General features: G+C 38.4%; 1 protein-coding gene and 1 long non-coding RNA gene across 4 annotated transcripts; both read left to right on the top strand.

The window, feature by feature from the left end:
* The first annotated feature begins 37,957 nt into the window (after positions 1-37,957).
* On the top strand, positions 37,958-46,662 carry LOC137161802 (uncharacterized). 2 transcript variants are annotated; one of them, XR_010922179.1, is made up of 3 exons: positions 37,958-38,176; positions 38,738-38,870; positions 46,245-46,662. It is a non-coding gene; the product is annotated as an uncharacterized lncRNA (long non-coding RNA). The 2 variants fall into 2 exon arrangements; XR_010922178.1 differs by having other exon boundaries at positions 38,721-38,870.
* A 6,792-nt stretch (positions 46,663-53,454) lies between these two features.
* RAB11FIP2 (RAB11 family interacting protein 2) lies at positions 53,455-95,222 on the top strand. 2 transcript variants are annotated; one of them, XM_067561302.1, is made up of 6 exons: positions 53,455-53,500; positions 54,607-55,150; positions 68,397-68,839; positions 69,634-70,102; positions 87,216-87,261; positions 90,841-95,222. In XM_067561302.1, exons 2-6 carry the CDS (start codon positions 54,798-54,800, stop codon positions 91,066-91,068), a joined length of 1,539 nt encoding a protein of 512 aa, XP_067417403.1. In that variant the 5' UTR covers positions 53,455-53,500; positions 54,607-54,797; the 3' UTR covers positions 91,069-95,222. The 2 variants fall into 2 exon arrangements, with proteins under 2 accessions (XP_067417403.1, XP_067417404.1); XM_067561303.1 differs by lacking the exon at positions 53,455-53,500 and adding an exon at positions 53,633-53,881.
* Positions 95,223-144,179: the final 48,957 nt, after the last annotated feature.

Raw genomic sequence — 144,179 nt, 5'->3', positions numbered from 1 at the left:
CTGAAATGGAAACACTCCAGCGTTATCTACCCTTTTGACACCTGTTGGAAGCACAGATATTTCTGACACTGACATTGTTTCTATATCAAAATAACAATACTTGATACAGTGTGACAGATCAACTTGAATCTACTCATATTTATATTAATTCATCATCCATATTTTCCATGATACTTTTACCAGCATTTGAAAAAAAAAATCATTTTTGAAATTTTTTCTTACCAAAAACCCAGTTTTCAGTAGGAAATTGTGGTGGGTTTTTTAGTAAACTGTTGAAAATAATTCACAAAAAATGGAGAATTGGCCCATTTTTACTCCTCTGAAGGGGGACAGGGGCTTTCACACTTGTATTGTTTTGCAAAATAATTTCTCTGTTTTTAGACCATAATTTTATTTTCTGACAGGGTCAGTTATTCCTGGATATCAGTCATAAATGATGGAAATAAATAGCAGTCTGTTTAAAGAGACAATTGATATTTTTTCAAATATGTTGTAAGACAATAAATCCAATTCTCAAAAATGAAGTGATTGGCTAAATGCAGATTTCATAAAACCCTCTGTAAACTTGAGCTAGTGGGAATATTTTCTTTACAAATTACTCTCCCTTGCCTCTCTCTCCCCTGCCTCCCCGTCAAATGTTAAGTACCCTTTATTCCTGGACACGAAGCTACACAATGGAAAGAAAGACCTGAGCATCCAGGCAGAAAAACAGGCCTTGTAACACAGCCAGAATGAATTGAGAATTCCTGTGCAATACAATGTTAAGGCATGAGTGTTGAGCAGAACTGTCTAATGAACTCCAAGTGGCTGCCTTTCAAATCTCAAGAGTTGAAACTGACTTGATGCTGAATACTGCTGCTTCCACAGTTCAAGTATTCAGGTGACTTTCACCCAACAATAACAGGGAGAAAGGTACAAAGACCACCACTTCTGCATGGTGCTCATGGACACAGACTAGCCAATGTGCCGGGATCCGCAAGGACCAAAGAGCTCTTCATTGTCAACTGAAACAGTTAAGTCTCTTTTGAAGTTTAGGAGCTGGTGGAGATAATATCAGGAGGAAGAGTGATTGGTAAAGGTGGATATCAGGAGTCAAATCAACCTAATAAGGACCCAAAGTCTCGCAGCACTCCCTATCTTCAATCCCAAAATCTCTGTGTTGTAGTGCTCCCATTTTCATGCAACACTTTTTTTCCCCTCAGTGTTGGGTCTTATCCAGCTCTATAGCTCCTTTCCGCAGCTCATCTCTCCTCTTCATTCCTAGGCATATCTCTTCATTCCTTCCTCTGTCAACCAGCATGCAACTCCTCCACTGTACTGTATATGGCTAGCACACAGCCATGGCTCCCTCAGAGGCCAGCCCATACAGCTGCAGCTAAGCTGTTAAACTCTTGCCTGAGGATGGCCGCTCACCTTTGATTATCAATCCCCAGCTCCCATTGCTGCTACTTCTTTGCCCACCAGCATCCCCATTCTCCAAAATGGGCAAGTAATATCGAGAAGTACATTATCACTTTCTAAAGCCAATGAAATAAAATTCATCAAGTGCTGATTCAGGGCAAATAATGGTAAGAGAAGATTCTGTTGGTCAGATTTGTAATCCAGACAAGATGCCCAACAAGCATTCAACACAAAAGGAAATAAACTATGTCCAGAAAAGGCAAAGCAACAAACAAAAAAATATAAAGTCAAGCAAGGTCAGAGTTTAAGTGTTTATAGCGTGCAGATTATTTTGAAACTTCACTTCTTACTTATCAGAAAAGAATTCTCCTCCTTTCAGATTCCCGATAAGAAAAAAAAAAAAATCAATCCTCCAAATTCCAGACACAGTTTAGCAAGATAAAGGAGTGTAGAGTTCTACCAATTTACTAAAGCAGGATTTTACACCATGAAAAATTCTTATTAAAGGAAAATTGAAGTATAATTGGGTTAAATCCCCAGTCTTTGTAACCCAATGCAAAAATATTACAATACATGCCATCCAAAAGACTTTATAGGATCAACTTTCTCATTGACAAGGTTTCACAAGAAAGGCATTTCCTCCTAAAGTATGATGCAGCCAATTTACTAAGTGGCAAATTACAGTGTATAATTTGTATATCATTTTGCAAAGTGCTTTAGGATCCTTCAAGATGAAAGTTGTCAAAGGTATATGATCTTTATCACTGAAATGTTGAAACAGTGATTGAGAAAATGATTCAATAAAGATGTCAGAGGAAATTCACTGGAGTCCAATGAAGGAGTAAGTTTGAGGCTCCTACTGCAGACACACACCACCACTAATACTTACAGCAAATCATTGGTCAAAGAGCCAGGCTGCCCCAGCGCAGTCATCTTAGACAGTGGCACACAAGTGACAATCTGGGAGGACAAAATGACAGTCCCTGAGAGCAGACCCCACAGTTCTCATAGCCCACATGACCATAACCCTATAGAGTTCATCACAAAGGTCTAGATTTTGACTCTTACTTTTTTCTTTCTGTCCATCCCTACCACACCTTCATCATTACTTCTGCAGCCTCTCTTCTTATGAGATATTTCCTAAAACCACCCACACAGGATGGATTTTTTTTAAATCAATATTTACTAGTTAGGTGTTCCCTAAAATTTGATAGAGAAACACCTCAAACAGATCTTGATTTTGAAATGTAACACACACTTCTTCCTGTTTATCAACTGGCCGTTGTGCGTATTAACGCCAGTCACGAATCAGAACCAGCAGGACAGTGGGGAAGCTCAGAGCTGCGTTCAAAAAGCACTGAACTGCTAGGATAATCTAATGGGTTTTCAGATGACATCCAAAAAGTTTATCCAGGGTCAGAGCAGCTGGGTGAAATCATTTGAAAGAGAACCCATTAGAGCCTTTCCCTCACCCTAAACTACCCTAGGCTTTTCACAGATAGCATGGGAGTTAGCTCAAGTAATCCCTGAAGTACGGAGGAGAGAATGTGAAGTGGGATGGGCTGGAAGGTTGGGAAATAATATTCCCCCTCCCAGCCTACCCTAAAAACGCAGTTTTAAAAGGAGCTTTTTTTAGAACAGGTTTCAGGACACAAACAGCTGAAAACTGAATTTTCTTCCAAAAAAATAAATTTAATTTTAACAAATAAATAAGCATTTTTATAAGTCAGGAATGCACTCCATGAGGTAGGCTTATCATCCAGTGCACACACTTCCCTGTTTTTCTGTTACTTGCTATACTTAATAGAGATTTTAAATAGTAGATGGTTTCCAAGCCTTCCAAAGAACTAAAACACACATTATTAAGGCCTGTCTTGAATCGTGGAATGATTGTCCAAAAATTGTGGCTGAGTTGTGGACAAGCCATGGAAAATCGTGGAAAAGAAATAATGGATCTTATGATTTGTGGTAATAAGGTCCCTTATTATTTTTTTGCTATTTTCTGCGGTTGGCCATCCAGGGCTGAGAGTGCATGCCCAGAGCTGACAGCAGCACCCTGGGGCTGAGAGCAGGGGCTCCTGCTGTCAGCCACCTGGGGCTGAGAGTGGAAGTCCAGGGTTGAGAGCAGGGGTTCACGCTGTCGGCCGCCCAGGTCTGAACCCTAGAGCAGCTGGAGTTCCCACTGTCAGCACCATGCATGGCAGGGCTCCTGCTATCAAAACTGCAGTGGACACCTAATATTGCGGGACCTCCAATATCGCGAATTAAGTAGGGCCTTACACATTATTAAAAAATCAGTTAGGAATCCCTTGGGATGGAGATGAAAGTAAAGAGATTTTTTTTAGTGATTCTCAGCATAAGTGTCTGAATTAAGGTTAGATTATTTACCTTTCCTGTAATGCTTAGGCTATGCATGTTCTGATGTCCTCATCAACCACCTTCAGATGTCAGGTTGACTGATGGATTCTATGGCTTTTAATGACCAATCAAATCTTATTAATGTAACCTTTCTCTTCCCATCTCCCCCCTTTTGTCTCTCTTGCCTCCCCTATGGGTCAGGGAACATGTTTTTTTACTTACTCTGTGACATGCCTCACATGTTTCTGAGTGTTGTCAGACATATAAATGATAACAAAAGAACTGATGTTTTAAACAAGGTCAGTCATAAACTGACAGGGTCATTTTTAAAAATCTTGAGGAAATTGGTCAAGATCCTGATCTGGTGTAATGAGGTGTAACAAATGAAATGATGATTATTATCACAGTGATAGGGCTAGCTGCACACGGGCCTCCTTCTTGGTCTCTGTGGGTGTGCTCCCTCAGGTGTCAGGCACCATGCCTTTACCTCTCTCGGGGTGAATTCTGCAGTTCTCCCACTCTTAGACTAGGCCCCAGGCTACAGTTCCCAGTTTGTCAACGGTGCTTACCCGGCAAGTCTGACTGAGTTTGGGCACTTGTAGTTCTTCCCTTCAGGACTCTGTGACCAGGCGCGTACATGGTGACAGAAAACCTTCTTAAACCAAAGTATTTTTTTATTTTTTAACAGCCGGAACAAAGCATTTACCGAATAAAGGATTTTACAACAACGAATAATCTACATCCATGTCTGTCTTATCTGAAGGTGCTTACCTTTTCCTTCTGGCAAGCTAGGCAACTCCAACTCTTCAGCTCTCCCCAGTGAGGTGCTTGCAGCTCACTCTAGTGCCCCCGGAAGTGCCTCCCCACTTTTTAAACTGCCAAAGTCCTTTTGTTCTTCTGAGTTCCCAGGCTTTGACTGGTAGAGAGGTAAAATCTTCAAAGCTAGCAGTCTAGGCAACAACCCTCAAGCGTTTATGGAGAGCTAGCTTAAAACCCATTCTGTTACCTTCCTGCTGTTTCCCTTACATCCATCCCCCTGTTAAACTAATCCAATATATTAATACAGTAAAAATTCCAATAACCAGTCAACATACAGTATTGATAAATTACTATAGTGCAACTCCATTTCCAACACTGTAATGGTGTTTCACATCCACTGAGGATCCGGCCGTAATCATGATTATCTCTAAATTTATGAATAAGGTACTACATATATGCATCATAACAATTACAGCTAAAAATATTTAATGTTCTTTACCCTGTGCAAACTGATGTTGTTCATACCAGCATTCCCAAAGAAACCTAGCAGTTAAAGTGCTAGTCTGGGACATGGGAGAGCTGAGTTCAGTTTTATGCTCCACCACAGACTTCCTGAGTGACCTTGGGCAGAATATTTAGTCTCTCTGTGCCTCAGTTTCCCATCTGTAGTACGGGAATAATGATTCTCTGTTTCATAAGGATGTTGTAAGGATAAATGCATTAAAGACTGTGAGGTTCTGACACTATGATAATGGGGGCCCATATAAGTACCTGCAACAGATAAAAAAAAAAAAAAGATAGGCAATAGAAATTATTGACAGCTGGAGCAATGATCACAGGGTTGGTAGGTAGGAGGCCCTGAGTTCTAATGCTCACTCAACCACGGACTTCACAGTATGGTCTTGGGAAAGTCACTTCACCTTTCCGTCTCAATTTCCTCATCTGGCGATAACAGTACTTTGTGCTGCTATTCACTTAATGCCTATAAAGTGATTTGAACATATAAAACCCTATAAAATGCCTAGTATTATTAAAAGGCCTGAACCAGGCAACATCCCTCTTACGTTCCATTGAAAATGCACATTTTTCTTTGATGTCTGAGCACTTCTCTTAGAGAAACAATATTTAGGCCTACTTTGCAAGAAGCTAAATACCTCCTGGTGCTCTCAACTCCTGGGTACACCATCTCTCCAGGAAGGTGCTCAACACCATGCTGACTCAGGTGTGCATATAGCTCCTCAGAGAGAAGTGCTTGTTCACAGAATAAGTGTGCATTTTAAAAGAGACCCTTTTCTGGGGAAGCGGGGAGGATATTATTGCCTTGAGTGGGCAAAAAGTCATTGTCATCAAGCTGTTGAAATTGTTATGCTGTACATAATTTTGAGGTAAGTCAGCAGCCTCTTGGATGGGAAGAGCCAGTGCAATGCACTTTTTTATTATTATTTTACTTTACATACAAACCCATTGAAAAATGTCATAAAAGGTGACTCATCACATCTGCATGAAGTTATGAAAAAAGTAAGCCTTGTTAACCTGCTGTTTGAAAACCAGAACACTTTTATCAGTTCATATAATTGCTAACCCCTTATTCACTATTCAACACTGAAGGGTTCTTTGCCGTCTAAGATCCCACTAATTGCTGACAGATTTGATTTCTCTGTGACAGCAGGAGTCCTGTTTCTGGCCTTTACATCAAGTAATTGCTTTATTTTTCTCCCTCTGCTCTGAAAAACGGAATTCCCTTCTCCCCTGCTTGAACCTCTGTAATGACTTCTTTCTATGTTATTAAATCCTTGCCATTTAAATCACATTTAGAGATGTTTTGAATAACTGATTCCAATTACTAAGGCTCTTACTAAGAAGCAGCTGAAAACGCAAGTCATTACTTGCCCATAGACAAGCGGCTACACCTTGCAGCAAAGTCTCTGGTGGACTGTATTATATTTCTACTCAGTAAGGTGCAATTTATACTCACAGGAGGCTGGTATTCAACAAATATATAGCCGCTGGAGTTCTTATAACCTGTCATTGGTGCAAAATAGATATTAGATTTTATATTTATTTTATAAATAGCACTATTCCTTAAAGAAATCATCCTGCCTTTCCTGCAGAGACTGGATAAGCCTGCTTAGAACAACAGCAGAGATGAGCAGTTGACCGTTGAATGACCCATGTAAGGGTACTATTCAAAGATCTAATAAAAAAGCATGGCAGGATAAAACAAAACATGACTATAGGTTGCACATTCTTTCCAAGAAGCATTATCAACTTTGTTTTTCTTAACATATTTTCTTATACAAGTCACAATGCTTCAAGTTTTGTTATGGCTTTTCAAACAATAACATTTTATGTCAGTTATTAATCAGAATTGTAATTATTAGCCTCTAAAAAAAAAAAGTGGTTAGGTGATGATTGTCTGACAAATTACTACGGAGACCAAACATACAGCCTTCCTGATCCTATCAGCTGTGGTCCATTAAAAACAATATGAAAAGACTTTCAATGACTTACATGATATGACATGTAACAGGTGGGACTGGGCTTTAAGAGGTCTCTGTGCAATTGCATGTGCACGTGTGCTTAACTGTTGTGATTTCACAATTACTATTGTTACACGTATAAATCAAATAATTGTGCATGAAGATGACCTGAATTCACTGTTGGCATGAGTAGGTGCCTAATTCACATGCATGCAGGTAGTGGTGAATGCAAATTAATTGTGCACCTGTTTTCAGAATCAGACCCTAAGATTGTGTACATTTTATATGGAACAAAATTCCCGCTCAATCTGCAATAATTTCCTTAATGCACCTTTATTATGTTTAATAAATATAATAAAATAATTGTTTAATATTTTTATTATGCATTTTGGGAAACATACTTATTACAACAAAAGGTATTTTAGTGGGTATAGTTGTAAACATGTTATGCTTTTTCATATCCTATGTGTATTATGGATTCCCTACATTATTTTACACCTTTAGGTATATATCAGTATTTGTACATTTTTATACACACATTTCTCTCTCTATCTCATAATTAAGGCCCAATCTTACTCTCACAGAAATCAATGAGCATTTTCCCTTTGGGTACAATGGGAAAAGGAATGAGCTTAGACAGTTCACACTATTGATACCCTGTTGTTGACATCTCACACGGGTATAAAATCAGAGCTAATGAGCACATTGGGGCAGGCTGGTTTTTGAGAGTATACAAAGCTAAACTTCCTTAAATTTATAAATAAAATAAGCTATTAAATTCTGAATGATAAGGGTAGGGGGAGGTAATCTAGATTTATTAAAATCCTTTGCTGTTATATTTTAAGCTATTTAAAACATTCTGTTTCAAATAAAATTGACTGTGTAAAAATGAGTGAATGTGTAAATTATTCATCACTGTAAAAAAACAAGGAAAGTAATCGTTAAGACTGTCAATCTGTGTCATGAACACTTGCTGATATACCTTGGCATGTTGTATGTAATCTTAGATTACTCAGTAGTCTGTGATGTCTTGATCATGGCCTAAATGAGGTGATGTACCTAGATATAATTAGAGGAGACTGAGTATTAAATGGCTGACTCCGTTCTGAATTTCCTTGCTTTCATGAGTTTCAGTCAATCCCATTAATACCATTTTTGAACTGGAGAGACAATTAGATCTATATTTTGACTCACCTGAATATTTCTTATATCCTCGTGGATTATCTAAAGGGTTCTGTCTTCTCCTCTGACACTAGTCATGCTTCAGTATTTTACAAAATCTGATACTGCCCTTGAATGTACATATTCAGTATCTGATTTTAGAGGCTGGCACTAGGCCAAAACTTTCAAACTTGGGTACCTAAAGTTAGGCACCTAGAACCAGGTTTTTAAAGTCTTTAGGCACCTAAAGATGCAGATTGGTGCCTACTGATATTTTCAAAAGCACCTAGGTGTCTAATTTTGGTTGATTTCAATGGGAGCTAGGTGCCTAGGAGCATTTGAAAATCCCACTCAACACCTATCTGCATGTTTAGACAAATAAAGACCATTAAAAAGGGGGCTTTAAATCTATACTCAGGGCTTGATTTTCCACACATTGATGACAATGGGAGTTTTGCTATTGATTTTAATGGGAGCATGGCCTCAAAGAATTTGAGAGTCTGGTTTGCGGGTGGGGGAACACACAATAATCATTCAAGTAACAGTGTGATTTTTATTTTCTCTCATATCATTCCAGAAAATTCAAAAGATAAAAGCATTTTACCATTTACAATTTTTTTCCACCAACTTGCAGTAACCAAGGGAGAAACCAAGCCATGTTTGATTCTTTTTTTTTTCCCTTTTAGCAGCTATAGTTTAAACAACCAAACATCAGGGCAGCTATGCAGCAGACTGAACTCACACTGAGCGCTCTGTAACTTATTCTTTAGGGACGACATAGTTAAGATACTCGTGATAGATGGCACTTTTCAGTCTGTGATACATGCACTTCATTATGTGTTGTATTTGTTTCCATGCATGTTATGGAGAGTTTTCAGCATGTAATATGGATTTCAGCATGCAATATGTAAGTTTCATTGTGATATGTGCATCTCATTATGTGAGGTATACATTGGTGAAGAGGATGTACGAATGGGCCTTCATGCACCGCTAACTTCGCCTCACTATCTCATTGATGTTCTCCACTTTGGTTTGCCAGAAGCACCTCTAGAGGTGAAAGGGAAGGGCAGATACAATGATAATTTTGGGTCAAATGTTGCCCAGATTTCCACCTACCTATGCAGGGTTTACCTGAGTTATAAATCAGGGTGTGATTTGTCCTCAAATCTCCTTGACCTCTCTCTATCCCTTTTCTAGTCTCTTTGAGTGCACACCTTCAGCCATCAGGCCTGGTGCCTTTACTTGTCCTGGGGTGGAATTCTGTAATTCCCTCACTCTTACACTGGGCCCTGGGCTATGAGACCCTGTGTATCAATCATTTTTACCCAGAAGTCTGACTGGGCTTGGTACCTGTACTTCTTTCCTTCAAAAGTCTGTGATCCAGTGGTATACACTGACCAGGCAACCTATTTGAAACCGAAGTATTGTTTATTTTTCATAGTAGGGAAAAAACATGAGAGAAAAGATTTTAAAAAACAAAATAGTCTACAGGAGTGTCTATCGAATCTAAGCCGTTCCATACCCGATAATAATCAAGGCAGGCCTAACTTCTTCAGACTCCCCCGCAGGTTCCTCTGTCACAATCTGGTTCCTCTCTGAACAGCTCTCCAACAACTGGTTGCTGTCTGGAGAGAGAGACTTTTTAAACTGTAGTAATCCTCTGGAACTTTCTGTGTTCCCATGATTTTTCCTTTCTGGACCAAACCAGTCTGGAAATCTCAGCAGAAGGTCAAGCCAGATTTCTCATAGCCAATGGTTCTGCCATTATCCTGTAACAACCCTCAAGTGATTACTGAGGGTTGGTTTATCTTAGCTATTCTTCTCCCTTTCTTGCTTAATTTTACTTACTGCCCACCATTAAACTAAACCAACATATTCATATAGTAAATGTCCCAATAACCAGGTTAACAAACAGTATTAATAAATAATTACAGAGCAGCTCTATGTCCATCACAACTTTGGGTCTCCCCTGACTTACATCAGCCCATGCAATCCTACTGGCCTTGCTTGATATGTAAATCAGGGCAGAATTTAAATGGTAGCAATTAGTGACAAGAGTGATGGTAAATCAATGGGAGTTGGGCTGGTGCTTTTAAAAATCTCACTAAGGTGTCTACCTGCACTTTTAGGTGGCTATATAGCTTTAAAAATCTAGCCTTGTGTGATTCTCCCAAAGTCACACAGGAAATCTGATGGAGCAGGGGATTGAACCCAGATTTCCAGGTTAGTGCCTTACTCACTGACCAATCCATCCGTCCTTAGCCATAGACCACTGAAGAGTGCTCAGATAGTAAAAACATATGAGTTATCACTAACCTGGACCACAGTAAAACCAGTCACCATGAGGGTCTGTAACCGATAATTACACTCCTGAACCACACAATCTTTCCATTTATCTTCAAAACCATCGCTCCATCAGTGAGAAGTTTCATGGGGGAAAAGAAACCAAGCTTTGTTATAGTGAGACTTACAAAGTGCTTTCACAGTTTGTGCTTCTTTGAGCATTGCACTTTGTGCCCTTCTGCTCCAAAACCAGCAGAGGGAAGCCAAGTTAGGAAATGCTTAGCGTGATACCCACATCTTTAATAACTTGGGTGCACAAAATTAATTGTGTTCAGTTTTCCAGGCCTGGTCTCTGCCTATGAGTGAATTTGTTTATGAAAATGTATTCAGTTATTTGGGAGTTCAAGGGCAGATTAAAAAAACCCAATGCTTTCTATATCATAAAAAAAGTGTGGAACCTGTTTATGAATAATCCTTCAGAGGCAATGGCTGGAGAAGAAAGTTATAATTCGGTAAAGAAATGAGAAGGGCATGTGGGTGTTGGTATTAAAACTGGGTTTGATTTGACCAAGCTGTCAGCCTTTTAGTATCATGTGTGCATGGTACATTGTTAATTACAGTAGTGCTAAGCTGGTAAAAAGTATAGCTAAAGCATGCCACACTGTAATACTATCTGGACTTCATGACAAATTTAGTGAAAATGGGCACAATGAATGAGGCAAGGGTGACTCAGGAGCCTTTGCCTCATTTCCTGCATGCATAATAAGGTCATCAATGAATGAAAAAAGAAAGGATAGTCCAGGGGTTAGAGCCTAAGGCTAGGCTGTGAGTACGCTGGGTTCAATTCCTGCTCTGCCATAAACATCCTGTATGATGCTGAGCAAGTCACTTAGTCTCTGTGCCTTGGTCCCTCATCTGTACAATGGGGATAATAGCACTTCCCTACCTCACAGGAGTGTAGGCAGGATTAGCATATGAAAGATTATAAAGCACTGATACTACAGTGATAGTGTCCGTATCCATAGTAAGATAGAAGCAGGGCTCTGCATAACCTTTGCATCTTGTAGAGCAAGCAGAGCTACAAGGCTACGTAGCATCGTGCTCACCTCTGGAATGTATATTCTAGTCTGTTTGGAAAATAGTACGTGAAGACGTTGTTGTAGTGCACATGCACGAGAATTAGAGTCAAGCTTGAATGTGCAACCTTAGCGCTGCCATTGCTTGGCTTAACCTTGCAACCACAACTGTCTCAATCCTGTTTGGCACATTTTAGTAAATCACAGTTGCAGATGTCTGTTTATCAAAATCAATTTGAAAAAATCACTAAAAAGTTCATTCAAATGACAGCTGAGCTTTATTTACAATTGAAATAAATCATCTCGTTAACAGAATCCATTATCCCTTACGACTGTCATGTTATTCTCCTCAAATAAAGGAATGAATATACATGTGCCTAAGGTACCCCACCTGACAATGCCAAGGGCAAGGCAGGCTGCAAAAAGGACAGCAGATCCTCACAAATTGATGGCTAACACTGCAGTTAGATTCCCCAACCAGTTACAAAGAGTGCTTCTGATTCCCCACACTGGTTATCAAGAAGCTAAAACAAACAAAAAAATTACACAGCCCCCTTTACTGCATTTCAGTCTCTGGTCCCCCAGTTAGCACTAGGTCTAGTAAAGAGATAAGTTATTAAAACTCTAGTCCCTTTACCAAAAATGTTCTCCGGATCCTCAAAGGGTTAGCCACCTTAATAGACCAATATAAGTATGGATCTTACTCAAAATACCACACTGTTAGCCAATCCTTTAGTAACTATACTGAAGGTTTATTATAAAGGAAAGAAACAAATAAAAAGAGAAATGTTAAATGATTAAAGCAATCAGATACAGACAAATGACTGTAAAGTCCACATATATCAGATTCTCAGTAGAAATGTGCAGTCTGCAGGCTTGTACAGTCCCTCTGGTTCACAGCCAGTACCTGAATGGGTCTCAGTCCTTTTTTTTTCACAGCTTCATTTGCAGCTGAGTTGATCCAGAGGTAAGAAAGAGGAATGAAGACAATATGGGGGTGGTGCAGCTCCCTTTTATCGTTTCTGTCATGAGGCTTGTTCATTCTTTGCCCCAAACACAGCCACCCAGCACATGGCATGGGAAAGCCTCAGAGTCCCCTGTCCATAGGCTTGTTCTTACATGCCCTGGTGTCTCATAAAGTGAGGTCTCTGGGTTCCTTCACTGGACTCATTGTACCTGTGATTTCCCTTGATGGGCGATTAAGAAGGCTTAGTGTTGCTGCCATCTCTCATCCAGAAACACAGCACAAATTGAAATACCAATATGCCAGACATATTTAGAACTTATCATGCAAAATTGGCTCATACATATAAAGCTGTTTATCAATCTTAGCAAATTATAACCTTTCCAATAGTACCTGACATGGCATATCTCATACGAATTATTGTAACTTTGCAATATTGGTATCGATAATATTATAAATGGTCACCCCAAATCCAGACAGCGTACAGGTAGCATAGTGTGCTTTATGCTGGAAACCTGCATTCATGCTCTACTTTGGTATGCCAGGGCTGGCAGATAGGGTGACCAGATGTCCCAACATTATTGCGACCATCTTGATTTTAGGGGCTTTGTCTTATATATGCATCTATACCCCCAGCCCCTGAAAATAAAGTGTCCTGATTTTTCACACTTGCTATCTGGTCACCCTACTAGCAGACGATGGGAGCATCAGAGGGGTGGATTATGTTGTTCAGTACTGAAAATACTGCACATGGAGTAGTAATGGGGACAGATGCTGAAAAGGGTGTGCGGGGGAAAAAAACCCAGCATCCCAGAGAAGGAGTAGAAAACTAAAATGCTCTGTTCTGACTGGTCACTTGTTGCTATTTCACTCCCTTTCAATGGGTCAGACGTGGCAAGGGCAGCCCGTTTATTAAATTAAGATCATCTGTTTTGGTGGCATCTCTAGGTTGCAAAGATGTTGTTTGTAAATTTTGCTTTGGGTGATTCAGAAGTGTCACTTATAGGCCTGGCATGGGGGTGGGAGGGAGATTCTCATGTGCGCAGAAAAGAACCCACCATTTGGGGCCAGTTTCTCAAAAGTGCTCAGCAACTGCTCGCCACTGATGTGCCCCTTTGGGCCAGATTTTTTCAAAATCATTTAATCCCGCACGTGCTGAGCATTTTTGAAAATCAGGCCACTTATTTTGGTGCCTGAAAAGGAATGGAGTGCCTTAGGAAGTCCGGACAGCAAATGATAGCCTTCTGGAAGTTATTTTGCCTTTCTTGCAGAAGCAGCAGAGATTAAAGATCAAATGAAAATGGTCATTACTTACTGAACCATTGATTTTATTGGGTGTGTTTTATATATTGGTTACTGCAGTCATGTAAACTTGATATCACCCAGTATAGTGCCAGTAGTTTGCTGTACAGCTAGCCATGTTGCACTAATCTCATACCACTGAGCCCCGTTAATGTCGATTGACGTTAAATGGTTTCACTGGTTTCCTGCTCCAAACAGCAGTTAAAGTCCATTATTGCATGTGGTACAGGCAAGTGTTCAAATTTTCAACTAAGTGCTTTGTAGACTTGTTATTCTATGCTTGCCTTTACTTGTCTAGAAAGATTCAGGACACCCAGGTGAAATGGTATTGGGAGCAGTGAGATGGACATACGGGAACAAAGATTTTATTTTTAAAGGTTTTAATGAATTGAAGACACATTCCTCTGCTTTGGGTCATGGGTTGTTTTGTTTTGGTTTTTGTTTGTTTTTACATAATAAAGCAGGCCCCATCACTATTTGGGAAAACTCATTTAATGGAAAAAATATTCTGTCCAGTTGATTGTATTGATTCCCAGCAATGGGAAAAGTAGACCCTTGACAGAAGGAGATTGAGGCCAATTACGAGAACGGCCAAGGACTTCAGGGTCCACAGTGACGGTCAAAAGAGCTAGCAGATGATATGGATCTTTAGGAAAGGGATAGATAATAAGACAGTAAACATCATAAAGCCACTATATAAATCCACTGGTACCATACCTTGAATATTGCATGCAGTTTTGGTTACCCTATCTCAAAAAAAATAGATTAGAAATTGGAGAGGTACAGAGAAGGGCAACAAAATTGATTAAGGGTATAAGGAGAGATTAAAAAGACCAGGACTATTCATCTTGGAAAAGAGAGGTCTATAAAATTATGAATGGTATGGAGAAAGTGAATAAGGGAGTGTTATTTACCCCTTCACATAAGAACCAAAGGTCACCCGATGAAATTAATAGACAGCAGGTTTAAACAAACAAAAGGAAGCACTTCACACACTGTACAGTTAATCTATGGAACTCATTGCCATTGGATGTTGTGAATGCCAAAAGTATAATGGATTAAAAAAATTAGATTAATTCATGGAGGATAGATGCATCAGTGGCTTAGAGATGATCAGAGATGCAACCCCTGGGTGTCCCTAAGCCTCTGACTGCTGGATGCTAAGACTAGATGACAGGGAACAGATCACTCAGTAATTGCCCTGTTCTGTTCATTCCCTTTGAAGCATCTGGCATGGTCACTATCCAAAGACAGGATACTGGCCAGATGGACCATTGGTCTGACGCAGTATGCCTGTTCTTATCCCATGATTCACCATGATCTCGCTTTCTCTGTGTCATGGCCACCACAGTGCCTCATGATGTTGAAATATTTCATTTCAGTCATTAATGTTGAAATGAAACACTTGAACATTTCCAAATCAATATTTTTGGTAGCTTCGATTCCATATAAAGTTTCAATATTTCAATTTAACATCTTGATTTGGGATGAAAACAAAAGTCAAAACATTGGAATTTACCATGAGCCAGAAATTCATTTTTTGGATCAGCTCTATTTACTATTAAATCTTTGCTAAGGCACACATTTTAGAATTTGCATAAAAATATAAAGGTCGCTCCTTGTTACTTAAAGTTACAAATTCACAAAGTTCAAACCATTGGACAACGGGGTCTGAAAGGACATGAGGTCTGATTCTCCTCTGTCTTACACCAGTGCAAACAAAGAATGGCCTCACATAGGTGTAAAACCATAGTAGGTGAGAGAAGAAACAAGACCATCAAGTGGACTTGACCTTATTTAAAGAAGACAAATGTTTGCTAAAAGTAATGGAATAAATGCAAATCTTAATCCGTTGCTTAACGTGTAGATTGAATGCTTTTTCCTTTTCTATACTGGGACAAATTCAGACCTGGTGTATGTGGGCACAACTCCACAAAGTCAGTGGAAGTTGTGTTTGCTCACAGAAGGGCCGAGTCTAGTTCATTATAAACAAATTTCACTTTCTTCTCCTATGTTTAGTATTCTTCTTCCCTGACAGAAAATCTCTTTGCTTGCAATTTCTCTTTTCTTGCCCACAGAAATGCCTAATTTGGTTTGGTACAAAGCTAAACCAAGCGTTCATGTGGGAACTGAGAAGACTAGAAAAAAATTCTATCCCCTCCTAAATTCAGGGTCTGAAAAGTTTTGGTTTAATAGCTTCTTCTCTGGTCACAGAGTTTGCCACTGTACTTGTGTGTGACAACTCTAAAGCAAACATTTTGGGGATATTTTCATCTTGAAAATAAGATTGAAGTTGTTATAGTTATGTAGGTGAACGCAGACATTGAAATACCTATTTTGATGTAAATTATATGGTGTAGGTAATAGGTACACATGAGGTGACAGATTAGACCAAAAGGCTGTATGTGAAAGTCAGGCAAGCAGTATTCCAAGGGCTCATCATCAATGAGAATTACAAGCACTCAGGATCAGACTCAAAACAAGCAGTACATAAACATGACTATCGTTAAGAGCAACCCAGTGGCAAAGTGTAATTCATTTGCAAACAATGGGACCAATGCTGGAGCCCTGTGCAAATGAAACTCTTTGAAGTCAATGGGAGATTTTTCTGGGTAAAGACTGTAGGATATAGGCCTGATTCTCATTTGCACCTGTTTCTCATTGAAGGCAATGTGAAGAGGGCTTAAAGTAGATGTAAATTACGCCGTTTATAGCAGCCTTAGTGTAAATGAGAATCAGACCTGTAAGTGCTTAAACAGAAAGGTTCATCTCCTCATTTACATGCTCCTGAGTGTAAATGGATGCAACAAATGAATGAGCAAATTAAACTCGAGCTACATTAACACAAAAAGCCCTAACAGTTTCACAAACATTAACAGCAAAGTTGCATGGGCATCCCAATCATTTTGCTGCTTTCCAACAATCTTTGCAAGCACTTACTTTTATCTTTATGCCATTCTGATTTAAGATATAGTGTGACTTAAAACCTCCTAACCAGCAACTAAATGTCAAAAGATGAAAAAACATTTTCCATCAAGCTCTGCTTTTCATAAAAATATATCAATTTAATAACTCAGCCTAAACAAAAACAGAATGGTCATGTTAAAATACTGCCAAATTAATAAACTTTGACAGTCCCACATACTGAGATGAACAGGCAAATTTATTTCCTAAGAAATCAAATACATTTTCTCCCTGCATTCACTGAAATAAAAAAGCACACACATCTGTCCCAAATTTCTTTGAAGGAACAGAATGACTGTTAGTTACAAGGAGATATTGGGTCAATGCTTTTATGCTGACTTATCTCAGATAAATTTACAGTTTCTCTATAACACTATCAAAATCCTAAATGTAATCAATTCAAGTAAAATAGGATCAAATATTTTTATTCATATTAACTTTTTGATATCATGATTCAATATCTCTTGATGAAAGATGTGGATGTAAAATGCATTAGTGTTTATGTTTGCAGTACCAAAGGATTAAAAATTCATTAGATCCATTACTCACCATACCTTTCCATGTAGATTTACAATCCCGCTCTACTGTAAAAAGGTGACTCTATTACAGGAGTTAAAGATATAAGTGCTTTTTTGAGAGATGGAATCTTTAACATTGGCAAGCTCTCACAACCTCACCACTCAAACTCTGCCCAAGGACTTAAAAGGATACTCTGTGGTATGAAAAATTACATAGCTGTATTCCCAGTGCAAGATATTTTTAGAGTAAGAAAGGCAACATTCAACCAAATTACAATGGATTTTACAAAAGGCCAAATCCTGTGATCCTTTTGTGGCCAAATTTTGCACTGCCTCATCATAGACTAAGGGTCTTCAGGATTTGGTCCAAAGCAAATAAGAAACCCAGAGAAATGTTTCCATCCATACAAAAGAGAAATGATAAACTGCAGTCGGGAATACCAAGCTTTAAAGAGCACTTCCTTCCCCTCCTTATACTAGGACATAACTGAGCCACTCACAAGAAGAAAAGATGCACTGATGCCCACATAAAGTAGGAAATTCTTGTTTGTGAACTCATCTCCTCTTTCCAAATGGAAGGAGTTTAGTCTTGAGCCAATTCCTAAGATTCTTTAGTTCACTTTGTCTGCTCTGCACTACTCAGATGGGACCAGGTGGACAGATTCTGGCCAGAAATGCCCGGTAGGGAATTCCCCTTTTATAGGGGAACTCTCAGCTGGTGTAAACCTGGCAGAAGTGATGCCATGATCTTGTTGGATCTTGTCCTTTGCCAACTGTGCCCCACAGGTCTGGGGCAGAGGATGTATGAGGGGAGGGATGAGGTGTGCCAGGTCTGAATGACTGTTGGCTGAGTATTTTAATTTGTTCAGATTTATTTCTTTTTGCTCAAATATAGGATTTTGTGGCATGAGTGTTTAAAAATGTAAATTGTTTAAGGAAAGTTTCAGAAACCTAAGGCCTAGTCTACACTAGGAAATGATTGGTTATAACTATACCAGCAAACCCATCTAGTGTAGATACATTTCATACCAGCAAAAGAGTGCTTTTACGGATATAATTTATACCAGGTCCATGAATAATCTATCCCAGCAAAAAGCACTTTTCTACTGATATAATTGCACCTATGCTAGGGCTTTTGCTGATATAAAAATGTCATAAAAAATCAGACATAACTGACCTTGCTATACCAGCAGAAGTTTTAAGTGTCAATCCGGCCTCAGTTTGCTCTTACTAGAAACGACTTTATAGCAACCTAATTGAAGTCTGTTGTTTTTTATAATAAATGTCATGATTATTAAGCTTTCTAATGCCATTATAAGGCTGGAAACAATCAAACTAAGACAATTATGAGTGAAAACAACAATAACGCTAAATGTTCAACTACAGGGAAGTGCTTGAAAAGAAATAAAGACGGCTTTTTTCCCCATTGATATGAAAAGTGCTGCAACATACAAATCAGGAAAATGTTTCCTTTCCCTATGAAAAGCAGCTTTTAGACAAGGAAGCTTATTCGGGTGGGGTCTGGAGGATGCGGTGAAAACAGATTTGTAGTGTAGCAGGTCACGGTCTTTAGAACCTCTAAGGCTATTCCTTTTGCTAATCATAACACTTTGCACTTTACTAAACAGAACTATTGCATGTAAATGTCAGTCCAGCAGCACCTAAGGTGACTTAGCTTATCACAAGGAAAGGAAGATCCCCACAAGGAAGATTTAGTGGCCCTGAAAACAACTGTCAGGACAAAGTACCTCTCCTCCAAAGGGCTGATAGGCCAGTGGCTTCAGTCTCTGACGCAACGGTCAAGCAATTTCACAAATGCAAACGTATATATATTTTTAAAAGGAATGATGTGAATAAGGATTGCAGAATCTTGTCCTTTGCACATAGCACATACTAGAGCAAATAAGTATACAGTATATATGCCAGGCAAGCCCTGTACCATTATAACTAAATGTCTATTATATACAAAAATGTACCAGTTTATCCTTAAGATCCGCCTGCTTTTTAGTTTACTTATGGTGCATGCATATATTGGCTATGTTAGGCAACTGATGTAGTGTTCTGGAATGACCTCTATGCTGCTTCTTCACCTACAAACAACTAACAGAGGATGTACACCAAGAAGACTAAATGGCCACTGTACACAATATTCTGTTTGTCTGGTGTCACTTGGTCAAGCAACGGTTTATGGGTATTTTTAATGCTTTTATCACCGTAGTTCTATATTTCATGTACCCAATTTTTTCATAATTTGCAGGCTGGTAGAATGCCTGGACCCCAGTTTTAAGATTGTGTTTTGTGAGCAGTAGGGAGAGAGGGGCAACTACACAAACTAAACTCCAAAAAAACTTCAAAAACAGACTTCAAAGAGAAACTGCTGAGTTAGAAATTATCTGCAAACTTGACACATTCAAACTGGGTTCATACAGGGATTTGGAATGGCTATCTCATTACAAGAAGTAATTTGCTCTGATCACCCATTCTCACCTCCTACTCAATGGTTGTCATTAGGCCTCAAGTACCCGGCTTTTATCCACCTACCCCGTTGTTATCTATGCCCTTGAATATGTATATGTTGCCTCCTATATATGTTACCTATTTGCTGTATCATTTCTACCAATTGCATCTGAGGAAGTGAGCTGAAGCTCACGAAAGCTTATGCCTGCTGAAATTAAATTTGTTAGTCTTTAAAGTGCTACAGAATTCTTGTTGTTTTTGCTGGATACAGACTAACATGACTACCCCTCTAGAACTCTTCTAGACAAACTAAGGTAAGTATTTCATTTTAATAACATCAATTTCCACCAATCATTCCGCTGGATTCACCAAAACAAAGCCCTGATTTCACATACAGCAAACAGGAAACTATTGTCCACAAGTCTGCTGTATGTGGGCAGTCCTATGTTAGGCAAGAACAGCAAGAGAAAAATGTAAAGTATAAAACAGCATATACAAGTGAGTTTTATTCCCAGTTGCACTAAACAGCCAAGGAAAACTGGCCAAAGGCAAGATATTCTGTGCCTTTTCATGTAGGAGATAATACATAGAGCAGATGTTCATTGTCTCAGAAATACTTCTAATTTGTGAGATATAATGAAAGATCAGTACACAAAATGTACATTTTCTGAGCCAAAATCTCAGTATTTCACCAGTTTAACCCCATTAATCTCACTGAGGTAGCAGAGGTTCTTTTGAAAGGATAATTTGTCATTATATCTCCTAGTAAGTCAACTCATAAATAAAAAATAACAGTGATTTAGCAATTATCGGTCTGATTTTCAAAGGTTCCCATAATGGCTAAATCAGTGTAAGCCAGCCATTCACTTCAACCGGAGTTTTGGGTGCTGAACGCATCTGATAATCAAGCTCTATGAGATCATTTTGAAAATGTCTGTTGCCAGAAACCCTTTTGGCAACTAGTTAGATCTAAGTGTACTTCCTTTAAGATGAAGTTTTTGCTTCAGCTGCAAGTTTCTATAACTGATATCAGTGTTCTCAAAGAATCATGTTCATTTAAATCAGCATTTGTCATAAGCACGTCTCACATTCCATTCCTGGGCTAGGTGAGCAAATACGACACAAGAGTGTGTATGTTCCAGGAAGTTGCGGTGGTGAGTCTTCAATATATTCATCAATTGCTGCCATGTAGTGAGTGAAAAAAATGTTTAACGTTGCCGTTTACATTTTTCTCTACCGCAAAAAAACAAAAACAAAGAACATGCAATAATTTGTTGGCCCTTAAAAAAAACAAATATAGAAAACATTATAATGCAGAGCCCATGATAACTTGATGGACTGGTGATAATAATAATAAAGAGTTACATAACCCCAAGAGCTTCACATTTAGAAGGTAAACACTTAAAAGACAAGACACATTGCCAAAGCAAGAGGTAGGAATAGATTATTGTGGTGTCGAGCTCTGTGTGGGGTTTTTTATTATTTTTTCTAAATGGACTCTAAAGCTAGCTTCTTGAGGGCACTGCAAAAGTGTATGACTTCTAAAAAAGGACTTAGTATATTTTCTATCAATCTGCTCTAGCACCTTTCTACCAAAGTGTTCTTAGTGCTTGACAATAAAGCAAATACCAAGAATCATATAATTCAAAGTTTGAATTATATAATTATAGTGGAATACAGAGTTTTTTTCACCTGAAGTTATTTGTGTAAACTCAGTCCTGGTCTATAGAAACCATAAGTCATTACTCTATGTCCACTAGAGATGATAGAAAGTTTTCATCAAAATAGTTTTCCATTGGAAAATACTGGTTCAACAGAAATGATTTTTTTCATAAAATCATATTTCAGTGAAATTTCCCCTGAAGGAAAAATTCAAAACAAAAAATGTCATTTTCAAATTGATTTAAATTTTGTTTCAAAGCAAATGTTTCATTTTGAGATGTATTTTACTTCATTTAACTTTATTTCATGACATCCCGGTAGAGGTAATAATGGACAATATGGCATATCATATCATGTCATGCCATATTATAATATGATGCTGTGCACTACTAACACTGACTTGATAATATGAAATGACATGTTTTATGACATAATAGAATAATCAAGATATTTTGACATGATATGACGTGCATATCCTGCACAACTGCTGACAAGTCATCAAATAGCGTAAAAATAATAAAATCAATATAAACATGAAAATAAAGCAAAATAAATTTAAAAACAAACATTTCATTTTGATACACAATTTCATTTTTTCTAAACAAAATATTCTAAATATTTTTTCTTTTTTGGGGGGGAATTTCCTTTTCACAGGATATTTCAATATTTATTTTGTTCTGATTCCAAACAAAACCAATGTCATAATGTTGATTTTTTCCATTAAATGGAAATTCCAAGTTTTGACCATTTCTAGTGACAACTGTTTATCCTGTGTATAATGATCTGGTCATCTCAGTTCAGTTCCTAATATACAAGGGCCATCATTGCAAAAAGCAACCTCAAAACGGGCCTGCTTTTTAAAAGAACTGAATGGGTGTAGAGTTTAAATGATCTGCTCAACCCTGAAGTGGTTAGATAGCAATCATTCTAGCCAGCAAGTGGTAGCAGCCTGTGGTTTCACAGCAAAACCAAAAATGTAGAACATTATCCTTGCTTAAACTAAATTACAGGCCTATTAAACTTAATATTGTTAACTAAATAATGGTTTTATCTGATTGTCTTAATTGCAGCCTCATTCTCCTGACATTTCTAAAAGGTTTAATGATTTGTAGAATAAGCACCCTGAAAAGGCCAAATCACTTTAGAATCTGTAATAAATATTTGTCTACTTATATTTACATTGGAAAAAATTCATTGTCAATACAAGTTGTGATATTTGGGCTAATAATTCACAACATGGTTGCTTTATAATACAAACCAAACAGAAGAATTTGAAATACCACTTACAAAAATTAATGCATGACGATCTCCACGTGTAATATATGTAAAAGTCTAAAATATCGTCCCAGTGTTTCCTTGTATTCCCCTGCCTATCTTTCTGTATCTCTCTGTTATTTCTTGTTGTATATTTAGATTGTAAGCTCTTTGGGGCACTGTAACAGAGGGGCTTGGAGGTTCAGGCAGCCTACTGGTTGGAGCGCTTGACTTCCAGCCCCCGACTTGGTCGAGGTGCCTCAGTCTTTAAGGCAAGGGGGAGGGAGACCTGGGAACTCCCACTCCCTCTGGTCTCAGCCCAGAAGCCTATGTAAGTCAATCCCTGAGTAGAGGACCTCCCTGTGGGGAATCTACTCAACTGCCCTGGGCTACTTTCTACCATTGCTCCTTCCATTTGGAGCATGTCCCCAATAGTCCAAGTCACTGTGATGGGTTGTCTGTGGTGCTGCCCCCTCAGGGATCTTGTGCAGCATGCTGCTGGAGTCCCAGCTTCCTCTCTGTGGGGCAGTCAAACATTTGGTGGGGTTGGATCCCCACAAGATCTCAGCGCTTCGGTCACTCAGTTACCTCTTAAGTCAGGTGCTCCTAAGTCTCTTCCACAGTCTCCTTTAGTTAGGAAGATGGTGCTTATTTCCCGGTGGCTGCCTTGGCTGGCAGGCTAGTGATCCTTCCCTTCAGGTAGGGAAGCAGCTAGCTCCTGCCTCTTTGCCAATCAGCCCCAAACTGAGCCAGGTTCTCTCCTTGTCTCTCCTCTCCAGGCCAGCATTGGCTTCAGCTATAACGGGGCAGGGCTAGCTGGGCCCCACAGTTTTTTTTCACCCCTTTCATGCTGACCGGTTGTTCTCCACTTCATGACAGGCACAGACCATCTTCTTGTTTTGAATTTGTACAACACCTAATACCATGGAGTCCTGGTCTATGCCTGGGTCTCCTAGGCACTATGGTAATACAAATAGTAATAATCATTTAAAAAAACAAAAGTGTTCTGTTGATTGTATTTTTTAAATTTAAAATCTTTATTGAGGACTAATCACACTGGCATATAGACAGCACTGGCAATGAGCCCTTCACTTTTAAGTCACCGGTCTGAATACCTGACACTAAGCTCATATAACGGCATCTCTGAATAACAGCTTCTACCATCTCCTCTTGCCTAGGAAACTGTTGCATTCTGGCAGACAATAATCTGGCCTTGGTTTACATGCCTTTGTCACTTTCTGCCTAGACTGCAGCAATGTAATATACCTGGGTATGATACCATCCGTCCATTGGAAACTTCAACCAGTACAAAACATGCCTGTGTCCTCAGCAACACAGGATACTGCAAGCACACCTAAGCTTTCCCTCACTCTCTGCACTGGCTTCCCATGGAATATTGAATCAAGTTCAAGATTGCAGTCTTTAATTTCAAGATGCTTCTTGGTTTGCACCCAACATAGATAAAAGGTCACTTAAAGCTTCAGGATGAGGACCATGGTCATCAACTCCGCTCCTCAGGCACAATAGAACTGTTTACCATACAGATAAAGTTTGTCTGTGCCAGAGACAGAGTTTTCTCAGGGGCTGGTCCAAACCCTGTGGAATGAACATCACAAACTTCATCCCATAACTGACGATACTTGGCACTCTTGCTGGCAGTCTCAGAAGAGATGCCATGAACTGACAGGGTATAAAATCAGAACTATTTTCTCCTTTCCAGAGGTGATCCCTTCAGGTAAGGAATGAGCCTTACTGATGGGGCAGTGAATGGAAGGCTGAAGTGCTCTGAGGATAAATGAAGAACGCCGAACCTTGTCTACACTAGCACTTATGCTGGCAAAACTTTTGTCGCTCTGGGGTGTGAAAAAACATCCCCCCGAGCAACATAAGTTTTGCCAGCATAAGTGCTAGTGTAGACCAGGTCTCAGTCATTGACTTTAATTGGAGCTAGGGAGGATGAGCCATTCAGCCCCTCACAAGACTGGGCTCAGTGTAAGGCTATTCACAGTTAGCAAACTCTGAATACTCATTACAGGCCAGATGCTGATAGCCTTACTCACACCGAACAGTGCTTTACTCCACAGGTAGTCCTATTGAAATCAATGGCACTACTCATGAAATCAGGTGCTGCCAAGCCAGAGCAAAGGTATCCGAATCTGTCCCTTAGATAACAAGATGTCATACTATATTTTCAAATTAAGAGCAGATTTTTAGCATCACAGAGTACCTTCCTCTCTGCTAAACCTGGAACATGCTTCTAGACTAGAAGTTTGACAGTTTGAATAGCATCAGCTCTTGTTGCATAAATCAAGATTAAAAAATGATTTGCATATTACAGGCCTGATCCTACGTCCATTCAAATCAGTGTCAACACTCACATTGAATGCAGTGGTACAAGATAGGTCCACAGATTAATCATAGAGTCATAAAAGTGTATGCCTGGAAGGGACCTTAGTAGGTCATCTAGGCCAGTCTGCTGTGCTCAAGGCAGGACTACATAGTAAACTAGACCATTCCTGACAGGTGTTTTTCTAACCTGTTCTTAAAACCTCCAATGAAGGAGATTCCAAAATCTCCCCAGGCAATTTGTTCCAGTGCTTAAATACCCTGACAGGAAGTTTTTTGTAATGTCCAGCCTAACCCTCCCTCACTGCAATTTAAGCCCATTGCTTCTAGTCCTATCCTCAGAGGTTAAGGAGAGCAATTTTTTGTCATCCTCCTTGTAACAATCTTTTATGTACTTGAAAACTCTGACTACACCAAACCATCAGCTGCGTGGCACACACATACCACTTTTAACTTACTTTTTGTTCATATCTTACCATTGAAATGCAATCATACAAAAGTGATTCATGGCCATCTATCTATGCACATAGTTGGCCTATGTTAATGCTGATGTTAGTCTATATTACTATTGCTGTTTCCCTCATCTTCCTTTCTCTTCTTCTTTCTACTTGTTATCACTCCCATGGTTATATTTTGTCTTAAATTAGAATTCAAAATATTCAGGGCAGAGTCCTTTTACTCATTTGTATACTGTCTAGAACACTGGGGCCTCAGTTCTGATCAAGAGTCTTTATACACAACTATAATACAAATTATTAATAATAGTATTTGTCTTTATTCATCACAGAATCAAAGAAGTACTACTGTTCCAAAGCAACTGGCACATGCTATTGCAGGTAGCAAAATACTCATGATACCCATGGCCCTTTTGGTGTTCTTTGTTAGCCACTAACTCACTTAATTTTGTGTAGTTTAGCACATTACAAGATTGTTCAAGAGTGCCATAAATGATGTCAGACACCATCAGAAACCACTTCAGAAAATCATTGCCTGTAGCCAGATCAAAAGGTGAACACCTGGAAACTAGCAGTGCTGGGAAAGCAGAATAAATCATTTTTTTTCTTTCTCTTTCTCTTGGAGATTTGTTTCTTTTTGCCTTAAAGAATTTTAAAGGTTTATTTACAGCTTTTCAAATGACCCCTAATCTATTTAGAAAAACACAGAGAGACAAATTCATTCCGGGTGTAACTCCATTTGTTGATTTAAGTGAAGTTGCACCAGACGTGAATCTGGCCAAGAGGTTTCCTCTGTGGAGAAATACAAAACATTTGCACATAACTGTGACTTGGCTTCTTGAATCCCATCACAGACTGTCTTGTAACACATTTAAAGACAATTCTCTTATTCTGGGAAAATTGTACCAGTAATTGAAATTCACTAATGGCATAGCTTTAAAAAGTTGTCTTGTTCTATAGGTTTCTTTGCTTGAGGCTGATAATTTTCACAGTGCCTGGCAACAGTTAAAGACACATTGCACATATAGCTTAGTGAAATCTGACACCTTAAATAGCTCTGTAAGTTGCTTATGCTGTCAGATATCAGCAACGTAATTTAACAACGAATGAGGGGTCAACTTGAAGGAAGTAATATAAAAAGTTATTTATTGTGGTACAATAAAAGTTAGAGAATGGCCAGGAGCATTTTGCAACAAAGCACGTAGTACCAAAGCAATATTAAAATGATGTCTGCTAAAGTATATTTTCATTTTATTCTGATAGATTGTCTGTGCTTATAAATCATAGTTCTGTTTATTTTTGTCAGGTGTATACTAATTTATTATCTTCTACTTAGTAGTAAACAGCTGGCCAAGAAATTTTTAATGAAACAGTTTGTTTGTTTGTTTGTTTTTTATGGAAAACAACAATTAATCAAACTCAAAACATTTTGCAGGAATGTACCAGTTTTGATGAAACTTTCATCAGGAAAGGTGTCTCAGGTCTAGAATGGAATTTCTTGTCCAAACCAGAGTGAAAAAGAGAGACTGTAGAATAGCCCAGTGTTTAGGGCACTCACCAAAAATGTTGGAAACACAGGTTCAAGTCCCTCATCTGAATCATGCAGTGTAGGAACTTAACACAGTTTATGCACTGAATAGCTTACAACCTAACAAGACAAAAACCGGCATGGAGGGAAAAGAAAAATAAACAAGTAGACTAATAAAGATGATTATGGAAATGTACCATGTTAGTTCCATTTCTTTAATTATCCATTTAGGACTAGATTCTGTCACCCTTATACTGAGTAGTACTTTAATCATCAAATAGTCCTACTGAAATCAATAGGACTACGGTACTAACACTTAGTATTCAATGTGAGCACTGTATTATTCCATGTGAGCGTGGCTATCAGACCCTGGCCTATATGTTTTATTATGTGGAATGGGTGCAGGGAAAGGGGAACTGCAGGAGGGGAAAGTAAATAGGAACAAGGGTTTGCAAAAAAAAAAAAAAAAAAAGGAAGAGTGGGGAAGAGAGAGACTGAGGGGAAAGAGCAGCAGCGTCAGGAAAGAATGGGAGATAGTATACAGGGCAAGGAGAGTGAGGCTTGAGCAGAGGTATTGTCAGCGGGAGAGGCAGGAGGAGGTTGGGGCGAACAACTAATCAAGACACAGAAAATAATGTCTGGAGTTCAAATGGTAAAAATCTCTGCTGACAGCACTGGTGCCAGAGCGTTGTGGTTGGAATAGCTGGGGACAGAGGACAACAGGGTAGGCCTCTCCCTGCTCCTGGCCATTGTCAAGAAAGGCCTTGCTGCTCCCATGAGCTACCTCCACTCTTGAGAGGTTCTGTCTTGCCCATGGCTGGGGGAGCAGAAGGAAGAGGTGCTTTGGACTTGCCCTGTCCCACCGCAGAAGGGAGCGCCGTTGCAAGTTGTGTTTTATCAAACGTGTCTGTGGGATGAATGACACACGCTGAGTTTTGTTAGAACCTGGACAGATGCCCAGAGAGATTTTAGTCAGTAGTGGTCTGCAGAAACCCAATTCCCAAGTGGGGGGTTAAAAGAGGAAAACATCCCCCCAGGGAACCCAACCTAGGGCAGTGAGGAAGAGAAGCAGGACCCATATTTTTTTGATGTTTCCTCTGTGTGCTATGGGAGTGGAACTGACAGATATTGCTCCTCAGAGACAACCCAACAGAATGTTCTGTAGAACTGGATTTGGAGAAGGCATATGGTGGGCAAAAGGCACACACCTACCTTCTTGAAAATGTCCTGTGCATTGCAGAAAAAGTTCTGCCTTCTCCTTTTGCCTGAGAAGAAAAGGGGTGATGGGTGAGCAGAGACCACCACTGAACAACTCAAAAGATGGTAGAAAGTTAACTAGTCATCCCCAATGATGAATGGATGGAGAGGAGAGTACCAGACCACCCTCACAAGAGATCTGGAAGGTAAGTGATCACACTCCACAAGGTGAGGTCTGGTGTGAAGAGTACCTGGGGGAAAGCTAGACTATAGGGATAATAGAGAGTGCTGTTGAAAGGTAAGAACTAGAGCCAGATGATTGGGATCTGGGACAGGCAGCCTTCCCATCACCAACAAGAGTCCTCTTGTTTCAATCCCCTACCGTAGGCTGGTCTCTTCAAATGAAAGTCTCTTTTAACTTTGGGGTTACACTCACATATGAAGAGTCTTGTCTCTTTACTCCAGGCCCAAAAGGAGCGCTAGCAATGGCTGCAAGGTGGTCTACTCGGGCATTGGAGTTATAGCTAGGAGTACAGATTAGCACACCCAGTGGAGATCCTGTTGGCATCACAAGGTGTCCCAAGTAGCTAAAATCCTAACCATCCTTTTCTTGTGCAAGGGAGGAAAGTTCAGACAAGGGGTGCCCCATTCAGAGCAAGATTTTGGAACCTCTCTCTCACCCGGAACAGCACCGGAAGTCCTGCCCAGTTACCACTCAGTTACATGCGCTCACAGATGTAAACTAGAAATAGCTCTTGCTACACTTAAAAGACCTTGCCCTGGATGCCTGCTGTACAGTTGCAACATAATAGCACAACAATGAATATCCCCCCTGTCCCATCCCAAATCTCCTAATAAGCACTGAAAGGAAGGAGAATAACTCCATACACACATGCCAATCTGCGGTGTAGGCAAATTGCTTTGGGATGCCAATTAAAGGTGACCTGGCGAAGTCAAGAACACCCTGAAATCACTGCAACAATAAAATATGAACCAATGGGGATGGGAGAGTGGATCACTGCCATTATTGCAGTCCTGGCTCAAACTTAAAAACTCCTTGCCAGTGTGTGTGAGTAGGTGATGTAATGAACACACAGGCAACCAATGATACACAAGTGAACAAAGAACAAACGAACAAAGATTCACCCCCAACAGAACACAAAATGGCTAATGGGCTGTGGAGGCCAAGGTCACTCCAAGTTTCACCTTTCCCGATCCCTGTGTGGGGGCCACATAGTAGATGAATGGGAAGAAGGTGCTTCCCTACACCAAGCCCCCAGGTAGATCAACTATCTTCTACCAGCCCAGTCAAACCTTCCCAAGCAAGCAAGGTGGGAAACTGGTTCAGGCCCTTCTCTAATAGTTAACATATCTATTTCTATAAGTGTGACGTGTAGAAAAAAGAACACCAGTGTAGACAAAGAGAGAACTTTTTAATGACAGCATTTGAATAGTTTGAACCCTGTTCATCTGAAATTATGAGAACTTGATACGTTGTATTACTGTTAATGAAACGAAGCTGCAAAGTTCAAAAAGACAGGGTTTGTTTGAAACTGTGGTTCAAAAATATGTTTCTAGTTTGACTCTTTGAAAACAAATAGTTTGGAGTTTTGAGAAGGCTGTAGGAGCTAAAGACTTTTCTTTGGATACAAGGCACGATACGGCTACCCCTCTGGAACTTTTCACAATGGGAATTTTGCCACCAACTTCAGCAAGGTCAGGATAGTTAATGGGCCTATATCAATTTACACCAAAAAGGCCATTTTTTTGGTAGCAACCCATTTCCAGTTACAAATTCCAGATCAAATTTAAATTTGTCATGGTTTTTTCTCTTAAGTATCAGTCTTCCATAGATCTGGGTTATAGTAGGAGCTTTTAATCGAAGAAAACCTGAAACCCATAAAATAAAAATCAAATAACTAATGAAAACTTTATTTTATAACAATTTAAAATATTTTTGTTCACAGTGTAACCTTAAAATGAAAGTCTTACAATGGAGCAATCTAAAAGCAGCTAGTTCCAATCCAAAGACACCTACTATATACGAAACCACAGGGTTACAGATGATCATATGATGACTGGCTGCACATCCTAAGTGGCTACAGGCACATAGAGCCAGGTTGTCAAAGATACTTCAAGATGCAGATAGGGGCCTAATGGGATTTTCAAAAGTGATTAAGTGAGTTAGATGCCTAACTCCAATTGTAGGTGCCTAATTCACTTAAACCCTTGAAAATCCCATTAGACCCCTATCTGTATCTTTAGACACCTAAATTTGACCGCTAGCTCTTAACCTTTAGACTAGCGCCTCAGTGCATCACAGGACTGTGAAGCTGTTTGGTATAAGTCAATTGTTAGTGCATCATAGCAATATTTTAAGATGTAAATTAGTACTAGAATAAATTATTTCCAGCCTGTCCTGGAAAATCTGTTTCTTCAACATGACAGACACACCACTGGACACTGATATTCCATTGGCTCGAATGAATGTTCTATCAAAACAGTTGCTGAGATACTTACTACCTTACACTAGCGATGCAAATCAAGGGATCAGTTATAGAGGCCAGGGGATTTTTGGACAGCCTACTTATATATTTTTTTTCTCTGGACCACAAGGAGATGCTAGAACTCTTTCTCCAATCCACATAGAAACAATGAAGGAACCTTAATGACACTACTTGCATTGATAAAAACTCCCCAAAGTGAAAAGAGAGATGCTGAGGAAATCAAGAGAAAATATGTGGGTTTCCACCAATTAACATTTGTTTCCTAGTTTCAGGCTGGCAAAAATCTGTAGCTTTGTCTGAGTTTTGCTTTGAATTTTTGGGTGCTAATGACTGAATGGTGTTAGATGATCAGTTGCATCTCCAGTGCTCTTATCCTGAACCTGGTTTTGCCTAATCTGGGTTATTATAACATAAAAAATAAACATTAGGCCCATGCTAAAAGGCATCATGCAGTATACCCTTGATATGAATTTGTCCTTCCCTCCCTCTTTTCTATCTTTAAAATATTTAGTAGGTGAGAATACTGGAGCTATTGCACCATTGTAACACCTGCCCACTAAAAGCCACAGCTGATGTATTCTAGCTTCGTTATATGAACTGAAGAGTTGATAAGGCCTATAGAATACATGGGAACAAATATCAAGTGTGGATGATGAAGATAGGACCAAGTGGGAACCTTTAATCCGCTGCATATAATAAGATTACAGATTTTTGTTTTAAGGGACTGTACCTTCTCAAATTCAGTCCTTGGCAGTGGTAACTTGGAATAAAAAACAAAAATCTCCCTCCACATTCAAGATAAATAACACTATAGAATAACAGGCAGTAATAATAAATATGGAGATGCATAAAATAGAGTCTACTATTGAAGCTCCCAAGTAACTGTACAAAATTTTCTGAATATCAACCTTTTGTTAAAGAGGCCTGGCTAGATGTAGAAACACAAACTGCATGCATATAAATTTATACTAAATACAATTAATTTATTATATGCAGTAATTCTTAAATTTCAATCTGGTAGAAATATTTATCGCTAAAAGTAGCATTCTGTAGAAGGCTGGCTTTGGTTTATAAAATCTGCTGTTGAACATATATTGTAATTAAAATTTTTGACTATGAAATTCTGTTATTTAACAGTGACACATTTAAACCTTTTTGAAAAGCAAACAGAATAAAAATATTACCATGAGGTTTTGAATTTGTTTCTTTCCACACTGATTTATTTAAAAAACTCAGAAAGGGCCCAGTTGCACTAATCTTACAGTGATGAGCACGTAAGACTTTCTCCACCACTGACGCCAATGAGAGTTTTTGCCATTGCGTTCAACGATCACAGGATCAAGCCCTCACCCACACTAGGGGTATCCCAACATGAGCAAAAGTTGCACAATCTGGCCCATAAGTAGTTGTTTCTGGTCTTTAAAATATTACACTAAACCATAACTTATTTTTCTTCTTTCTGACATTTTTTATTGTGCAGGTTAAAATGTCAAAGAGTATCATTTCTGTTTTGATGTAAAATAAATGAAATGTTCCAAATATTTCTGTATCTGGGTCTGATCCAAAACCCATTGAAATCTGTCAGAGATTTTCCATTGACTTCATTGGTGCAGGCCTCATAGAAATAATAATACTACTGATATTTCTATAGGAAAAGTAGCATCTATCTAAAATTATAAAGCTTAGAAAAGTTTCTTACATTTTCACTATATTCACCTTTATTTATAACGTCTTTGTATGAACTGCATTCTAAATCCTTTCACTGGTCCCACGGTTACAAATGACAAATTTAATCTTAAGAGAAACATTTATGTGTTTGATGTTAAACTACAGTAACAGCTTTATTCAGTTAGACCTCTTAAAACATTTCATAAAACAGGTATCTGACACATAATTTGTATTTTTACATTTTTCTCTTCATAATAAATGTATCTTTCTAAGAGTTAGAAGTGATAAATAATCTGAATACAGTTTAATATTTCATAGAGTACTCAATATGGCTAGCCTGTATGTATTATTACTGCATAATAAATAGATGTTTTAAATGTTTGCTCCTAGAGGTCTTTTGTTGAACTTAAGCATAAGTTATCTAAACAGTTGAAAAAAGATTTATAGTTATGAAGAGGCCTGTATGTCAAGCAAAGTTTTATTATATGTTCCATAATAAATTAGCAATAAATGGATACAGGTGACTGTGGAATTTATGGCCTTTAATGTTTTAATGCTTCACTAAAGAAAAAACTATTATTAAGGTCCTAAAGGGTAATACAAGAATACCATCTACAAATTGTCAAATTAAATAGTTGTTGCTAGGTATTTGAGCTATGGAACATTTTAGTTTGACCAACAGCAGGGCAGATGGCAAAGAAATGTCTAGAGAACTAGAGAGCCTCAGATCCTAGAAATATACAAAATATGGGTCTGATCCCCCGGCACTTATTCAAACAAGTAGTCCCCATTCAGGCTACTTCAATGGGATTGATCCCACCACCACTAGTCATCTGAATAATCCTTACTCAAATACAGTCTCATTAACAGCAACAGGTTTAACCATGTCCTAAAGTATTACTCAGGCTCAATCCTGCAGTCGTTACTCATACAACATGACTAATCTTGTAAGTAGGTCTAAAAACGTAAGAATTTCATGATTGGTACCCATTACCCCAATTTACAATAGGGCCCCGCTTTGGCTTCTTTCTGGTAGTTGCAATTTAAGATAAAAACAGTACATTTTCTGCCCTGCAATTCACCTTGGCTTCCAATAATAGTAGCTGAACAGCCTTGGGAAATTGGATTTGTGGTTGTAGTTGCCCAACTATTGTCCAACTTAGTTGCCCAACTATTAATATTGAACATACTGTGAGTGCAAAAAAAATGGAGGTGCAATTTTCAGAGTGCATCTCACACACACAGAAAGCCCATTTTGAAAATGTAGTCTGCAGCTTCTGCATTTTTAAAATCATTCTGATCTTTCTGAAAGCTATCTAGATTAATGAAGATCTTATTTCATGAAATTAAATGTATGTACATAGAGCCTGTTCCTGTTACCCCTTTAATCGGTGTCAAAACTCCCATTGATTTCAAAGGAAGCAAGATTGGGTCCACAGTCTGGTCAGACCATGACCTTGGGGTTCTGAGTGCTCTCAGATCTCATTGAACAGAGCTGATGTTAGCAGCAAGTGCAAATAAATTAGTATAGAGCAATGCCAGCAAGTTGAGTGTTAGGCCTCAATTTGCTGATCCAGCAAGAGTCTTTTTTATATATTTTTATGAGGCCAAAAAAATGTGAGATCTGAACTTCTCACTTTGTTCCTTGAATCCAGGAACTAAACACTGGGGGGGGGAACAGATACAATTTTTTTCCTGCTCTAGTACTGTCTCCTCACCTGTCACTGAAAAATTCTCTGACATACATTCACACACATACTAATACTATATGCTGCAGCTAACCCTGTAATCTGACCATTTTCTTTCTATTAATGTCTCTTTAGATTCAGTGCTTACATTGATTAAAAACAAAACAAACAAACAAAAAACCAGGTATGGCATTTGGGAGGAGATTTATATTTGGGCATAGAAATTAGATCTGGCAATGAAGAGTTAAGATCCATAAGCAACTTGGCACTGCCTGCCGCCTCTCAACATGTCCATATATGGGAAACAGCCCATGCTGAAGATGTAAGACAGACCCAACTAAGCACTCAAGAAAGACTAAGGCAAAATTACTTTTAAAGATTACATATATCCAAGCCATTAGCACTGTGTCTGCATGTTAACACATCAACACAAAGGTGGTGTGGGGGAGAAAGAAGGGTAAAAGTGCTTTGACAACAATACCAGTGTAGCAGTTCATCTATAAAAGGAAACACATGTTATCCGACCTTCTGCCTAATAGGGCCGGACATTAATTAAAAAATATCTTTTATTTTGGAGTGTTGGGTCTTGGAGCTAACAACTCACTGCATTAATCTATTTGATCTACTGCACTGATCTGCTCCAAGGGTCAGAGACCATGCCGTCCTCTGTGTCAGTGCTCAATTAATAATAATAATAATTAATACTTATATCCGCGGACTAGTCATGGCTGGGAGATAGGTTGCACTTACAATGTTGTGCACTGACCGGGGTGGGTTCATTCTTCCTCACACACATCTTGGTCCATCTCACTCCATGCATTTTTAAATAGCCCATAAATATTTCCTCTCCAGAAAGTGTATTTTTAAATAATCACAGTTGACTCCACATTTAATACTGCCTCTTCTTTTGCCTTTTTCTTCTTTGTTAGGTTTGTTTGTTTGTTTTGCCTTCTCATTTGCTTTTATCTGATTGAATTGTAAGAGGGTGATTTTAAATTATTTGTAATTGTATTTTAATTTGTTGTTATGTCACATAGTGCTCTGAGTATCTTGGCCAGGGTCTGTGGTAAGGAATTGCTGTATGGATTTTTCAGCACAGTGGTATTTTTGTGCCAGAAAGACCGATGTGTAAACTCTCCCTTATTGGTCATAGTGTTTTTTCTTTGACCTGATGTTGGCTCCTAATGTCAAGCTAAGACATGACGTTGCAGCTGGCGCACAAAGCACTCTACAATCACTACTTGCTTGTTGCATGATTTCTAGCACTCCATGTAGTCTCCCTAGGTTTTCCAGGCACCCACTACAATAAATGCTGACTTATGGACAAGCAGACCTACCTGACATCTGAGTATTCCCTTCCAACTGCAGCGATTGTCAATAGCTAGGGCCTGTGGTTGTCAATAGATATGATTAATGTAGTAGTAATGCTTCAATGCTGTCATAGAGAAGGGATTATTTTTCTGCAGAAGAAATGGCCTGGTACTGTCATGCAGGCTTCTCATCTAAATCTATAGCTGTTTGGCTCTACTGTAGAAAAGTTTAACTGTTAGCAGACACCATGCCAAGCTAATTGATGGCCAAAAGTGTAGTCAGTAGTGGAAACCATGTATGTACATCAAGTTGGGTGCTGAATGAATTACTACCAGCTGACAACGAGACAGCTGTCTGTCCTGAGCTTCCACACCAATGGGTAAAAGGATATGGCCTCCCACAGTTAAACCAACTCTAAACTGATGAGCTTTCAAAAATAAAAAATAGCTTTTGCAGCTGTACGAAACAAATTCTTAGCTTGAATAAGAGTCACTAATAACAGGCCATAGTGAAAGGAGGGATTATAATGAAGCTCCTTCCCTCCACTCTTTCTGGCTTTCCATGTTAATAGACCATGCTGAAATTCAAGTGAATTGCTTAGCAAAGTATGGCTACGTGTTGGCAGGATTTGGATGGGGGCTAACTACTTATGAGTTGTCTACACTTAAAAGGTTTGCGGCTATAACCAGCATAGTTACAGGGGCCAACCACTCCTAGCATGAATTAAGTTATACTCGTATACACATGCTTATGCCAGGATCACTTATTCCAGTTCAGGAACCAATATAAACTATACTAGTATAAGGCACCTTTAAACTGACAAATATGTCTATTGTGAGGCTTTTACTGTCATAACTATGTCAGGGAAAAATCACACCCCTAACCAACCTAGTTATACCAGTAAAACTTTTCTAGTGTACACCAGACCTTAGGGCCAAACCTTCTAAATGGCCTCCAAAGTTGCTTGGAACATATCAACAAGACCACTTCTCATTAGGTTTTCCTTAGCATGGCTTGCGTTAACAGTGAAGTTTTCTTTCCCCAGAATTCCAGGATAATAGTTCATTAGCCCATTGTCTAATGAAGGTTTCACAGTCTCTTTCCTTTCTGTGGGATGCATGCTGATAGTGTAAGAAGGAGGGTATGTTTACACTAGAAATGTAAGTCGACCTGTGGTGGTTCATGTCCACACTATCCTCCTTGGGTCAGTGATGTATGTCTACATCAGGAGCACTTCCACCAACTAAGAGGGGCAGTATGGGGAGCTGAGAGCCCCGTCTCTTAGCCCTGCTGGCAGCTCCCTGCTGGGAGCCCGGCTGCCCCACAGGCTCCTGGAGTCCCTGCAGGCTGCCCCCCAGCTCTGCTCCCTGTTCCCTGCCGGGAGTGGGGGGAGAAGCTGCCCAGACTTTTGGCCCCAGCTCCCAGCCAGAAATGGGTTGAGAAGCTGCCTTAGCTTTTTACCCTGGCGCCCAGCCAGGACTGGGGAGAGAAGCTTTTGGCCCCAGCTCCCAGCCAGGAACCAATCTGGCCATCTGGGTTTCTTGTCCCGTCTCCCAGCTAGGAGCGGAGTCCACCCTCCCCTGCTCCTAGTGGGGAGCACAGGGCAGCTGGGCTCTAGCTGCCCAGCTTTCTTGTCAATTTCACGGCCCCTGCAACAGCAGCTGTAAGGGAGGCAGAGTCTACACAGACACTGCCTCGCCCTAACTACACCGACATAAGCCTTACACATCTCATGGAGGTGGAATCATTATGTTGGTATAGTAGGGCACTTTCATCGGCAGGAGGAAGGCTATAGCGTAGACATTGACATCATTAGGTTAATGTAAGCTGCCTTATGTCGACCTAACTGTGTAGTATAGACCAGCCCTGACTCTTTGTTTTCTTTATCAATTTGATGAACACCTGTGATTTCATCTGGAAGTTATTTTTATATGTATGTTGTGAATAGCTGACTTCTGGGATGACTTTCTATCCATCTATTATGTGTGCTCATATGTTCTGTCAGGTTTGGGCAAGAGTTTATTCTATTTTATTTTATTTTTGCTTTGGTCTATAGCAGTGCACTTTGAGTATATTTGCCATTGGTAATGATGATTATTGCAGGTAAGTTGTCACACCATGTGCAGCTCAGGGAAGGCATTGTTATCACCTATTAGATATAAACTCTGCGTCCCTAATGACTCTCTGCCATGCTCCACTCATGCAGAGACTGGCCCTGGGTATCCTAATGGGGATCTCCTTGCCATGTGGGAGTCCCCAGAGAGGACAGAACCAACTCCTACATCACCCTCTCTGCGCCCCCAGTAGAGGAAGGGTGAGCAGAGGTAGGGCTGCAGAATGGCTGAAGTATGAGGCACTTTGGCAATCTCCAGTTTGCAGATGGTCTCTTGGCATCTGTGTGCAGGGTGCAAGTTAGAGCGGCCTCCAGGCAGAAGATCAGGCCTCCTTTGCACCCAGTTTAAGCCAGACACAGCAAAGAATCTGGCTTTTTTATGGACATGGAGATTCCTGAAAAACCTTATATAATTTATTACAGCTCAAATATTAATGGCAACCCTAATATGTTTTTTCTCTTTCCCCAGTGCCTTTTCTAATTCTGCACTTAAAATACAGGTGGTGTTGGTATCAGGTTGTACAGAGCCAAATTTCTGATGCTAAATCGCGAGGTTTTTACACTACTTTACATAATCCATACTCAAGAGAACCTCCATTGACAGTATGGGAGTTTGTGTGACTTCTGCAGAAGCAGGAAGGGGGAGCCCCTGATATTTAGGTGGAGAACTGGAGAAACTTGGAGGAGGTCAATTCATAAGAGTGCTCCAGCTTCATATTACAAGGCAGGTAAAACAATTACTGTGCAAAGAAAGTTAATATGTAACCAAATACGTATAATATAGATATATATATATTAAGGGCAGACTTGCTGACCCTGGCCAACTCTTGTTCACTTTCCATATTTGCTTAGTATAATATTGTATCAGCACAAATAGATAAACCTTCATTTCTGAAGCTAAATTAGGTTCTTTTTTGTAAGTACTTGGTTCTAAAACATACCAATGTGTTAAGTTTCTGGCTGCTATACCTTTTTATATGTTAAAATGTGTTAAATGCCTTATTCCTTGTTATATAGCTATGGGTCTTTCCCTTATATAGTCATATTTCTATGGCATCTACAATAGTACTTAAATGAGTATTAAGAAATAAAGTGTATGAGTTTCAGATGCTTCTAAAAGCAGCCCGTTTGAAAAAATATATATGAAAATGGGCAAGTGATGACTCTATAATGAGCTCCAATTTTGTGTATTTGGAGGTTTTAAAACATGTTTTAATGATCAATGGCTCTTCATACTTCTAAATACATTTCAAATCTCTTTCATAAAGATTCTTTCTACATACAGATACTGTGCATTGGGGGTGGGCCTGAACCAAACCCCCGGATTGAAACACTCTGAATTGGATTTGTGGATCTGGATCAGTATCAGCATTTTGCAACTGAGGCTCGCCAGGGTTGCCAACTTTCGCACTATTTTGGTGAGTATTGCGATTTTGCAGCATTAAAACGGGCCTCTCATGAGAGGTTTCTGACAGCAAAGGATTTGAGCTATAACTGATGCTGTACTTCTGGCTGCAGCCACCAGAGGTTGCTGCTGAGAGAGTGAACTGCAGACTTTGGATTGCACTTCCAGCTGCCACCAGCAGAACCTCTGTAGAGTTTGCTGTCTCCTGAGACTGAATCTTTGCTTCCCTGTTTGTGCTGCGCATGCCAAGCATGGGAACAGCATCTCTTTGGGCAAGTGGAGAAGCAAGGGTGCAAGCAGAGGCAGCTCTCACTTATCTCCTTCTATCCAGCATTAAATAGGGGTGAGAAAAACAAAGTTTGATGGAAGAGTTTCCAGGAGTGTGTGCCTCCCATATCCAGTCTGCAGGAATCACACCCAGCCCTGCTAGAAGAATCAGGGACCGGGGAAAGAAGTATTTGAGGGGAAGGGACTGGGAACTGGCAGGGATAGCCAAGGGACGATGGCTATAACAGCCTGTTGAATTTTACACCAAACTTTTGTGCCTTTTCTGTCTTTCCCAGGCCTTTGGCTTACTAAACATTTTACCAGGTGCAATATTCTCTTGTGTTACTAATATTTCTAATGTAATTTTTATAACAGCCCATATTAAGTGCAGAGGGCAATTTGTCTCCTTCCTCAAGTATTTTTGTCTGCTTGCTCCCAGCCCAGAGGGACTCAGGAAGAAGGAAGTATATGCTAATTAAGTTCTGCCTCTCACTTTTAAAGAGACAAGCATATTCTCTTGCTTATGTGTTTATTGCAAGTTCAAGACCATAGGGTCAAAATTCATAATTATTTTTTATACTCAAAATAGAAAACAAATTGGTAAAAGTCTATACAAAACTAATTTAAACTACCCATAAAGAATCTATCTTAAAATTGACTAACATAGTTCGGATTTCAAGCTGAAACTCCATCTTTAATACTGCCATGTTGTGCACAGATAGGTACCGTTTCAGCTTGCAGAACACCAGGACTAGGGGAGTGAAAAGGTGGATTAAAATCACCTTTCCCTCCCCTTCCCAGGTGCTATGCTGATTACAGTTCATCTAGACCTGGGCATCTGGTTCTTTTTTATTTATACAAAGTTATAGTAAAAATATATGAGCTTGCCCTCTATTTTTGACTGAAGAAATGTACATGAAGATTTATAACATTTGCACAGGTTTTGCTTTTTCCTGTTGTTAGGGCAACCTAGTGTCTTGTAAAAAACGTAACTACATGTGTTCCATAAAACCTATGAAAAAAACACATTTTGGTACTTATATCTTCCTGGCACAATTACACTCTGAAACAACCATCTTTGGTTCTTCACTCCTGCAAATGGATCAAATTACATTTTACTGGGTAATGAAGTGCCCTACAATAGCCTGCCCTTTCTATTTTCAGTCTTGTCTTTCGCAAAGTATCGGATGTATTTATTTGCTATTCAGGCTCAGGTACTTGTATTTGATGTGCATGATATGTTAGCCCCCTTTGGAGGCTGCACAAGTTAAAAAAATTCCACTATCTTTTTCCATTCTTTGGTGGCACATTTTCATTACCAAAATAATAATAACAACAACAACAATAATAAGCAATTTATTGAAAAACAGGAAAAATATAACTTTGTACATATTTTATAAACCTATATGCAACTTGATAATCTACAAGAGTTGTTTCAGTTGCCAATCATGCACAAAAATGAACAAAATGTTGATACAATTGTGATGTTTTTCTTGACTCTCGCTTCGCTCTGTAGTATTCTTTTATCCAGTGCGCTGAAAGTAGACACATCACATTTTGATGTGATTAGACTTGTTTCAAGGTGTGAAATTGGTACGTGCCAACAACAAAGGGAAATATTTCTTTTAATATTGTGTTTTCATGCCACTTGAAACAATATTACTCTTTGGCCAAGGGCCAACAAAACCCAGTGAGAAATATTTTATAGCGCATGGCTATAATAATAATAATAATAATAATAATAAAAGAATTCTGGACTAACAATGGATTAAACTAGTAGAACATCATTTATATTAGATCACAAGGATGAATATCAAAAATACAGGCAATATTTTTTGAAACAACAACCAGCAGTGAAATGTTTATTTCTAACAGTCCAAAATAATTTGTGGTTTATTTAATTCTTACCATTCATTTTGTGTTCTTTTGAGTAAGCTACAGTAAGACACCCGCATAACACCAGCTGTTTTCAATTTTGATTTTGGATCTGTAGTGAGCTGAAAACTGTAGACTGCATATCTGCAGGGGGGAGGGAGGAGGGGGGAAGGGGGGGGAATAATCTTTGTAAACAGAAACAAAGTTTTATATGAGTAGGTGCATGGGGGGGGGGGGGGGGAACAATCCCACAAATATATTATAGTAAATTACTTTTTTGCCATTATCACATTATATTTGTGCAAACATCAAAATTGCTTGTGAGCCCTGAAAAAGAATGTCTCATTGCCTTTAATATGCTTTGCAATGTGCACCCATACAAAATCATTACTGTAACAAAACCAGCTGCGTGTAATAGAAAGCAAATGATTTACAATGTTACTATAAGAAACTACTTTATTTCACATTATCATAAAAAGAACAGAACTGAAAATTTGCATGACAAACACAAGAATTCAGGAAATTCCAAATCTAATTCATTTTTGGGTTTTAATAGGTATTAACTTAAGAAGGTGAATTGTTAAATACTAAAGAATATTTCCAGAGAGTTTAGCGGCAATATTGGAAATCCTATTTTGTGAAATGCTTACTAGTCCAGTAGATGAAGGAAATGTCTAAGCCTTAAATAGTTTGGAATCACTGACGAATCTCCAGAGGAGTATTTATTTTTAATTCACATGCACATATCCTAGGTCATCCATAGGCCAGATCCTGCGGTCCAGCTGGAGTCAGTGGGAGATTTGCCTGCATAAAGACTGCTGGAGTAGACCCTATGTGAAATGTAAGGATCTGTAATCAACTTGCACAGCTAACATATTAAACTGTCATGAGGGGGGAAAAAGACATAACCAGTTTCAAATGTGTAATCTAATACTAGTCATGCTAAATAGGAGTATTACTTATATGAATTATTTAATTGAATATAATGGGACTGCTCATGTAAGTAAGGACACAGGACCAGGTCTCATACAAGTTTTCCAAAACCTAAACACAACTTTAACTCAAGTTTTAGGTGGCTCCTGGAAAGAAAATTGTTTTCTAAAACAACTGAATGAGATAATGACTAGCTGTTAAAAAAATGTGGCAAGCATGATATGTAAAGCAAAAAATATTTGAACAAGTGAGGCTGTATAAGACCCAGGCAGAACTCAGAAGAATGTGAAATGAAAGTCACTTTTACAGCTTTACTTTTGTTTATCAAAAGGCAGCAATAAATGTGTCTTATTAAAAACAATAAAAGAAAAGCATCACCACCACTGATTGTTGTAAGTCCAGTTACAAGGAATCTGGAATAAAGACCCTTGTTTCCTAGTATTTTATATTTCCCCAATCCCACAAACTAGCTTTCAGTGGACTGTTAGATCCGATTGGATGCTAAAGGCTGCAGGTGGTGTTGAGAAAATGGCATTTATGGAGCTCAGTTTCTTTCTTGCTAGTGAATGAAGATGGAGGTCGTGTGAACACATAGCTCTTGCTGGCAGGTCCAAAGAGCCAAACCACAACCCACCTAAAGGAAGGCCAGTCACTTGTCCATTCTGGCCAGAATAAAATTCTTGTTGCCTTAGCATTCTGCAAGTGAGAGGAAATTAATGAGCCAAATTATCCCCTGGTGTAGCAAAACTGAAGTCAATGGTGTTATGTCGAGGGATGAATTTGTGTGTGAGTGAGTGAAATGGCAGTTCCTCAAATGAAACCATAGGTAATTTTTCAAACCCCTTTGCACCCATCAAGAAATGGAGAGTAGGGACAGATATAATAAGGGGGAACTCACACATAGAAGCTGAAGTTTAGGGTGGGAGCCACCACATAAAAAGTTATTCTTGGTCTACTTGTCAGAACTTTTTATTGCACAGAATTTACATACCTGGTTATTAAGTGGTTGAAAAAGAGATCTGACAGATATTAAACTGGATGCCATTCTCTTTATGCTGCTGCCATACAGATGTGTCTTGACCATAAGCAGACTTAGATTCAGGATTTAAATGGAGCATAACTTTTGCAAACCTCTCCAAACCTTTCACTGTGGCTGCATAAACATTGCTATTGGAAACCAAATGTATGTATTTTATGAGTTTGTGATTTTTATCTATGCAACCATAATGATGCTTTAATGCAGAATGTTTGTGTTTATTTTTTAACTTATGACATCTTTCAATGCTTTTTAATTATAGTGAAAAAGAAGGAACAGGGCTCCAATATCCAATATTAAATTTCCTAAATATAAAGCATAGATAGAATTATTAGACTTCAGATTCTGGCACAATAACCACAGCTGTATACAGGTTGGTGGGTCCATTACTGGAATACTGTGACCAGTTCTGGTGACCACACTCAAAAAGGATGTAGAAAAAAACTGCAAAGAGATAAAAAAAGAGCTACAAGACCGATTTCTGGTTTGTAAAACCTGCCCAACAGTGAGAGATTTAAGTAGCTCAATCTATTTACTTTATCAAATAAAAGTTAAGAAGTGACTTGATAGTGATCTATTAGATCAACATGAAGACAAGATTTCTGATAGTAGGGGGCTCTTCAATCTAGCATACAAAGGCATAAAAACGTCCAATGGCAGGAAGCTGAAGCTCAACAAATTCCGATGGCAGATAAGGTGCAAATTTTAAACAGTGAGGTTAATCACTGGAAAGCTTACGAAGGGATGTGCTGGATTGTCCATCACTAGAACTCTTTAAAAAAGATTGGGTGTCTCTTTTGAAAAGAGCTCTAGTTTAACCAAGAAATTATAGCCTTGATACAGGAATTACTGGGTGAAATTCTATAGCCTGATTTATGCAAGAGGTCAGACTAGATGATGTAATGTGCTCTTCTGGCCTTAAAATATATGAACTGCCTCTTTATTTTTAACTTTTACAAGGATCAATCTTTAAAGATCCTGAAGAAATACACTATACTCAGAATAAGCAATTGGCAGTAAATTGGCCCATGCTCTCACTATGCCTAAAGGAACCATATTTTCAAAGTCAAAAGCTGGGACACTTTTTTGGCAATATTTTTAGGTCATGAAATAGTCATACAAAAGGCAAAAATATACTTTTTTTTAAAAAAGTGCTGGTATCATTACAGCCAGTTTGTGACTCAACAGTGATATGTTCATATTTCTTGGAGTGGAGAGATTTTCCAGTAATTTAGTGTTCTGAATGAATTTATCCTGAAACACTGAACAAGTATCACTAACATTCACTATAAGTAAAATGACAGCTTTGATAGTTTCAGTACTCATTTGGCTTTTTATGCCAAACGTTGTTCATTACATCGAACACTCTTTCCACTGTACTGCCTGTTCCTGGTTAACACAGAGCATATTCTACTCAGTATAACAGTACATCTTGAACAAACATTTTGTAGTTACAAAAAAAATCCCAAACATTTGGATAGATGAAAGGAAATACCAGGACATTTCAGGTGTCATGGTGTAAGTTTCTGAGACACTGGTACATAACAAACAAATTAATAAATAAATTAATAATCATAATCATAATAATAAACCCTATCCCAAGAGAATTGGGATGAACGTTCACCTGAAGAAAGGAGCTCTGTATAAGCAAAAAAGCTTGTCTCAGAAGTTGGTCCAATAAAAGATATTACCTCACCTACCTTGTCACTTTAATTATGACATTAATTGGGCCATTCACTCTCTTCTCATAACATTGCCAGTGTTGTTTTCAGACTTGCCATGAAATTATATTTATTAAACTTCATAACTATATCATAAACTTCAGTAATGATCAGACCTCAGTGTAATTAAGTGGAAAGAACTAATAATAATCCATAACAAAGATTCATTTCTATCACTTGTTCTTTGACAAGACAGTGTCAGTCATAGTCCTACAAGTTAACTACTCCTGAGTAATTCATCCTTTCATAAAGTCCAAACTGTCTTTGATTATCTACTGCATTATCATCCTTGAGATTAACTACAGCAGTCCTACCAATCATGTGTAAAAAATTATTTCAGAGCATCTCACCAATCTTGATTATCCACTAATGATGTCAGGCTAGATTTACACAGGTGTTTAGGTGTCTAGTGGGATTTATAAAAGCACCTAAATGAGTTAGACACCTAACTCCCATTGACTATCAATGGGTGGGGGGGGGGGGGGGAGGGTTAGGCAGCTAACTTCCTTAGTCACTTTTGAAAATCCCACTAGGCACTTGTGAAGGGACATGCCCTCACTCTGGTGGAGAGGAGACTAACCAGCTCTTCTAGGCCTGTTCAGTTCTAGCAAGGCTCATCGGCAGAGCTTGTTCCTGCCTGAGTAAGTGGGAGGGAGCTTAAAAAGGGAAAACCTGGTACAGGAGGAGGGCTGCTCCACCACAGAAACTGCTGACAGCAGAGATGGACTAACCTAGAGGTAGATAGCAGTAGGCCTCACTGCTCCAGAAGCTGCCTGGACTAGCTGCATCACGATATGCCCTAAGAGGAGGAGCTGGAGGTACACCCCATTAAAAGACAATATCCAGACTAAACCCAAAAGGCAGAATCCAGGAAGAATGCCTGATAGCCAAGTCATCTTTGCCTTTCTTTGTTTTCATGCAGAGTTCCCTCTCTCATAAGGGAAAAAGAGGGGCGAAGACCTTTCTTTGGTCGGTTTGTTTTATTCCGAGAACCCCTCCATAAATGACTGGAAGCAGGGTTTGGAGGGACTCGAGAGAGCCTCTGCCCCCACAGCACCTATCTATATATTTAAGTGCCTAAATATCTTTGTAAATCAGGCTTATCCTCAGTGTACATCTCAACAGATAACTTTATGCAGAGTGTATAAATGAGAGCAAATCTTGCTCCTGATTCAGACCCATCGATGCAATGTACAAACCTAATTGTTGTCATTACTACTTCTCCCTGTCTTCACCATTCCTCAGTCTCTTCCCATATTCATAAGTCTCAGGCTTGATGTTGGACGGGACTTCTTGATAAAGTAGCTTGCCAACAGAAAATATACTAGATATTTAATGAAGTGTTGAACTGGGTCCTGCCTTCTGAGATATAAGTCACCTGAAGGCTGTTTCAGTGATGTGTTTGATGGACTGATGTTCTGGTTAGAGTGAGACTATCTAAAGTCAGTACTGAGAATTGTTTATGAATGACCCCAACAAAGGTTACTTTAACAGTTATGTTAGTTTTTTGGAATTTCTTTTATTCAGCACCTTATTCCCACTCCACTCAACCCAGGAATGGAACCAACCTGTGATGCCATTGCTCTCTACCTGAACATACATCTCTGGAATATTTTGGCCCTGCCTGTCTCCTAGAAACTGGGGATCTAGTGAGCTGGATATTTGGAAGAGATCACAGTACAAGATACTGAAGAAAGCTACTCATATATACCAACAGCAGGTCAACATGCAGTACCTAACGCTGAATTACCTTCTGTCATTGCAAATTGAGATGCTTGTGATGCTGCAGCAGCATGTGGAAGAGAGAGAGAGAAAAAAAAGCTCGAGTTGCATCAAGGAAATGAAGGAGAAACTGAAAGGAGACCAAATATTGATGGTAATTTAAAATCACTCATGAGACCTGGCTGATGTATTTTTTAATTCATTATGACTCACAAAAGATAAAATCAGACAACTTCACATTAGAACAATAAACTGCATTGAAAAATATATGGCTAGTATCCCAGTGTGCTCTGTATACAAGTTTTGAATTACAGCTAGGAAGTTATATCCATTCATTGGCATTCCATAAAGTCAGGAATGTTGCTGCATGCTGAGCCTTCTATGTTCTTACATGAGTATTATTTTTGCTCCTTCTTTAGTGAAGCTATTTCTAGAGGAAAATTTGCTTAAGAATTAGAGTTTCCTCCATTTATCCTACCTCTGTGGCACTCTTCAACATATTTGTTTTAAACTTTTTCTGGCAGGCTTGGGTTTGAAAACATACTCTCACGTAGGCAACTTTTAGTTACATTTGTTCATTGCATCTTCACAATTATATAGACAATATCTTTGTATACGTAAATGGTAATCACAGGAACAGTGGTGCATCAGATAAGCAGTGAACAATATAAAGAGACATTGAAAATTCTAGGATCCTGACTATGGTAGGAACATTTACTGCTGTTGCAATGCTAAGGTAGTTCCACCAGTCTTAGCAATGGTAGGAATCCTAGTGTAGATGAGTTGCCACTTGCCATTACTATTTTAACCACCATGTCATGTATCCCTGGTCTAATAATAAAAGAGTGGTTAAAACAACAGTTCAGAAGGTGGCCTGTGTACACCAGCACTTTCATCATTGCCTTCACAAGTGGAGCTGAACCAATATTAGCAATATGGAGGGAACTTTTAGAAAATTTCCCTAACACTGACAGCAGTTAGGAGAGGAGGGAGCAGCATTAGGAACAAACTAATACAAATAAAAATGTTATCCAAAATGAGAGATCAATAAAAGTAATCTATATCCACTATCTCTTTTGGTCTTTATTTATTAGAAGAGTTTCCCCAAAGAAAATTTTGGTTAAAGTAGACCACAAAGTTTTGTTTTCATAAACAGGCAATTCTACTAAGCACAGTTCTAATGCTGCATTGTGCCAAATTGATAGAGTAGAGCTGGTGAATTTCCAGTATAGAAAAATGGTCTTTAAAGCTGTAAATAATAATCAAAGACCAAATTCTGTTTTCAGTTATAGGGGGCAGGGTAAATCTGACTTCAGTGAAGTTATCCTAGAGTTATGATGACATAAATGACAGCAGAATTTGGCCCCAGTATAGTAACTGATTTATCTAAGGCCCTAAGTATAAATTTCATAATACAGTCCCCAAATAATTCTAGTAATACACCTAAAGCTAATTTATATCCAGACTATTAGATTATATCCAGTACTGACTTACAGGATGCTTGTAACTCTAGCCAGTGCCAGAACAAATTTACAGAATTCCCACAGTCCTCACGATTCTTCCAACATTTAGTGCAGGGAAGAAGATGCACAGAAGATTGTTTGGAATGTGTGACATGTATTTGTTGTATGACTTGGTATTGGGTAATTCTTATCCATGTTCATAAAGGGATAGGATTTAGAGTCAGCTTGCATTCCCTCTCTATTTGCATGCACAAATTCTGTAGCCATTCTTCTTTCAATAACTTGTTCTTAACCAAATTGTCTGTATTGAGAGAAGAAGTTTAGGAGCATCTTCAAATTTTTAAGAATAAACAGTGTTCCAAAGGGAAGAGGGTTCTAAAAATGTTGGAGAATGTAGCTTGGAGTACATATGCTTAAACTGCAACAGGCAGGGAAGAACAGCATGAGGTCATCCTGAGTTTGGGCACAAAACAGAGAGTTTGGGAAGATATAAAGAGAGAGCCATCTTGGCATCCATCACGGGACAGTCATAAGGGGTCAGAGATCTTGCAAGCTGAAAAAGATGAGTCCTTCAACCAAGAGGTTGAATTCTCTGGGAATGACATATAGATGGAAAATCTGCTTAGGCAAAAAATTTTTACATAGGAACATGAGAGAAACCACACCAAGTTCTTCCATCGAAGGTCCTGACTAAGAGAAAGTCAGCAATGGATTGGAAAAAGAAAAATTGGCAAGAAATCTACCTTGAATAAAGACTGTAGCTTATTAAATTAGGTTTTAGCCATTAGAAAGCACATTTTTACTTTTATTTGCTTATAACCATTTTTGTCTTTATCCCTTGTAGTTGAACTCACTTAAACCTATCTTTTTGTTAATAACCAAATGTTTACTTTTTACTTAAACCAACCCAGTGCTGCATTTGAAATGAAGTGATTGTTAGCGCCAGTTAAAGTAATAAGTTGTGCTTTCATTTTTTTAAAGGAGCAATAACTCTTCTTAAATCTTTGAATGTTCCAGGAGAGGGCTGGACACTGCAGGGCAGATGGTTTTGGGGAAGTTCAGGACTGGGAGTGTGTTTGGGTCACTCTGCAAATAGTAACCAAGGCTGCTGGAGTCAAAGGTGGGTTGTTGTGTGGTAAGCAGGCTGCTGGAGTCAGAGTGTTGAACCAGACCAGCACGTCACACACAGACCCTCAGGAACTACATGCTTGTTTGCCAGCTGCTGGTGTCCAGGCTGGGAGCTCCAGCAGCAGAGCATTAAAGACATCTAGGTTTCAGGGCAGATGGTGACACAACCTCTCACTGGTCTGGATTGAATCGCAAAACGTCACAGCGGGTGTGCCTCATTACACTGCTCCCTGAGGAGAAAGGAACTGGGAGACAGGGTCAGAGAAGGCCTAATGAGAAGAATCCTAGAAACTGCTAAACCTGGGAAAAAGTCCTAGGAGAACACCAAGATTTATTAATGTTATTTTTGAACTGATCTCTTGATTAAGAAACCCAAACCTCAATAAGGGTGGCTTCTTGACTTTTTTATTTAAAGGTGAGTAGATACCCCACCAGTTTACAGTGAACTACCAGTTTAACACCTACCAAGACGATGGATGTATAGTAGTCCCAGATATTTGCAAATGCTAACGTCCTCTCATTGTTACTTGCACATTAGCTATCACAGTGTGATAATAGATAATACAAAATTCAGGATTCCTAGGGTCTATTCCTGACTGCCATCAACTCTCTTTGCGATCCTGAACATGCAACAAATTCTCTCTTCTTCAATTTACCCATCTTTAAAATGGTACAATAACACCTGGCACGCTGAGTATTGTGAAGCTGAATATTTAATGCTGATGAAACACTTTCAGATCATTGAAAGAAAGGTGCTACCCAAGTTCAAAGAAGTATTACTAAAGAATCTTGCAAGACATTATATAGTATAAGGGATTATTTCAAACAAGAAGAATAGTTTTCTTTGGAGAATCATTTCATTTTAAAAATGATTTCAGCAGAGACAAACAGTGCCATTTTCTGAGACTGTCCTTAATGGAGTTGATAACTTCAGAATAATTTGTGAAATAATGGTCTTTGAGATTTTTGAAAACTTCTTATCAGATAATCTATTCTGAAAGAATGAGACATAAACCCCATGAAAAATGGCTTCAGAGAAACCTCACACTCAGATAATGATAAGTCTCTGATTTTTCCTCAGTTCACTGGGTGACCAGATAGAGGACCGTATTCCTCCAATAGTTTTATTCCTTTTTTAAAACAATTTTTCAGGTTCAACTAAATACAAAAGTATGTCATTTGTGGAGATGCATATTTTGGTCATCCTTATGAAATCTCCAGCCCAATAAACTTGTTTATTTCCTTCAATTATTAGAAATTTTTTAACAAAAGGGAATGCAGATATTTATGTAAAACTGAAAATAAATGGCATTTATGTACTGTAACCCAAATTTATCCCTGGTATAACTCTTAAATCTGGGTTGAGTATGACCCTTTGTTTACTGAATTTGCACTCCTATATTTAATATAAATATGACCGATCTGTTGAACTCTAAACACTCCAAAACCAATAAAATAAGAGAGGGAGAAATGAGAGTTTTGGTTTATGTCCTTAGAGTTAACGAATTTGGATAAAGAATAACATATGATTAGTGTGATTTTAAAAATAAATAATTATCACAAACTAATAATGGATAGCTATGTTGTGGAGAATGAGAATATTTATTATTGTTTATAAATGCCATATAGTCCTCGGTTTATCTGTGTGGTATGATCCTCCCTGACTGTGTAGAGTTAAATAAAAGGAGGCCGTAAGGAGGAAATCAACAGGAAACAAAATAATGACCGAGACAAGGGACTCTTGCCTTGTAACCATGACAGTTATACTTAATATGGAGTCTTAATTCTCATGTGCACCATCTTTCTCTATTAATTCACTCTTCTGTGTGTGTCTGGCTCAAGAAATCAGTATTTAAATAAACCTAGGGAATGCCAAGGGTTGTGGCAGAATTCTGTCATTTTCAGTAATTTTAAATACCCTCTCTGCTCTCACCCAGTGAGCCAACAATACATCCGATTCCACATCAGAGTTGACACTTTGGCTGCCCCTACAAAAGAAAACACTCTCCTTTTACACTTGGCTGCCCTGAGACCATTCCATTCTTCTATTTCATTTCCAATTGCATGCAGAACAGTACTTACCAAAGAGGATCAACACGTTTGTGTCTACTTGTAGAGATGAATGAATAAATTGCAGAAAATAATGTATTTGATGAATGAATTTCTCTATGCTTTCTGTTTACAAATTGAAAACAGTTTGCTATTTTTGCATTATTTGAAATTATTTGGTCAGCAGATCAGTCGTTACCTATCTGTTTTAAACTTTCGATAATTGGGTGGTACTGGTTAGTTCTGAGAGGACACATAGGTGATATGATATATATTTTTGCTCCTGATTGAATGACCATCTCTCAGCATCTGTTGCAAATATTCAAATTGAAAATTTTGTTTCTGTTGTGAATACTTGTGGAAGATGTAATCAAGGTGTTCAACAAGATCACAAAGAACTCTCCCAGTGACCCAAGCTTTCTGCAAAACACCATTGCCACAATCCTCCCATCTTAAACTATCTTCTTCCCTACACATTACCAGTAATATCCTATGCTCACCAACAGTCATGCTAACTCCCCTGGGCTATTCATCCTTTCATGCTCCTTTTAGCCCCCATCTCTACTCCAGTGTTTGCCCATATCTAGGGGATGATCCTTGGGGATACTGCAGGGGATGTAGGAGAGGCAAGGGAGGAGTGTGTGTGTGTGTAAGAGTTGTTCATCTTAAACAGCCAATGTGCAGCCTTAATTCTGACCATAATAATAATACAACTTTGCAAACAGATATGCAGATTTAATTTTGTAATTTTCACACAAAAATGAATACCAGATTTATCACAATTATTAATGTGGATCATCCATTCACCTTTCTCTAGCTATTACAAAAAACCCCAAATGTATCTTTCAATTCAATTAGAAAACTACATACACTGTAATTTATTAAAACACACCGACCCTATTTAATCATCAATACATCAATACACATGAACAAATAGCCAGTCCACAGTCAGAGTTCAAGAGTATCAATAGCTGTTCAGGATGAGCATGGAGACGTGGGCTGTGGGTGGTGTAGGCAGCTGGGTTGCAAAAGGAAACTGATAACTAGTGTATATGAGGTGTTGAATGACACAGTTGTTTAGTTCTTTGTTTTTTATGGTTTGTATTGATGGGATATAGTCTAGCAACTATAAAGTGTTTGCCTATGTATACAGGAATATAGCTAATATCTGTAGCTGTAACTACAACAGCCCCCCCGCCCACCCCTTAGGGGTAACACCATTCAATCTAAATATCCCCAAACACTTTAAAGTTACTTTTGATCTTTAATTTAAACAGGGTGGTCAAGCTGGGATGACTTGAAAAAAATGAGAGTTCAGAGTTTCTTAAAGCAGACTTTGCAAATGCTTGAATCACAAGAGTGAGAATTTTGAAAACTACCTTTAAAATAGGCACACCTATTTAAATAGCAGAGATGAGTGACAGTAGTGGACTAGTTCTACATCTAGACTTGTTTCTCAAGTGTGAATATTGCTCCTTAATGCAGAAATAGTGAAATATTTGGTAGTTTCAAAATGCTGGGACAATCTGAATGATTTATATGCCAAGAAAGTGATATTTTAAATGTCTTATTTAAATGCACAGCAATATCTTCTTTTAGTTGCAGGAGTTTTTTCATAGCATCATAGAAAGGTAGGGTTGGAAAGGACCTTGAGAAGTCATCAAATCTAGCCTCTTACACAGAGGCAGGACCAAGTAAACCTAGACCATCCCTACAGGTGTTTGTCCGATCTGCTCTTAAAAACCTCCAGTGAAGAGGATTCCACAACCGCTCTTGGAAGCCTATTCCAGAGCTTAACTATGCCTGTTGTTAGAAAGCTTTTCCCTTGTCTAACCTAAACTTCCCTAGGTGCAGATTAAGCCTGTTACTTCTCCTCCTGCCTTCAGCAGGCATGGAGAACAATTGATCATTGGCCTCTTTAATAAAAGCCCTTCATCTATTTGAGGATTTTTATCAGGTTTCCCCCAGTCTTCTTGTCTCAAATGTTTCAAAAAACTACTTTAAAATTAATCACAGCCCGGGGGGAGTCATTCGCTGTCTCCTCCACAAATCCGTGCATTCCTTCCGCCACCTGAAATCTTAGCTGGGGTCTCTTTCTCCCCCTATAAAACCCCCCCAGGAATTCACACACTCCCATCTAGACGCTAGCAGTCCCCTCTTCCTTTCCCCATCCCAGTGATGGCCCCCTCCTGCCCATAAAAATATTAGAGGTGTGTCTTTTTTCCTTCTCCTTCCCTACATTAGGCTTTTGTCTCTCCTCCCCCCACTACTATTAGGGAGCCCCCCTCCCACAGTAGAGGGACCCCTCTATTCTCCCTCTCCCCCGAAGTAAGGGTGAACTCCTCTGCCCATAAATAAGGGACCCTTCCTCTCTCCTCCTCCTCTCCCCACAGCAGCGCGCGACTGGGACTAGCTCCCGGCAGCTCAGCCCAGGAGGCTCCTCAGGCAGGTGGGTGAGGTGTGGCAAAGGCTCCCTAGGACCAGGCCCGCCCTGGCTGGCCGGCAGGGAGGGGACTTCACAGAACCCTGCCCTCTGACCGCTGGGGAGGCGGACGCGGCCCAGTCAGCAGCAGGCCGAGCCCCGCGGTGGTGACAGTGTGTGGGCGGAGGGGGGGTGGCTGCGTCAGCGCGGGGAGCGAGCGCGCTGCGAGCCGCCGGCCACGCTCGTCAACGGCCGGGGAGCCCAGCCCAGCCCGGCCCAGCCTGGCACCGCCGCGCGCACGCCGGGAGCCGGAGCCCGCCCCCCTCCCCCGTCCTCCGCAGCTGGAGTCAGTGCTGGGGACTGAGGCGCCGAGGCTGTAAGGGGGAGGCCGGCGGGGCGCGGAGGCCTGTGAGAGCTGGGGCAGAGCTTCACAGACCGAGGGGCGGGAGGGGGAAGGGAGCGTACCCCCGGGCTTCTCTCAGACCCGGGGAGGGAGCGGACCGCACCCCACCCCACCCCAGGGCTTCCCAGATTTTGGGTGGCGGTTTAGGGGGGGACCCCAGGGCTTCCCAGATTTTGGGTGGCGGTTTAGGGGGGACCCCAGGGCTTCCCAGACCTGGGGTGGGGGCTAAGGGGGGGGACCCCTGGCCTTCCTAGATGTGAAGGGGAGACTGAGTGAGGTGACCCCTGGGCTTCCCAGCGCCAGGTGGGACATAGTGGTGGAGTGCTGTGGACGGGGCCCTAGATCTTCACATGCAGGGAAGATCTAAAGGGGAGGGTATGTTGGGGCTCCTGGGGGTGTGTGGGATAAGGGGGGGAGACCAGGGAGTATTTATCATGAGGGGGAGTTTGTGGGTGTGAAGAGCTGCAGGCTAGAGTTGGTTACTGCCCTGGAAACCTTCCCTTTGCAAAGGAGTTACTGACAGGGAATTTCTGCCACATTAGGCTGCCCTGCTGGGAATGGGAAACAAGGGGAATTCTGATAAAGTTCAGGGTAATTATTAAAGGACATGGGCGTTGGTTTTTGGTTTTTTTTCTTTATGGTGTGAGAGGAGAAACTGAGTAAAGAAGAGCTGATTACGTCATTGCTGTGAAAGAAAAACATAATATATTAATTTTGTTTTAAAAATTAGCAAAAGCGCTAAAGGTGTGACTTCTTTGGAGGGAAAAATCTCAGCAATGATTAGTGTGTCTCTCAAAAAAACCCAGCCAAACAAAAAAGTATTCAGAGAAAAGAGAGAGCCCCATTTTAAGTACCCTGACGCAGTAATTAGAAGAGTTATAGACTTTATTTTGTTGCTATTACTGCTGGAACCCTTCAAAGATGATGTTGGCAGAGCAAGCCCAGAAGTGGTTTCCAACCCACGTGCAGGTTACAGTTCTTCAAGCCAAAGATCTGAAGCCAAAAGGCAAAAATGGCACCAACGATACCTACACTATAATACAACTGGGCAAGGAAAAATACTCCACCTCCGTAGCTGAGAAGACCTTGGATCCAGTCTGGAAAGAAGAGGCCTCATTCGAGCTCCCTGGATTATTGATGCAGGGGAATCCAGAAAAATACATCCTCTACCTGATTGTCATGCACAGGTCACTGGTGGGGCTGGATAAGTTTTTGGGACAGGTGGCAATAAATCTAAATGATATATTTGAGGACAAGCAAAGAAGAAAAACAGAGTAAGTGATGTTTTGTATTATAATTTGGGGGGGGGAAGGGGGGGGGGGGGGGTGTTGGGTATGCACTTCCAGATCAGAAGCCTTATAACCAAAGTAAAAATACCTATTCATTTCAGTTAAATTAGATTACATTTTGTTCCCTGATTTATCATAAGTTCTGTCCTACAATGAACTCTTCAAGGGCATATCCTTATTGAAGTCAGTAGGATTTCCTTTGATCACCTGGGCCTAACTGGACAGAGTGAGACCATAGATGTTAAAAAGTAATATTTATAAAAATTGTAGATAATTTTATCATCTTCTTACATTCTATTTTAATTTTTTTTTATACTATTCAGTTATACAACCATTTTCAACTCGTGGTATACAATTTGGACTATATTTTGGACTCAGGAAGCCCTTAAACTCAAGCATATGTCTAGCATCAACTTGTGTAATATAGTGTTCAGTCTTCATGTGGTGCAAAACTAAATTACTCTCAATTTTTCACATGTATTATTTGGTCCTGAATGAACTTTGACTAAATTAAGGTTTACCACACTAGTACTGTACTTTTCTGATTAGTTTTACGCATTGATCCTGCAAGCTGTTCTGCACTGCAGGCCCATGCAGAGAAGCTTGCAGGGTAGGGTTTGGGCCTTAGGGACAAACTGGAGTTGGTCTATTCATGTTAGTCCACTTCCTAGCAGTTTCTTCTATTGCAGTAGCCTCCTTCAGCAGCCACATACTCCTTGGTCAGATAAAACTGTAATTAATCAATACATTCTACAACTAGAACTCCAAGGAAATAATGTAAAAGTTATGCTTATAAATACTATTTTGTACAGTAAATGTACTATATATTTAAAGACTGAGTATCCTAAGGCCTGGTAAACATCCTCTTTTTTCGTACCAATGTAACGTTTTTATTAGGGTGTGGGTGGTGTTTTGTTTTTTGAAGTAGTTAAATCGGTACAACCCCCAGTGTGGACCCAATTATATTGATATAGTGTGGCTTATTTCTCTCAATATATGGAAATAAGTTGTACTGGTATAAGTAGCACTGTACTGGATCCACATTAGAGGTCATATAGCTTTAACTGTACCAGTCCCAAACCAATATAGTTAAATCAGTACAAAACCTGTGTGGACAAGCCATGAATTAAGCGTGTAAATTGCACTTGCTCTTTCTGCTTTAACCATCTAAAGCCCCAGTTTTGTAGTTAACTCTGTATGTTTGTAGAAGTCTGCTCTTGCTGTCCATTGCAGGATCATGGCCTAGGTCAGTTGTGCTCAACTAGAAGGTACATGTACCCCTGGAGATATGAAGAGGTTTTCTGAGGGTACATCAACTCATCTAAATATTTGCCTAGTTTTATAACAGGCTACATGAAAAGCAGTAGTGAAGTCAGTACGAACTAAAATTTCATACAGACAATGACTTGTTTATACTGCTCTAATACTATACACTAACTGTAGATACAATATTTATATTCTAATTGATTTGTTTCATTTTTACCATATAATTCTAAGAAAGCAAGCAATTTTTCAGTATCATGTACTGTGACACTTGTATTTTTATAACTGATTTTGTAAGCAAGTAATTTTGAAATGAGGTGAAACTTGGGGATAGTCAAGACAAATCAGACTTCTGCAGGTAGGGGTACAGTAGTCTGGAAAGTTTGAGAGTCACTGGCCTAGGTTAGTTTTTAAATTTATTGTCTTTTTAAAGGTAGGTCAAAGGAACTGCAACTGTTCCACTGAAATAGATGCTAACACTTATAACTTTAATAATGTGCTAATTTCTATTTCAGTTTAATTCAAACAGATTTCACTGTTTCTTCTAAATTAGTTCTTAAGTGGTGTTAAATGTGCTATAATTGAAAGTGATGATTAAACCCTGTCCTGCAAACACTTGGTCACGTGCGTATCTTTAAGCACGGTAAGACAAAGTAAAAGACGACGACAGAAATACAAAAATTTAACAAAAACTTGATTTAAGTAAATCAAAGTGGATATACACGTTCATAAAGTGGAAGAGGTAAAATGAGATGCATAATTAAGTAATCAAGAATTATTGTGAAAAATCACTCCTTCCATTTAGGGCAATGCAACTTTTTTGTACAGTAGAATTACAGCACTTTCATATCCATTTTACAATCTAACTGAAAGTAATGCTTGAACTATAGTATTGCAAAATTATTCTCAGAAAGTGCAACTGACTTGATTTCCAGGATTGTATGCACTGATGTAATAAAATCCTTGTGATAACTGCATGAACAAGTGAAATACTTCTATTTTTGCATATTCGTGGCTAGCCCAAGTTTAAATATGTTCTGTATCTTTAAAGCTCTTATTTTTAAGTGTGAGAGGAAGCATCTATCCCACGTAATGTAACATGTGAAAGAATAGTGCACTCTTGCAGAGCCCCCTAGAAGCAGTGCGTCTGCAAACGACAGTTTGCAGGATTGGGGCCTAAGGATAAATTTTCAAAAGCAACTTAGAGTCAGATTTTTAAAGAGCTTTAGATGGTTAAAGAGGAAGACGCACACCTGCTGAAATTATCAAAAGTGCCTACAAGACATGTTTCTGCATTTTTAGGTGCCTATAAACCTTTAACAATTTGGTCCTAAGACTTTTCTGAAAATTGGGTTTAGGCTCCTCATGCACTGAGGTGATCTTGGAAAATGTTACTGTCTCTACATAAGTATCTGCATGCATACATGTCAGGATTATTTCCCATTACTGTTAACTGGAGATCCAGGCATGTGTGTTGAAAGGAGAACAAACCTTCAGGTATATGTACACAAATGCAGCTTCTCTTAAAAAAAAAAAAAAAAAAAACTGAAATAACCTCGAGGATTCTTTTTTCTTCTGTTTTTATTATTTATTTATTATATTTATTAAAGACTTTTTTTTTTGGTGTAATATCCTGTTAACCTCAGCTTGGCAGTTAGAATAAGAACACCGTTTTCAGGTATGAGGATCAACTAGTTGAGTTAGCGGAAGTTGAAGATGCTTAATACCTCTCTGAGTCAGGCCTGTTGTACTTGAGCACAAAGAATTCTGATACTTAAATGCTATTTTGATTGTTTAAAAAGTGCTAATTGAGTTTATTAAACTCTGTTTCTGCTTTCAAGTATGTTGAGCAGGCTTGTGGTGGTGTTATATCCAGAGTGATTTTCTTATGTTGATGTAGTGTTAACATTTCTTGCTTTGTTTGAGGATAAATGAGATCCAGTTATTTGATGAAGTGTCTTTATTGGTAATATTTCTACCTTTTAATATATTTAATAGCTTCCTCTTTCCAATGCAGCTGTGCATATGGTGCTGTAAGAGACAGACTCAAGAGTCACTAGAGTATTACAAAAGAGATATTTAATATTCTGTACAATGCTGAACCTTGTCAGCAATTCCCCAGAGCTTTATAGAAAATAGGTATGAGAAGTGAAGGCTACCAGCTGATTTTGAATTCCTAGGAAGACTGCAGAGTGTATGACATAGAGTTTTGTTTGTTTGTTAATATATTTACAAGTTCATTGCAGCTTCAGGAACATATGACAGGAAAAGTAGTCTTTTTCATTTAGATTTTTATGTGCTACTTTTTGAACCTGTAGGAAAACTGATTTAAAAAAAAAAAAGCAATAAAGTTTTCAAGCAGAGGCATGATGAGAGGACTTATGCATCTTGTATTTTAATTTTTTTTTCTGGCACAAGATTTAAGAAAATAAAACAATGTTTATCATAACTTGGTGGTAAAAGGAATCTTCACATGCCATTGTGCAACATCTTTTTTCTTTTTGCAATTGATGATTTTTTGCATTCATAAAAATGCCTTCATAAAAATGGTTAGAATGCCTTGATCCAGTTCTGACTCAGGCAGTCACTTTCCAAACTTTTCATTGATACCTCAGCCAATGAACCTGCAGCACTCCAGTTCCAATTCTTTCTTGGGAACATCAGCTGTAGATGCTATGTTTTTAATGTTCCCAAATCTTGGAAAATACTCAGATTTGTTTAAAGGATATCTCTAAAATAGGCCTTTAAAGGTCTCTCTAACATTTCCGTGTTATATCCTTATAAATGCAGCTGTTTTAGCAGGTATGGTAATTATGCCTGTACTTCCATTATAAACTAAGTTTTTTTTCATTTTGCATTACCAATACATTGCAGCTTTTTTCTCTCTTATTGCAAAGTAAGCACTTCTCTGTTGCCACTGAAGTGTGTGTGAGTGTGAGAGAAAGAGAGAGCATGTACAGGTTTGTACAGACATCTGTACATCTCTGGTCACTTCTGCCCAGAGGCTTCTGGCAATCTAAAAAAGCATAACATGATAAAATAAAAGACCATATAAATTCCTGAACTAGTATGAAAATTATAATTTCCGATAATTGACTCTTAAATAATTTGTTACAACATTTTTATAGTAGTATTTTAAATTTCTGTGTTTAACTCTTATTCTCATGTACTGTACCTAAAATTGATAGGGCTATACAAGAATGGTTTTCCATTATCTTTTACTTTTGATGTCACTCATCTCATTGGCATCCTCTTCATTCTTGTTGTCTTCTAAGCATTTGTTATATATTCCTTTACTACTTTTCATAGTGAACTGACCTGTTACACATCCAGCTGTGCTTTGAGATGCAAAACTTTCTGAAATGTTCCAACTTGAGCTTTTCTTCATTCCCGTTTATCTTGCATGTTGAAATTTGTTAGAGGATTTTTTAATCTCTATTTTGGGACCTAATCTCAAAAAATTCTTTACAGGCACTATTGACAAAAGTGAAAAGTATGTGGTTTTTCTCCTGGCTATTTATTTAATACACAAAAAGGAGGCTATCCTTGGCAAAGAGACCAATTAAAATTAATTAATCAATTAAAATCAATTAAAATAGTCATGTAAGATAGTAGCCAGCAGGTTCTCCTCATCCCATTCCCCCACCCCCCCCCCCCCCAAAAAAAAACCCAAATCTTAAATCAATCCAATCAATACATCCACTTATCCTTACAAACACCTGCCCTTTATTGGGCCCATGTGTTCATATATCATCAAAAGCCTGTTTAAAAGACTTTGCTGTGCGCCCGGAATGTCTTATCCACTAATTCAGGCTATTTTGAATCAATGATTCTCCAAATGTTATGGCTGGTTATGGTGACTGCCCTGCTGGCACTGCCTTCTCTTTCATTGAGGGGGCTGCAGCTTGAGAACCTCTGACAGTAGGTTTGCAGAATGGCCTGGGAGGGAGGCAGTCTCTTGAATAGGTATCTTCCAAAACAACACTTTAAACTCCACACAGGAACCGAGAACCATTGGAGATCACAGTGTACTGATGTCATGGACTTCATATACTATGATGGCAAGGAACCCAGATCTTTTTGTGGATTGGTACCTTTTCTGTATTTTTTTTTTTTTTTTTTTTTTTTTAATAAAATGACTTAATAACAAGTAATACATTACAAGTAGAAGTCAAGCATTCTGTGCGAGCCTCAGTGTCCAAGTTGATTTTAGTTGTAACTCAGTGTAGAACATGTTGTAGTTATAAATATTTAGGTGAGAAAGGCATAGTTGGTGGTAGCAAGGTCTGCCTCTGAAAGAAACAGTCATAATAGTCTGGCCAGATGAAGATGAAAAGCTCCTTTCCCAGATTGCTGAATGATCATCTCACAGTAACTGAATATCCAATAATACCTCCTGAATGACAACTTCAATAACAAATAGAAGCATGCACTCTGAATGAGGGAGGTAGATGTAATTCTGGCCATATCTATAAATATCTATATCTATATATATATATATATATATATTCTGGCCATATCTATAAATTGTCTAACCTCTGATTCATCACTTGTCACACACTCATCTGGAGTAACGTCATTCAGGCTTCAGTTTCAGGCACATATTAGAGGTTGTCTACACACAAATTGAAGCTAAAATAACTAACTTTATTTAAATTCAGATCTTTAGTTATTTTGGTTCCAAAATAAGAGTGTCAGTGCATAGTCTTGCTTAAAGATGTAAGTTAAAGCCAATTTAATGATTTTGATTCCAGCTGGTGTATGGACAAGGCCTTAGTAAGATATTTTAGTATACCTACTTCCATTCACTTTGTGGTGACATGACATTGCTGTTGTATACTTTTATTTTATTTTTTTTAATCTCTGTACCACACCATAAATTACTTTTCAGAAAATAATGCTTGCCAGTCCTGGGTTTCATCTCTCTCAATGTCATCTTAGATCTTATTTTAATAAATAATTAAGCCATTTCCACATCATTTCATTCCCTATTCTGTGTAATCTATACTGTGTTTCCATCCTTAATTTTACCATTTATCAACTTTTGATTTGATGCAATATATATGGTTGATACATTGTCTGGTCATCTTATCATGAAAATAACTTTCTACATTTTTTCTAATTAAATTTAGTGCTAGTGAAAAATGTTGAATTCAAAGCTGTGGACACTGAAGTCCTCTTTCTATCCACAGATCAGGTAGTTATGGGTTGTCACACTAGTCAGTTTGTGTGAACAAATGTTCAGTGTACCTAAACCCAAATCTTGAAGGGATTAATCTAAATGGAAAAATTAATTATTCCCAATGCCAATTCAGTCCTTGCAATAATTTAAATAATTTTTTAGCATTTTCCCCATGAACACCTAAGATTTCAGATTTAGTTTTCTGGCACGGAAGTATGGTTATCTCAATTTTCAGGTTATGATTTCATTCTCTCAAGTAAATTAAAATGAAATACTGTTGCAACTGTGATTATCTAAAACATACTTTGTGTTTTGCTTGTTCTCTGTTGGAGTATTATTGTAGGGACTGTTATTTTTACTCTCTTGATTTTAGCTTGTCTGACACATTTGGTGTTATGCTTTAGTGTCGCCTTCACTTTAATATAAATTAAAATGTCCCTTCCAGCACCTGTGTAAGATGAAGTTAGATGAAACAGTAAACATTTATTTCAAATACAAGCAAAAATTCTAATACGTGATGGATAATGCCCATGTAGCTTTAAATCCGACTGTCGTCATGCAGAATAGTAGTAGTACGCTCCACCCCTAGTGCTGCCTGATACTGCTATTGGGTGTTTGCTGTGACAGTCCACAAACGGGGGCTCTGATACCACAAATGCTTAGCCGGAAAATGGGCATGCTTAAAGTTAAATCCTTGTAGGAGTTCAGGATTGAGGCTGTTTTCGTTGTTGTTTGCCTCCAAAATAAAAAAAAAAAAAAAAAAAGGAAAAAAAAAAAAATTGGCTTAAATCATGAGATTTTTAAAAAAAAATAAGTTTTGTATTCTTCTTGCTTTCATTCTCGTTTTTGAGCCATTAGGGGTCACACTTCCAAGTTTTTCTTCACAACTATTGGTACTTTGTTTTTTAAATAAAAGCTGAGATTTTTATGCAGTCCCATGAGGACATTAGGAAAGATGCCAAATATTGTGACACTGGCAATAAAATCACAAGATTTGATAACACCCTTTCCCCTTTAAGCAAGGGACTGATGGGACTGGAAACACTTGGGCACTTGTATATCTGCATTAATTCCAAGAATAGGCTTTGCTCGGGTGTGGCGTGTGCATATGTTTGCATGGGTTTATTTTCATTATGTTCACTGAAGAAAACCCACTTTCTACCACTACAGTATTGCAGGACAGTGAGGATTACCATCAAGAGCAGGTACTTATGTGTAATTTTAGAGGCAACTACTGATGTAGGGTGCTCTCCTTTTTCCTCTTCACTGAATAACTGTGTTAAGAGGTCTAGCAGATTGAGCCATATTTTTTTTTTGTCTTTTTTTCTTTTTAATCACTAGGCCACTGTGTGGATTCAAAGCACTGAAACCACAGGAATAATGGTCACTCCAGATGGTTGCTCAGCACTTTCGAGAATCAACCCACTAATTTAGAAATCTAAATCCAGATTTAGGCAACTGACTTTAAATTCCTCTTTTTAAAATCTCTGAATAAATTTAAAATTAACTGAAAATGGTAGATACTTCATTGGCAGAGAGGGCTCAGAGGAAGAATTTTGGGAAGTAGTCGGCTGAGTGGAGAAATCACTCTATTGCTTCTCATGTTTGGCAGTGGCAAGAAAATGAGGCAGGGGCCAGCTTTCATTCTGAGCCACAGATTGTGTCCCTGTGGATGAGCATTTTCAATCCATTTCTCACTGAAGTGACTAGAACGTCTCCCATTGCCTTCACAGGGAGTTATATGAAGCTCTACATGAATAACAGAATGTATGTTGTGTAACAGAATATAAATAGATTTTGCCCCACCCATGCTATTATTCAACTAGTGAACAGAAAGTTTTGAGAGCTTCTCCTTTAACAGGAGATCGGATTAATGTTGGAATTGCAAAATTCTGTGGCAGTTGGGGGATGAGAGAGAGGGAAGACAGAGGGAATCACAGTGGCAGTAATACAACCTGCCACCATGACTGGAAGAGAGACCAAGTCTTAGTCATGGAAGATTTATTGGAAGCAGGGTAAAATGTGTGAGGTGAATAGTATCAAATATAAAAAAGTAAGTTGGAGAAACCAACAGAAATTGGAAGAAAATGAGAGCAGAGAAAGGAGAGAGAGAGAGACAGTATGAGAGCCAGGAAAACAGAAGTGGGCTTGTAGATCTCTTGCTACATTGAGTGACGGTTTTGAATTAATTTAAATATAAAAATTTGGCCTTAATTAGTATGTACTAGTATATGTACTATAATAGAAAAACAGTTTATATTCCTCCTCACCTTCTCTGTTCACTACTGCCGAGATAAAGGAGACTGTGCTTCTGATACTGTTATTTATTTATGTAGTATGGACAGGGTTGTTAAGAAGACTGCCAGGATAGGGGACTTTGGTTTCTTCATCTTTAATTACAGGATTCTTAAGTCGTTTCTTTATTGGCTAGTAAGTAACCATAGTTGCTCAGACTGGATTTTTGGTTGTCCTGGCTACTAAGCAATAGGATTTTCCCTAGTTTGTCTTGAACCTTTCTGTCCCCATGTCTTTATGTTTTGAGAAAGCTGCTGGAGTGTAGAAGAGCAATACAGATAATAAATACCACCTACAAAATCAAGATAATCAAAAACGTGTGAGGGAGGGACGAAAGCCTATTATCAGGATTCTCAGAAATGTATGAGAAAAGGAAACCAGGATTGTTTTGATGGGAGGCATAGTAGGAAAGGTAAGAGGAGCAAGAAAAAAATAAGAGGATGTGTAAGCTAAGGCATCCTCTTTAGAACCTTTGAAGGCAAGGGCAAGAATTTTCTGTTTGAAGCAGAAGGCAAGAGGACTTCCTTTGAAGTTGAGCCTTGGTATGAGGTCTGTTTAAATAAGACTGCAAGAATGGATATAATACTTGGTTATTAAATAAAAGGCCCTGTTCATGCATGTTATTGGCCATTTTCCTAGTTTGTGCAGGCTTTCTAAGGAACAAGGTCGCGGCATCCTGTCAACTGCAGCATTTATTATGGTTAAAAGTACTGTAAGCAAAACCAAAATAGCAAACTTTATAATCTTTGACAATACACTGCAATATAAAAATTGGCAATATTATAATGGAATTTAATGATTCAGGCCCAACATGCGGTTATCTAAAAACACAACTTTATTTTCCAAATCCTTTTTCCCATTATGTACAGTGTTTCTCTGTTTGCTGCACATAACCCTGTGCTTTAAAAACAGATTCTAATGAGAAGTATTCACTTTGTCTCAGAATTGTTTGTTCATGACGAACTCTTCACAAGATTGATTATTACTAAGGTTTGTTCTCATCAAAAGTATCTGAAAAAAAGAGTATATATTTGACTCAATAAAAAAATCAGAATTTGTCTACTCATATTCTCTTATAAACTGAAGCATATGGAAAGTTCATTGTAACTAAAATGTAAGATATAGACTGCTGAGTTACCAAAATAACCTTGTATTGGCCATAAAAATCAAATGTGTGTGTTTTTATATCAAGAAAGGTCTGATCCCTACAGTCAGTCCTCAAGCAAAACTCCACTGAAGTCAATGAAAATTTTGTTCAGTAAATAATTCAGGATCAGCCTCCATTGGCTGGTCCTGTACCAGTGGATCAATGGAAACCTTGGGGTGTGGATCAAGCCTCGTGCTTTTGTTATTTTGCAAGCGAGTTTTTTGTTTGTTTTTCATTTTTGCAACTGATTGGCATGAAGTTCTTTAAAGTCTTTGGAACTATGCACAACTTGCATTCAAAGGCAACATGCAGGCTGTGAACATACTGTAATGAAACTGTCCTTCAGGCTTTTCTGAATCTCAGAATAGTTTGCTGTATGTATGCCAGTAAAGGTAGTATTGATAGTGGCACATATTAGTAAACTAGTGATAATGATTTCAGTAGTTGTGTTACATTAAACAGTAAAAGACAAGATTATCCACACACAGGTATACTAACATTTCTGTTTTAAAACCTTAGAATGTATTATTGACTTTGTTACAAAACAAGTTAATAAGCATCAGATGTCAGTTTAAAATCACAATAATGTTCTTCTGATTCCTAAATGAAAACATATGCAAATTCAGGAATATCCTTGCAAGAATATTGTCAAAGATACAATATTCCTGTCTGAGATTTATTGGAGGGAAAATGCTTAATAACTGCTGAGGTTGGACTGTTTAAATTGGAAAAACTGTCTTAAAGCTTGTATAAGATTTTGTTTCCTGGTCTGTCTTGCCAGAATGTACTTCTCCCCTCTCCCTGCTGGTTAGAGCACTGATTAGACTGCTGTGACAACAGCCAGATCCACAATCCCACATTAAATTTGGGGTTGTCTAGTAAACAGTGTAGAAAGGGAAGTTTTTACTGCTTCAGCTTTGCTTGTCTGAGAAGCTGAATTAATTAACTTACAATTTAAGTCTAGTGGGAGAACATAAAGGTTGTGTATGGTGTATATGTGTGGATTTTTTCATTTGCATTTTTGTTTAAATACGAACAGTAGAATGTAGAGGGTGTGAACAAGCTTTCTTTTAAAAGTGACCTTTCAAAGGGCATGGAGGAGTTGGTTTTTCACTTCTTTTGCTACCTTATGATGTATAAAGGACAGGTGTGTGTGTTTCTGTTGTTTACATTAGAACTTTAAGTTTTGTCTACCTTGTTTTTCCCTTAAAGAGTCTGTTGTTAGATTTCTGGCATCACTTGAAATAGAGGTTGAAGTCTGATTAACTGAAAAGAAAAATGATATTTTTCTTCCCTGTTAACATGTCATTTTGCTTTTTGTTTAACTCATGTGCAAATTAAATGCCTAACAGTTAGAAGGAAAGGTATATTTATTAGAGATGTAATTCCCCCACCCCTTTAGTTAAGGGATGAAAAAATTCTCAATCCTCTTATCTGGGCCTTTAGATGTGTACTTTTATTAAAAATAGGGAGACAAGACTTGATACTAGTAAGGCATGAAAGCTTTTGGGCCTTCTTTATACACATCATAAAAAAGCAAAAAAAAAAAAAAAAAAAAAGTCCTGTCTTCTCCCTTTTATTTTTCCTTTGGCAGGTCACCTTTAGAAGGACATTCTCAACTGAAAAAATTATTTCTGGATCTGAAACCTTTTTATTTACCTTAGCCATCACTTGTTTAAAGAAAATAAACAAAAACCTGAAAGGGTATTGAACTATTTTTCTCTCCTTTTCAGCCTGTTTACTTTGAGTATTTGATAGTACTATGTGCATAATCAGTTTCTTATCTGTGTTGATAGTCAGTTTCACTTCCTAGTCCTCCTGGTCTAACTTGATTTCATCCTGCTAATCTACTGTTGTGGGAGTGCATATGCGAGTTCTATTTTTTTTTTTTTCCTGTGGAGTTGCTGACACTTCACTGTGTAGCTGGATGTTTCTATTAGTTTGTCAGGGAAATTGATTTGGTCTTGCAGGAGCCAAAGTGTAGCAGAGCCAAGCAGCTGGGTGGATGTCTTTTTCCTTGGACCCTTTCAGAGAGCCTTTGCCTCATTCAATCCTTACTCTCTTCTCTGGTGCCAGAGAAAGATTTCCTGAACTCCCTTGATGCTTTTCACAAAGCTGTGGGAGCTGGAGGAAACCTCAGACCCTCTTCAGGGCAAGGAGAAATGGGAGTAGAGATGTAGGAATGCTTTCTGCCTGTGCTTATCCCACCTCTTTCAGGATTGGCGACCCAGTGTGTTTTTGAGAGGCGCCCAGAACCTTGCTCAGAACAGGGGAAGTAGTTGTGATGGAATTGTGCGACCCTCACTGAGCCCTCTGTGCAGGTAGAGTAAGTATAGAAAATAGAAGGAGTCTTCACTCCACAGACGCCTCCATGGGACTAGGAAGCAAAATGGAGCAGGAGTAGAGCATGCATGGGATCAGGAGGCGAGCCTTTACTGCCCTTGACCAGGAAGCATCACTGGGCTGGTTTTAGGGGAAGGGGGAAATTATGGGAACCTCCATGAAGGTGGTGGGGAGATTTGCTAGGTTCCAAAGCCAGACAGGAAGGGGTACAGTATGCTGATGTTAGTGCTACTGGTGACCAGCAGAGAGGCAGAGCAAGCCCTTCAGTGTGGGGACACACCTAAGTGGGTGTAATAAGTGGGGCCTTATTACTCTGCTATTTGTGCTCTTGCAACCATCATTAAAGGCAGTTGGAGCTGAACTTGCGTAACTGACAGGATTTGGCCCTGAATCACCAAGGGTCCTAAAGGCAGTCTGAGTTCTTTTCTGCTAGTGTCATCCACGTAAGCCTTAGCAGGCGAGGAAAAGAATAGAAAATATTTACTGGCATATAAACTTAAGCAAAACCAAAACGAGTATTGGTTGAGATACTTGGCATGCTATATAAATTGATGTAGTACATTATTACTATTATTATTTTCAAAGGGAAGCTATTTTAGAAAAGTTGACAATGTTCTTTTAAATGGAAAATTATTTGTCTCTCTAATTCTAAATGCCAAATTCAGCCTTGTTAGCAGATCCAACTCTATTGACTTCAGTGGAGTTTGGAACACTTGCACCAAGTCTGACTTTGGCACTCGGAATGTGAGATTAGTGGAAAGTAATTTTTTAAAGGTTCCTTTTCAAGAATTTATATCGAAAAAATAAGGTTTGTCAATCACAACCTCTTATTACATAGGAAATCTTCATTTTTTATTCATGGAATTCTTGGGTTTTGTAGCATTGGTGTTCAGTTTACAGTATCAAGATAAATTAATCTTGTAAATAGCATGTAGCTTTATGACCAGTCTTCAGAATGAAACACACCACAGCTTTCTGACTCTCTTCCTTTCTCTTTTAAGGTGGTTTAGCCTAGAGTCCAAACAAGGAAAAAGAACTAAAGACAGAGGAGAAATAAAGGTCAATATTCAGTTTATGAGGAATAATATGACCGCAAGCATGTTTGATTTGTCAATGAAAGACAAAACAAAATCCCCTTTTGCTAAACTAAAAGACAAAATGAAGGGTCGAAAGAATGATGGGACGCTTTCAGATACATCCTCTGCAATCATTCTGAGTACTCACATACCTGATGCGAACACTGAAATATCCAATAATGAAATACAAATGAAATCAAAACCAAAAAAACCTTTTCTTCTGGGACCTCAGCGATTATCTTCAGCTCATTCAATGTCTGATTTAACTGGATCACATGTGTCTTCAGAAAAAATGAAATCCAGCACAACTGGCCCCACACACCTTTTCAGACGTCAGTTAGAATATTTTAGTTCTGTTGATGAAAGTGGTAAGTAAAACATGTTTTTCTTAATCTTAGTCACTGTGATTGTAGCCTCATTGTTATCAGTGTGAGAACCTTTAAGAATCTGTTGTGTTTAGTGCAAACTGTAACTTCCAGACAAAGTAGTTAAGAATTATTACTCTGTATGGTAGATTAATTCATAGAAGTCTTGCGTTTTTGTTTAGATCAGTAGGTGATGCCTATTTCCTGTAAATGCTGTTGCCAAGAAACAGGGACTATTCAGTTTCTGTGAATATATTTCATTGCCCATTTTCCCCTAAGTTTAAAGCATGCTGTAATAACATTACATTTTATGTAGCAATCCAAAACAAAAAATGGTTTAGCTGGTCAGAAATGTTTAAGAAAAAAATGAATGTGATCATGTTTTTTAGAATGTCCAGAAACTCTCACTAGACAGAGTAACTTCCAATGTAAATGAAGAATTGAAAATGCTTTCAGTTGGGCAAGATTTCTTGTACAACAATATGTTTTTATCGTTTTCTAAAACTTCAAATTAGTCATAGTCACCTTTGTGTGTACAACCTAATTTTCATATAGAAAACAAAAGCTTATTGCAGTGTATATGGATTCCTTAAAAATTCCTTAACCACATATTGGGGACCACAATTGCTTTGTATTTTTTTTAAAAAATCAGTAAAAATTATTCAACAATGCTGTGTTTTTTGAAATTAGAAACAATTGCAAAACTTCTAAACCTGAAAGAATAATATGAGCTCTCCACCTGTCATAAAGTGTGATGTCACTGGTTACATACTAACAACAAAATTGTTTGTTTGCAGGAAGTCTAAAATCTCCACATAGGAGGACATTAAGTGCTGGTACTTCTAAAATGAATGAGCTTGACAACACAGCTGATGAAAGTGAATCAGCACCTGAAGCACAAAATGATCCATTTAAAAATGTGAGTGCTTCATTGCCCCAAAAGTTTGCTACGCTACCAAGACAGAAAAATCCATTTGAAGAAAGCCCTGCATCATGGGACCAAAACACAGGTCTGTTTTCCAAGCCTGTTGAAATAAAAAAAGACATTAAAAAAGAGAAAAAGGAGAAAGTTAGCCTTTTTGAAAGAGTGACTGGAAAAAAAGATAGCAAGAAGTTGGATAAACTTAGCAACGGGGGATCAGACAGTTCCACTGACTTGAAATCACCTAATGCATTTGGTGAAAGTCATAAGGAAAGTTTTGATTATGATTCACGTAATCCATTTACAACAAACTTCAGGCCTACAAGCGTGTTACCAACATCTAGGTAGGTTTAACTTTTTTTGGATCTGATATCTTCAGCATGTTGTTATATTCTTGAACTCTACACGTTTTCATTTATATCTTTGTGCTTTATTATATACATTTATACCACTGTTCATCCATTTGTAAGTAAAAAGCATTAATTTCTTATAGTTTGATCTTTTTTCTTTCCTGTGGCATACTTCTAAGGATCTTTTTGAAGTTACATTGCATATTACTAACATGAGCTGTGAGTGCTCTTTGGTTTTGGGTTTCTGAAGACATTTCACACGCTTCAGCATGGGTTTGTCTCTAAAGTCTTGGCTTTAGATGGAGGCTTGTTTACTACTAAATCTAAATAGTGATCACTTTTAAGAAGTCACTAATTTTTGCAACACCTCAGTGTCTAAGATAAGGCAGTTATTTCCTTTGCTAAGTATAAGTATTGCAATATTTCAGATACAAAGTGTAAGCATTGATAAATGTTCATTTTGTAATGGTAATGGCTACCAGACTCTAGAATAATGGCTACTTTCTCCTATTCTATGGTCACATTATACGTCATGGTGCCCATTTAATAGTGATTCTTAGCCACTCATTTTGCATATTGTTAAAATGGGAGTCATTTTGAGGGAAAAAAGTCTTTTTTGTATGTATACATAAAATTTTAGTAAGACACTGAAAAGCCTCTTAGGTCTCTGCATTTAAAATGCAAATTAATTCCATTACTTCCACAGAGCCAAAAGTATAAAAGTTAATCACCTTTACTATATGATAGATATTTTCTTATAATATTCATCATGTAATAGATTTAAATGAAAATCTTTACTTTTTACACATTCCAATATTATAATCATATCAAAATTGGGTGTTCTCTCTGTGTTGACATGTATTTTATGCAAATCGTGTTTTCCTTTGAATTAGAAACTTTTACTCATGAAACTTACATATGTAATAACTTCACAATTTAACTTTACTTTTACAAATTTTAATTGTGGAAGACAAGTAAAATATAAAGTTAGTGTACATGTGGAGTGGGAATGGCTAAATGTATACATTTATGGACACAGCATAAGTTAGGCTGAAAAAAGTCAGCTTTAATATGTGCATGTTCTCAGTATACGCATTTTATGCTAATATTGAATTTAGATTTGGAGCCACCTTTTGCTTAGTTTCTATTTTCCTCATTCCCCATATTTTAAACTCGTTGTGGCAGAAACCTTGTTTCCTTACTCATCAGAAAAGTACCTAGCATATTTTTGATACTATATAAATAATTACAGTTCATAGTCTGAAGTCTTTGTCCAGTCCTTCCCATCTTAATACACTCAGAAATCTCTGTGCAAATTGCCCAACTAAAGGTTTAAAAGGCAAGATAATGGAAATGATGGACAAATATGCTTGTATTGTTTAAATTACAAAGAAACCATGTACCTGTCCTCATGCAACATATATTTGAAGGATATCTGATAGAACCTCAAGGCTGAAATCTAAGTTCTTTGTCATTTCCAGAGTTTAAATGGAGACCACATGAAGAACGTAAAACTATTGTGAATGTAGGTTGGTAGGACAGGGTCTATTTTTCATGCAGCAAGATGGCTGACCATTAAACTTTAATGTTGAAAGAAGTGTATCGCCTTTTTGAATCTGTGACCTAAATTTTGAGGATTGCTGACGTAATGGCTTTGGTTTTGGTATTGACCACAGTGCACTGGAGATTGGGATGATGCAAATTTTATGTCTGGATTGAGTGAATCTGAAAAAAGACTGGCAATTTGTTTTTTGTTTATTTTTGTCTCACTTCTTATCTAAGATACCTGGAGCCCATATACGCAAAGGTAATTAGGTGCCTAACTTCCACAAACACACAAGTGAGCTGTGTGTGGGCCTACTGTAATGCCTCTTGAAGTTAATGAGTCTTTCCATTGACTTCAGTGAGCTCTGGATCAGACCCCAAATTCACCCTAATTAATTTAGTCTGGCATTTTTGATTAAACAATGATAATTTGAGGAATAGCATTTCATGGCAGTATAACTAAGTGTTGGTGAGATGAGTTCCTGGATGGAGGCATTTGTCCTTCTCCTGGCCAATTCATTAAATACCTGGCAATGCCCACCATATTGGTCTCATTGCTATTATAAAACAATACTTTTTATTTTTGTGATGTAATTGTGTTTTCTACTTCAGAAGTGGAGAGAGATGTGAGCAATTTGCTTACAGCACTAATTTGTTCCCAGCAGTTAGATGGATGCAGTAGCCACTGGGAAAGCAGGATTTCATTTTCATTATTCTGATAAGGTTAATAAAGTTTAACCTTATTTTAGAGAATTACCATAAAATCAGCAAGAGGTGTTGGAAACAGAGAGATATAGGAATTTGTCATTTCTGATAATCTCAGCTCTGACAATGACTCCTCTTGTAGCCTTGGGCAAGTCACTTAACCTCTCTGCTTCAGTTTCCTTATTTGTAAAATGGGGATGATGCTTTCCTTCCTCTTAAGAATTTTGTAAGGATTAAATTAGAATTGATTAAGGGCTTGGAAGGTGTAAAATATTATATAAATGGTAAGGATTATTTTATTCCTCATTTTTATTGTCTGGTGTAAATGAGCATTAAAGACTTTTATGCTAACTTCTTGACATTTTAAAAATGTTATGGCTTTACAGTAAAAGAAAACACACTTTTTGTAGCTGTTTTTAAATCCATTAGTTCCAAGGCATTTACACCATGCAGCCAATGAAAAGTCACTAAGCATACAATATGTGCTAGTATTCTTAGTCATCCTTTAACAGTAATGGGATTTGTCTTCATAACTCCTAATCCACTGCTTTGAAACTTTTGCCCTGTATATTATATTACATTAATTATTGAAATTGCTCCCATTATTTGATAGAGCTCTCAGGAGGGTATATTTGTGGACACCAGCCATGTTGTCTTTATACCAAATACACCTACATAAATTGATATTTGTCTTCAAAAATAAAAAATCCTTCATAAAATGACCAAGCCTTTGTGCATCATTTCTCTAAAATTGTTTGTTTAAAAAATACATTACAGTAGGCTAATAAACTGACGTGAAAATTTCTCAATTTACACCACTTGACAGGTGCTAAAAGAAAAGCATCTTTAATTCTAATGTGTTGTTAGGACCTCTTTAGAGAGATTGTACAAGTTATTAACAAGGTCCTCTGAGACAGGAGACGGGTAATTAACAAGACCTACAGAAAGAGAGTTTAGGTAATTAATGAGCTTCTAGGCAGTGGACCCAGGGTAACAAATAGTCCAATAGTTAAAGCCGATAGGTTGTTACTAGTATGATCAAGTGGCAGATTTAGGAAAGTGAATTGATAGATGTCTGTGAGCTTTGTAAGAAGCATTTAAAAAAAATAAACACTTTAGATTATATTTCCATGACAGAGTAGTCATTTTAATGGGAATTCAAGTGGAGATTGAAATTACATTAGAGAACATTAAATGGATGTAGTATCCCAAAAGGAAAATGACATACTAAGGAGGCATGAGAGGAATTATTACTAGGTGCCATGTGTCTATAATCATTGTCTGTTTTAGAAAAAAAACAAAAAACAGTTCAACAACTGAACAAACCTCCTGTGAACTGAATGTTCCAGAAGCTGATCAGACTTAGATTGAGTTAAAAGTTTATGTAGTAAATAAAAAGAGCTTTCTCTCCCCACAAATTTGACCTCTGATTAAAGGTATAAGTGTCAAATCTCTCAGAAGAAAATGAGGCCTTGGTTACTTTCTTTATTTCTGGTTTCTTGTGAAAATACTTTTATACACTGTGCATTTTAAGGAATGAGGAATGGGAATATAGAAATCTGGAGGGACGGAGTATTCAGATATCAATAGGATTCTCTGTATGTGTTTAGATACACATATGACTGTTGGTTGGTCATCCACACTGTTTTGGAAGAAAAAAAACTATCAATTTGGTCGAAGACTGTTGATGGGGAAATGTCACAGTTGTGTAGGGCGAGTGGAAATGTACACACTATTGTTTTTGATTCCAAAAGAAAATTAACGGTGCTTAAAATACAGGTGTTATTCCCATACTAACTTTGTCACCTCGTGTAATTACAGTAATCCTGTAATATTAATATCTTTACATTAATTTCACTCAAGGAAATATTTACATAACTCTTTAGAAGTTGAAATCTATTGGAATATATAGCATAACAACAAATACAAGTCAAACCTGCATTCCTTCTATCCTGTAATCTATCGTGACAGTTTATGTAGTAAAAAATATTCTTTTACTACTTCAAATACCCAAAAAAATTGCAGCTCAAGGAAAAATACATAAGGTTTATATTTAATAATCTCTATCTGTTTTGTTTATATATCTGGTTTTGAGAACCATTTCCAAACTTTGTCCCTCCAGTGAATCTCAGTGGTTCTGCATGCTCATCATATTTAACAGTCAGCCCTGGCAGTTGCTGGTCATCTGCTGTTACTACTAACAACAACTTTCTCTTTCAGAATGAATGCATTTGTAAATTCTGAAATAAAATTGAATTTTGCATTGCTCCTGTCTTCCTGAGCTCTTGTTGTTATATGCCTACCAAACGGTTCTTGCAGTCTCTTCATTTTCAAAATGCTGCTTCAGAGAACATAACATCTGAGAGTCAGATGGCCCAGAAATTACAGGAATTTTGGGAGCATCAAAGTGGCCAGAACACACCAATTGAGGACGAAGAGCAGCACATTGTCAGTGTATTTTCAGGCTTTAAACTTCCATTAAAGTTGTGTATGTGTCACTGTTACTTCTCAATTTTGCCCTTAAGTGTGATGCACTAAGGCTCTGTTTCTGCAGTGAGCTCCATGTGAGTGGACCCCTGCTCTTGCACAGAGCTCATTGTAGGATTGGTGCAAAGGAATGAAATGTTGTTTATTCTTTTTTTATGGTTACAGTGCATCTCTCTTCTTAGCTGCTTTCTTTCCTATGCCTTGTTAAGGAGAGCCTGCTTCCAGAAAACACATTATTATGCCTGCTGCAGTAATAGTCCCTTTTAGTATATTTGTCTTTGTCAATCATTTGCAAGGTTTAGGTATGTAGGCTACACAATTTTGAACTGTTTTATTTCTTTCCTGCATTTAACTTGTTTTCTCTATTAGCAGCTGCATACCATTTTGCTGTGCTAACTTTAATTTGGATAAAATTTTCTTCATTTTCTTCCACGAGTATTCATGAGATTATAGCTAAATTGCCACATTTCTACTTAAATGAGATTACCTGTTTGATCTCCTAATCTGTTGAGAATATTATGAAAATGATAGACTGAGTCAGTATATTAAACTACAGAATTTTAATATGAATTGTGAATTCAGTATGTAAGGTGCCAATCTGACCTTTTTCTGAAGCACAAACAAGTACAACACACACAGCAGTGGTACGGGATTCCCAACCTGCCCTGCCAATGTGCTTAATCTCTGATCTGGAAGAATCATCATGTCTTTGTCTTGACATTTGAGCTAAATCTGCCAGCTGTGATTGTGGTTTTGTGATGTGAACACCAATGAATTCTGAATAGGGCTGAAACCACCAACCCTCAGGCTACTACAAAGCAACTCTTCAATGATTGGCTCACTTCTTCGGCTGGAATGGAATAATATTGACTCTTATGGGATATTCTCTTTACAGTTTAAATTGGTCTTGACTTGAGTAAATGAGTCAAATATCTGATTAGAATACCTATTTTATAAATACTGATGTTGCTTAAAGTTCATGTTACTAAATAATTACAAGATTTTTACAAGGTTTTACAGTCTTCTAAATGCATATTAAGGCGTATGAAATCCTTTGAAATTCAGTTCCTGTGCATACAGAGTAGACTTCACTCGAAGCAGAATGCATTGGCTGTTCAAGTCTTTAAAAATTATAATTGCTTTAGATTATTTCTCTAAATTTCATTTATTCAAGTGAAGTTGTTTTTTAATTTAAACCAATGCATAAAATACCTAAAACTGGTCATTTTCCTTTTTTCCCCCCCTCCCCCACTGATGATGTAAAAATAAATTAATAATAGAGACAGTTCTTAAGTTTTCTGAAATTATTATTGAATTTGAGGTTTAAAATACCTCATTTCAATCTGGAGTGAATTTTTCCATCTGAATAATAGATCCTTGAGTTTGGGCCTTGTAGTTCAAGTGCTTACACAACCTAAACTGGAGTGACCTGAATGATCTGTAGTGCATCTCTTGAGGATGAAACATCATTAAGGTTAAGATTTTGTCACGGTTATTTTTAGTCAAAGTCTCAGGCAGTAGAACCGTGACCTCTGTCCCTGACTTTGACTAAAAATAACCATAACAAAATGGGGTTGATGGGGATGAGAATCCAAACCCTACTGCAGGCCAGGAGTAGAGGGGGATGGGAGTAGTGGCTCAGAGCTCCTCCACGAGGTCTCCTGCCCCTCGCAGCAGCTCAGAGCTGCAGCGGCCTCCCATCTGGGCTCTGCAGGGACTGGCTGAGCACCGAGCTCCCCCCCACCGACCACGGTGGCAAGGATCTGCGTGTCTTAGAATCCCGGGGTCCCTCCACCCCTTGCTGCAGGGAACTGCAGGGACCCCCTTGCCACCTGTGATGGCTCCGAGTTGTGGGGTCCCAGCTCGGAGCTCTGGGTTCCCCCTGCGGCAGCTAGGAGCTCGGTTCCCCCCACCGTACGTGGCAGCAGGAAGCTGCAGTGTCCCAGCTCAGAGCGCCAAGCTCCCATTGCAGCAGCTCAGAGCCACCCACTCCTGCCACCCACCTTGGCTCACAATAGGTCCCTCATGCCTTCGAGCCATGGAGTCCCTGCCACCAGTGGTGGCTAGGGGCTGGGGCCCCTGCCACCTGTCCTGGCTGAGAACAGCATGGCTGGCGGGTTGGAGTCGCTGCTGCCGCCAGGGACTCAGAGCCACAGGGTCCCCACCACCTGCCCGGGCTGACAGCAACAGGGCCCCCAGCACTGGCTTGGAGCTGGGGGTCCCCTCAGCCACTGAGAGCTGCCGGCCTCCCCCGCCTCCTGAATGCTTCGGGACGGCCTGAAAGCTCTGCAGCCCGCAGAAGCTGAAAAGGATAATTTCACGGAGGTCTCCGGAAGTCACAGAATCCGTGACTTTTGTCACCTCCATGACGAAGTCTTATCCTTAAACATCATTAATCCTTTAGCCAAAGCACCATGTGTTCAATACTCAATTTCTTAGCTTGGTGCCTAATAAAAAGAAAAATATTTAAATGCTTAGAAATATTCCCTTTTTATTTAAGGTTATTGTCTTCAGCCAATTTTGTTTATAGAAGCTATAATACAATGCAATCTGGCATATTGTACAGCCAGAGGCAATGTGTGTGTGTGTGGGGGGGGGGGGGGGGGGTTGTGCCCCCGCCCCTTCACCCCCAGATTTCTGCCTTCCATTTCCCACTGCACCTGGAGATGGAAGGAGACTGGGTGGGCTCAGTCCTGCTTGACTCCTAACAACTCAGCACCTTCCACTCTCTGCGTTTTCCACCTGATCATGAAGCAGCTGGTCTAATGGGACCGCAGTCTGTGCTGAGTTCCCTGCCTCCTCCCCTCGCTCCCTGGGCTGGGCTCTCCCACTGCCGCTCCTAGGCTCACATCCACAGGCAAAACAGCTTCCGACCACAACCTCGCCCGCCTCCCCACCCGTGGGATGGGGCTTCTCACCTGTGAATGGCTCTGCTCCAGCTGCCAGCCAAACTCAGCAGGTAAATTTCAGCTTCCCTTATGTCTCCCCCTCCTCCCAGAGACGATGCGTGGGGTGGTCGCATGTCTCCCCCTTCTCCTCCTTGAACCTTTAAATTGTGCCTTCCCCCACCATCAAGAGTTACACGTCATATCTGACTGCAGCTTTATATCTGAGTTTCAAATAGACTTAATCACTGTACAATCATTGCACTTGCATGGTTAATGGTAATCTGGAGATAGTGGGGCTTGCACCTAGTGGTGTATTCAAAGTGCAAGTTCACTTATTTCAAAGTATTTGTTTGAAACTGCCTTTAAGGGCTTGTCTACCCCTGAAACACTGCAGTGATGCAACTGCTGCACCACTGAGGTGCTTCAGTGTAGATGCTACCTGTGCCACGAGGAGGGGTTCTCCCATTGCTGTAGATAATCCACCTCCCCAAGAGGTAGTAGCTAGGTCAGTAAAATAATTTTTCCTTCGACCTAGCATTGTCTACCCCAGGGATTGGGTCAGTTTAACTATGCCATTCGGGGGTGGATTTTTCACACCCCTGAGTGACATACCTGGCTTGACCTAATTTATTAGTGTTGCCCAGGCCTAAGAGAATTTAAGCCATCATCCCAGCAGGGCCCCAGTGCACAGCCTACCACCTTTGTTCTTCTTTCAGCATTTTCAGGAAGTCACATCATGCATCTTGGAATCTGCCTTCCCACTAGAACTGGTTCTCCACTGCTGTGTAACTTCTGCAGCAGCTTACAAGTGTGCAAAGTGGAGGTAAAACTGCCAATCTGGTCTGGCATTTTATACCTACTTTTTATTTTCTTTGCAGACATGTAAATGACAACATAAGATACACAGCAGTGGAGAATCACACCCTTTATCTTTTGTTTATAAAAATACCAAAACCTCCTAAAGCAAGGTGTTCTAAAATTATTTTATTTCATGGGTATGCTTTTTCAAAGGAAAAACTGTAGTTTCAAATCACATAGGTTGTATTTTTCATAAAAAGTATGGTTTCAGATTGCATTAATATTAATCCCTAAAAGGGATTTGGTAGGAGTTTTCTAAATTACTAAGAGAAGTTTAACTTTTTGATCTATCTTTCACTTCTACCTCATTCTGTTTTTCTCTCTGCCTCTATTCAGCGCCCACTTTTTTCTTCTATAAATGAATAAGTAGGCTGGTAGGTGTGACTCAATTTAACAGCTTACAGTTGCTTAGTACAGTGGGTCAGATTAAGACCAATATCTGAGAACAATTGTGGTTTGTTGGTTATAGCACCAAAGGGTCTAGGTTCTGTTATCCGATCTGTGGAGAATACCTATTATGTGACTTAGGAAAAGTCATAAGCACTTTGCCACAGATCACCAATCTGTAAAATTAGTCTAACCCCTTTTTGAGATGGTGGTGTGTAGTCTAAATTTTGCAAAATTCTTTGCATTCTCTGGATGAAGATTTCTATGTGAATACAAAATTTCATTATTAACGTTATTGCTGTAGCACTAAATTAGTTATATAGTAAATGCTCTTCAGATATAAGGAAACAGGTTCCTGCCTTGAAGAGTTTACAGTCTAAAGCTCCAACTCTGCAACGAGATCTGTGTACTTCTTGCATCTTCAGGGAGCCTCACACTGATTTTAAAGAAGCTCCATGAGAGTGCAGGAATCTTCTCATGCAGAGTTTATTGCAGAATCAGGGCTTCTATAAACAACATATATATATATGGAGGATGAGATGCAACAAAAAGTGTCTTCCATCCAAGATTTGTTATTAACTATTTTCTTAATTCCTTAATATGCAAATTCATAGAAATGTTAACAAAATAGAAGGATGGCAACAAAAAAAATTCCTAGTATTGTTTTTGTGGCCTTGTGGTTCATGCAAATGCCAGAAAGCCCTGGATGATTGCTTTGTGGCAGGATAGTTTATATACTGGTGAATCTCAAAACATTGTTATAAAAAATCTCTTTGGGAAGTAGATGGCAATAATATGCCCAATCCATCCTTCCATAGCTGCCAGATAGGACAGTAATTACTCTCAGGAAGTGGTGTCAGCATTACCAGCCTGGTGTGGCTGTAATATTTGAAGGAAAGTTAGTGTCTGAATTTCATTAACTATATCATCTGCATTTATTCATTATTTTCCCCCTAGAGTATGTTGCTATTAGGATTATATTAATGTATATTTTTATGAAAATAAATCTTGCAAATTTCAAGTTCACAAAACTTTCTTTCAAAAAAAACAAAAACAAAACAAAAAAACCCTAAAAAGTACATTTTCTGAATAAAGAAACATTTCACAGTCCAAAGGTTTTTGGATAGGAGTGATTTCTGCTTCAACTTAAAAATACCCATGTTAAGTAAAGTAGAAAAATGAACTGGTGTAATTTGCAAATTGCCTGTAAAATGGGCATTCAGTAATTTCTGATGAAAACACTCACTGAACTGTGTTGATACTACTTTAACCAAGAATATTTTAATACTTTGAATAGTGAAAACTAATGTAATACATACTTTATATTGAAAAGTTATACATGGTAGTGTTGTATAACTAATCTGAATAGTGAAAGATTAGTATCTAAAAACTTCCTGCTACTTAAGAAGAATATGGTTTACATACAGCATGTTAGAAATGTTTGCCACATATTCATTAAATGTCAAAATGAACTGCTCAGGCAGCAATATTTTTAAATTTGTTGTACAGCAGTTTTTAAAAAACTGCTTTAATCTCTAGATATTTAGAAACAAAGTATTTAAGCAGCCAGTAAGTCTAATGTTTTAGTTGTTTACCATCAAAATTCTTCAAGGACATAAGTCTCAATCATAAAACTGATCAGAGCAACTTAGAAAGAACTATATTTAAGTCATGTACAACCACCAAACTACCTAACTCTTTCCAGGTGGCTGTACTGGAAGGAAAATTAGGTATTTTATATCACTGTGATTAAATAAATGTATTTAACTGGTGGAAAAATCATACACACATGATAAATTCAGTATATAATAATATATTTTATGGTTGTGATAGAAACCAAGACAACCCACAAAATCATAGTCTGTCTGTCTTAGCTTATATCATTTTTTTCCCGCAGTCACTTTTTTTGTTGTGACAGGAGTAAAGGGGAATTTCAGCTGTGACTTCAAATAAGTTAAAGTTAAAGTCCAAAGTAATAAAAGCCAGGAAATTCAAACAGGTTTTATTATTTAATAACATTTAGATTCTAAAAAATGGTTGCAATAAAATAAGAGGTCTGATTAATCTGATAACAGATAAATAAAATAACCCTTAGGAATTTAGCCCATTCCCAGGTGAGTGACATGGAGGAATTGGCTAATTATTATGCTAGGTAGAATTTTCTGTATTGAAGAGGAAGTTGGATTTCTGGAAGTTGGATGTTGGACAGGTCTCTTGATTGGAATATGTATCTTTGTGCACCATTTCTCTACAGCTGATTTTTGCGCCTATACCCTTCTCCCTTGGCCTGTCCTGTTGACATGATTTACTTGCCTTGTGCTAAGTTATGCCCCCTCTTCTGGAGAGTGGAATCAATAAAGGGGTGTTTTCATTGAGAGACCTGGCATGGAACGTTCATGGAAACTAGCGTGGGATTTGAATGTAGAATCTGAAGATATGGCTAGAAGTGGAAAACTAGGAGGAGAACATGTGGGGTCATTGGAAGGTGGTTCTGGCAATCTGGAGTCATGGAAGTGGTGTGAAATGCCTTAATTCCTTTGGGGTGATGGAAGAAATAGGAATAAGAAGGTAGATGAGCTTCCTTCATGTTCTGTGGAATAAGTGTCTAATTCTCACCATTGTGCTGAAGTACTGTACATGTGGCATGTAGGACTCTTCTGAAACTCTTTCTACATCAACAGTATGCACAGCATAGGGCAGTGACAACCATCCTTTCAAACATCACAGCACTTTGTCGCTTTAATGATGAAAGCTAAATCCTTACTGTGTTTTAACAATCTTTTGTCCTTTTCCTCTTTCTCCCCTATGAAAAAACACTGCATTCTTTTTTATTATTTGAGTATCATTAGAATGCCTTGCATTATACATTCATAGAGAAGAATGTGATCCCTGCCTTAAGGGTTTTACAGTCTAAGATCCTAATCCTGCAAACGCTCATGTATGTGTTTAACTTTACCCTCATAAATAGCCCCATTAAAATTAATCAGAATGCTCACATGCAATCAGCTAACACCATTCTGACACACAAGTACTAAAGCCTTGTCTATACTTAAAAGCTTTGCCACTTTAACTATGCTGTCATAGTTAAAATGGAAAAAACAAAAACAAACCTAATATAGATGCCACTGTACCAGTACAAAAATATTTATGCTGATAAATCTTATTCTGGTTTACAAAGTAAAATAAGCATTACTGGTATAAAGCGCCTTATTCTAGTGTAACTGTATCTACACTATCGCTTTTATTGCGATTTTATCCCTTACTGATATAGTTACAAAACACAAAAACTTGTTAAACGTAGACCTGGGTTTTAGGTTAAAGATGGACACATCTTTAATACAGTGTTTGTGGCAGATTGTTTGGTGGATTATCACTGAAAACACTTCATAGTGTGTATTACCCAGGAGGGATTTAAAAGAAGAGATGGAGGTTATTTGACCACACAGGATGGGAGTTAAACTAAGGAGCAACATGGATCGAGGTGCTAAAAAAAGAGGTGAAGGAATAAATAAACAATGTTTAATAGCAGGAGTTCAGACAGGTAGGAGGAAATGAGAGAAGAGAAGAATGCAGAGGCATAGTTGTGAGGAGAAGTCAGCTGATTTACGGAAGATCTTTCTTTGTCTTAGGCATCTTTAGGCCCAATATCATCCTAATGAAGCTTATTTTAATACCTTACTTAGTCATTTTGGATTATAATGGCAAGTTTGAACTATATTTCACATACTATTCATATAAACTTAACAGATAATTTATATTAGGACCATGCATGCTGTGACTAAGCAATAGTCCCCTGCCTTCTGGAACTGTTGTTTGTGGAGTTCCAAAATCCTATTAAAATCTATTTTTAATTTGCATATGAGCATCGGAATGCTTTTCTAATAGCCAATACATATAAAATGCATTTTGTGAAATAGTAACCATGTATACGTACAAGACAGTTTTGGTGGTGGTGATGTGTGAGCCAGAAAGAACCAAGTTGACTTTCGGTTCCCAGGAAGAGTTGGCAGTGCTGTTTGTTAGAAAAGACGCATCATTTTACTTGCAAACTGAACAAATTTAGTTTGGAAATAATTGAGAAACATTAAATATAGAATACCACAATGCCAATTTTTACAGTCACTTTTTACAGTGGAACCACACTTTAAAAACAAACAGAAAATATGCTCCCAATCTGTGAACATATTTTTGTCATGTTTCCACAGCAAAGCTTCACTGCCAATTTATCAAACCCTGGGAAAAAATAAGGATAGGACCTTAACTGTTATAGCTGTGCTGTGTATTGCTACCATTAGAAGAGCACCAAAACTGATATATTTTGTTCTTTTATCAATCAGATATACATATTATATAGAAACATGTTGCATTGCTTCCATCAGTGACTGCAATTAAAAATCAGAACAGCTTTGTGTAATTAAGAAAATAGTTGCTGGAGAGATGGAAAGGCTAATGATCAATACAGTATTTATTTATAGTGTAATCTTAGTAGTATGTCATTGTGTTTGTTTTTACATCACTATAGTCAAATAAGATATTAAATTGAAGTAAAAGGTGTGGTATTTATGAAACAAAAAGAGCCCAGTAACTTCAAATACACAACACATGCAGAAAACCAATATTTGCAGTTTTAAACTGTATTCTTTAAAGCTATTGTAGGGTTCTCAGTTAGTGAGTTATGATTACAGCTGTGGGAGTCTGGAACTGCTCAGACTCACCTCAGGTTGGAAGAGCTGGCAGGAAACCATGCTAAGCTCAAGGAGACCATGGAGCTCCCAAGTTAATTTGTAGACCTTCTCATTTTTAAAAAAAATTACAATGTTTCAGAGCACCTGTTTCTTCCTGCTTCATTTGGAAGGAGGATATTTTCCACTTATGTCTTAAAATTTGAATAATGTGTGTTTCATTTGTAATCTAGCTGTCATAAATTTTGTGCAATTGCAGCTAACTATATACCAAACATAACACTTGCTAATTTTATAGATGCAGTTAAGATGCCTGTAGTGTCATAATAAGTGTGTATATTTTTCAGTTTAAAAAAGTCAGTACTCCCAATTCAAAATGCAGCTTTTGTTTATAGTGGCTGTTACTCTTCCGTAATAGTAGCTAAAGAAGAGTAGGTATCTCAGTACTTATTTCACAGGAATGTTGAAGTAATTCAGGGCCATAAAAGATCTTGCTTCCTTAACCTTTCAGAAACTCAGTTGAGCAGTCACTGTATTCGTCTATATCTTGTCTGACATGAGGAAACAGTCCCAAAAGAAAGGTATCCCAAATTAACGCCACACTTCGTTAAATAGAGACATTCTTGGTTTTCACCAAGCTAATTCGATCCAGTTCAGTTAACTCATTTTTTTGTCCTCAGAACAGATCACAGAAGGCAGCCATGAATGAGTAAGTTCATCATGTGTTTGACACATCAGTGTGAGACTAAAAGGCAGACCATGTGGGAGAGTTCCTGCCTTTAGATTTGTAGACAATACCCGATGAAAGAGGCCCCTCATTCAAAACTGTTCTCTAGTGAACAGGTCAGAACGCCTCAGATCACTGTTACAAACAGGTATAATGGAAATTAATCAGAACTTGATTCATAAAACACCTTTTCCCTCACAATTGTGACTGTTCATGTAATCCAGTCTTCATGTAGTATTCTCATTATTACAATTGATTCACTAGGCTTCAGTATAACCAAAAGACCAAACTTTCCTAGAGCACATGTGGTCTTTAATTGCTGTATATTTGCAACATAATTGCTATATAAATAGGCTTGGGAGAACTCAATGTTTATATTTTTTTATAATTTGGCTGGATTATATCTTTATTTTTAAGCATTTTTGTTTCAATTTAAGTTTTCACCGTTGCAGGAAATTGGGGGGCAATAGACAATTATTTAATGACCTTAGCTGTTGAGATTCAAAAAGTTAAATCTTTATAACCATTAAAACACAAGTTGTCAACATTAAATGTCAAACTATATGAGGTAAATATCCTTAAATCATAAGTTTTTTCAAGCAGCATTTGTTCTTACTTTGCCTGTCTTTGAATTTCTGTTGTTATAGATTGAAATACATTTTCCTCTGTATGTGTGTGTACAGTGAAATTGATGTTTACCAACATTTACTAATAAAAGTCTAATACATCCAAGCCTATCTATAAAACATGTCAATTCTACTTTCCCTGTCAACTACATATATGATCAAAGGTTTATATGTTTAGCAAAGGAAGGAATGGACAGCAACAAAATAGCCACTATTTATTTTAGGTTAATTTTTACATTAAAACTAAAAATGTTGTACAGTGTTTTCATAACTTTGAAATTGTTCTTTCAGATGCTTGTAATAATCTTTCTGTAGCCTGAAATTGAAATGTTTCATTACCAAATTTAATTTTCCTTTTTCATGCACAAGCTTGTTTAATGTATTCATGAGTACTAGGCTACTGAGATTTTTCTTTTCTTATTCCTTTTAAAAATTAAAGGTGAATTCATTACTCATGAGCCGAGAAGGTTTTGGGTTGATCATAATTGTTTGATGCAGGTTAGGAGCAGGCAAGCACTGAGCGGACCCTTTTGCAAAAACTCTGCCAGCAATCTTCAGCCTCAGCACATGTACGCTCCTGGGGCATATATAACCCTTCCAGTCATACTAAATAGTAGATTTTGTGATGTATAAGAACAGGGACTAAAATAATGCTGTCAAATAAATTTAATTTATTATTATAATCCAGAATCTGAACCCGTTCTCCCAGAGAGTAAATGTTATTTCAGTAATCATTTGTAACAAGTATAAAAGGACACAGAAGCATTCATTTTGAAAATGAAAATATATTAAGAAAATTACATACATACATGCCTGCTACTTATCAGTAATCTATTGTCTCAATTTAATTTGGGAAAATTTTAAAATAGCTGTGGTTTTCTATGTGAATATTTTAATATGTTTTAGCGGTTTATTGATCTTATTATGTTCCTTTTAAAGTGTGTTGGTATTTACATTTGTACCTTTTTCTTTAGTTTGATCCAGATACATGCATTAAGTATTGTTGGATGTTAAATATTTATTTAACTTTGATTAATACATTGTAACCAGAGCATTCTAAGTGTGTGCTCTGTAGCATCACCAAAAATATTTGCCTATGACTGCTGCAGAGGAGTAGGAGAGTTTGGGGTGTGTGCTAAATGAAAGCAATGTGCTGCAAGAAAATCTGTGGGAAGTTTATCTAATGGGGATTTTGGAAAATTGAGCAACATGAGTGAGGAGCTAAATGGATGAAAAGAATTGCATCAGAATCAAACTAGAAGCAGTAGTGCTGAGAGAGGAAGAAAATGTGGACAAGTAGCCGAGAACTTGAAGGATTAAAAAAAAAAAATCGGCCCGTGTTAGATCTGGTAAAGAGCATTGTTAATGTGAGATGGCTTTTCAACCTATGAAATGAGCTAGTGATTTCAACTGAGTTTCTGAAAAGCAGAGCTCCAATAAAAAGCCACCACAAAAACTATCACTAATTGTTTCTTTTGTTGGTCATACATCTCTCGACTGAAATTATCAAGTGAACATGGAAACTGAATTAGAATCTCACTCCTAGAGATGATCTATCTCAGGTCACAGATGAGGGATAATGACAGTGTAGTATGTGGAAACTGTGACTTCCATTATCTGTAGTGTACCTGCTCTCTGTCCATAGAGAATCTGAATCTCCAGGACTGTCAGTTGAGCAACTGTTTATCTCAGTTCAAATTACTTACCAAAAAAAAACAAAAATCTTTAAAAGGTGTTTTTTTGGTTTTTTTTAATGAAAAGTGATAACAGTTTCAGGAAAGTGTAGGGTAGAAAACATGATTTCAAAAAATGTAAATGTGAGTTTTAACTTAATCTTCAGCTATAAAGTTCTGAAAATGCATACTGTTGCAGAGCAAACTGATGAATTATTATTTGCAACCATCTCCTCAAATCCTTCATTTCTGTGTTTTCTGGCCAGTGTAAATATAATGTCATGATTTTAACTCTGATACGTTTACAGGTTTTAGAAATTTTGCTTGCATATTGTTTTATGAAAATTATCTTTGATTTTCTATCTTTCTTATAAATTCTTGAAGTCAAGAAATTATGTGAAAGTTTGTATGAAATGTAGAAACAATTTTAGTAATGTTGATGTTAGGTACAAAGTTATCTTCAAAATGGTCATTTTTGTATCCACATGAGTACATACCAGTAATATATGGCTTTTTGTTATTCCCCTAGTTTTAATATGAATCCTGCAAGTTTTGAAGACCTCAGGAAAACAAGGGTGAGTGACAGTGTAGTGGAGAACTATCAGTTATCCACTTACTTGGTTCTTGAAACAGAGTAAATAACCAAACATGTTTTTAGCTTACTTACCTGCTTGTTTCTTGTCTGACATTCAACAATTCTTAACAAAAGTGTCTCTTTCCTGATCTGAGGTGGATTAGGTCAGAGGAACTAAAAAGAGGCCTAGAGACCCAGTCTGCACAGTATTTAGAATAACTACTAAAGTTAATGGTGTAGAATAGATCTTCCCAAGGGAAGTGGTGAGACACCTTTTGTTTCAGACATTTTAAAATAAGTTTGGACAAAGTGCTAGAATGCATTGCCTGGTAAACAATCCTGCATTGGCAGGGGATAGAGTAGATGAGCTAAAAGGTCTTTCCCATCTGTAAAGTCTATGATTCTTTAAAGAGGACAGTTTTTAGTGGGCTAATCAAAATGGAAGTCATCAGCTGGTTTGGGAAAACAAGTAAATATGATATGGTTAGTAATACAAATAACAAATGAAAAACCTTATGAAGAACAACAGTAAGACCTTGTAATAAAGAGACTTGAAGTTGCCCTTTGGAATATTTGTTCGGTGCTAAAAATAGCAAGAATAAAGTGTGTACTGAGAGAGAAAAAAGAAAAAATTCCACACATTTACTATGCAATTTCTTTATATCAAAGAAAATATAATCTTGCTAGAATTTGTTTTATGAGTAGATCAGATCTTTAAAAATGGGTTTGTTTTCCGTCTTAGAAAAAAAAGTTGCACAGGCAAACAGGACTTTATACTGTTTGTGTTTTACTATATTATGTAAATGACTTGCAGTAACTTTTGATGTTTCATAATAAATGCCCAAGTGTTCATTTTGTAAGAAACTGGTGGGAGATGTCAGAATGTATGAAAGCTGCCTTTGATCAGATAGTAAACTGAATTCTACCAGGCAGTTACTTAATCTCTGACAAAAAGCAACATGAAAAAATTGATTTAACTTAGCAGTTATTGTCTGTAAAGTAACCTTAATTACAGTTTCTTTGCACTTGTAAATGTACTACCCCAAATCATGTAATTTATTGCTGGTAAAAGCATCGTTAGAATTCTTTTAAGAAATAAGATGTAAATTTTTTATTTAAAGGATTTAAAGGTGATAAAAGAAATCCTTGATGTGGTGATGTTTCATTGGAATACCAACTATCCTAAATGTCAGTTGCAGGATTCTGAGTGGTGTTCATTTAATGCAAGATACAATTAAGAGAAGACACTATCTTTATAAGCCATAGATTTTTAATGAAACCATTTGAAAAATTTTAATGTTCATGATAATCTTAAAAATAATGCAATAATAGCCCTCCACAAAGTTGCATTTTTTTCTTTTCTTGGACATAGTGTTTAGTAATTAAGTTTGTATGTCTTCTACTCTGGTGCCAACACCTGTCTCTGAAAGCAATGTTTAAACAGGAGCAGTAGCCAGTTGAAAGGGCAGCGTGAGCTCTTTACGGCCTAATTAAGAACTGAAAGGGAGATGAAGCGAGTAGGACAAAAGATGTGAAAGCAGCTGAGATGATATTCCCAGAGCAAAATTCCTCATTAGAACAATAGGGAGATGATCAGAGAATGCGAAGCCTTCATCTTATCTCTGTAGCACTCCTCCAGTTGCTGTGGATGTCAGTTTGTACCCCAGTAATTTTTGGTTACCAGGACAACCTTTCTTTAAATATGTGTTGTTTGTAATCTTTTGCTAAAATTTAAATATTATAAAATAAGACTTTTTGGAAAAGTAAAAATTAGATTATTCCTTAATTCTGTAACATGTTGTGTTGCCTAAATGTTCAAATGGAAAATTAAAACCAAAGTGTGAGTTTCTCCTTTCCTTAAGTATTACAAACATCCTGATAGTTGAATTTTCATTTTTCTTTACCTGGTATTTTCTTGCATATCTACTTGATGTTCTTTTTAAAAAGAGTGTAAGAAAACATCTTAAAAACAAATGTATGACACAGAACATTTAGGGAAACAATATTGAATAATTAAAAACATCATTGCATACTGGATCTAGATCTTTTCCAAATTAGAAAATTGAGCAAGCCCTTTATTTTTAGACATGGAAGCTTTAGTAGTAATTTCTCTGATATGTATGAAATATTAGTAATGTAAACAAACATTTCCTTCCTTGGTGTGGAAGAAAATGTGCAAAATATATGAATGACCAAGAAATGAAAATGTTTTCTATTCTATACATAATGTTGGAAGTTCAATACTAAATGATTTGTGAGTTTCACCAAGTTAGGTATTTTTATGAAGTGGGAGATGTTGGTTATCTAATATGATAGATGGTTTTTAGTGTTATAAATTGACAAATGCAAATTAACTGTTAGTCACTCAATTCTGATGTTTAGCTGAATCTAAAACTCACAGAATCAGTCAGAAATCCTATAATGTTAAATATTGCCAAGAGTTACTAATAGAAAACAGTTGAGGGAGAGAGTTTGGTTAACTGCATTCCAACTGATTTGCAATGCACCATCACTTTTAATTAGCCCTACTTGAAAACTTCGACCACCTGCATATTTTAATGATGAGATGGATGCCAATGTGTAAATATTGAACTGTGCTGAAATGAAAAGGAGTGAAGCAGGCTACTTCTATATGTATCTACCACTCAGTGTGCTTCCTGATTGTGCCTGATTTATCAATTTAATGAGAAGATTCAACTGTAAACAAAAGCTATCTCATAAACATGAATTACTTCACCTTATATTCAAGTCAAAGGTTCAGGATTTGAGAGCTTAGATGATTTTATTTAGTCAGATGTTCCGTATCTTTTAAATGTCCCAGTCTCTGAACTAGATAAAACTAATTATTATACACGTCTAACAGTGCTATTACTTTCATAAGCCCACTCTTGTTAATTATCCTTTTCTTAATTATATGTTCTCTCTCCCCAATAGAAAATAAGGCATTCAGGGTTACAGGATCATACACTGCTCCTTTATTATGGGAATTAAACTTACCTATCTCTGATAATACCTCTATACATAGTGAGTCATCAGTAATCATTGTTGAAAATGTTCCTATTTCTCTTGCTACTTAATTTAGAATTCTGTGCAGCACATGCTTTTTTTCAACTTCTAGTAGTTCTCCTTTCTAGATAAGTGCTCTTGTGCAATTTACAGCCTCTTGTGCAGCTTTTTAACTTCATCTAAAATATAAAATAGGAAGTGCTAATATACAATAAACAGATATTGAGGCAAGAACTTGGAAGGCTACTGAAGGCCAAGATTGGAAAATCAGAGTTCTGATGTCATTAAAAACTAGACAAATTCTTTGCTGTACTCACCTCAAAAGATGAACAGTAAAAGAAAGTGGACTCAAAATAGTGGTGGTAAGGTTTGAATGGTCAAGGGCTATCTTGCTCTCTTCAACCACTTTAGCGGCATTATCTTACTATTGAGAAAAGCTTATTTCTGGATGTAAGGTGTAACATGCTTAAGTACAATACCATAAGTGACTTGCTGTTTCACAACCTTTCATCTAATTTGCTATACTGGGTTGCATTCTATATTTCTACTAAAATCTTGTCATTTTCATCTGTAGGATGGAAATCCTTTTGATGCCACTGCAGGGTACCGTAATCTTACATATGAAGAGGTCTTGCAAGAGCTGGTGAAACATAAAGAGCAACTTAAGAAGAAAGACACCCATATCCGTGAACTTGAGGACTACATTGACAATCTTCTTGTACGAGTAATGGAGGAAACTCCTAGTATTCTCAGAGTGCCATATGAACCTTCTCGAAGAGCTGGCAAATTTTCCAAAAGCTAAGGCAATATCACTTCGTGGTTCTTTTTATTGAATGTGTTAATGGAAGGACATTGCACTACACATTTTGATTTCTTAATTTTGTTCTGTTTTTCACTCCTTTTCCTTTCTGAGAGATTCAAGGTTTTTTCTTCTGAATCCTGGCAGGGTCTGTCAAAACTAGTATTCTGCTATGTTTGTTAAGGAGCTTTACAAAAACAAATAGGAGATATAGTAGATGAATTTCTCGCATTCCTTTTTGGAAATTACATTTAGCTATATTTTACTTGAAGTACTGTAAATACTACACCTTGAAAATGTCGATTCAGTTGGTTTACATGATAGCTTACTGCTTGCTCTCCTGCAGTTTCACCTATGATACCATATGTCTACTTTACAACTTATTAATACTATATTATGCAAAGCCATTCTTTTTTGTATTATAGCATGCCATCACCGTCGTCATGCTACAGTCTATATGGTACGTTTTTGTGAGTGTGGATTGTTGCAATGTGATATTTCAATATAGTTAATTCTCAGCATTTATTAGAGGGAAACAATAACCTACAAACAAAGAGGAAATGGCATCTTTTGTACAGTACACTTTAAGAATGTTAAAAATGTCATGTCAATTCAACAATGGCATGTATTTCAATAATTATTTTCACATTACATTCTGGATTTTATGTACAAGGAACACTGAATTTTGAAATTAGTAAGTTAAGCTAATTACAATATGGGGTTTTTGATGTAAAGTTATTGCATGCCTTTTGATACACTGTATACATTTTATACAGTGTAAAATGCTAATAGAGTAAGAAGTAGGACTGAAAAAAGTGGTGGATAAAAGAAGTTAATACCTTTTTTCACTCAAATCCTAAAGCAGTAAAAAGTTTAGAGGACGAAATAAGAAGACTGACTTAAAGAGACATAATTCTGAAGAATTAAAGCGACTCAAATCTCAAATTGGGTTTTGAATATTGTGCATCTGTCCTTTACTTTCCAACACTGCTGGGAAAAGGTTGTGTTATTTCCTGAAGTCTTAAGTGGATTGTTTGTTTGTTACTGTGAAATACTGAGGCGTATCAGAACCTGTACAGGAGAATATAATAGCATTGGATTTAAGAAGTTAAATTTCTTAGTTTTGAAGGACAATTGTATGCGTGGTGGCAGGACTGTTTGTTTTTTGCTTTTGCCATTTTTTCTTGCAAATGGCTTATTTTTCTTACGCTGGCGTATGGTGGGCTTTTCTGAGAAGGGAAAAAGCCTAAAATTAACTTCTGATTTTTGTTGTTGTAAAGAATAAGACTTTTTTTTTCATTTTTAAGACTTCAAAAATGAATAAATCCATCTTGAATTGTTCTGATTCTGGACTCTGTGTGATAAACCATGAGTATCAGAGTACTCTTGACAACGTAACTATATTACAACAGCAGAAAATTGTACTCAGAAGATAATTATTTCTTTGTACAATGTAAATAGCTTCTTTCACTTCTTTGACATTATTTCTTGTTTTACTTTTCAACCTTCAAAATGACATGGGGCAGTACCTAGGATGGGAAAAAAGATTGATTTATTGTGCCAGATTCATAAAAAGTGTGTAAGCATGAAAGTCCTGACCCTGCATTGAAATGCATTAGCATAAACCATTGTGCTTGGGCGGAGCCCGGTGACTACAGATGGACTCTTCCTCGTTGTAGTGTTCTGCGTTAGCAGATCATGTTTCAGGAATAAGGCCTGATTTACTAAGTAGTAGTTGTTAAGACCACCCCAAGGATTCATCAGGTATCGTACCTCATAAACCAATTTGAATGTTCTTTTGTCTATTCAGTCTAAATTACTAAGTTTATTGTAATATATTCAAAGTGCCAAAGATAGCATATTAAATTGCGGTTCATTTATTGTTAAGATAACTTTTGCACTTGAAGGAGATTTTAATTTAGAAATTATACAAGGTTCTATTTCTATTATTCAGTATTATCACAAAGATTCTCAAACATTTTAGAGTAGTTTGGCTAACGCTAATGACTTATATATGCTGGAGGAAAATGTTGTACCATTACATTTTAAACTGAACTCCACATTAATTTAAAAAATCACTGGTGCTATATGATCCTAGGTTTGTAAGGTTCTTCTCTCGTCACTGTCTTACACATACATATCGATAGGAGTTTCACAAGCAAACAAATAGGAAAATATTCCCCAATGAGTTTTCTCTTCTGCAAGCCAATCTAAAATGAAACTGTACTGTATTTAGAACCTCTGAAATCACTTTTGTTAGAATGTTAATGTGGAATATCAAAATGCATAATTGACTAAAAGTAGATCATTTGACATATCTTCATAGCAGAAATGATAAGCAGATAAAGGTAGTAAAAGGATCAGTTTTGGTGCATTAGTGAAGAAATTTAGTGAAGTTTTTAATGCACTATCTGATCTGTATGTGAATAAAAACTCCCTTAGTTTCTCATAGTTAATCACAAAAAGGGAGAAAAAGACAAATGTAACTTAGAAAAAGATATAATTACTAAAATATGCAAAATGAAACATTTACAACTATAAAAATATTTGTATAGTGTCTGTAATTTAAGGTACAACTTATTTTTGGTGCAATTCTGGAAAGATATTAAATGCACATGCTTTTCTGTTTAAGTAGATTTTTTAAAATAATTCACATTTTCTGGGGATTAATACAGGTTAATTTCAGGGACATCTTCACTGTAAAAGTATTTTATGGACCATGCAAAATTTTCAAATCGAAATACTTCATATAAAATATTCCATATGTGTAAGGCACGAGGAAATTTGTTGATTTTGCTCTTAAGCATAAAACTGTAAAAGCATCTTCTAACAGTTTTTTAATCTAATATTTTATCTCACACACTACATCATTCTGTACTCTAAAATCTAAAGATGAAAATAATGGCAATCCACACATTTTTATTGATCTTTTCTCTGAAAAATTAACATGAAGCTTCATCAGTATATGAGCTGTACTTTGAAATATTATTTTGAAACAGCTCTGGTATTTGCAATGTATTTAACTACTTTATTGAATGAAGATCAAGGCCATATTTTAGAGTTGTAAATAACCAATGAAAACTTACTGCCATTCAATAAGATTGTTTAATATTTATATATTACCTTTTGCTGCTGTATTTTATGTTGAGCTTGGTTTTGCTACCATACCAATGAGTGTAGCGTTATTCATAGATTATACACAACTCCCATCTATTGCTGTTGTCTGTAAATTAAGAACTAGTTGTAATTTTCCAGCTGTGAAAATGATGCCTTGTATTTGAAAAGGTTCTACAAGTGGGGACCCAAATAGAACTGACCATCTCACATTTTTTTGCTGTAAGGAAACCCTTTCTTTAAGTAGATGCATCTAAAAAGAATCAGAACTGCTGTCTTAATATTTTTACTGCTGCATTGGAGTTTAATTACATGTAGAGCTTTAAAAAAAAAAAGTTACCCTACACCAAGTTTTTAAACTAAACTTATGCTTTGTTGGTGTTTTTGTATCCATAACTGTGGTAGAGGTGCCAGTGGTGTGTTTTAAAATGGTTATATTTAAAGTCTGTTGATTCAGTGCTCTCTTTTGAGATAAATGGTGAAGGATTATAGCACTGCTGTGTTCCTGATACTAGATTTAAGGGTTTATCAGCACTTCCGTTTTAAAACCCTGTTTTCAAGGATTTATAATTTCTAAATCTAGATTCAGTCACTGGAAGTATTTAATATGCAATAGGTGGTACTTTAATTTGTTTATGAAGGGCTTGGGGATTTATTTTTGTTGAAGAAGGCATTCATTTTATCTTTCATAATTGTATGTTGAAAAATCCACTATATTTGCTGTTGTGTATTAAAAATTATACATTCACTCCTATTCATCTTAGTAGCTTCCAGGTGGATTGTATTAGATTAGGTACAATAAAATGCTGAAGATCCGAGTTAACTAGGAGGTCTGTAAAAGATGTTAGCATTACTTAAAACTAAAGGGTTGATTTGTCTTGTGCAATGAATGGTATTTTGTATACATTTTTAAAGATACAGACTCACAACTATATGCACATGTGACAACTGTATACTTACGCTAATGCATGAAACATTTTTGTTACGTTATATGCAATAGGTGTTGAACTCTTTTTAGTTGATTAAAATATGTAATTTTAATATTTGAATTTCTTTTTATTAAATATTGCATGTGTAACACTAATAAAACATCACAGTGCACTACAGCAAACGTCTTGCAGTTTAATCTCTGTCTAATGTGTGTGCAAAACATGCAAGATTTCAGCATTCTAATTAGGTGTGTAGTTTTGGGACATAATGGCCGAGCTTTTGAGAATTACAAATATCTAAGGAGTGTATTTTCTCAAGGACAGTTGTGAATATATTTCCTAGCTGCTTGGAAACTTCCTCCTAGATAGGTCTCTTTCAGCGATTATGTTTTCAAGAGGCTATCTTGCTTCATTGTGCTAAATGTGTGTGTGACCTTTAATATAAAGGCAGCGGTCATCAAACCCCACCCCCTTCTTCTGACTTCACACTGCACAAACATCACATATAGTAATGACGGCTTTGGTAATGATGTCTGGGGTAGCACTTAGCATGCTGACCGTCATTAATGGAAGATAATGATTGGAAAAATACGATCCACATCACTTTCCCTGGCTGACCGCTCCAGAACAGAATCCATCCAGAGAGAGATTACAACTAGAGCCCTCCAAAGAAGTCGTATTTTCCACACTTCTGTCACTCGTTTTTATCAATATAAATGACGTCATTCAGTGGCATCTGTAGCTTTCCAATTCAGTGGGTGTACCAGGCCTCAGCACAGGGTTTGCTTTGCTCCATGCTTTGCTCCATGCAGCCACCATGGGGCTGGTCCCATTTACACAAGGCAGTGAGAGGAACCCCACCCATTATGTGTTGGGGGAAGGTGCCACTGCTCAGCATCCAGACCTGGCTGCTCAGAGTGAGGAGAGGCCCTGCCCTGAGCCTAGCATCCTGCCCTTGTGTATCTGCTACCTGAAGACTGAGACAAATAGGGGCATCTCCCGACCTCCATCCCACTCCCCTTCCCTCTGGCAGATTTTGCCCTTCAGGTATCCATAGCAGAGTGTGACTCTGACATCACACAGTGATGTGGGGGGGAGCAGTGCCACCATAACACAGGGCCCAGCTTCAGGATTTTTGGGGGTGCAATTAAACCCATGAATCCACACTAAAGCAATCCCAGTCTCATTCCTCTTCTGCCCCTCTTCTCCCTCTTGACTCAGCCTGAAGGTGGAGTCTAATCCAGGAAGTGTTGGGGAAGTGTGGAGAGCAACACCCCTCAAGGTGGAGAATTCATTATGACACATGCACAGCTCTTTGGATTTTGACTCTTGCATTGGACGGACCTATCCCTTCAATAGGTCAGTTCCTATATGTTGCCTTCTGGAGCTTATGTCACCAGAAAGTTGCTGATTTTTAGTTTCAGTATGGCCTTGAGAATGAGGTTCACAAATGCTGCTGTGTGTTTTGAGACATCCATGCCACGGGTTGGTAGTGAGAAATTTCAGTCAGCTTTCTGTAGCTTTCCCTTGACTCTATTTATAATCCATTCCTCAGTAGCTTTGCAACTTTCTCACTGAATAGGGGGATAAAAGCCATGTCCTTTCCAGCGGGAGGAAAGAAAAGGGGTCTTTTAAAGCACTGCACTGCAGAAATGGGTTCAATCCCCAGCTCTGCCACAGATGTTCTAGACCTTAATCTCTCTAAACTTGTACAATGAAGATACTTCCCCAAATCCCAGGACTTGTGAAGATAAAATCTGTGTTTGCTAGGTCAAAAAAACCTGTGGTTATGGGGGCAATATAAATTCTTAGATCGATAGTTAGATATAGTCCTGGATAGATTCCATAACTTTCAGATTCTCCATATTAGATTTGGTGGTATTCTTCCCCCCCAAGCCTGTGATAAAAGTTGAAATACAGACTTAAAAAAAACTAAATTAAAATATAAATTGAGAGAGCTACTAATATCCTGAGATATAATCTACAAGGGACAGGAAGGGCAGTACCTCTCCAACTATATAAACCAAAATTGGTTGGTTGGTTTGTTGTGGTGCCCATCAGAACAAAGCTCCAGATCACATTTCTGTATTTTAATAACAGACCAAACAACGTGCTATTTTTATTTTAAGTATTGTTGCTAGCTCGGTCAGTAGCTTATTTGGGACACGTTGCCCTTTTCTATAACATTAGGTGTTTCAGTAAAACTAGAACAATGGCATTGGTGGTTCTGCACTAATGGATAAATGTTGGAATTATTCTGTAATGGGTTTCATTTTATGAGAGGTAGGAGTAAAAGTAACTATGAAGGAAATCTGCGTCGTGCTGTGCCATACCACATATTGAACAACATTATACAGTGCTGTCAGCTTAAAATGATGCTGTTCCTCCAAGGCAGACTCTTAAGGTGTTACCGTCCAAAATACTATATCATTTGAAAAGTGTGGCACTTCAGGACATGTGGTCTGCAATAGCAATATAAAGATCAGGACACAGATTCAGTGTTGTGTGCTGGCTGGCTTTTCTTCTGGGATTTGTAATATTTTTATATAGTGTTTTTGTACAGCATTTAGATAAACTTGAGTGCATTTTATAAAACGATTGGTGGCTTATGACTCAGAGGTGCATTCTGTGGCAAAGTTTTGATGTGCTTTTAGTTGAAAAATAAACATTTTTAAAGGTATTGATAACACTCCTGCTTATATCCCAAACATTTTAAAATGGAGTCAGTTAAGGGAAAGAACCATTTCCTGTGATGGTCTTCTCTTCCCACCATGCATCTTATCTTTGAGTTAATGAAGTATAAAGATGCATGTGTGGCTTCATTCTGATTTGTATAAGTACAGACTTAATTAAGTACCAAAAGAAATACAAATTGATGAGGGGAGAAGAATGGTGTTTAGGCTGCACATCGAGGGGTCTGATCCAAATACCACAGATATTTCATTGAACCAAATGCTAGACATGTGCCAGATTCAATGAATTGAACATGGCATCCTTTTTCGGCAGGATCAGTATCATACTAAAACCCAGAGAAATGAAATAATGCAGCAAGAACAGCTAACACTGGGATGTTCAGCAGATGGGTTAGTTACTAAGGTGTTATTTATAAGGCAGATGTCAGACAGAAGTGAAGAGCTTCAACCAGCTGTCAGCTCCATTTTCCAGGTCCCTTGGACACTGTTTTATAATCTTTAGGGATTAAACTAACTAGTTTCACTGGGAAGTTAGAAAGTGCCTCAAGAAATCTGGTGTTGGATACAGCACGTGGCAGACCAGATTGCCTCTATTGTTGCCCCATATAGGTGTCTGTCACGAGGTGTCAATGACTCTCTAACAAGGAAAATGCTGAAATGTGTCATGTCACCTACTTCTCTAAATGATTCATGCAGGGCCTGCTTAGGTGATGAGGGCTTCCTTCTCAGATATCTGCTGCTTACATTAAGAATTCCTTGAAAATTGACTCCCCAGGACACATTTAGAGACTACATCAAAGTGTCTAGTTCTAAAATTAATGAAAATCATGTCATTTGTAAAGCACTCTTACAATGGCATTAGGAAGATGTCTTCTTATTGGAACAGTTATGTCAATATACTGATTCTAGAACACAGTCAGAAACCACACAATAGAAACCTATTTTAACAACTGCTCTTGACTGATCACTTATCAGTATGTTCTATTGTCCCTTTATTATAAAGTTTCTTCCATTAGGATTGCACATTTAACTAACTTGCAAATAGTGAACACAATTCTATGGCTTAAATATACTGATATTTTTATAATCCTAGTTTACTTAATTTTTTTTAAATAACATTGAAATGAATATTAATCTGATCTGCCTAAGTAAAGGTTTTTTGTTTATTTTAGACCTGAATTATGGGCACAATGACTCCATTTGTATGTAGGTGATGAGTAATCACAATCATTCTGAAATTTTTATACATGATTCCATTTTAGATTTAGAAATTTCTTTTAGGCTTTTTTAATAGCTTTATCATCCCCATATAAAAATGTTACAATATTCTATAATAATGGTCCAAAACATCACAATTTACAATATTTTAATAAATACTGTAGTGTTGGGCAATATTGTAGAATACGTTGAATTTTTTAGTAAGTGTTTGTAATAATATACTTTATATATAGAAAGAATTACGTTAGAAAGAATTAACTGGTATCTGGGCAAATTCTGGTATAACTTTTGTTTTGCATGTATACCTTAAAAATGATATTTAAAAAAAAATATATATATATATATATATATATATATATATATATTCCTAGATGATTCTATTAATCTTTGTGTTTAAACTAGTGTAGCTAAACTTTTGTGTATAGTCTCAAGGATTAGTTAATCAAATAGACTTGCATCGAATGCACTGTCCCGTTTCTTGATTATGGAGACACAGAGAGAGAAAGAATCGGATTACAACAGGTACTATAAATGTTGCTTTTAAAGGATCAAGGAAAAAATTGGGTGACACGTTTTATAAGACATGGTCTAATCTTTTTGTTTCTTATAAGAACATATTGAGTGTGAATACCAGGGGTTGATGTGTTTCCAGGATTGTGCATTTACAATTAGTTGTAGGACTACTATATGTCTTCTGTTACATTTATATAAGTCTTTTAAAACATGAAGATATATTTTTTGTAAAAAGAGTGGATTGTGATTGGCTAATCATATGGCAGTTGCAGTTTGGGATTCCTTCTCAAGTGACCTCATCACAACCCAACATAAAATCCGCTGGAATAATGTGAACTTTAGATTGAGAGGCCAAATGAAGGAAAGCAGCAACAAGAGAGAGGAAGAAGTGAAATAAGTCCTAATAAAAGGCAGTTTGTTTGATCTGAATAGGAATTCAGGTGGTAAATACCACTGAATATTTTCACTGGTATTTTCATTTTAACCTTAAAGAATAATCACTTTAGTATAGAAATTCAGAGCCATAACTGTCTGAGTGTACAACATTTGTAGGGTCCAATAGAAAGTGGGCTTCAAGTCAAGTTATACTGTTTCAATTTAATTGATTTCAAAGAGTGAAGTAGCACTTCGTTGATGAAGTTGAGCCATGTTAGAATTGTGCATGCAAACTGTGTTTTAGTTACTCTGTAGTGCTGCCTATCTCTGTAATATTTTTTAACAATGTTTAAAAACTTATTACAACACACATAATATCCGTGCATACTCATGGGCTAAACCTGCTTAGCAAAAAGTTTCGCTGTAACCATATTTAAGGGCTATTCTTTTCTCGATTCCTGGTCTCTTTTGGAGGGGGGCTAAGTCTGGTGTAACAGTTAAAGTGTTAATGATAGTAATTGCACAGACTGGTAAAACTGGAAGTGGAACCAGGAACAGGGTAATTTTTGAAGGGCTTGATAGAGAAGGTAAGAAAGAAGCAATCTTGAGCTTTGAGAGGCCAACTCAAATAAAGCAGCAACAGAACTAATGAAAAACATAGTTCAACTAAAAGCTGAGTTGTGTTGTTAAGTAATGAAAGTACAAAAAGTAGTACATAAATGGGAGAAAACCCTCTTGGAAATATTATTCTTTGGAGGGAGGAAGTTGGGGGTTCAAGAGAGAGAAGGAAATTTTAATTTTGGAGTGGAAGGGATACTTTTTGGATAGTCACTTTATAAAAGAAATTTGTTCAGATGCTACTAGATAAGGTATAAAATTAGTACTGGCAAAATGTTTCATATAGAATAGGAAAGGGAAAGAAGTGGCTTGTTGAGTTTCCCAATAATGAATGAGATAATTCCAAAGCTGGAGCTTGGAACAGCTAGGTACCTAGCTAGTGAGGAACCTGTTACCTAAACAATAACTCTGACTCGGAACAATAAGTTTCCCATTTGGAGAGTACGCAAGGTACTGTGATCTGCAATTGCCTGTAGGTTTCTCTGGAGCCTAAAAAGAAATAATACTCACTCAAACTCCAAAAAACTAAGGACTTTGTCAGAGACCAGGATATGGGTGATCATGTATATTGGTTGGAGCAGGAGTTGGTAGCCAGGGATCAGAGCTGAGGATCAGAGGCCAGCCGAAGACAAGTTAGGAATAGGAGCAGAGGGACAGAATTGGGTTACCTGAAGTGAGGCAAGGCAGAAGTAGGGCTGGAACAAGGCAGGAGTGGTACTGGAGTAACGCTGGAAACAAGCAGGTAGAGGAGCTATCACAGCCATGGGTGAATGCTTTGAGCAGCCAGTGAGCTGCTGGTGCTACTGGGCGTAAGATCAAGCCTGCTAGCTTCTTCACCCAATCAGGCAAGGCATATCTTCAGGCAACTTTGCTGATGAAACCCAGCTGTGCTCATTATGGCTGTTAGGAGACTGAGCAGGCACAACTCCAGGACCTTACTACTGACAGACTTCGATGAATTACTTGCCCCTGATGTTTTCCAGGGAATAAATTGCATGTACATATCAGTATAACCTACGCTGAGACATCCATAGTCTTAGTTGATCTCCTCCTTGACTCTGAACAAAGAAAGTTGTGAGATTTAATCTGGCAAATACTAGAACCGAATATTTAGTTCACAGAACACAATGCAGATCAGGAATGATGCTGTTTTTCAGGTGAGATATTAAAATGGTAGATCCCTTCCTATGCTGGAAATTCTTCAGCAAAATGATGGTGATCTTGTGACCATAACAATTGTTGACATAATTTGTTTACCTTAGTTAATGCTACAACGGAATAGTTGCTACTCTGACAGGTCCACAACTGTAATGTATTAATACGTTGACACTGCCAAGTTCAGGTATGCCACAACCCCAGTTATCAAACCACATTTTTTGTCTTAAATTTCTAAAAAGAACATAGCCTTATTTGGAGAGTAAAAACATGCTAAGGAAAAGGATTATAATTTATCAGAAAGAATCCCAGGGTTTCATCACCCTTTGATTGCTAGCGCAGGACTAGTGCTTATAAAGTTTACTTGGTCTAAAAATATTTGACAAAACGTTACTATTTAGCCCTTGCAGATTATGAAATCTCCGATCTTAATATAATTCTGATAATTATCTAGCTTTTCTATTCCACCTACTGCAAATACAATATGTTTTTACTAGCTAATATCTCTCACTGTTGGATATTTAATCATTTAAACTATTGGGAAAACAAAACCACCAGCTTTTCACAGGTATAAAGTGTTCATATCTAGTCTTTGTATCTCTGAAGATGAGGTTTAGACATAGTCCAGGAGTTTATCCATTGCCTTTTGGAGGAAACCTAACCAGTGCCTGCCAATATTATGCATATTTTTAGTCATTGCTCTTAGATGATCTTTTGTGAAGAACAAAACTGAGACTCCTTTAAAATTTAAGGAAGTCCTACTGTAGTTTGTTTGTCATTGGTCTTTCACCAAATATAAAGTTGTGGACCTCACATACTTATAATTTTTCAAAGCATGGGCCAAATCTTCATGGCCCTGCGAATTGTCTAGTAATTTACACTAGCTCAAAGTGGGTGTAAAATGGTTTTACATCTAAATAAGTCATTACACCCTTTTAGAACTGATTTAAATTACCACATAAAGGGTATGGCAACATAGAATTTGACCCCATGTGTCTAGAAAGTGGTAATTAATAAATATATAAAGACTGGATATGTCTCTACAGTCTCTATGAAGTAGACCGATTGACCTCTCCGATGGGTCAATTTTAAAATGTTTGCGTGTAGCCTAGGATTCTGAAAAGATGACAGTGACATCAGGTTATCTCCTGCTCTAATGCTTACCCTGCTTCTGATGCTTCTGATTTAAAAGATGCAAACTATTTGCCTACTCCACCCCAAGGGAAGATGGTGCAACTGAACTTGTAGACAGAGAACACAACTGTGTGAGACAGGAGACAGGATCCAAGTCAAGATGACTTCCATCCTAAGTGAAAAGGCATAATTGTAACTTTTGACTACCCTACATATATGTATTTTATAACATAAGTGTGTGATTACGCTTTTCCTTTTTGTAGAATCTTACAACTTCCCTACTAAAAAGTGACCATTAGGGCTGAAATTTTTCAGGTTTTTCTCAACCTATAAATATGTTTACAGGGAAGTTTTAAGAAGATCTGCATGGTTTCCGTTGGTATTTCTGAACAATAACTTTTCTCCAGCTACTAAAATAATTTATCACATGCTTTTTGTGGTGCTCCTAAAATTTTGATTTGGATTCAAATTGTCATGGAACATGTGTTCTCCTAAATTGGAAAAAACAGTTTAAGAATATTAATAAATGACATAAAATAACAGTCACCCTCAATTGTTTTCTTTAATCGAATGCATTTTTGAGATATATATGCACACTCCCAATCGTGTATCTTAAGAACTTCACTCTTAAATTCAGTATAATCTAGTTAAACACAGATTAGTTTACCACTTTGTGTGCCAGGTTCATTTTAATCAAAGTGTTGTTTAAAAATATATCCCCAACAGTATCCTCTCCAGAAAGTCAAGGTACTTTTACAAATATCTCTATTTTAAATGGTATTAGGAGTACAAGAAGTTTGATCCCATCATTGGTGAAAGGGAGAAGACGGCTCAGCAAAGTAACTTTTCAAAAACAAAAACCACATCAGAATCCAGAATTAGCAACACCTGATTATAGCAATTCAAGATAGGTCAGATTTTGTGCGAAATTTAGGTAGTAGACCAAATCCTGTATTCAGTTACATCCATGCAGATTCCTTAGCTTTGATGGGTTTGCATGGCTATAAACAATGGAACAATTTTTCAGCTTCTTCAGACAAGAATTCTGACACACATACCAGTTTTGTTGTGTTTGTATATCCATCCAGTCAAACAGGAAATTCTGTTATGCAAGAAACAATATAGTAAATGCATCATATCTGTGAAATTAATTTATTTAGCATGTGGCTTCTGCAGCAATTTGGCACCATATAGTGTTTTGTTAGTTTGCCAGGGTAAAACCTGTAGGCAACAGCTCTGGATCTAGAAATAATCAGTCAGAGAGAGAGAGAGAGAGAGAGAGACTTTACTTGGAGTCTAAAACAAACAGCACCACAGCTGACTAAGTATTTTTCCAAGATCTAACTCCTATACCTTCAGATAAATGGAACTAGCAAGACAATCTGCAGTAGCATGAGATGGTGACTCCCAACAGTGTTACAATATGAGGTCAAATTCAGTTCATTTGATTGACTTTTGTGTAAGATGGGATGACTAATTTGCGAAAAATTAATTTTACTTCCGTTTTCTTGGTGAAGGAAAATAGTCATTTACTTTATTATGAAAGTCACTACTTCTTTGCCAAAAAAAACCTGAAGATATACTGTAGCCTAACATGTGTTTGTGGCTTGGAAAGCATCAGAGCACACTACAGTTACATTGTTTCTTAATTTAAATATGAATCTTGGGTGCAGAATTTCACAAATTTGATTGTATTTGTCTTAAAGCATTCTTAATAAGGGAAACAGATGGATTAAGTTCAATAAAAAATAGAAGGAGAGTCCTGGATGTGTTTAAACAAGTTCTCCCTCTGATAAACAAAAAACTACTGGATATCACTTTCAACCACACATACAAAAAAACCCCATCAGTTCTACAGAAGAATTCATACAATGCTCAGGGCAAGTTACAGCTGGATCCTCTTAAAGAGCTCAATCTTTTCTAGTAAATGACTCATAAAACCATTACATCTATGAAGCTTTTCAGCAAATTTATTCAATTAAAAGGGATTTTCACCATTTTAACAAATATTAAGTTACTGTATACAAATTCTTGTAACTTCAGAAAAAAAACAAAGTAGCTTGGCTTTGTAAGCAGTTTCTCCCTCAAGCAACTCCCATTTTTAGCCTGGAAATGGTTTAAGAGTTTCAAAACTGACAGGTTCACTGATCCATAATAATTATTCAGGTTGTTTTTTTGAAAAATGGCACCATACTGGACTCTGTTCAGGCATCTGATATAGGAGCTCTATTCCACCCTTTTTATAAGCAGCTGTGCATTTTGGGATTTGCTATGACATCTGTAATAAGAAAGTAACTTACATGAACAATAAGACAGCAAATCTGTAATAAATCAAATACATTATTCCAAGATCATTCCACTGGAAAATTTTTAAAAGTTGTTTTTGTCAAGGCAAGTATGCTATGTTAATCTTGAAGTTGTACATTGAAGTATGTAAATGTTGCTGTTCAGATCCTGAGCCAGTGTTTATCTACTTTTGAACCCTTAACTAGTCCTGAATAAATAGGCCTTGGGCATCCTGCTCGCAGTTGATACTGTTGATCACCCAGTACTCCTGTTCTGCCTCCTAGAGGCTGCAGAAGTGAATGGAGTCCTGGCTCAAATTCTTCCTCTCAGACCAAACCAAACAGGGTCATTACGGGTGACTGTTCCTTCATCTCCAGAGCCCTCACCTGCCCCATCCACAAGGCTTGATCCTCTCCTATCTGTTATTCAGTATCTACATGAAGCCATTAAGAGAGCTGGTGAGACCATATGGCCTGAAGTTGCAGCTGTGTGTAGCTGACACCCAGCTTTTATATCCACTGCTTAATCTGTGCCAGGGCAGAGCCCCAGCACCTCTAGGCTTGGCAGTTCATAAGCCTGGCACCTCTGGGCTTGTCGTGTCAGTTATAAAAGTAAAAAAAAATTGCTTGGGCCCCGGCACCTCTTTCATTACAAATTAAGCACTGTCTACGTTTCCTTTATGTTAGACGTCAACAACACCATCTACCAGGTTTTTCAGGGTTGGCACTAATGCCCATTAAAATCAATGAGTATTCCATTGACTTCAGTGGGTGCTGGAGCAGATTCTCTATGTCAAGCCAAAATCAGCACCTGAACAAAAAGCAGCTGACTGAAATGAAACCCAGGCAAAACAGAGCAATGTTGTAAGGAAGACAGAAGAACCTAGAAGAACTTGCTTTCTCTGTAATGTTCACTGCTGTCATTCAATCATTGTCTTCAGATTAAGTCATTCCACAACCTTGGGACACTTTAGGACTCTTCACTGGTAACGGTTACTTTGGTAAACGTACACTTTGTCCTTATTTTCAAATATGCCTGATTTCACCTACAGAAAATTAATTGTTACTAGGAAAGAGATATTGGCATAGCCTGAAGAAGACAAAATAATTGGGTTTAAAAAACTCATTTTAGCAATCTTCATACCCAAACTATGTGAGGAAGCCATCTATGAGATAAGACCTTTAAAACTTCTAATCATAAGGGGAGAAGGACATGGGTTGAATAATTTCTTAACCTTTTATTGTTTCTGTCTTTGGGAAACCACCAGATTAAAATAGCATTTGACGAATATCTTGATTCACTGGTCTGGGGCAGCTCCTTTCACTGAGATCCATCATGTGCCATATCCTTGCACCTGTCATCTTTCCACACAAGTTCTTGATATCTAAATATCTTTTTAACATGAATAATCCAAACCCTGATGTCCAAGTCTGTAAATGCAGGGAAGGTAATAATAGGGTGGAATTGGGATATCTCTTTAAGATGCAGAGAAAATACAGGGCCAGATCCTGCAATCTTTATTATTCTGTGTAGTCCCATTGTCTTTAATGGGACTATAGTTGTGAGTCAGGGATGTAAGATTGTCCATGTTTCGGCCAATGAGGATTTCTTTAAGAAAATCCATTAAAATAGTTTTGTAATAATGGATTTAATCAGCATATGTAAACATCTGAGAAAGACACCGGGTAAAGATATGGTATTGCCATACTGGGATTAGAGCTACTTAACTTCTAGGAGTCAGGCAGAAATTTGCTATTCAAAGTGTTATACACCATAACAGTAAGTGATATATTGCATAAGGTGTTCTTATGTTGATAAAATTTGTAGAATTTTTTAACAGAAAAAAAAGTTAAGGAGATCATAGGAATAAGTGTAAGTTTTTACTATCATGATTTTACCCTCAGATCATGTTAGCCAATTGCCAGCTCAAATGGGTTATGAAAACAATAAGCTATATCTAGACATTTGTCAAATGAAGATGTTTGATTATGCGACGGATAATAAATCCTGTACTCAGAATCAGTTGTATCGCAATAATAAATTGGAATTAAGTACTGATAAGAATATGGAAAAGTATTCAGGCTAACCCAGCTAATTCTGACTTATATCTTTAGTAAACTTCCATTAAAATATTAATGAGATTTTAAAAACAAACAACAAAATCCAGAATACCACAGACCTTTCTATATGGTATCAAATACACCATAAAATAAACATTAATTGCACCAACTTCTGTTGCTGAAAGAGACAAGATATGTTGCTAAATTTTTTGGAACTGAAAACCAAATTTGATTTACCAGATAATCACAGCAGTGTCACTCTGATTGATGTTCTTAGACAGAAAGACGCGCTCTGTGTGGCTCAAAAGTTTTTTTCTTTCACCAACAGAAGTTGGTCCAATAGAAGATATTACCAGACCCATCTTGTCTCTCACATATGCTGGGACCAACACAGGTACAACAACACTGCAAATGTAAAGTAAATGTAATATTTTAAATGCATCTTTATCAAAAAAAAAAATAATAATAATTATGCAGACTGCTGAGGAGAGCTGGGATTATTTTAAATTATATATTTAGCAAATGAGTAGATTCATTTGTCCATCTTTTTCGATAACAGATTTGTACCTTTACCTTGGTTATACCATGAGAGTTAGCAAATAGTAAAGAACAGGTAATGATTTGGTGGCGCCAGAGAATAAATTGGGTCCCATTGTACAATTCAGTAGAAATCTGGATACAATATCCTAAATTAAACAACCCAGTCCCAGAACTTTCAAATCAGTCCTCCTTCTTGGGGGAATATGAAACAGAAAATATGATATTTTGGTAAGAATACTTGCAGAAGGGCATCAGGATCATGGAGGCTTATATCAAAATAATATGTTGCTGAATTATTGGGGGCTGAAAACCAAATTTGATCTGCCAGATAATCAAGAACAAAGTTACAAGCAGCTTTAGCTATGCCTTAAACGTTCACTTTGAGTTCTACCCACAGACTCTACTGTAGCTTTAAAAGTAATTGAACTGGCTGGGAATTCCCATTTGATCTTTAACATGCATTCTTTTGTACAGGATTTATCATATGCAATTGAATCAATACAGCTGTTTAAAGAAAAGCTGAATAGAGAATTGAATATGCAGTTTAATGTAAGTCAGCAGAATAAAGTCCCTAGTTTTGCTATAGAACATTTGAGGAAATACTCAATTAACTCAATTTTTAACAATTACACAACCTATTTGACACGTTCATTGGCTGCAATTATGTGGATTTAAGCTTCTCATCTCCAGGTAGAGTTGGGCAAATAATTTGTAACAAATAATTAATCTGACAATTCTTGCCTCTTTTTCTGTTTAATTATCTGAGAACAGATTGTGACTTTTCCAAGTGTATTAATTATTCAATGTATTTACCAAATTTATTAACAACATTTTTTGGTCTGTAGATTGTTCATGAGTGGTTTAAACAGTTTTTGATATTCAAACTGTTTGAACTGGACACTAAGGGGGACAGGTCGGACTTGTGGGGTTATGCACCCGCTAGCAACCAGTGATTATATGATGTCTAGAGTAAAGCCAGGATTTTCAAAAGTGGCTAGTAATTTGGGCCACTTCAACAGGCCCGTTTAAGGTATCTCAAATTGAACATACAAAATCACTAGTCAATTTTGAACATCTTGAAACAAGGTCTACTCCTGTGTCAAGATCCGCTAGAACATCAGAAACTAGGGGTATGTCTGCACTTGGAGCTGGGGGTATGATTTCCAAGCTCACATAGACACACTTGTGCTGCCTGGTTAAAAATAGTAGGGTCGCTGGAGTAGCACAGGCAGCAGTTAGTGGTGGCACAGAATAATTGCCCAAAGTACAAACCCGCCTGAACCTTCTGGATACATACATGGGGCAGCTGGCCTGTGCCCCGATCACTGCTGCCCATGCTACAATGGCTCCAGTGCAATTTTTAGTCATCTGAGCACCACACCTCCAGCTCCACGTGTAGAGGTAGCCTCAATATTGCTGCTATTCTGCAGGGTCATCTGTTGCCACAACGGGATCCTAGTGTGGAAGATTCTTTTCCGGTTCCTGGTGTCTTTGCAGTGAACAAGGGATGAAACAGAACAATCCGGAATCCAGGACTCTGAAGGGCTAATTCTAGATGCCTCCCTATGGACTTACCAAGTACCTACTGCCAGGAGCCCAGACAGGAGGGACCCAGCTCAGCAGGAGTTCCTGCCTGCTTTATGCATTTCTCCAGGCGTGGCAAAACAGGTAAAGGGGCCTGGAGGGGGCTGGTTCTGAGCTTGAGCAGTGGGGTGGAGGTTGGTTTCGATAGCAGCTAATGTGGGAATCACGGAGCAGTGGGAGACTGGGTTAGTGAGCTGTGGGCAGTGTTGCCTGGGCAATCTGAAGGAGCTCTGGTCCAGTTTCTGAGAGGGAAGGGGTTGTTGGAAGAAGTCAGGATTCAGGAGTGGGCAGACCTGCCTATATGGGTACTGCCTGAGGGGCGGAAATTGCTTAAAATTTACATAAAATCCCCATATTGGAACCCAACTACACAAAGCCATCTACTTTAGTGGTTCCCAACCCGTGGCCCACAGAATCTTTCAAAGTGGCTTGCTGCTCCCCTCCCACTGGCTGCAGAAGGGAGCCACTGCCTAAGGACCCAGGCAGAGTGTCTTACCTCAGGGCTACAAGACTGGTGCAGGCTCCCCTTGCCCCAGCGGTATCAGGGAGCATGGCAAAGCACTCCACCTGGGTCCATAGGCGCTGGGGTCCCTGCTGGAGCCAGAGGGAGGGGAGCACTTATCTCTCATCCACCTGGCTGCAGAAGGGAGCCATTGCCTGGGGACCCAGGTGGAGGCAGGAGGCAGCCTCCTCGCTGAACTCCTTCCATCTGGCTGCAGTGGGGAGGGGGCTGCTGGCAGAGACTGGTGGCCCTTCAGGGTTGTATAAATTATATCTGTGGCCCTCGAGCCAAAATGTTTGGGAACCACTGATCTATTCCATCATCTTCACCAATACATACATCAGTCCTCCTCGTCATAATTAATCTAATCTCTCCTTTCCCTGTCACTTCTTCCCTTCTCTCTACAGTTGCATTAGCTTTCCAGCTTCCTTTCCAGTCTCTTAATTCTCTTTCCTTATCAATTCTGTCTTCCCAGCTCTCCATCATAGACTCCTCAACTCCTCCCAGATGATTAAACTTCACCATCTCCTAGTCTATTGTTACCTCACATAAAGACAGAGTCCTGGCTCAGAAGCTGCAGGACCTCTGGCTATTGGGCCTATGGCAGCTTCTCTCTTTCTACCAGCTGCTCAGTCTCCTTACTCTGGGCTCTTCCACCTGTTTTGACTATCTGCCTCTTTGGAAGATGGGGGGAGAGCTCAGAGCAGGAGGTTTCCCAATTGGCTAGCAGAGAATTAAAGGAGAGAGTTTTTCAGCCACTGACCCTGTCTATAGACAGTGGCACCGTAGGGGAGGCTCTGAAGAATGTTCAAAAAAACCCTCAGATCTCAGATCAAAGCCTGGACTTGGATGAGAATGTGGATAATCGGAGAGGGGAAAATTGACACTGTGAGAATCTGTGTGTTGCTTCTTTAAATCTGTAAGTGGGAGCCCAGCAGAAGAGGTTCTAGATAGAAGCTCTGCAGTGAAGCAGAGGAAGACAGAGGAGTAGCTTTGAAGATATTATAACTTTCCTCCCTCTTAAAGTTTCTTGCTTGGTGTGAGAAGAAAGTGACTTTTTTCTGAGAGTCTTGAGACTTTAAATCCATGGAATGAACTCAAGAGAAAGAGTGCTACATCAGATTCCACAGTGCAGTGAAGCTTAATACACAGAGCAGGGAAGTATAGGTCAGCTTGTTAATTTATGCAATGGGTATTGAGGCTGAAAGAATGTATTAACATCATTTATCTTTCCGGAGGAAGGAGGTAACTCTAAGAAATTGCTGAGAATAAACTGATGAGAATAACAATCATATTGTTCTTTGGAAGCTTGGGCATTTCATTCCCAAAAAGAATGCAACGTGTGGATCAGGAGTGCTTTACCAAAGAGTTCAGAAGCACAGAGAAAGTATGGATATCTTTATATGGACTTTCCATGAACCAGTGGACTATGGTGATTGTGGTACGAACAGGGAAAAACACATCTGAGATGAGCTAGTAGACAGTATATTAATTAAGAAACGTTCAGGAAAATTTGTTCTGAGCTATAGGACAATATCCAAGTCAGCCAGCTCAGCTGTTTGAGTCATGAGATCAGAAGAACACTGAAAACCTTAGAAGAAAATCTTTATCTAACAAAGATAGAGTATAGGCTGTGAAGCTGAGAGATTCCCAGTCTAAAAGGTCCCAGGTTTCTTTAACTGTAGAGTGCAGGCCAAAGCTTATCCAAAATTAACAAGGAGACCCAGTCCTAATACAATTGGATGAGGAAAAATATCCGATCTCCAACTGCTGTATTGAATAGCTCTATTCCCTCGCCCAAAATTCCTGTGGTTGAGATAATGCTGCTCATGGCAAAAGAAACGAGTAGTATCTTCACCTGCTTTAAAACCCAGTTGAATATGATCCTAGTAGAAACTGGTTGTGAGTTACAGAAATCTAAATTGCTGTTAATGTCCCCCATCATGCCATGGATAATAGTGCTCAGTCCAGCATTTTTAGGCATCCCAAACTCCCATTGAAGTCAGCGTAGGGTCAGGGCCATAACTTGTAATTTAAAAATGTATATGAATCTTTATCTTATATAAACATTTAGGGAACTTTACAAAATAACCTGTCTCTATCCTGGAACTGCTTCATCCATCAGTGAAATAATGCCATCTTTTAGGTGGTAGGACAATACTGTGTAACTATTTAGGATAGGTAGACTGTAATTACCCAGAGCAACGAGCATAATAACTCTCCTACTGTGAAAAGTGCCATGGGATTTTAATGATCACGTGTGATTAGATCTTCTGTATGTATTCTTTATGAAAGATGGAACTTCCGGCAGCACTGTGCCCCCATATATGCTAGGGCACCAGCTATTAAATCATCCATGCAATCTATGTAGTACCTAAGTTTTCCCTGGAAGTCCCCTATCAACTAATGACCAAGCCTTACCTTGGCTAGCTTGCATGATCTTTTGAGATCAAATTGCAAGTTGGTAAAACTGGAGGCCAACACAGTACTGCATATCCAGGACACAGCGGATTCTGAAGCTTTGCCTCAATGATTTAGATAATGGCATATAGAGTACACTGATAAAGTTTGCGGATGATATCAAGCTGGGAGTGCTTTGGAGGATAGGATTAAAATTGAAAATGATCTGGACAAACTGGAGAAATGGTCTGAAGTAAACAGGATGAAGTAAACAGGACAAGAGGCAATGGCCTTTAGTTTGGATATTAGGAAAAACTTCCTAACTGTCAGGGTGGTTAAACACTGCAATAAATTGCCTAGGGAGATTATGGAATCTTCATCATTGGAGATTTTTAAGAGCAGGTTAGACCAACACTTGTCAGGGATGGTCTAGATAAAACTTAGTCCTGCTATAAGCTCAAGGGACTTCTTGCGGAAATGGCCTCTCTCTTCTCCTACCTTCTTCCTCCCCTTCCAGAGCTTGGGGCTACTGAAGCTCCCTTTATCCTGGTCTTCTCTCAGGAGCATGCTCAGCATTGCCTGAGGCCCTGCCCATTATTGCTTCAGCCCTTCCTTTGTCACTGCTTTAGTGTGGGGTTTGTAAACCCTGTCACTCCTTTTTATGTCATCTTCTGACATCTATTCCCATTAGTCTCTGTGAAAGTGAACACAAAGCAAGGTTTTAAAACAATGTCTACCTTTCTTCTGTCTTCTCCAAGGTGTCCCCATGTCTCCTTTCCTGGCCTCTTACCTCTCTGCACTGGAAAATTTACTGTTAATCTTTGGTGCAATTTTTTACCTGTTTACATTGCTTTTACAATCGCAATTTCATGAGTATCTCAGTTCATTCTGGAGAGAAGCTTTGGGTTGTAAAGTCCACTTCTCTGTAATAGTGTCAAATCATTAGAGCTGGTCGGGAACTTTTGGTCAAAATGGAAATGGTTTTCAGTTGAGAAATGACAATTTATCAAACCAAATCTTGTCACAGAAACATATCAGCTTTGACTAAACTTTCATTGTGTAGATTTCTGAGGTCCAGGGTAGAATCCTGGTCAAAGTGAGGGACGGAGAGCGAGATCAAAGCACCCAACCAAGAATAGACAATAGTCTGATTGTTAGGATCCTCACCTGGAATGTGAAAGACTCTTGAACCTGGCTCTCCCATATCCCATGTGAGTGCCCTATCCACCATGGTATTGGCTATTCTAGAATGAGAGTCTCTTGTTTGTTCAACAAAAATTCTGAAAGGTCTTGGTTTTGTTGTACTTCAGAACAGAAACAAATGCTGAAACCTCAACATTTTTCACTGAACAGAATTCTTGTTTTCCTGCCACTGTTACAAATCATGCTGCTTCTCCGTCTGCTCCTCCAGCAGCCCTGAAGCCTCCTTCCTCTGTCATTTTTGAAGGGCTAGCCAACCCTCCTGATGCTGGAAGTCTCAGACCACCAGAGTTGTGAGCTGTCCTTTGTGATGTAGCACAAACAGATAACCTTATGTCAGTTTTCCACACTATTTCCCAACTTACAGAACTAAACTCTGATTCAGATGAAATAATTCTAGACTTACACAGGTGTAGCTGGAAGTGAAAGTTGGCCCTGATTGCTTACTGTATTGAAAAATAAGAGATGGATTTAGTGTCCCATTGTGGCTATTGCAATGAAATTTTCTTTTGTAACCTAATATTAGAATACATGTGTAGAATATGATGTTGCTCCCAAAGTTGTTATATTTGCAAATATAGTCCAGGTCGTCTGTGAGTATAACAAAGCATGCTGTTTAATGACATCACTGGTGAAAAAGGTTTCAAAGTTTTTTTTTGTATGTGCACGCACTTGTGTAATATATTATAAGTGGGGCTGGTCGCTCCACCTATTAAGATTGTCCAACATTTCCCATTATAAGCCCCTGTTTTCAGTTGCTTATAACTTTGTTAAATTTTAACCATTTGGGCTAAAATGTTTCTATGAAAGATGTCTACCTCTGGATGAATTCTTTTGGCACATTTCAGCCACAACAGTAAAGCCATTTCGGAAAATGAAGCTAGAGGAAAATATATTGTTTTGCTCATGTTAAAACATCCTAGGAACCTGTTCTTTGAGAAGCACTGGCACACCCATGCTTTCAGCAGGGATTTGAAAATCACCAGGTGGGTGGTATTTGTGTAAAGATTGTGCCTTTTGTGGTCCCTGTGAAAATCTTCCCAAATTTTGTCAAGTGATAAGCCTTTGAAAAAATCGCAGTTCTCATATGCTTAGTAGAGAACACAGGAGAGAGACAGTCTCCCTGCTAAGTTCTGTGCCCAGTCCCAGCTCAATCCACCCCACCCCACAGCGTCCCAGAGCTGCAATTGCAGGGAAAGTCCTGCTCAGCACAACGAATGTGGATGGAGTCTGGGAATTTAGCTGTGAAGTTCTAACAAGTCTCTAGTGAGCATGTGCAAACGACGATCTTTTCAAAGGTTTATAACTTGCCTAAATTTGGGTGGATTTACAAGAATCACAAAAATAACCTTAGGCAGAATGCTAAACATTAGTTATCTTTGTTTCTGGTGGCATGGTTGTCTGAGACCTCCAAGAGTAAGTGCCTGCGTAGTTGAGGAGTAATGATGCTGTTCATCTGTGTTCAAACGCACATCAAGGTGTCAACATTTTTGCTTGGCAACACGTTGAAGAACTCATGATGTATAATCTGGAAAGGCCTGTTCTGACAGTTTTGATATACTGCATGCCAGTTCATGTCTATTTGCCTTGAAGGCCTTCTGTTAGATTGGTGCATTCTGTCAGATTCTTTGACTCATTATTCATATGCCTTTCTACTGGAGCATGCTCTTTTCAGACTTTAACACATCACCCCTGGGAGTCATTTTCCATATATGGGTATAAGGCATAACATCCTTTCATGTTCTGTAGCATTCCAGGGTGCAACCACTGCCAAAGTAGAAGCTCCTGACAATCAAAGGGGAGATGCTTTTATTTTGTAAATTTTTTGTAAATTGGAGCAAAGTGTTACAGTGGCTAAACTAGAAGACAGTGGAGAGCCATAGAAAATAATTAAAAGTTATTAAGCAGACGTTTATTTTATAGCATTTATAAATGCATATAGGAAAAAGTCCATCGGACTAAATTCTGCTCTAAATAAGAGTATGCTTGAGTAAATCCAAGCAGCTCTAACTTCAGCGGCATTATTCTGGATTTCCACTGATGTAACTAAGGGCAAATTATGACCCACTCATTCTAACTAGACATGGATCTAAGATTTAAACCTCTGGAGCTGATTCTTCCCAAATTGGAGAAAACTCAGCACTGGGCCTGGATGGATTAGAATGTGGCAGTTGGGGTCCATGTCTAATTTTAACTGTACTTTTGAGTTTACCTGTACATTTGCAGTTACAGAACTTAGAAAGATAAAAAGTTAATATGATATAAATTTAGGACCAACATGTTTGCACTGTGCAGGCAGGTTAAACAGCCATTTAACTCCCTGTATTTCCCTTGGCAAGTAATGATACTGTGCTTCAATCTCACTGATTTTTTTAAACCCTGTCCTCAAGAAAGATTTTGAAAACCTAAATGTTTCCCTTAACATTTTTTTTCTCTGACTTAATCAGCTATATGTATAATTTATCTTTTAATGTGTTAGGGCCCCCTAGTACTCTCTGCCCAACAAAATCTCTCATTGACTTCAGTGGAAGATTTCCCAGGACCAGAGGACTAAACTGAACCCTTTTTCTGTGCATGGGATAAATACAAAATTAGTATCTTTTATGGTTGTTGTTTTGTTGTTGTTGTAGTTGTACTTTAGTTTGTTCTTTCATTGATACCTTCGCCATAATATTTTAGTAGAATGCTCTCTTCAGCATTATTTCAGTGACATTTGACCAATTTAGTGTGATTGAGATATAGTGACTACCCTATAAAAAACAATAAAACATCAAATCTCCAGGAGCAGCTGTAGATCCCCTGTTTAATCTTTCTGAAATATTGCCAAAAACACAAATTATGTAAAACCATGCAGGATTAACAGAATATTAGCATCATTAGGCAGACAGACATAAAAAAGTTCCAATATAAAATAGGTTTCTCTATATTTTTGTGGCAGTGATATTTGTATTGTAGTACTCACTGCCCAGAGACCCCAGTCTGGATCAAGGCCTCTTTGTGGAATGTGCTGTACAAACACATCTGAAAATACAATTCCTATCTCAAGAGCCTTAATTCTACTCTGCTTCAATACAGTACCCATTAATGGTGAAAACATTGTTAAACCTCATTTATATATTTCACAATATTTTTAAGTAATGTTTCTGTTATCAAGCAATACTCTTAGCTTAGTTCATTCTCTTAGCTACTTGTGCCTTTTGATAAGAACATGACTTTGTCTGAGATATTGTAGGCCCACATAATAACCATGTCTTTTATCACGGCCTTTAGAAAATAGCATGTCAGACTAACTATATTAGTATTTTCTTTTTTTCTTGTGGAGAGCATTCTTTCTCTAATATGTAGATTGTGTTCAGTAATTTTTAAAAACTGTTAGTTAAAAATATATGAATATTGTATATGTAACTTTAGGCTCCAGTTTTGCAAACACTTACACACATGCTTAACTTTGCCACCAAAAATAGTCCATGAAATCAATGGGACTACTCATGAAAGTAATGTTAAAATGTGTGTAAGTGTTTGCAGGTTCATGGCCTCACTTAGGCAGCACTGGGAAAATAAGATTATATTAAGGCCGTAATCCTGCAAATAGTTGTATCTGTGCAATACCTTTAAACATGTGAGTAGTCCCATTGACTTCAGTGTTTACAGGACTGGACCTTAATGTGCAGATTAAAAGATTAAGATTACATAATTTGTTACATAATTTGTTGACTATTTTCATTGGCAATTTGCTGTTAATGCCAATATTATCATCATGATGAGCAAAATAAATGCTTTCATTAGAAAATTTAAGAGAAAGGTTAGTTTATTAGTGTATTTAAGAAGAATTCATGCAAAATTAAAATAGAAAATGTTGGATTCTTTCTAGAAATATACATAAATGGCACGCAGCATGAAACAATGACATCTTTAGTAGCTTAGTGATTTTTTTTTTTTTAACATTTGCCTCATTATTGTTTGCCTCATTGGAAAGAGTCCAGCGGAGGGCAATGAAAATGATTAGGGGGCTGGAGCATGTTACTTATGAGGAGAGGCTGAGGGAACTAGGCTTGTTTAGTCTGCAGAAGAAAAGAATGAGGGGGGATTTGATAGCAGCCTTTATCTACCTGAAAGAGGGTTCCAGAGAGGTTGGAGCTAGGCTGTTCTCAGTGGTAGTAGATGAGAGAACTAGGAGCAATGGTCTCAAGTTGCAGTGGGCGAGGTCTAGGTTGGATATTAGGAAAAACTTTTTCACTAGGAGGGTGGTGAAGCACTGGACTGGGTTACCTAGGGAGATGGTGGAATCTCCATCCTTAGTGGTTTTTAAGGTGCTGCTTGACAAAGCCCTGGCTGGGATTGTTTAGTTGGGGTTGGTTCTACTTTGAGCAGGTGTTGGACTAGATGACCTCCTGAGGTCCTTTCCAACCCTAATCTTCTATGATTCTATAATTATGGATAGTTACTGCTTTGCAACAACTTCAAGATCAAAAGTTGATGTTGCTTATCTTACCTGCTCCAAGACACTGTGACGTTCTTATATTTGATCTTGCACTGGAATATATAGAAGTTGTATCTTTCAATTTGTGATCATTTAAGGTAGTTTAAACAAGAAATGACATATAGTGATATGGAATACGATGAGTGTTTTAGCATCTTCAGTGGATCAAACACCTGGACATCCTTGGGGAAAAACTATAGGTCTGGGTGCAAAATATGTTACCTTCGCTGATAGCACATATTGTCCTTTTCAGGTGCAATTTATTATCTGTACTTATTAAACCAGTTTTTCAGCTTTTGATTTCAAGAAGCTATAATACTAAGTTTCCTTCTTGCCCTGTCTGAGCTCCGTGCACAAGATCCATTATACAGGTCTATGCAAGGTGCCAGGATACAAACATGATTAGTATTCCGCAATCACCATCTTTTCATTAGCAGCACAGCATATAATATAATAAAAGTGATTCCATCTGACAATCCTGCTTCTTAATCAGACTCCGAAGAATTCTGAGACTACATCAGGGGATGCATCCATTTCTGCTTAGTAAATTCTGTGAATGCCTTCTCTGCCCTGCCCCCTCCTACCCCCCCAGCACAAAAAAATCAAAACAACCAAAAACCTGTCTCCCAGCACTCCAGAAGTTTGGAGGAGTTTCAGTCTGAATTTGAATTAAAATTTTGTGACTCAAATCATTGCTAAGAAATGCCTGTTTTCAGAATACACTCTATGGTGCAGAACAACTCTGAACTATGTATGCATAACTGTGACAGATGGCTCTGGGCAAAGAAGAATTGACTGGCTCTTAAACTTTTTGGGGCTAAATGCTCAACATATGTGAACTTATTACTTGGACTATGCTTAAACACCACCTTCCTGGAAGGTCTTCCTGTCTACCTTTGGAAAGTATAAATGTTGAATGTCACTTAGTAAGAATGCTTGGGAGAAGCAAAGTAACAGATCTTTCGGGATGTCTCTCATACTGACCATGCAGGAAACATTGTCTACCACAATACCAGATACTGCAGCCTCTTAAAGTCAATGCTAAATAAGCTCAAGCATTTAAGGATGAACTGGGCCACTGATAAAAAGAAGTAGGGAACTTCTGTTGACCCTCACAGTTAGCAATTATTAGAACCAGGCTGAAAATTACTGTTGATTTGCTCAGCCTATTCACAGCCTTTCTTTTGGAAGAGATGGATTCTAAAATCATGTTTTCTTATTATTTAAAAAAAAAAAAAAAAGCCATGTGCTGGTTAGCTGAGCCATGAAACTAAAGCCCAGATCCACATTTCTTGTCCATACCTAAATCCATTACATTGTAGACAGATTGGCTCTGCATAAACAGGTAAACTGACTTCTCCACAATGTGAACCTCTTTGACATGTATTGTTGTTGCAACCTGTTTGTACAATATGAAGACGTACCACTTGAAAACACTTGACGTATTTACATATAACAGGACTGACTGATGCTCTAGAGACACGTTGGCTGCTGTAAATGATTCTGCAAAGTCAACGTTACAAGGCTGAGAGTCTCTTGGTGGTGTCAGTACGGTATTGAAAGAAAGCACTTTGCGATCACTTATCATTTGGTCAGAATGTCACTTTACATTTAACAGACAGGTGTTTCTAGATTTCAGGTGAGTATCAATACTGGATTTCTGAGTGTGTTTAAGACTCAGGTTACAGGTAGATCTAAAAAGTCTGCTGCTGCTGCTGTAGCTGGCATGTACTAGTGCAGTCTATGATGTTACACTGAATACCTATGCATTTTGTAATCTTATTCTATCAACATAGTTTTTGATGTTCTGAAATTTGAAAACTGTAACCACAAGTCACCAGCAATCTGTTGTTGTTCAAGCAAAAAACCTATGTGCAGAACCAATGGACATAATGTTAACAGCCACAGTGATATCTTGGAGACGTTAGCTGAGTTATGTGCTGCTCAATAAGGTTTCCTGACATCAGTTAAAATAATTGATCAGCAAAATAGCATGCTGATGAATATAGTATAAATGTCTTGACAGATGCACAGAATAAGATGCATAGAATAAGATTTGGGGCTGGGTTCTGATTTTATTTACACTGCTGAAAATCCAGAATAATTCCATCAGCTTCAATAGAGTAACTCCATATTTTCATTGCTGTGAGATTGGAATCAGACCCCTGAAATTGAGATGAGATTCAATAAAAACAGATGATTTTCAGAATTAAAGTTGGACCTGGAAAAAAATTGCATTTTTAATGAAGAATGCAATGTAACAAATTAGAGAGGACTCTACAACTAAATCTTCTGTCACTGAAATTTATGCAGGCATGGATGATAGAACGGAAACAACAGTTTATCAAAATAGAAGCAAAAAGAGATGACAGATTGTATTATTGCATAACAGAAAGACCTCAAGGTATTACAGGTATCGTTTTACAGTGTTTTCCATATTATGGTTACATGCCAGATTCTGACCTTAATTCCACTGATGTAAATCTCAGGGAACTCCACCGATGTCATTGATATTACTCTGGATTTACACGGGTTGTAAATGAGATCAGAATGAAGTCCACAGTGTTCTTGGCCAATAAAGTTATACAGATGGGCTAACTGAAGCTTTAGTTATTATACTTAATTGGATGAATGGCCTTCAACGTTGTCAATAAACTGTGTGTTCACAGTGAGGTAATTAATAACGCTAGTTCTATTTGGTAGTCATATAATTAGCCATTATCTTTTTGAAACATGACATTGATGTCTTTATGCAGAGAAGTAATTGCAGGTTTCTGAAGAGGGTGCCTGGCTTACCACCAATTCCCCACAAATGACATCATCTTTGAAAACTGAATCTCAAAAATCTGTCATTTTGAATTCATAATTAGGGTATTTTTCTAATAGCAAGTTAATCCACTGGAAAAAATTCCTATTTTTCTGTACAGGAATAAGTAATACCTCGCCAATGGCTTTTATGTATTGTATCTAAATATTAAATTAATATTATATATAAATTAAATAATGCTTTTGAGGAGTTTGACTGAGCATATATGTTCTTTAGAGTTACTGTGTTACAAGTTCTAAAATAAACTGTTTTATGAAGAGCTTACGACTACACCATGACGGGTTTTTTTTCCCCGTTAGTTTGTCCTTGGGTACCTGTTTACAGCAAGAACAGAATCAAATATGAATAATTAAGAGCACACTCCTCGGCTGTATTTATTCTCTAATTCAAAAGGATAATATGAGAGGATTGGCATTTGGCACTGTTAGCTAGGTTCTGTACTCTCTGGAGGCTTGAACTGAAGGGTAAGGGATAGAGAGGATATCGTTATTACCCTAGTTAAAATAATTAACTGAAGTGCTATGCAGCAAAGCTGATATTTTGACATGATCAGATCAGTATGGACAGTTATAGAGATTGGTGCTTATTAATGGTGCATCACATTTAAAATAATATTTAATACTAACAAGAGATTTAACTTATCAAGAATAGCACTGGCTGTTCATTGGGATAAAATATTTCCAAAGCCTCATGTATATTTAAGTCATTTCTATATGTGATCCTTCAGTAATGTCATAGTTTTTCAGTGGTCTTGAAGAATTCTTACTTTTCCCCTTACACTTAAAAAACCCCACACCAATGACCAATATGTTAGGAGTGTTAGAAAGGTGCGAGTAGTAATGTATATTTTGTACAGTAACTCAGATCCCAAAGAACCTCATAAACAACAAATGCCACCACTGAAATTCAGTATAGCAAGGCTGGCCCAACTTTGTCTGACAATCTCTGCATCCAGCACTTCAGCCAAAGGCAGTATTCTTTTTATTCTGTTTTTATCCAAACCCTTGAAGTAATCAGGACCCAAATTTTAACCTGGTCTCAGGACCAGTTAAACAGCAGAAAGGGGTGGATGTTTCTGTGGCTTGATTTCTAGGCTGGCTCTGTGACCCTGGACCAAGTCACTTACTGCCTCAGTTTTCCATCTGTAAATACTACTTCCCAATTGTGACTCTTGCAGACCAGGTGCCAGCACATGCCAAGGCCCGTAGGCCTCACTGAACACAGATAAATGCATAGCTGGAAACCAGTCTGGCTTGCCTGTGTGTCAGTATTGTTGAAATAAGTATTACATTTATAAAACTGTATTTAGTGTTTAGACTTTATGAAATGCTTGTGACTTGTTGCATGCATTAATCTAATGTATAATGTACTCCGTGTTATAAGGTCATATTTAAGTGTTTTGTCCTGTAACTATAAAAATGTTTGCTATGAAACTGGAAGCCCCAAGAGTCAGGAGAGACACCTTATCAAATATGATATGCTCGTGTACCACAAGAGGTGTCATCTCCAGCCTAACGAAAGAAGGCTATAGACACCAGACAAGCCATTGTGGAACATCCATGGACAACAGACTTTGTTGATTGCTCCTCATACAGCCATGATGAGGAGACGTGCACAAACCCTTGTCAAGTTTGAACTCTGGGGGATGGGAATAAAAATCCCTGACCAGAAGGAACTGTATCACTGTGCTGCTTGGAATTTGGAGAGGGCAATATTTCTAAGCATAAGCAAAGGGGATCCCCAAACTGCTTAGCTTGGGTTAACCCTAAAGGACATACAGAGCTTGCATATTACAACAGCTTCTATCATCTTTTGAAACCTACGATGGTGACTCGTTTGTGTGTGTATGTTAACCTGCTTTAACCTTATAATTAACTCTCATTTATTTTCTTAGTTAATAAATCTTTAGTTAGTTTATTATAGGATTGGCTACAAGCATTGCCTTTGGTGAGAGATCTAGGGTGCACTTGACCTGGGGTAAGTGACTGGTCCTTTGGGACTGGAAGTAACCTGAATATTAATGTGATTTTTGGTGTAAGGGACCATCTATCACAAGGGCAAGCTTGCCTGGGTGGCAAGACTGACTGGAATACCCAAGGGGACTGTCTGTGACTCCATGTTAGGTCTGTTATAGGGCTTGACCAGTTCACACTTGGTACTTGTGTGAAATCGAAGTATAGACCATACAACCAGTTTGGGGATTTGTGCCCTGCTTCCTGACAGTCTGCTCTGAGGTTGGCACTCCTGCTTGTGAGCCACTCCTGATAGCTTTACACCAATTATGTAGGTGTTGTGAAGATAAATACATGAACGATTCTGACACTATGGTAAATACCTTACATACAAATTTTGTGAAAACAGCTGCACACCAGGAATTGTGCAAGGGCATCTGGGAATGAGTAATTTCAGCAGGCAGCACTAGCAAAAAAGAATTCATTGTGTACATGTTGGGCTCTCTCTGTCTCTCACACACACACCATCTTCCACTGAGCACCTCTGCTGTGCTGTGAGGGCCAGTGGCAAGACCTGGCGCACTTTAAAGGAGGCAATGGAGAGGAACAGTGAGCCTTAATCCCCCTGAGGAGACGAAACTAGATTTAGGCCTGTGATCTTCCTTCTTTGAAGACAGCAATGGTCAAGGGGGCTACAGTGATGCCTGGAATGCCTCTGCCAGACTTCTGCTTCAGAAATATTATAAAGTCAGAAGCTGGATCTGGATCCAACGTTCTATATCCAGATACTGAGTATTTCCGGAGGTCTGAACACTGAGGGTTCCAGTTTTTGGTTCATCTATTAAAAACAAACAAACAAAAGTCACATGGAGGGCAGTAATCAATCAAAAAGCTATCATAAAAGAAAAGTAAATTATTCATCAGGGTTATTGGGACAGACCTGTGTGAAAAGTACTTTAAGGAAACATGTCCCGCTCCCTGATAACCATTGTACATTCATTGGTCTTTCTGTTTCTCTCCTTAAGGAAGGTTAGTGTCCATGAGGTTCTTGCTGGAAATTCTTGAGAGTTTGCCTGATTTTGTCCAATGTTGGTATAACTAACTTCTACTACATTTATCAAAATACCCTGGAATTTTTGGCATTGGAAACCATAGGCAGCATGGCTATAAATAAGAGGGCTACAGAGCTAATATGTGAAAGAACTCTAGTCGTAAGTTAAAATGTTCATGTTTTTCACTAGAATAAATGCATGTGGCATTACAGACAGGCAAAGAAATTCCATTGAGCTAAGCATTCAATGTCACTTGCTTGGCCAGATACACTTACTATAACTAAAAGGGGAGGTTTTTTCCAATGTTTTTTCTTTCTAGACCATTGGTGACTCGGACACTCCAGTGTGTGGTGTATATTTCTATGTCTAGGGAGAACATCCGTGTATGCATGCAAATTTAGCAAGAAAGGGTGATCACCATCAATTTTGTTAGCAACTTTAAATGCTACAGCTACCAAAAGGAAGATGGATTTTCAGTGATATAATTCCTCAACTCAGCAATATGAATGGGAGGGGAGCGCATATGGGCTGAGCGATTCATGCATCATTATTGAGTGGTGAATGTGTATGTCTGTAGAGCTCCTTTTTCAATTTTTCCAAAACTTTTTTTTTTTTTTTTTTTTTTTTAATTTTAAACATGCTGAGCTCAATACTGCAAATCTTTCCTCAAAGGAGAAGCCTTTTCTCACCTGGGTAGTTGAACTGAAGTCACCTAATCCAAAGACACTTGATGTTAAAACATTTTGGTACTAAATATCCAACACAAGAATTGTTTTATGAGCAGCAGTATGGTGAGCATGGAATGAGAGTTGGCTTCTAGAGTGATAACTGCATATATTTTGGTACCCAGTATTTGAAGATCTTTGGTCACTTTAGTGCAAAAAAAAAATTTAAAAAAATCCAGGTTTAAACAACATATGTCCATAGCCTGAGGGAATTTGTCTGGCTAAAGTGTGAATAAAACATGAGGGCCAGATTGCACACCTGCACAGCAGCTGAGCCCAACAAAGGAGGGGAAATAGCACACATTATCCTCTCCCCTTTGTGCTCCTGCACAGCGGTCATGCCCAGTTTCAGCCTCTGTGTTCCCCTCAGCATAGGAATCACTCGCTTCATGTAGTGCAAGATGAGCAAAAATGAGCATGGAGAAGTCAGGGCTACTGTTCTGGGCCACCCTCTCTCCCACTCTCTCCCTGGTACCCCTGTCCAGCTGAAGTGTCTGGGCACCCTGTGACCGTGAGAGTGTGCTGCATCTGTGAAGGAACTTTCCTTGCATGCTGGGTAGCTATCAAGTAATACTGCACTCCTGAGGTAGATCACAGTGCTACCACAGAGGCAGTGGAGCTCCACAGTGATCCACTGAAGGACTAGGCCTGAAGGGTACAACTAAGTCTTGAATAAGGACATGAAGGCTTGTCCCAAGACCAACCCATAAGAACATAATTTCAGGGGAGCTATTTATATAAGGACTTACTCACATGAGAAAGGTTTGCAGGTTTGGGTTCTTGATCATACGTGTAACTATTTCCCTCTATTGTTGTACTAGTACTGTGATTAAAGACGCACATCACAGCCCTGAAGCTGACATACTGGGTCAGAACATAGTCCAGCTTTCCCAGTAGCCTGTCTCTGACAGTGGCCTGTACCAGACCAACAGGGAGTGTAAAAAAACAAGGGAATGATAGTGATCCAACCCTGTTTTCTCTCCCAGCTTCTAGCAGTCAGAGGTTTAGGATCCATCCCTCAGAGGGGGTTGTATTCCTGACTGTCTTAGCTGATAACCATTGATGGACCTATCCTCTATGAATGTGTCCAGTTCTTTTTTGAACCCAGTTATACTTTTGGCCATCCCATGGCAAAGAGTTCTACGGGTTAGTTGTGCATTTTGGGAAAAAGTACTTCTTCTTGGTTGTATTAAACCTGCTGCCTATTAATTTCATCAGGTAAGCCTTGGTTTTTGTATGGTGTGAAAGGGTAAATAACAGTTTTTTCCACATCATTCATCAGTGTGTAGATCTCTATCATTGCCCATCTTAGCTATCTCTCTTCTAAGCTGAACAGCCCTAATAGTTTTAGTCTCTCTTCGCATGGAAGCCATTCTATGACCTTGATCATCTTTGTTGCCCTTCTCTGAATCTTTTCCAGTTCCAATCTATCATTTTTGAGATGGGATGACCAGAACTGGACACAGTATTCATACTATGGATTTCATAATGGCATTAGGATATTTTCTATCTTATTTTCGATCCCTTTCCTAATAGGTCCTAACATACCGTTATAGTTTTTTATTGCTGCTGAGCATTGAACTGAAGTATTCAGAGAACAATCCACAGTGACTCCAAGATCTTTCTTGAGTGGTAAAAGCTAATTTAGAACCCATCATGTGCATTATTTTGTACTGATCAATGTTAAATTTCATCTGCCATTTTGTTACCAGTATTGTGAGTCACCCAGTATTGTGAGATCCCTTTGTAACTCTTTGCAGTAAGCTTTGGACGTAACTAGCTTGAGTAATTTTGTATTGTCTGCTAATTTTGCCACTTCATTGTTCACCTTCTTTTCCAAATCATTAATGAATATGTTGAACAGCACAGGTCCCAGTACAGATCTCCAGTGTGAAAACGGACCATTTATTCCTACCCTTTGTTTCCTATCTTTCCACCAGTTACTGATCCATAAAAGGACCTTCCCTGTTACCCATGGCAACTTAGTTTCCTTAGGAGCCTTTGGTGCGGGACCCTGTCAAAGTCTTTTTGAAAATCCAAGTACACTATATCAACCATATCCCCCTTATCCACATGCTTGTTGACTCCCACAACATATTCTAACAGACTGGGGAGTCATGGCTTCCTTCTACAAAAGCTGTGTTGACTCCTCCCCAACAAATCATGTTTATCTATGTGCCTGATAATTCTGTTCTTTACTATAGTTTCTACCAATTTGCCTGGTTCTGAAGTTAGGTTTACCAGCCTATAATTGCCAGGATTGCCTCTGGAGCCATAGTTAAAAATCGGCGTTACATTAGCTATCCTCCAGTCGTCTGATACAGAGTCTGATTTAAGAGAGAGGTTACATACTACAGTTAGTAGTTCTGCAATTTCATAATTGAGTTCCTTCAGAGCTCTCGACTTGGTTGAATACTATCTGATCCTGGTGACTTTTTACTGTTTAGTTGATTAATTTGTTCTAACCCCTTTTCTAACTAGATTGTTATATGTTGTATATATTATCATGCTCATGCTTTATTTTAAGGGTCCATTTATAAATACTTTATAAAAGGTTAATACATTATTATAAACATGTTACAGACATGAGTAGTGTGTGCTAGATAGTTATAAGCACATCAGTAAGAAGGTATTTATAATTAATTATTATAAGTCATGTTTATAAGCAACATGTTGGACTCTAACAATTAAAATATTTATTAAAGCATCTATTAGCTATTTATTAACAATTTACAAACTGTTTTCAAATGTTTCCTTAATATTAAATGTGACCATTATCACTGTTGTTTATTGTATAAGAGCAACCAGAGCTTTCAGTATTTGGATGTTAAAAATGTATTAATCACTAGGGCCAGAATGAGACCCATAGTGGGCACCTGCATGGGAGGGCAAAGGGAGTTAAGATATTCTTGTACTTTTGGGGCTCACTACCTGTATCACAGGTGGTAGTTTCTGTGGGATTGCTACTCACACTCCCATGCATGTGAGCAGGGAGTGGGTGAGCAGTGGATAAAGAATGGGTGGAGTCAAGACTCTGCCCTCCCCAGAGCACCACAGTTGAGACAGAACAGCAGGAGAAGTAATCCGGGCTAGATAGAAATCTGGTACAGATTAGTTCTCTCTTCCCAAAGAAAAAGGGAACCACAAATCACTTTCTAACTGAGTCACAATATGCTTCCTACCCTGCTTCTGTGGTTACATAAATAGAGGCTGCCCCTCGCTTGGGTCTGTCGCAAAGTCACAATTGAAGATTTTTTATTCATTAGGTCTCAATCTTGCAAAAATTTACGCATATAACTATCTTTACTATTGTGATAAGTTTCACGATTGTAAAGTACATGCATAAGTGTTTGCAGAATTCGATCCTTAGTGATTATTTTATAAGCCAACTGTCATTTAGTATTAATTGCACAAGTGTTTATAAAGAATTGCTCTTTTGCTTTGTGTATAGTATGTAAAAATGTGTGTTGCTGTGAAGCCTACTGGTATGTTTCCCCCTGTAACAATTTACAAGAATCTCTTTTCATGAGCTTATTCAAAGGATGTATCCTATTTTTAAAATACTTAACAGCCATGTTTGGTATTAGCCTAAAACCATCCTACTTATCTCTGTCTATGGCAAACAGTGAAGTTCCGCTGTGTGGTATTTAAGTTAAACAAACCAATAAGAGTTGAATAAAGTTTGCAGATCAAGACAGTTCTGGTCTTTTCTTTTCAGGCCTTAGCCAGGCTGATAAAATCAGAAACTTTTCAATCCTTTGGATTTTCAAGTAGAGAAAGAGAGACTAAATTTAGACATGGATGCCTCTCGCTCAGCCTACTGACCCTGAACCAAGTGATTGTAGGTTGCATTGACAAGAGCTCCATTGTCCTTTTCATTAATCAAACCCACTGAGCCAGGTAAATCTTTAAACAAGATGAATGGGCAGCATTTTTAAAAAGTAAAATAATTCACTAGAATTTGGATGTGTTTCTCTTTAATTAGTTTGATGAGCACAAAAGTCTGAGGCCTTGTCAAACACCCAGTATTAACTTATGATACTGACCTGGGGAATGAAGCACCGCACACGTAGGAGAACAGGCAGGTGAAACTAGCTGAATAAGAGACCTTTTCTGTTTAAGCCTTTTTCTGCAGATGAAAAGAATCATTACCACAATGATACTTCTAATTATACTGTCATTAGGATACTGCTGCAGTTTGCTATGGTGCATGAAGTCCTGCTTGCTTCAACGACATGATCCAAAGGGGGTGAAGGCATGAAAAATGTCTTGAGGCACTTAACCCTTTAGTTGAAAATAAATATAAATATTCATGTGAACTAAAAGACTGCAGCTTATTTTAATTTTGTTCATATTTCAAAGTCAATTCGTACTATTTTCCTTCTGTTCATTCATAATATTTTCAGGGTTCTAAGACAGTTCAAATGTGTTTGAAAATCGTTGGCAAGACAATTTGTAACTGGAAAATGTCTGACCATGGACCTCTTTTGGTAATAGAGGAAAATGTGTCAGAGTAATGATGTATGTTTCTTGTTCACAATGTAATAGAAGGGGAACTAATACACTTTGTATAGTCTTTGGAATTAATCTGCTTGTAACCTAGGAGCCTCTTCATGCTGGCTGGCTAGTGTGAGTTGAGGTTCATAACAGTAATCTGTTCACCAAAAGACACAAACAGTGGGATATACTGCTAATGCCGTAAGCTACAGTCTGGGGCATTCTTTAGTAGAGGTTGCTTTTTCAAAGCAAGAAGTAACTGTTTTGTCTATGAACAGAATACTTTTTTACATGTTTTATTATGTCTTTTAAACTATGGATGGCCCCAGAATAAACCCTCAAATCCAAGCTTCTTGTATTTGTAAGCTTAGGGACTCGGATTTGAATTCACACCTATATTTTTGATGCCAAGTCAAATCCAAAACTGCAGGAAGCTTGTAGTCTGGACCAGGTTCAGATGCAGCCCAAGATGGCAAAAATTATGCAAATATCAGCTGCTTTCATGAGATTTCCGCCACTTAGTGCTAAAATGTTGCTGGATTTTGATCCATAGCCCTGGTTTGGCCTGGAACCCACCCAAAAACTAAGCTGGATTTGAACACTGTTTCCTTGATCCTTCCAATCCGATCAATGTATTTTCCTCTGTTTCCTGTAGCTTTAGATGTGGTCTGGTTTATTTCTAGACATGTGACACTGCCTATTGACAGGGACTCGTGACACTGTGGTACTCAGCCCATATCTGCACACTCATATACAGCTCTTTAGGGCCATGTAAGCCGCTTTATGTAGATTCTATAGGTCTGACTTGTGCTTCTTGTACTCCCTGTACTGACTACTGCACGTGAAGTGCTGGCCGAATGGATTAGAGTCACTGGAATATCAATATTCAAGACGGTTGGTGCCAGTGGCAGAGCTGATGGGGGGTAACTATCCCCCCTGACAGCAGTTAGGTGTATGTATGGCGCCTTTTCACACGAAGCTGGAGAGTGTAGTAGGCCTCATCCTGCAGGGCAGGGCTCAGCTCAGCTCAGCTCTCCACTCCAGGCATTGTGACATGGCCCACGAGTTGCATGGTGCTATGACCCCATGTGCCATGTCACTTTGCCACCCACTCAAATTTTGCCTGGCCCACCCCTCTATCATTTCCTAATGGAAAAATATATTCACTGTATATATATATATGCACTGTTGTAACCAAGAGTAGAATTTGACTCTGGGTTTTTTTGTTTTTAAACTTTGTGCCTGATCCCGCATTACTGGAGTCAATGGGAGCTTTGCTACTGACTTCCGTGAGTGCAGGATCAGATCCTAAATCAGCAGGTCACATAGCTGGTCTTTGTTGTTTTTATTGTTGTTCTGTTTGTAAAAGAGGTGACTCCACAGGAAATGGTGACTTTACGGAGCATGTGGAGGAGGCTGAAAAGGGTGTCTGCTCGCAAAGTTAAAGATGATCCATCAGAGGAAAACAACACAGTTCATATTCCTTAAAACTCTGATTTTTTTACCCTCTTCATTTAAGGCTGTAAATATTTTTAAAATTTTTCTAAGTTAGTCCTGTGCTCATCATTTAACCTTCAGTAAACTGAGTTCTACAATGGAATACTTGAAATAAACTAGAGTAAATACTAGAATTGTATTGCTGAATTTTTCATGGCCTGCAAATCTCAGTTAAAAAAAAAAACATGTCCAGCCTCGGTGTTTGGACTAAGTATGTAACACATTTTATAGCTTCTTTTCTGAAAATCAATGTTCTCAATTTTTAGCATTTTGGGGGTTTATAGAATATACAATAATCTCTCTACAAGATAAGAGTTTAATAAAAAATACTTTTAATGCTTGTGTTTAAATAGCTTTTCTGTTTAAATAATATGTACACAGTACCCATGGTCCTTATGATTGTTTTTTTAAACAGTTTTATTCCAATTCTTATAAAAAGAGGAGTCTGAAGTTTACTTTTATTTTCATTTAGTATAGAGACCTAAAATGTATGGTTGTCCACTGAAAATTATATCTTGGAGTTCTTTTGCAATACAAGTTAATTAACTGGATTTAGATATTTGCAAGATGATATATTTAATGGGATTACTGCTCATATAATGTTCTCAGTCACTGATTTGGAATCTAAGCTCAAGAAACAGAATACTGAATTTCCAGTTCTTTGAGAGTTAATGTTGTGTTAAAGAAAAGTACAATTTGAACCTTATTGTTCAGGAATAGCTAAGTTATTCAAGTGAAATAGAGCTGGTCTCTACAAGAGCTGCACTGGGCAGATGCATGAGCAGGAGTGCGCAGAAACAGACATTCCTGCAACTGCTCATGGTACAGATATACCCACACCTGAACTCCTGGCAAGTTCAAGGCAATTGTGTATCTCATCAAAATATAATGGCCCATTATTCGAAGCCTGTCTCCCAAGTGGGATCAATTAGATGCTTTGGTCTAAAGGCTTAAAGATAAACACCCATGTTTTAGTTTGTTTAGAATGAAAATGAAGCCACATTCGACTATGCCACATCCGTTTGCTAGCTGTTGTGATACTATCACATTTTAAATCTACTATTTCATGTGTTCACTCAAAATATTTGTTATTTGTGGACCTGGGTGGAAAGTTACACAATAACGTTTCTGGGGGAAAACATATAACAACACAAGAAGAAGATTTCAGTACTCCAGGAGTAAATCATATTAGCGTCTATCTTTTTTTTAAAGCAAATATATTTCTGTGTGCCAACTTTTATTCACTATAAGGTTATAGTTTCATTCTTAAAACAGGCTATCTTGAATGGATATGATAATTTAAATCTCATGATCAGAGTACTACTTTTAAAAAGAAATTTCATTTTTTCTTTAAATGCTATTAAGTGTTTCAATATTAGCACAGTCAAATAACGGTTAGAATGCAGGTAATTATATTCTCATTTTGTGGGAGGAACTGTGTGTTTTCTAATGATTTAAAAGTACTTGGTAAGTAAAATGATTATTTGTATTTAACCTGTGCAGATTGCAAAATTTCCCAATTTTTACAAGCCTTAATGAGTTCAGATTTCTTAACTTTTGATTTGTGAACACAATTTATATTCACTTGCCAGCAGCAAAAATCCAGTCAGTCCCACCACACGGCATGCTGCTAGTGCTTGGAGTTTTCAGTGCCATGACTGGTTGTGATTAAATTGGGTATGAAGCTGTGATGGGTCCCTTTTGGCTTGGGTTCCCCAAATGACACCACCACCTGGCTTTTGACATTTTGTGCCACCTAAGGCATCTCTGTATGGGGTCCTGATTCACGTACCTTAACGTCCATCATTGGATCTGGATTTCAAACAGTGGATGTGCCATGAAGAAATTTGACCACATCCTCATCAGAAATCACATCAGAGTGAAATCTCACTGGGTCTTCAGCAGCACAGAGGCACCAGTGAATTCATACCATAGACTAGCTGGTGCTCAGCTCTAACTGCATCTTCCACTGCCAGGCAAGCCAGACATCTACCAACAATACTCTGTCCAGCATCTTTCTGAGGACCCTGCTGAAGCCATGAAATATACACAGGCCTTTGAGGATCACATATGTAACCTCGCTACCCTCTAGGATGACCCAGTAATTGCCTAGAGCGGTATATGTAACAATGTATCACATGCCACTGCTGGAACAATCAGCTTCTAACGACAGTGCACAAAAGCTTGGCTTTCTGAAGAACATAAGCAGGGAGGTGTCCATGGCTGAAAAATAATTTCCAGGCTTTGGCAAAACCTGACCGTGAGATCTACATCAACTGCCTGGTCTATGACGTGGAGGACAGCCTCAAGAACAGCAATCTGCATCCTGCCTACAGAGCCATCACACTCCTGGCTGGTGGCCATAAACAGCTTTCTAACATCCTCATTATAAAACCAGATGGAAATCCCTTCAACAGACAAGATCTTGGGCAGATGGAAAATGCATTATGAAAGTATGTGTAACCAAGGACCTGGTGGCGACTGTCCAGAGTTATGTGACCTGACAACCTGTACAGCTGCAGATTTAGGGATGAACTCTGATACTCCATCGTTTGAGAAAGTACAAAAGGCCATCCAAAAGTTATGGAGTGGATGTGCTGCTGGACCTGGTGGTATTCCACCTGAGCTGCTCAAAGGTGCCTTGGAAACAGTGAGCATTGGCCTGCTTCAACTGGTCTTAAAAGTGTGGGCATTCGGGAAAGTACCAGCAGAATGGAAAGATGGCATCAAAGTGACCCTGTATAAGGGCTAAGGATCTCACACTGAGTGTGGCAACTATAGTCCAATTATTTTTGTTGATTCCTGGAAAGGTCTTTGTTCATTGGTGACTGCCTTACATTAAAACATGATTGTGCTGGATGACCTTGTGTGTTAAGGGAGCAGTTGCATCCTACCTAGCAGAACATTAGCAATGTCCTTACCCTTCAGCTTCTGTCTGAGCTGCACTAAGAATTTAACCACCCACTTCATGTGGCATACATCAACATCCAAGTGACTTTTGATTCAGATGGCAGGTCTGCACTTTGGCTCGAACTGAAAGGAGTCCGTGTTCCAAATGTTTTGCTAAATCTGGTGGCTGATATTCACACTGGTACTGGTGTGAGAGTGCATGTAGGTTACCAACTTTTGCCATGTTTCTGCACAATCTCAGGGGTTCAGCAGGGATGAATTCTCACCCGGGGCACTATTCTGTCAAAGTATTGACTGGATATTAGGATTTGACACTCCACATGTCGGAATCAAAGTTGGTGAAGAAGTGTTTACCAACCAAGACTACGCTGATGATGCCACATTGCACGTGGAGAAGTCAGAGAATTGCAGCTTCACCCTCCAAGGTCTCCAAGATACCAGATGCACTATAGAGTTGACTATATCACGGCAGAAAACCAAGTATCAGAACCTCAGAGCTGGATCACCAGAATCCCTGGTGCAGATGGGATCGATTACCATGGAGAATGTTGATGAGTTCATAAAATCATAGAAATGTAGGATTGGAAGGGACCTCAATAGGTTATCTAGTCCAGTCCCCTGCATTGAGGCAGGACTTAGTATTATCTAGACCATCACTGACAGGTGTTGGTCTAACCGGTTCTTAAAAACCTCCAGTAATGGAGATTCCACAACTTCCCTAGGTAATTTGTTCCAGTGCTTAACTACCCTTACAGTTAAGGAGCTTTTCCTAATGTCTAATCTAAATCTCCCTTGCTGCAATTTAGCCCATTACTTCTTGTCCTGTCCTCAGTGGTCAAGGAGAACAATTTATCACTCTCCTCTGTATAACAATATTTTATGTACTTGAAGAATGTTTTCATGTCCCCATTCAGCCTTCTCTTCTCCAGACTAAACAAACCCATTTTTTCATTTTTTCCTCATAGGTAATGTTTTCTAGCTCTTTAATTATTTTCATTGCTCTCCTCTGGAGTTTCTCCAATTTGTCCACATATTTCCTGAAGTGTGGTGTCAGAATTGAACTCCAGTTGAGGCCTTATCAGTGTTGAGTAGAGTGGAAGAATTACTTCTTGTGTCTTGCTTACAACACTCCTGCTAATGATTTTCACTTTTTTTGCAACAGTATTACATTGTTGTCTAATATTTAGTTTGTAAACTACTATAACCCACAGATCATTTTCTGCCGTACTCCTTCCTGGGCAATCATTTCCCATTTTTGTATTTGTGCAATTGATTCCTAAGTGGAGTACTTTTCGTTTGTCCTTAATGAATTTCAGCCTGTTTATTTAAGACCATTTCTCCAGTTTGTTCAGATCATTTAGAGTTCTAATCCTGTCTTCCAAAGCACTTGCAGTGCCTCCCAGCTTGGTATAATTTGCAAAAGTTATTATCCAAATTATCTATTATCCAAATCATTTATGAAGATAATGAACAGAATCAGACCCAGGACAGATCCGTGCAAGGCCCAGCTCAATATGCCCTTCCAGCTGGACTGTGAACCATTGATGATTACTTTCTGAGTATGATTTTCTAACCAGTTGTGCAATCATCTCATAGTACATTCATTGAGGCTATATTTTCCTAGGTTGTATTTCATCAGGCCCTGCCAAGTTGAAAACATCTAAATTGTCTAAGTTATTCTTAATTTGTTCTTTCCCTATTTAGCCTCAGATCCTACTCCATTTGCACTGATGTTCACTATATTAGTCGTCTGATCACTGCTGATCTTTTTGGTGAAAATTAAACAAAAAAGGCATTTAACGCTTTGGTCATTGCTGTATTTTCTGTTATCGTTTTTCCTTCCTAACTGAGTAATGGACCTACACTGTCCTTGGTCTTCCTCTTGATTCTAGTGTATTTATAAAATCTTTTCTTGTTACCCTTTATGTTCCTAGCTAGTTTAATCTTGTTTTCTGCCTTGGCTTTCCTAATTTTGTCCTTACATACTTGTAGGTATCTTTACATTCATCCTTCTTAATTTGAGTTATTTTCCACTTTTTGTATGATTCTTTTTTGTGTTTCAGATTGTTGAAGATATCTTGGTTAAGCCAGGATGGTCTCTTACCATGCTTCCTATCATTTCTATGTATTGGGATAGTTTGCTTTTGTGACCTTCATAATGTTTCTTTAAAAAACTGCCAACTCTCCTGAACTCTTTTTTCCCTTAGTCTTGCTTCCCACAGGATCTTACCTACCAATTCTCTGAGTTTATTAGTCTACCTTCTTGAAGTCCATTGTCTTTATTTTGCTGCTTTCCTTCCTATCATTCCTTAGAATCATGAACTTCATCATTTCATGATCAGTTTCACCTAAGCTGCCTTCCACCTTCAACTTCTCAACTAGTTTCTCCCTTTTTATCAGAATCAAATCTAGAACCGCTACTCCCCTAGTTGCTTTCTCCACTTTCTATAATAAAAGTTGTTTCCAATGCATTCCTAGAATTTGTTGGATAATCTGAGTCCTGTTGTATTATTTTCCCAACAGGTGTGGGTAGTTGAATGCCACCATCACCACCAAGTCCTGTGCTTTGGATGATATTGTTAGTTGTTTGGTTTTTTTTGTTTTTTTTTAAAAAGCCTCATCAACTTTGTCTATAGCAGACCCCTACCATGACATCATCCTTGGTTTTTTACCCCTTTTAGCCTGATTCAGAGACTTTCAACAGGTCTGTTTTCCACTTCTATCTCATCTTCTACATAGGTTGCAAGCAGAATTTAAATGTCATAGCAGTGCAGATGCTCTTTGGTGGATAGGTCTTGCTGCCTCCTGCATGAAGTTTATGTGTTGCTTATGGTTGTAAAAACATCTTTGTGCAGAGACAAAGTTCAGCATCTATCAAACCTGGGTGCTACATGTATTGCTATACAGATCAGAAACCTGGATCCTCTTGCAGGCAGACTTGAAGTGGGTGGAAGCATTCCATATGTGCTGTCAGTGCCAAATCCTGAGTATAAAGATGTCTGATTTTTGTGCAAAATATCACAATCTCACAAAGATCTGGCCTCCCTTCAGTCACTCATCATATCCAGAAGCAGCATTGCATGCTCTTTGGCCGTATCACCAGGATGGACAAAACCACTCCAGCACATTGCGCTCTCAAACTTTCCATCAACATGTAATGGGGTGCATGCCCTGACTCTACGTGGCAGTGCCCATGGGGCTACCCCAGAGAATCACGGATTTTCAGGATTGAGCCAGATCTGGGAACTTTGCTACACAATGCCTGGTGTGATGCCATCACCCGTGGTCACTGTGGTTGATGCAACAGCTTTTAGTAGACTGTGTGTGTGTGTGTTTGTTTGCATTTAAACATAGCAAAACTAAGAAGAAAAGAATGCTTTGGATTACATCATTTAGGCCATAATGGACCACCAGTACAAGTATAGATGTGCATGCAGAACTCCCAGTGGCAGTCAATGGGAGTCTTAAGTGTATAAATGCATTTTCATAAAATAGCACTGATGTTAGGGTTTGGGGTTTTTTTCTATTTTAACTTGACATTTCATAGGTTCCAAGGCTAGAAGGGACCATTGTGATCCTCCACTCTGACCTCCTGTGTAACACAGGCCATAGAACTTCCCCAAAATCATTCCTAGAGCATGTCTTTTTGAAAAACATCCAATCTTGATTTCAAAATTGCCAGGGATGGAGATTGCACCATGAACCATGATAAATGGTTCCAATAGTTAATTACTCTGACTGTTTAAAATTGACACTTTATTTCCCATCTGAATATGTCTAGATTCAACTTCCCAACATTGGAACATGTTATACCTTTGATTTACATCGGCATCATCATAAGGATGGGGTTTCTGTCCATGATTGTGTACTATGATGAAAAGACTTTATTGACCTTAGCTTGGGATAGCAACATTATTTGTAAGAGGTAAAGCAACAAGTGAGTTATACGTGCCACGCCACTCAGATCTTCATATCTTCTTTGTGCCACATATTTTACAGGGATACCGTTTTAGAAATATTTAGTTCTAGATAGAAATAAAATAAATTAAGTTTATTAAATGAAGTTTCATTCTGGCTACGTTAGAAATATTTAAAAAACATTCCTGATAGTATTTTTTACAGAAGTCACTAGTTTACTGTAGTACTATAAGAGATCCACTGAACAGACCATAAAAGGGCTTTCAAAATATCAAACAGCTTTTCTTTAAATCATGGTGGTGTGATTTTAAGGTATGCTAATTTGTGAGTAATTGGGAAGAGAACCTTTGTAAAGAGGAGATTTTAACTCCTTATCCATGATGTAAAGTTCCCATTTCTATTCCTGGTGGTTCACTGGTATAGGATTGAGTACTGTGTGTCCTGGGCCTAGAGCCAGGAAGATTTTGAGAGAATTTCCACAGATGGGGGAAAGAAGGCAATATTTCTCATATGGTTTCTCAGTTTATCACATGCATATCACCATGACATATGTGGTATAAATAATAATGATAATTAGACAGCAACTTTCATCCAAAGATCACAAGGCACTTTACAAGTTTACAAACCAGCTTCCCTACTATATATATGCCTTTCATCCCTCATCTTCAAAATACAGCCGGATCCTCAGCTTGTGTAAATTTGGTTTAGTTTCATTGAAATCAATGGAGCTACATGGATAAACACCAGCTGAGAAACTGTCTGGCCCTTTGCTTTTTATAGCTACCTTCACTCTTAAGCTACAGATAAGTAAGAAAATGATGATGTACTCCTTCACAGATCCCTATAGAGCCTGAAAAGGCATCATGATTTTCCAAGACATTTTACCTTGAAAAATGGCCAATAAAAGCATCTAAAAAATGCAAAATGAAATGACAACACATTTAAAACCATTTTACAGTACTCGTATCCATATTGGCAATTTACAAAGCACTGCAGGGATTCATTTACATGAAGGTAAGACCAGGCAGTTAACAGCAGCTAGCCAAACTCTTCTGTAGTGAACGAGCACAGAAAGCACTGATGCAACATGACAATATTTCTCAGCATAAACATATAATCAGCGTGTGTTCTGAATTTTTTAAACAACATACCATTTAATTTCACCATGGGCCTGAATTAAAGCCCCTTGTAGACTTCAGCGGGCTTTGGATCAGGCCCCATGGCAGCCACACATTAATCATTTTCCATTTCCGTCACTGCCCAAACATAAGACGCAAACCATGGGTTCATTGTGAAGGCACTTGTTGACCATGGGAAAATAACTGTCCCCAGAAGGAGAGAGCCTGTGAAATGGCATTTTTTGTAGTAAACTCTTTGGGATAGGGTCTGGGTTTTTTTTTTTTTTTGTTCTGTATTTGTACTGTGCCTACCACAATGGGGTCATAGACCATGACTGAGGGCTCCTTTGCTCTATGGGAATACAAATAACAAAAATAATCATCTTCATGAGCAACTGGCCTTATGGATTTTAAAGCAAATGCATTTCCAAAGAGTGAGACTGCAGCTCAGATCCTGGCCAAAGTGAGTGAGCACACGTTAACATGTTCAGAAAGGGGATGAAAAGCTCACATTCAGGATGCATTAATCTGAAAACAAGTGTACTTTTGTGTCTGGGGAGTATTATTTTCATTGCCATCAATTTAGTACATAGATAGAATGTGATTCTAGCTTCACTATCAGGTTGCCGCCCAGGCTGAGACCCCCTCACCAGGCCACTCTATTTAATTTAGACTAATCTAAAGCTAAGTGAAACTTTGTACGCTTTCTGATTTCTCCCTATCATCATGAACACTCTTATTTCCCCTTCCCCTAAATAACCTGCTCTAAGCTTCTGGGAGCAGGGGTGGGGAAGAGTGACCTCCCGGTAAAATAAATGGTTATTGATGTCTGCTAACAGCTTATTAACTAAAGAAAAAATATTTAACCACTTCTTCCCTGGTGGCTGCAATGTTAATTTGATTTTTCCTTATGCACTGCACTACTTGTGTTTTAAGAACAATTGCTACACTAAGGCCTGGTCTACACTGGCAATGGAGGTCGAAGTAACGCCGCTTATGTCAACCCCCTAAAGTATGCGTCTCCACTGGCATGTAAGTTCCATCGATTTAAAACATGGTAAAAGTCGACCTAATAAAACCACCTCTGCAAGTGGTGTAGCGCTGAATTCGAATTCCATTGGTCGAATTTGCGCCAGTGTAGGCAGAACGCAACGTAAATTGACGCCATTAGCTTCTGGGAGGTATCCCATAATGCCCTGTTGTGACTGCTCTGAACATTCACACTGTGCTGTAATGTGGCCTCATAAAGAGGAAATAGCTCCTCCCCTCAAGCCCTGGGAAATTTTGAATTTCCATTTCTGGTTTAGACAGTGTGGAGAGAGCTTTGTAGCTGAACTGCTCATGGTGACTGCACGGCCCAAACGCACTCCATCTTGGAGTCGACCAGAGGTCTTGAATCTCATCGGTCTGTGGGGAGAAGAGTCTGTTCTGGCTCAGCTCCGAGCCAGCAAAAGAAATTTAGGTATATACAAGAAGATATCTCGTGGCATGTTGGAGAAGGGGCACAACAGGGACGCGCAGCAGTGCCTCATTAAGATCAAAGTGCTGACGCAGGTTTATCAGAAAACTAGGGAAGTTAACAGCCATTCCGGCTCCTCACCCAAAACGTGCCGCTTTTACGAGGAGCTGTATGTGATTCTCGGCAGTGACCCCACCACTGTGCCACCACACAGCATCAATACCTCCAAAGAATCCCAGTCCAGGACGAATGAGGAGGATGAGGATGAGGAGAGCAGGGTGCAGAAGAGCGGGGTATCCATTCTCCCTGAGACCCAGGACCTGTTCATTACCAGTGAGCAGTTCAGCCACACACACGAGACAGCTGGACTGATTGAGATACAGGGGAAGACACATCTGGTGAGTGTGTGGGGCAAAAACTTTTTTGTGGTTTGTCCCGAGTCCAGCTTCTTAAAAGGAGTTTGTTCTGGGAGTAACCCTCCACTGACGTTTGCAACCACATAGTAAGACCCTCTCCTCAAAAACACAGACTATTTATGTGCAGAGGTATGTTCTGAGAATCCTCTGTGGATATCTCAAGGAAACTTTCATGTAGGCAATCCGTTAACCTTTGCAGAAAGTTTCTGGGGAAGGCAGCCTTATTTCTTCTGCCATGATAGGAGACCTTTCCCCGTCACTCTGCTATTAAATGAGCAGGCATCATCGCGTAACACAGCATAGCAGCATAAGGGCCAGGTCTGTACCCCGATGCTTGCAGCAAATCTTCCCTTTCCGCCTGCGTTACCCTCAGGAGACTGATATCACACATGGTCACCTAGGGAAGATAGCGCAAGTTTAAAGTACCTGACCAATACAGTCACTCCATTTTATTCCTCTGCCGTGGACGGGGTCCCTGGGCACCTCCCCAAGACTATTCCTAGTCCTAGTACTGTTGCGATGGGCATTATGAGTTGGGACACTGGTTGCTCTATGTTTTCTGCCGCTACAATTCACCCACAGTGTCCTCTAATCTGTTTTGCCCACCTCGTCCCAAACTAGTCTTTGGCATGTTACGGGGAACCTGGTGATCCCGCTCCTTGCTCAAGTGCGGATTGTGGATTTTAGTGCTAATGAAGCCTCTCTATAACAGATGCAAGGGCCCCTTGCTTACCATGTCTATAACACCAGTCCGACCCTTCTGAGATGTACAGAATGAAATGCGGGTCTGCCTTTGCCTTGTGAACATGAAGGGAAGTGTACTTTTTACATTGTAATATTTCCTTTACTACTTTGGGTCAGCTAACAATGGCAACTTTGTGCTTTGCTTATCTTACAGTAGACACCTCAGCCTTCAGCCCCCCTTGCCGAACTCCAGCTGAAAGACTTTCCCAGATTAGGAAGCGGAAAAAAAAACGCAGGATGACATGTTCAGTGAACTAATGAACGCCTCTGTGGCTGCTGACACAGAGCTCAGAGCCTGGAGGATGTCCTTGACAGAAAAACTAGACATGGACATGGAACACAGAAGATCTGAACAGGAACAGAAGCATGATACGCAACAGAAGATGTTGTGTATTATGAGGGATCAGTCCGACATGCTGAAGTGTCTGGTAGAGCTCCAGGAAGAGCAGTGGCAGGACAGACTCCCTCTGAAGCCTCTCCAAAATGCTCCGCTGCCTACCATTTTGTTATCAACCCCCACCCCCAAGCGCTCTAGGAGGAGACTGAGCAGGGTGCAGTACGGGCTGCACTCCATACCAGTGGAGGCAAGCAGAAGGACATGACAGCCCCTTTAAGAACTGCACACAACCACAGTTGCTTGCATAGGCGCACTTTACAATGTTAAGTTATCCTCCTTTCCCTCCATTAAAACGGGTCACAAATAAAGCTTTGTAGCATTAAAAAACATCTGTCTTTATTTATTCATAGCTTGGGTGTGGAGAGAAGGGGAGGGGGTTGCTGGAGAGAGGGTGGGGGATGGGAAATAAAGACACAGCACAGACATACATTACTGCAGTTCATTGCAAAACCAGTTTTTCAATGCTTCCCGAAGCCGAAGCACTCTGCGGTTGGCTCTGAGCATAGCGCTGGAATATGGTTGCTCAAAATTTGTGGCCAGCCTATCAGCCTCCACAGCCCAACCCTGGGGAACTTTTCCCTCTTTGTTTCACACAAATTATGGAGCACACAGCACGCAGATATAACTGATGGGATGTTCTTTTCACTGATGTCAAGCCGAGTAAGCAGACATCTCCAACTGGCTTTTAAACAGCCAAATACACATTTCACCACCATTCTGCACTTGCTGAGCCTGTTATTGAAATGTTCCTTCTCGCTGTCCAGGTACCCGGTGTAGGGCTTCATTAGCCAAGTGAGCAAGGGGTAGGCAGGATCCCCCAGGATCACTATTGGCATTTCCTCATCCCCAATGTTTATTTTTTGGTCAGGGAACAGAGCAGAGTTCCTAAAGATATGCTCGTCATGCACTTTTCCAAACCACCCCACATTGATGTCGGTGAAATGTTTCCTGTGATCCACAAGGGCCTGCAACACCATTGAGAAGTATCCCTTCTGGTTTATGTACTCTGTGGCAAGGTGATCAGGTGCTAGGATAGGAATATGTGTGCCATCTATCGCCGCCCCACAGTTTGGGAACCCCACTGCGGCAAACCTGTCCACTAGGTCCTGCATGTTTCCCAAAGTCACTACCCTTCTGAGCAGAAGTCTATTGATGGCCCTGCACACTTGCATCACAGCAGCTTCAACGGTGGATTTACCGACTCTGAATTGATTCCCAATTGACCGGTAGCAGTCTGGGGTTGCCAGCTTCCTCAGTGCGATGGCCACTCACTTCTCCACTGTCAGAGCTGGTCTCAAGCGAGCATTCATGCGCTTCAGGGCTGGGGACAGCTCCGCACAAAGTTCAAAGAAAGTGGCCTTTCACATACGACAGTTCTGTAGCCACTGCTCATCATCCCACACCTTCATAACGAGGCGATCCCACCAATCTGTGCTTGTTTTCCAGGACCAGAACCGGCATTCCATGAACTGAAGATGATGCGTGACAGCCTGCAGCAAACGAGAATTGTTTCACTCTCTGGCTTGTAGCAGGGCGCCATCAGTAACATCGCTATTTTCCTGGTGCAGCTCCTCTCTTGCCTTGAAAATACTGAAAGATAAGCCATGAGGTATTTGTGATGCTCACAATGATAGTGCAGAGCTGAGTGGGCTCCATGTCTCTCCGGCAATGACATGCGCACAGAATAGAAAATGGCACGAAAAAGTGTGTGCAGTTTGTTTGGGACTAGAAGGGAGGGGGAGGGAACACATTGCATCATGGGAGGATGACAAGCTTCCCCAAAGCCTTTGCAGCTAGTTTCACTGTGGGATAGCTACCCACAGTGCACTGCTTTGAATGTCGACCCAAGCATGGCAAGTGGGAATGCAAGAGCCTGGCGCAAGAAGTGTGGTGTGGTCCCGCTCCTGCAACTTCTAAAATTTGGTGGGTGAAAATCGATTTAAAGTAAATCAACTTCAGTCTGCAGTGTAGACATACCCTAAGAGTGTAGCAGCCAAATTCAGGTCTCCTCTTCTGCATGTTGTTCTTGAGGAAAAGAGGAGCCCAAACTTCACACCTTGTTTCAAACCCCTTGCAGCCTGACTATGAACTTATTTACACTAGTGCAAATCAAGAATCACTCCATTTTAATCAGTGGTGTCAATGTCACTTGGTAAAACCAGTGTGAGATGGGAACTGAGCACATGGAGTTCAGTTTTTGAGGGTATTCTTTGCTGGGGGACTGGTGTGCATTTAACATATAAGTCTCTGATTCTGTACGCACTCTGCCCCGCTGAAATGAATTAGAAGAATATTTTGTGCAGCAGCTCCTTAAATACTGTATGGCTGGCCAGTCAACCGGAACATTTAATAGCCCTGTGAGATTTCTTGGAATGCACAATAAGCAGGTTAAGTGGCTGAATTGTTGTACAGCTTGTGATAATAGCATACATTTTTACGCCACTTACAAACTTACTTCCATGCTTGTTTGCAGACGCTGCAGTTACTCAGCACCTTGTAAGCGGCTGGTTTTCATGACATCAGTATCACTTTAAGAATCTGTTTTTGGCAACCTCTGGGAGCAAGAGGCACCTCCAGCTTCTTTCGTTCTGAATTTGCAAGATATTAGTCCCATACACAAGGCCTCACTGGAGTTGTCCCTTGCGACTCTTCCTAATAATTTTTTTCTGTTATTTCTTTACTTCTTAACTGCCATAGCCACCGCTCGCTGGAAAAAGCAAGGAAGGGAAGAAAAGGCTCTTTTGGAAGCTGAGGCTAGCATTATTACAAGAATTGTTCATTGGTAAGCACTCAACAAGTGA

Source organism: Emydura macquarii, unplaced genomic scaffold (assembly GCF_026122565.2).
Source record: "Emydura macquarii macquarii isolate MOO-44397 ecotype Brisbane River unplaced genomic scaffold, CSIRO-AGI_Emac_v2 contig_2372, whole genome shotgun sequence".
NCBI classification, from domain to species: Eukaryota; Metazoa; Chordata; order Testudines; family Chelidae; genus Emydura; species Emydura macquarii.
Note: the sequence above shows the minus strand (reverse complement) of the source record. Positions and strands in the feature narration are given on the sequence as shown.

Excerpts from the sequence above, each read along its gene's own strand:
- RAB11FIP2 (XM_067561302.1), top strand. The coding sequence starts at position 54,798 with ATGATGTTGGCAGAGCAAGCCCAGAAGTGGTTTCCAACCCACGTGCAG. Across the intron at positions 70,103-87,215 it reads AGCGTGTTACCAACATCTAG|TTTTAATATGAATCCTGCAA; the intron begins GTAGGTTTAACT and ends TTATTCCCCTAG. Across the intron at positions 87,262-90,840 it reads AAGACCTCAGGAAAACAAGG|GATGGAAATCCTTTTGATGC; the intron begins GTGAGTGACAGT and ends TTTCATCTGTAG.